This window comes from Choloepus didactylus, chromosome 22, assembly GCF_015220235.1.
Source record: "Choloepus didactylus isolate mChoDid1 chromosome 22, mChoDid1.pri, whole genome shotgun sequence".
NCBI classification, from domain to species: Eukaryota; Metazoa; Chordata; class Mammalia; order Pilosa; family Megalonychidae; genus Choloepus; species Choloepus didactylus.
The window spans coordinates 11617003-11747461 of NC_051328.1; the positions used below are offsets into that span (position 1 = coordinate 11617003).

The 130459-nt window shown below is 40.5% G+C and overlaps 3 protein-coding genes across 4 annotated transcripts; 1 reads left to right on the plus strand and 2 right to left on the minus strand.

Moving 5' to 3' along the window:
* Positions 1–329: 329 nt before the first annotated feature.
* Positions 330–16441, minus strand: NUDT21 (nudix hydrolase 21). Its single transcript, XM_037816222.1, has 7 exons — positions 16188–16441; positions 12912–13112; positions 12047–12110; positions 6879–6968; positions 3360–3435; positions 2534–2648; positions 330–608 (listed from the first exon to the last, which is right to left on the minus strand). The coding sequence occupies exons 1-7, from the start codon at positions 16301–16303 to the stop codon at positions 587–589; spliced, it is 684 nt and encodes a 227-aa protein (XP_037672150.1). The 5' UTR covers positions 16304–16441; the 3' UTR covers positions 330–586.
* Positions 16442–16621: 180 nt separating this feature from the next.
* On the plus strand, positions 16622–34585 carry OGFOD1 (2-oxoglutarate and iron dependent oxygenase domain containing 1). Of its 2 annotated transcripts, XR_005213901.1 has the most exons (14): positions 16622–16840; positions 18134–18279; positions 21768–21814; positions 24263–24363; positions 25988–26104; positions 26716–26807; positions 27016–27144; positions 27443–27556; positions 28926–29005; positions 29272–29585; positions 32300–32422; positions 32528–32623; positions 32967–33025; positions 33540–33623. XR_005213901.1 is itself a non-coding variant. In XM_037816395.1 (13 exons), the coding sequence occupies exons 1-13, from the start codon at positions 16687–16689 to the stop codon at positions 33699–33701; spliced, it is 1638 nt and encodes a 545-aa protein (XP_037672323.1). In that variant the 5' UTR covers positions 16624–16686; the 3' UTR covers positions 33702–34585. The 2 variants fall into 2 exon arrangements, 1 of the variants encoding a protein (XP_037672323.1); XM_037816395.1 differs by lacking the exon at positions 32528–32623 and having other exon boundaries at positions 16624–16840; positions 33540–34585.
* Positions 34586–38996: 4411 nt separating this feature from the next.
* Positions 38997–80656, minus strand: BBS2 (Bardet-Biedl syndrome 2). The gene is made up of 17 exons (XM_037815578.1): positions 80366–80656; positions 72014–72241; positions 68375–68500; positions 68032–68094; positions 67127–67204; positions 63556–63660; positions 63386–63472; positions 60666–60801; positions 60296–60435; positions 59341–59485; positions 59084–59255; positions 58346–58475; positions 57084–57215; positions 55979–56116; positions 54486–54598; positions 41918–42066; positions 38997–41217 (listed from the first exon to the last, which is right to left on the minus strand). The coding sequence occupies exons 1-17, from the start codon at positions 80480–80482 to the stop codon at positions 41111–41113; spliced, it is 2166 nt and encodes a 721-aa protein (XP_037671506.1). The 5' UTR covers positions 80483–80656; the 3' UTR covers positions 38997–41110.
* Positions 80657–130459: the final 49803 nt, after the last annotated feature.

The window sequence follows — 130459 nt, forward strand, 5'->3', positions numbered from 1 at the left end:
ATGTACCAGTCAATAATATACAATAGTTCTGCTGCAACACAACTCACTAAGATATAAAATTTGGTATCAGAGTTGCACTTTGGACTCAATCAACAAAATCTAGTTCCCAAAAGCAATGGAAGATCCTCATCACAAAGTTCTATAACATAATCTTAGAGAATGCCCCCCAAGAATGTATCAGAGCAAGGGTGCAATACCCTTGACTGAACTAAACCTGCAATTGTCTCGTAATACTCACCAGCCTAGGGGGAAAAGTAATAACAATTCTCACCTGTAAGAATTTTAAAAATTTAATGTGAAATTTAAAAAAAAAAAAAATACAAACAGAAAAAAGTCCACTTTGTTTAATGTTGTACAAAAATGAGTAGAACCAAAAGTGAATTAAACATCATCACATTTGTTTACGCCACTATCTAGTTCTTCACATTAACTTCACTATTCAAACAACAGAAAATGGGGGGAGGGGCAATTTAGAGATTGAGAAAGAGATAAAACCAAAAAAAACTTTTCTACCATGTTTATTCTTCTACACTGTATAGCTGTGCTCACAGAGACGGCATCCTTTAGTTCTCCATTGTGCAGAAATTCAGTTGTATATAAAATTGAACCTGAATTTAAAAAAGAACAATACCCTTTATTAAAAACAGTAATATTTACATAGCTTCCACCTTACACAAGGAAATTTATCTAGCTATTTCTCCCTTCGACCTTTTTGGCATTTTCTGTATCAACATGCACTTTTCTTTCACCGTCACATCCTATAAGTGTTGCTGAAGACTTAAAATAAAAAAAATTTAAGAGCATAAATTTGATTAATTTTATACTAATATGTTCCTTAAGGGCAGGGGAAGGCTTTTTGTTTTTCTGACCACTCAGAACAGTTCCCTACATCTGACAAGTAGGCGTTTACGTAAATGAATAGTTTGACTCTTTTTTCTGATCCCATACTTCAACTTTTAACCTAACAGCAGGCCAAAACAGAGAAAACAACAGATTGAAGTTTGATCAGTGACAAAGTAGAAAGACCAATTTCATACTCAACAAGCTTTCATAGAAGGTCAAAATCACCACTGGAATTGTTTTTTTTTTTTTTTTTTGTAGTTTTTTTAATTAAGATTTATTCACATACCATACAATTATCCAAAGTATATAATCCATTGATTACATTGCGATCATATAGTTGTTCATTCATCACCCCAATCTATTCTTTTTTAACATTTTCCTTGTACCAGAAAAAAAGTGAAAGAATAAAAAGAGTAAAAACAGAACACCCAAATTGTCCCCCGCCCTATTTTTTCTCTAGTTTTTTTTTTGCCCCCGTTTCTCTACTCATCCGTCCATACACTGGATAAAGGAGATTTGATCCACACAGCTTTAACAGTCACATTGTAACCCCTTGTAAGCTCCAATGTTATACAATCATCTTCAAGATTCAAGGCTACTGGGTTGTAGTTTGATAGTTTCAGTTATTTACTACTAGCTATTCCAATTCATTAAAATCTAAAAAGAGATATCTATATTGTGCATAAGAGTGTCCAGCAGAGTGACTTCTCGGCTCCTTTTGCAATCTCTCAGCCACTGAAACCTTATTTCATTTCATTTCACATCCCCCTTTTAGTCAAGTAGACGTTCTCCATCCCGCAATGCTGGGTCTAGATTCTTCCTCAGGAGTCATATTCCACGTTGCCAGGGAGATTTACACCCCTGGGTGTCAGATCCTACATAAAGGGTAGGGCAATGATTTCATCTGCCGAGTTGTCTTAGCTAGAGAGAGAGGGCTACATCTGAGAAACAAAGAGGCACTCAAGGGGAGACTCTTAGTGGAATTGTTTTTAAACTAGTATTTATTGTTTTAGGCACTTTTTTATTTTAATCTATGTGTTCTTCTCTTGCTTCTTTTTTTTATGTGTTATTTCACTTGGTCTTCATAATCCTGTGGTACTACCATCCCATTTTACACATGAAGAAACGAATGGGTATAATAGTTTGCCTAAGATCATAATGCCAACAAATACTGATGGGATTCAAATCCAAGCTTTGACTGCAGAATATACATGCTTAACCACTGTTATTCTGTAATTCCTATCTATGGTTAGTTCTAAGGACCTCAACCAGTACCAATCAACTTTTTAAAAATTACATTTCTCATCACTCTCTCTGCCTTAAAAAAAAAAAAGGAAAGAGAATACATTACACCAAGAAATTCAATCCTCCACATTTTTACACAAACAACTCCCTTCCTATTTAAACACTGCTGGCTACTATCTCACCATCTCTTTTTTCAATGAACAATTCAATCTTAACTGCAGGGAATATCAGATTTGGGAAAGAGCAGTTACTCAAATACCAGAATATCATGCTGCAACTTAGGATTTGGGGGACACTTAGTCAGTCACAAGACTTCAGGGTTCTTCTATTATTTTAGTTTCTTTTAAAGACTAAAATTCACAAATTATTCCTTCTCAAGTGGCTCAGGATACTTTAAATCTGACAGTTTATATGAATAAACCACAAAATATTCAGATTTTCATACCTGCTCAAAAGCTGAGGAAGACTAGATATGATGGGCCCATATCCTGGTGCATTGTCATATAATTCAAACAATGGTGCAGCTACCAGCTTGTAATTTTTAGGGACTGCAAACAAGGCTAAAATAAACAAGAGTATTCAGTTTCTACAATTTCTTCAAATAAACTTCTATAATTTTTCCCATTTCCTTTCTAAACTGCATTTAAGAAAAACTTTTTTTTTCCCCAGAAAAACTTATAAGGAAAAAGATCATTCTCATTAACACTTTTTGGTTTAGTTGTGTATTTTAAGCAAGAGTTCACAGTTACAGCTTTGAAACTAACTGATCTTCTAAAAAGATCCAATCTATTAACAACCAAGAGCACCTTACAGGTGTTAGCCCTGGGCAAATGGGGAGAAGAGAAGAGCTCTGAGTTTGTATTACTCTGGATTCAATTGCAAGGCTATTATAAGAAAGCAAATAATTACTTGTTAAAACACATGACAGGCCTGAAGAAGGCATTTTTTTAAAAAGTCAATTCACCTGTCTCCCCAAATTTTCACTAGTTTATTACCCAGTGGTATCAATGATTCTTGTGGAAATCAATACCAGCAGATGAACAATTATTAAAAAAATGTTTATCATAATAAGGTATTTTAGGCTCTAGTTAAATTTACTTTTCTCTCATGACATTATTGGAACATCTAAGAGAAAACCCAGGTAATTCTGTTAACATTGTGTGTGTTTTTAGTCTCACTATAAATCCAAAAATTCAAGGAACATAGAGAACACAGAGTTAAAGCTTGAAATTACAAGTTTTTAGATGGCCTTCAAAAACAAAGTAACTTACCTTTCTCTTGAAGTTGAACCAGAAACAACTTCTTATGTTCCTTAGGCTTTGTAATATGTGCAGGAATATACGGATACTAAAATAGCAAATCAAAATATATTGTAGTTTCCAAAAATCATCCTCTCTTACATGTCTATGCCTCTGTTAATCAACTACCCCCATTTCAGAGATTAGGTTCAAATATCAAACCTTCCAAGTTTTTCATAACCCCAACACAATTTTAATAAATACTGCACGACTTCTTTTATTTCTTTACATGTTTATTCCTGAATGCAGTGTATATTGCCAGGAGAAGAGAGTCCCTTTTTTTCTTCCCTTTACCAGGACCTACTACCAAACAGATGAATAAATAAATACTTTAATAAATATAACAAGCAGTAAACCATTAAACCATTAGGGACAATTAAAAATGTAGCACAGGATTTACAGCTTAAAGAATTTACAACACAATGAAGTCTGATTTTAATCAGTGTTTTTAATAAAAGTTTTTTTTTAATATAATTATGAAATTAAAATTTCTACAGCCTTGATGTAGATGTTTTAGTACATTAAAAGTTTAAATAATGCCTCTGAGGTATTTGAAAAGCTACCCCATTTCCTTAACCCTCCAACAACCACACACACCCTGGGCACAGGCTTCAGGAAGACCAGATAAGCAGTCTAAGTGGAGTTTTCTGCCAGGTGGGCAGAGACAAATTGCTTAAAAAAAGAGAATAAATACTTCCTGAGAATTTAAGGGGTTAAAGAATATTATAGAAGGGAAGTTGCCAGCTGAAAAGAATTCTGATATAGAGAACCAAATGTCTACAATAGGAGTATATTTTTCATTCTACTGTATATGTTCTGAAAATCTCTCCTATACCCACCCCCTCCACAAAATGTGTAGAAAAATCTACTTCTGCTTTTGGAATTGGATTTGAGGGCAGGGGGTTTAAAGTGCTGAAAACAGACATAAGGAGAGGGTAGGAATAAAAACAGAGCCTGCCAAAAGAAGTTCAGTGAAGTCAGTATTACAGCTGTTTCAAAATCCATAAGCCAGACACCAGTTATACACGGCAGGTATCAGCAAACTACAGCCTGCAGATCAAATCTGGCCCAGTGCCTGTTCTTGTAAATAAAATTTTACTGGAAAATCACAGCCACTTTCATTCAATGATGTACTGTCTATGGCTGCCTTCACACTACAATGGAATAGAAGAGCTGCAACAGACCGCCAAAGCCTAAAATGTTTTCTTTTGGGTTCTTTACAGAAAGTTTGTTGACCCCTTACATAAAGCATTTATAGAAAGCTTAGCAGCCAAGCACTGTATCAAATGCTTTATTCTTTCAATCACTCCTCACAACAACAATACAAAGTAGGCACTATTAACATTCTCATTTTGCATAAGGAACTAACACTAAAAGAGGCAATTATTTTTCCCAAGATTATGCAGCAAAGGGGTGAAGTCAGGATTTAACTATATCTATCTATTTAACTATATATATATATATAACTTATAACATAACTATAAAGGCTATGTTATTTCCTATGATGCTAGCCAAGTGGTACCCAACCAATATTCAAATTAGGATAATGACATACCAGAGACATCCCTAGGGTACCTCAGATTTCAGGGCAGCTGTGTTTGAAAGTATAAGTGTTCCATGCTTGTTGCCACTGTCCCACTCTGCTATTCTTCCTCAGAATGTTTCCAAAGCCCTGGAAGGTCTCTCAGCCTGTGGTAAGGCTCAAGATGAAAGCGCAGGGGAGTTCACAGGCCCCAAAGGGCAACCTTCATCCTAAGTGGATAAGAGTCCCCAGCTTTCCATCCTTCCAAAGGTCAATTCAGAGGGACATTTCAGATAGTTCCTCACAGTCCTTAGCAGGATTAATGTATCCTTTTTGGGCTTCTGTTGCTTCCAGTCTCCCTCTCCCTGCACTCACTACTGCTTCAATCACATCCCCAGCAAACTATCTGCATCCAAATCTTTGTCTCATTCTTTCTTTTGAACAAAGTCAAATCTTTAGAAGATGATAAGGAACCAATTAATTCCTCTGAAAAACTGGTAAGTAAAGAGTAAGAACCAAGCATCTATTCCTACACAAACTGTACCTCAGGGTAACCAAACAGTTGATGAGAAAATTTTCTTTATGGAAGGATTGCAAACCTAATGAATTAGTAGCTCTAGGCAATTATCATCAATGGGATGCTAACATTATAAAAAAAGAGACAAGCAGACACTGTAACATTCCTGATGGAAGTACACAATACCACCTTGGGTAGTGACCAGCCTCCAAGATGGCCTCCAATGATTCCTACCCCCTGGTATTCATCCCTTTGTACAGTCCCTCCCAAAATACTGGGTTTGTCTGTAAGACCAAAAGCATACAGCCAAAGGGATGATATGCCACTGCCAAGGTTAGGTGCTCACAGAATGTAGCTTCCTACTCTCTGCCACTCTGTCTCTCATGTTCTCTTGAATCACAGGCTCTGGGGGAAGCCAGCTGCTTTATTGGGCATTGCCCTGGGTCAATAGCAAGCGAGGAAATGAGGCCTTCGCTCTAACAGCCCAGTAGAAAATGAGAGGTCTGCTAATAAGCAGGCGTGAACTTGGAAGCAGATCCTCCAGCCCCAGTCAAGCCTCGAGATGACACAGCCCCAGCGGACAACTCCAAGGCAACTTCATGAGAAAGCCTCAGCCAGAACCACCTTGCTAAGCAACTCCCAGATTACAGACCATCACAAACTGAGATTATAAATGTATGTTGTTTTAGGTTGCTAAATTTTGGAGTAATCTGTTACACAGGCATAGATAAATAATACATCACCTATGACAAGTCTTACCCACCACCCTTACATCCTCCAAATTGAGTCTGAATCCAATCTCTTGATCTAACTACCAACTTACAAGAAATACAGAGGAAAGAGCAATAAATTCAGTAACAATAGGGGATGCAATCAGTAATGTAAACAGTAAAGACCAAAAGCCTGCTTTCATTAGGCAGGGAATCAACTTATAATTGAAACAATTCTGTGTCAAATCATAAATAAATAAAATTATAAACAATTGGGGATATGTGAACAGCTACTACATATTCAATATTACAGAAATATTTCTTATTTTTAATATAGTAGTACTGTGGTTATGTTTTTTAAAAGACCTTTTAGAAATGCACACTGAAATATTTATGACTGAAATGATGTATCTGGGATTTGCTTCAAAACAACGCAAGGTGAAGGCAAGGGGAGTAGGGTGAAAGGAGAAAGGGAGGTGATGAAACAAGTCTGGACGTGAACAGCTGACTGCTGAAGCTGAATGACAGGTAATGGGATTCATTTTTCATTTACTGTTTTCTCTACTTTTGTATATTTTTGAAATTTCCCATTAAAAAAATGCTTAGCTTTGTATCTGTTATCTAAATTAAGGCGAGGAAAGAAGGAAATTTCAAGTCAAATTCTACTTTGGTCTTTTTAATTGGCAAAATTTAAATCATTTTCTGTTTTCCCAAATGACCAGCAAATATAAATGAACACTGACCTGAGGAGGTTCAAAATTTGGTCTCCACCAGTTACCAATGCAATCATCGATGACCCAGTCTTGCAGGACTCCATCTTGACGACCCAGTATCTGTCAAAAAGATGTGATAGTCAACAATGACATATACAGACACACGAATACCCTTCTTCAGTATAGAGAATACTTTTGGTAGCACAGACATCTGGGTAATATGTCATCCATATAGATTTTCTCTTTACAATTTGGGTCACTTTGCCCAACACATAGCCACTAATTCAAAACCGGCAATCTAGTAGTATAGACTTAACTATTTAGGGCCAACAACTCTGTTGTGATGCCTTGACTACACACGGAAATCCAAAGCTTATCAATCATCTAAATCAACCCATGGCAAATAAATAGTTCTTCTAGAATCAACTATAGCATCTATAAATCATCCACCTGACCAAGTTACAGACATAAGTGTTAATACTGACAATTTTCATATTTATTAATCCATAGAGCACAAAATTAAACTTTATTTTTATTCAAAGTTATACTCTACGTATATTAATTGGCTAAAATGATACTATAAAGTTCATAAGAGCAGTTCGCTGTGCCGCTCTATCCTACCCACTAGCTGTAACTTTCAACACATAGCTGTTTTTCTCCCAGTTGCCTCTATTTTTTAAAACATTCTTGTTTTTAAGTAAACTTTATTTTAGAATAGTTTTAGATTTACAGAAAAGTTGCAAAGATAGTACAGAAACTTCCCACATACTACACACCCAGTTTCTTCCATTAACATCATACATCAGTATAGTACATTTGTCATGGTACTAACTGAAGTCTGTACTTGATTCAGATTTCCTTAGTTTTTACCTAATGTCCTTTTTTTAGCCCCAGGATCCCATCCAGAATACCACAAAGCATTTACTTGTCATGCCTCCTTAGGCTCCTCTAGACTGACAATTTCTAGATTTTCCTTGTTTTTTGATGACCTTGACAGTTTTAAGGTATACTGATCAGATATTTTGTAGAATATCCATCAGTTAGACTGGGGTTATGGATTTGGGGGACAAAGACCACAGAGGTAAAGTGTCATTCTCATCACATCATATCAAGGATACAGGCTTTCAACATGACATCATTGATGTTAACCATGATCACCTAGCTGAGGTAGCGCCTGTCAGGTTTCTCTACTGCAAAGTTAATCTTTTTAAAACATTGTTTTATAACCATTTCTTGATTTTTTATTTTTAAAAACCTAAAAACACCTATTAATTCCCTCTACTGTGGATGAGAATTTAGATCTTAAAACTACACCCCCAATTCACTTTCCCTTCTATCATCCTCCCATCATCAATATTTAAATTAATATTCAGCATTTAAATAAATACAACTATGTAAATCAGTCACAGCTAAATTATTATATTCCCTTACTTGTACAAATATTCTTTTCTTTAAACTTTTTCATTTTGTTTGCTATCACTAATTCATCCCTATACTCCATGAAAAGTTTAAATTTCTTCTCAATTCAAACATCAGTTATTCTATCAACTCTTTTTTTTTTAAGAGAGACTAATATATCATCCTGCTCCAATCTGTAGTAGATGCTCTCTATCTCTGTTGCACAGCTGGAATCTTAGGGTTTCCCCTTGCCTTTCTCCTGTGTTAGAGTCTCTGTATTCTGAATCCTATATCTTCTTTCTTAGTTCATTCCTTCATTTTGGAAGTGAACACCCTCCAGTAGCTTCCTGAGAAAAGGTACAAGAAAGATAAAAATTTTTTTGAAACTCTGCATGTCTGGAAATACTTTATTTTACCTACTCACTTGATTTACAGTTTGACTAGACAGAAAATTCTAAGAAACCATATTCTCTAAGAATTTAAGGCATGCTCCACGATCTTTTAGCTTCCTATATTATCCTGAAAAGTCAGATGCCATTTGATTTTGATGCCTTGTATTTAACCTGTATTTAATCCTTCTGATCTAAAATGTCATGACGACATAACTTTGGAAGACAGGCCAGGAGGTCTTTTCATTCTGAAAACTTTTGCCCACAGGTTTGGGAAGTTTTCTTGAATCTTGCTTTGCTAATTCTTCATTTTCCTCTGTCTTCTTTGGCTACAGTTTATATTGGTCCTTCTAAACTGAACCACTAATTTTATCTTTTCTAACCTATGTTCCATCTTTTAATCCTTTTGTTTCATTTTCTGGTCTATTTCCTCAACTCAATCTTTCAAAAGCTATTGAAATTCATTGTTTTTGCTAATACTTAATATCCTGAGCTGTTCTTTGTTCTCTGAATGGTATTTTTTAATGGCACTCTATTTTGTAGATGCAGTATTTCTTCTCATCACTCCAAGAAAATTAATCATAATTTGTTGCTCAATGAATTTTTTGTTTCTGTTGAGTCCTTTCATTTCTTTTATCTCCTAATCAAGAAGCTTTCTCCAAAAGTCTGATAATAATTTGTTATCTGCTCACACTTAAGGATGAGACAATAAGATGCTTGACTGTCACTTACGTGAATGCGTGATACAGTTACTACCTATTTCTCCGGGAAGACTCCCACATGTCAGCATGCAGAGATCTTTTTTTCCATTTTCTTAGTCTAGTCACTTTCTCCAGAAATAAAATCTCCAGGCTTCTTCCTGGAGTATTTAAAGGCTTTCTCAACATTGTGCCAGCCTTGTAGAAGTCTAGAAGTCTCACTATTCAAGATTTAAACTTCTACTTATTCTCCTTACCCCTAAACTTTTCCATTGCTTCATGTCCTCTACAGAGATTCAATCACCAGCCAGTCTGTGCCTGACTGCAGAGCAGGGAAATCTAGGTATAAATACACCCTAAACAGACTTTCAATGAATCCTGATTTCAGCCCATGAATGTTCCTACTCTCAAAAGGTACCTGGTACCTCCAATTCCTTAGCCTTTCAGGTACCTGCAAAGCTGGACTACGAACTGCCCTCCTGCTGGGCTTGGGTTTAAACCAAGTCAGTTATGATTTGTCCATCTGCTTTCCAGGTTCAAATTTTTTTTTTTTTTTTTTTTTGTTATTTTCTCATTTTGCACTCTTCTTGATCCTATTGGGCTTATATACATATTTTAAGCCTCTTTACTACCTTTTTGGAGTTTTAAAAAAGAGCTGAGGTAAACAAGTAGGTTCAAGCTACCACATTTAATCGGTGAAGTACAACATATATTTAAAGAGTTATAGCACATTTTTTAAAACCCTACAAAGACAAACCAACAGGTCAACAGTGGTAGAATTACAGGTGACCTTAGTTTAGTTTTTCCTTCTTTTCTACTTGCCAAGGTTTTGGCACTGAGTATGTATTAGTTTTGTAATTAAAGGGCAAAACTACATATTATAAAAGAAAAAATTTAATAACAACAACAACCTACAAGTCTCAAAAACCTCTGGCATCTACACATTTGGTCCCAAGTCTTCAGAGGCAGACATTAGAATCATTTTTAAAAAGCAGTGCAACTTGAGCAAAATCTAAAAGACAGATATAGGCAAAACTGAAAATAGGTAGGTAACAGGAATCTCATTTCTCAAAATCCTAGGGGGAGCTCCACCCAGATGAAGATGGCAGAATGAGATGGTCAGAGCTCCATCCCACCACAGCAGCTTTGAACCAGCAAGAACTGACAAAAACATCTTTCTCAGGGCTTAAAAAAACAACAACAAAAAAAAATAGTGCCAAAAGCTACAGGACATGACAACAGGGCATGCGCTAAATCAAGAAAAAGGATTTTTGAAAGTAGTAGGATCTCATGGTGCTCTGGTTGGACCCTCTCCCATTCCCTCACCCATGTGGTGCAGAGCCGGTCTGCACTCCCAGGGCAGATTCCTGGTCCCAGTTCCAGAGGGAGCAGAGTAGCCCTTGTGCACATACTAGGAGCATAGGAACATAGTTTTTGTGTATATTATTTAAGTTAAGTGGGTATCAAAGCAAACAAGACTGTTACAGATTCAGGATATTAAATTTAAGCCCCATGGTAACTACAAAGAAAATATCAGAGAATATGCACGATCACAGATATAAAAATTAGAGTACAAGTTGTCAGCGGCAGGAGGCAGAGGAAATGGGGGGCTAATGTGTAACGGGTGTAAGATTTGTTTGGGGAAAGTTTTACTAATGGAAGGTGGTGAGGGTACTGCAATATTGCAAATGTGATTAATCTAACTGAATGGTATGTTTGGGAGTAGTTGAGATGGGAAAGTTTACTTTGTATATATGTTCCCATAATTAAAAAGAAAAGAAAGGACAACCAAAAAGACAATGACAATTAAATGCAATACATGATCCTGGACGGGATCTAGCAAGGGAAAAGAAAAGGCTCAAAGGGACATTACTGGTACACATGAAACAATTGGGAGTATATAGGGTAAGCTTTGTATCGATGTTACATTTCTTAATCTTGATAACTGCACTTACGGTGGTTACATAAGGTAATATCCTTGTTCTTAGAAATGTATATGACAGTACTAAGTGTTCAAAGGACATGATGTACACAACCAACAAGTGTTCAGAAAATGGACTGATGGATGGATGGATGGAAAGAATGATACGGCAAATGTGGCAAAAAATTAAAACTGGTGATCTCGGTATCTGGAGGGATAGAAGCATGCTGAGTTCTCTGTATGTGGTTTGTTATTATTTTTGTTAACTGTCCTGTAAGTTTGAACATATTTCAAAATAGTTAAAAAAAATTCTATAGAGGCAGATTCTGCAACAAGACAGCCTGCATTCAAATCATCACTCCACAACATACAGCTGTGTAACATCAAGAACGTTACTTAACCTCACTGTGTCCTAGTTTCCTCATCTACAAAATGGGATTAATAATAGTACGCACCTCCTAGGATTGTTTGATGATTAATGGAGTTATTGCAAATAAAGCCCTTAGAACAGTGCCTAGCACAGAGTAAGTACTCAATAAATGTTAGCTTTTATTAACAATTATTGTTACATCAACATTTCAAAGGAAAAAAACGTTAAAATAAAGCAATTATCGGCTCAATTTGCAGAAACACTGTACCAACACTCTGGGGTTAGTTCTATTTATTGAAAACTAAATAACCAAAATAAACCTATCCTTTTCACAAGACTCAAAACCCCGAATTATCCTGTAAGTTGATGGCATTTCACGTGGGCAATAATAACAATGTCAAAATGGTTAAAAAGAAAAATACCTCTGTCATTAAGCGTTTTAGTCCTTCAACTTCATCTTCTCCTGGGTTAAGTTCACCACCAGGTCTGCATAAAAGTTAAGAATTTCAGCTTTCAACTTAATACAGTTTGAGGATAACAGTAAGAACACAGCAATAAGTTATTTCTACCAAGTAATTCAATAACATTTCAGGGTCAATCTGATAAGGCAATCAAAGCAAACATGTCACAGGGAGGGAGAAAAGCATACTAGAAAGTTGAATTCATAATGTTAATTCACGAGACTAATAGCATACAAATCCTAGTTTAAACAAAGAAACTATCTGCTGATAATGGAGTCTAGATATGTCAAGAGAGGAAAACGACTCCATTCTTTACCTTTTGAGGAATGGGTTGTTTTTCAAGAACTTCAATATAACTTCAATCTGAGACCTCTCTTTCTGGTACAATCTGATCAAATAGTTGCGGACCAAATGTACAGTAAGAAATTTATGAACTTAAATGAAAAAACTGGTCTATCACCTATATGAATGCAAGTCATTTCAAGAACAGGAAACACTATTCATCCTAAGAAAAAAGAATATCAATGATTCTTGGTAATTCTGCAATGAAGTCTAGAAACTGAGTTAGAACTAATTTATTTATGGGGCATTTACCAAGCTCAATCATTAATATCAACAATATATAGAAACATGCAGATTTATAGTTAAGTAGTAAATGAGTACTGCACTGGAGAAAAATTACTTGAGATTTTTCTCGTTCTAAAGACTCCATTAACAGTAGTGTTTGTTCAAATAAATGACTAAAAGCTAAAACTGCATTCTAAAGATACATAAAACAGCAATCCTATTTAAAGTTGTCTTGCTGTTAATTTCCAGTAGCACTTACAATTTGAAGAACGTTGTTCCTAGTTGTAGCAGTAACACATGGGGTAGCCGGTGCTCATGTACAATCAGAACTCCTTCTACAGTCCTCCTCATTCCAATTTTATCAAATTCCTCCCTCATGCGCTGAAATCGGGCTGCAACAGAGCTGTCTTTCTCATAGAGGGGCTCTTTTGTACCAAAAGTATAATTGGTAAGAGGGTACCTATGATCCAAAGATAAGCATCCAACATTAAAAACTGAGACCATAATTTACCATGACAGATACCAACCACATATAAAGAAACCATGGTAAAATGGTATACATTGTACTCAGAGACATAAAATATGTCCACAGTCAAACAACTAGTTAAAGGCACAACAGAGAATCTAGCTCTCTGGACTCTTAAGGCCAGAGCTTTCCATTAGACCAAGATGCTACTCCCTATTTGAACTTTCAAGACTAGATAGCACTATCCGAGACTCTTAAATGTTAGAGAAGTGGATATCGGGTAATTCTCTCCTTTTAGATCTGGCTGCTATACTTATATTACCAACCTGGCTAATACTCCCTTGCATTCCTCTGATGTCTAACCTAATCAGAAATTCTATTAATTATGGATGATAATGGTAAATCTATGTTTTTTTTAACAAACTGAACCATCAGCATCTCATGAGTTGTTTCTTATTTCTCCCAGTCATCTACCCTCTGATTTTTCTGGCACCACGAACGACCCTTCCCTCCTCAGGCTAACTTTTTTACATTCTTTTCCCCCTCCTAAACCTTTCTAGCTTTTAAGCTTTCTGCATTAATTCTATTCAGTATCCTTATTCTCCCCTTCTCCTCATTTCCATCTTCTGTCCACCATATTTAATTTCAATATCCCCTCTTCCTTTAACAAGAATTCAAAGTATGGCTAATAGAGTTGGAAATGGTTTTCACCTTGCCTAGTAAAGTTCAAAATTTTCCTTACAAATAGTTGTAAATACCATTCATATTTTATTATGTACACCACCTTGTAATTCCTCAATTATAAGCCTTACACCATATTTTGAGTTAAGAATTACTTGGCCACACTTGCCCAAAGATCTATTCTCTCTAAAGGCCTTGACAGTAATAGTCAACTACTGCTTACCTAATCTTTTTTCTAGAAAGTGAAACAAGTCAAAGTTGCCAAAACTCAAAAAAATAATTCCAGAAGCCAAATTCTAAGCATAAAGGAAGCAATTTAAAAATATCAACTAAAATATACTATTTTCAGTGTACTTTAAGATTATTAAGAACTTCCCCAATAGATCCAACACTGAGTAAGATTGTCATCAGCAGCTGCTATTCATACAGCACTATGTACCAGTCAATTTTTTAATGCTTTTTATAAATTAACATTTAGTTCTCACAACCTGAGATTAGAAAGAATTAAGGATAGCCATAACACATCGCCATTTAAGAACCAGCTCCCACATCAATAAGGAGAAGTCAACAAGACAAAAGGTCAGAATTTTTAGCTGTGAAATCAGAACAGCAGCCCAATCACATACATACTATTGCCATCATACTGTGGGCTTCTAAAGAGGGGGCATCTTACTTCATTTTCCTTGATGAGTGAATCAAATTTGTTTCAAGACATTATGTATACCCAGCACCATACAGTGTCTGGTACAAAAGAGGCATTCATCCAACATACCCTAAAAGAAACTACATGGGAGATGGGGGATGGAGGGTTGTTTTCAATTTAACAGATCATTTCTCATCCAGGTGAACTGAGCTCACAGCACGAAGATAGTTTCTAAATGCTGTATTTATATAGGAGAAAGTACTATAAATCTATCAACTCATAACCTTAATGTGGCAAAGATTAAAACATTTTACTGAAAGCACAACTATTTCTCCAAGTTAAACTGTTAAAAATTTTACATAATGGTTTGAAACAAATTTGATTCACTCATCAAGGAAAATGAAAGAAAACCTGTGGGTCCTAGTTCTCATTATTACTGAATATAATCCATGGCTGTGCTTTCACATCTTTAAAAGAACATTTGTGCCTTTTCCATTATGAGAATTTTTTTAAACTGATATGAAATTAAAATGCTACATTAATTTAACAGGTGCAGAGCTATCTATAGATACACAACCATCGACTAATTCCAGCTAATTTTATAAATCTTTCATCTTTATTATCTTAATTTCCAAATCAGCACCTGCTTGCCCCACCCCCCAAAATAATAACCATCTTTCCAATTTCAAATTGCTTTTGGTTTTAAGGGGGGGAAGTACATTTATTTGAATATAAAACAGAGAATATCAGTAAAACCCTGCACCTTTTAAACAATGGCCAGTATAAACTGACCACATTCTTCCATTAGGGTCAGAACCATACTGCCTCAAAAACAAAAGCTCAGAAATGACGAAAATAAAAAAGCATACAGACAATCTCTTGGGCAAGACAACCCCAAATGCAAACTACCAGCCACAGTAAGATCGCTTTTGAGTGACCTTGAAAGGCAATGGCTTCACGTGCTTAAACAGAAAGGTGTTGAAATAAAACAGCCCACAATAGGTTTTCTGCCAGGTACCAATATCTTGCCTCTTTCCCTCCACTGTCTGAAAGGCCAACCCCAACAGAATCGACCATCCCAATCTGGGACCTACTGGGTGCCTAGATGCTGTCTCTGAGGCAGAGAAGCCAGGTAAATGCATAAGGCAGGACAGACAGCTATGAGCAGATGTATAAAATGCGATATATTAATAAGCTGAAACACTATACAGCAGTTAGGAAAAAACAGACCAATGCATTAGAGCTAGATCTCGAAAGCTTACTAATGGAGAAGAGCGAAAATCGCAAAAACGATACAACAGAATAACATTCATATCAAATACCTAAAACAATACCATATAAGTGTTGTGAAAGCATAAACACTGCACTGGAAAAATAAATATCAGATTTTGAAGTTGGCTATCTCTCGGGAGGAGGGAAAAGGATGCGTTCAAAGCAAAGTTCGGTTTTACCTATAACGTTGCATTTATTTTATTCAAATAAAGACTGAAGCAAGTATGACTGAATAGAGAGGGATGAAAACGAGCCTTCTTTTTGGAAAAGGAAAACCCTCTTAAGTGGAGCCCGAGGAGGGGGCCTGTAGGGGCGAAGAAGGCGCGCACTCGCGAGCAAAAGTGGGAGTGGAGGAAGGAGTGGAGCCAGCCGACAGGCCGGAGGCGCGCCGGAAGGACAGAATTGGAGTCTTTAGGGGCACTCACAAAGGGGATACCAGCGAAGACCGCGCGTACAGGCCAGGCCGCACTTACAGGTTGATGGTGCGCTCGAGAGTGAGTGGCTTGGTCTGCTGGATGTACTTGTTGCCGAATTGGTTGACCCCCCGGGGCCAGCCGGTCTGCGAGCGATTGGGAGGCACCACGGACATGCTGGCGAGCACAGGCGCTGATGGCGAACGGAAAAGAAGAGACAGGGGAGACTTTCCCCGTGCAGGTAGCGATTATCTGCGTCCCACTCAGCAGCCGCCGCCCGCCATTAACATGAGAGAGCAAGAGGAGGCTTACGCCGGAAGTGCATCTGGAGCTTCTGGCGGCGGGAAGTAGAGAAATCTGGCCGAGCGCCATTGGACCAATCGCTGGCGCGATGGCCGCAATATCTGGCGCTCTCATTGGTACAGCAGTTATTCGTTCCGCCTCCTCCTGCTCTGGTATTTCCCATTGGGTGGCGCTTGGGCACACGGGAAAGAGGGCATTCTGGGAATTGTAGTTCCTTAGGGAGGAGCTTGCTGAGTGGGTCTGCATCCCTGAGGAGATGAATGGAAAACGGCCCGGGGAGCTCGGCCCGGGGCGGGCGAGGAAAAAAGGAAAGAAGGAAATGATGGCAGAGTTTTCGGACGCCGTCACGGAAGAACCCTTGAAGACACAGGTGGCTGAGGCCTGGAGCCGCAGGGCGCCGTTCAGTCACGGTAACCCGGTGCTGTGAGGGAGGAGCCACCGCGCAGGGGCCTGGGGCCGCTGAAAAAGTCCGGGGACTCGAGCTGAGTCCTGGGCGGCGGGGCCGCAAGGGAAGAGGCTCTTAGACAGAGGGTGACTTTGGCTACTTTCTACTCTACTGCCTCGCCTGCTGCTCCTTTTTATTCCAAAGATCGCTTTGAATTTAGAAACTTGATAGGAGAAGGAAGAAATGTAGGCCGGAAAGTTTTGGGAAGTAGAGGGCATACGAGTTCATAGTTGAATACTGGAACCAGAGATTCCAGAGTTAGAATCCTCTCCATTGATGGTGCGTCGTTGGGCAATTGATTTAACCTTTTTACATAAACTTCAGTTACTTATGTAAAAATGGGATCATTAATAGTATTTACCTCGGAAAGTTGTCGAATGGGATTAATGAGCTAATGCATGTATTCATCAAGTATTTCCATGAGTAAGGACCAGTGAACTTTTGGATAAGTATTTGAGTGGCGTATGTATTTCCTCCAGGATAAGATCGTCCCTTGATGGTCTAGCCAGGGCATTTGTTGTGAACTGTCAGATAGCTTTTCCATGCCTATAGTTCAACTACATGATCAATGAGAATTAATGTGTATGACCAAGGGAAGGAATTACTCTGAACAATTCCAGCCTCAGTCCAAGTGTCACGTTATAGGATGAAAGCTCTGCTTAATGCATCGTGCTTTCCCTTCTATAGACTGCCATGAGCTTTTGTTTCAGTTGTGAAAGTGCTTTGAAATGTTGAGTCCTGGGTGCTCTGGATGCACATAAAATGGGATAGCGTAGTGTTCAACATGCAAGCTCTGTATACTTAGCGACTTCTCAGTTTTCTGTACCCCGGGGGTGGGGAGGACAGATGGGGGGGCAGGAACAAGGTTGAAAAGAAATTGCCAGTATTGCTACTCTCATTTTTAATTTACTATTCTCACTTTAAATTTGGGGGAAATGAATTATGAATTTTATCTAAAATACATTAAATTCAATAGATAATCATTGAGCAAAATTTAAAAAAATAGCAGGAACCTTAGTTTTATTGACAATACATGTATTCATTAAGGATCAATATTTTAAGCCCAGTATCTTTAAAAAGTTCCATTGAGGGGTAGAGAGGAGAGAGAAGAGCTTATAATTTCTTCCCACACATCTTAGACTCTAGATACTAGATTCCCCAAAAGCCATGACCATCCCCTTTTGTATTCTCTCTGCGATGCTTCTAGGGGCAAAAATACAAAAGAGAAAAAAGCCATAGATATGTTTTCCTTCAACAGAAGCCATTGTCATGGAATTGGACCCCTTTCTTCACTGCCTGATCCCAAACTTCATCCAAAGCCAAGACTTCTTGGAAGGGCTTCAGAAGGAACTTTTGAACTTGGACTTCCATGAAAAGTATAATGATTTATATAAGTTCCAGCAGGTAATTATGCTCGATTCATTAGCTCTTCCACTTCAGAAATTCAATATCCAGAAAACCATTCAGTACCTCTAGACTTGGGGTTTTAGATTTGGTTTGCCTTGGAGGGGCCTCACCTTACCATTGTCAAAAGCATTCCTCCATTTAACATAAGCTTACTGAGGGTTAACTATGTGTATGGTGCACAGTTTGATAGTTCCTGCCCTGTAAGGCCTTAAAATCTAAAATAATAGAAGTAATAGAGACAGAGATAGTCAAGAAATACCTTAACCCAATAAGTAAGTACATTATAAACAAAGGGGTTAAATACACTTTGGGAAGTGATATGATGAAGAGAGTTGGACATTAGGAAATAACCATTTAAAAATTTGAGTTCCTATTTTTTTAGGTGGCTTGATATATTTGCAGTATGCTCTGCATTATAATATGTCCTGCAGAGAGTGAGATCCATGTTGGTATTTTCTGGTGAACATTTTAATTCAGCAGAAAAGGCTATCTAGAAAACAAGGCTGATTTTTCTAGTTTTAGAAGACAGAGTTCTCTCTAGGTATAGAAACGTAGGTCATTTGTTCCCAAGTTTAGAGGTATATCATTGAGTTCACGGGGTATATCTCTCCTGAAAATGCTTTACTAAATCTCTAGGACATCCATCCTTAAAATCACAAGGAAATAAAATAATTATTTTATTTTTCTTTGTATCTTCCTTTTGATTTCTGTTTATCTGGACAATAACAGTATTTCTGTCTCTGGTTCTTGTTACTTTTACACTAGAGCTGATTGTCTGGTCAACTGGTTATGACCCCCCTTCCCCCAATCTCTGACTTTCCTTGGGCCATGCACATATGATCGAGCTAACCAGGTTAAATACATGTACAACCATAGTAAGGTTGTACAGGTTAATTTAAAACCACCATTGTTTGCCTTTGTAATTATGTCAACTCTAGTAATGCTGGGCCTCTTTTGTTGATTTGGGGGTGTATGCATTTCTGATTACGAAAATTGAGAAATCAGAATGCTTTTTACTTAATACAATTTGGTAGATGAAAATACTTCTAAACGTGAAGTCAGTGTGAGGCAAAATAATAAAAAGGCCCTGAGTGATATTAAAAAGGAGGGGACAGGGAGTACCATTACTTTGAATGAAAGTAAAATTCTGCTTTGCTGTGAAAAATTTTACTATGCTCACTTTTGGACTAGACTCCTTCATACTAAAACAGTAAACATAAAACCTGTTTTCCACCCTTAAACCTTGTTTGAATCCCTTGTTCTTCACTTGAGTTGTGACCTGATTTGATAATTGGGTCTCTGACATCTTCCAGCTCCCCCTCACCAAGTTTGTCATTAGGAGTTGTCCAAAATTCTATATTTTCTGTATTTTTAAAACAAGTTTTATTAAGTATCATGCTAAGTGCTCTATATTTATTAATTCATTTCATCCTCAAAACAATCCTGTAAATGAGGTACATCAGTTTTTCCTTCTCTTCTGGATCACTCACTTTAACATACCAAAAAAAAAATGCCATCCTCATTTTTAGGGAAAAAAAAATTCTTTTGCTCCTCTTGACAGTAAAGCTCCTTATAAGAGTTGCCTGTACTGTCCTCTCATTCTCTGTTACTCCTGCTTTAATCAGGCTTTCACCTCTACTACTACACTGAAACTGCAGTTTTCATGGTCACTCAAATCCTACACATTAGCCAATTATCAGTTTTCAGTCCTCGTCTTGACCCATCAGCAGCAATTGACCCACTTATCACTCCTATCTCCTGAAGACACTTTTTTCAATTTACTTGCAGGATACTATGCTTGGCTTTCCCTCTGCCTCACTGCCCATTCCTTTTCCATTTCCTTTGCTGGGTGTTCCCCTCATATCTGACATCTTAATGATGGAGTACTTTAGGACTTAGTCCTTGGGCCACAGACTCCCCTGGAGCCTCATGGCTTTGCTCTCCTCTTTGATGTCTAATAAATATCTCACACTCCTGATCTTCTACCCCTAAATCTGTTGCACCTGCTGTTTTCCTCATCCCAGTTAATGGCCACTAATCTATCCAGTTGCCCAGGCTAAAGTTCTTGAGGTCATCCTTGATTCCTTTCTCACACCTCCTATCCAATCCACCAGGAAATTCTGCTGGCTCTCCCTTCAAATTATATCCAGAAAAACCCACTTCTTGCCACTTCCAAGGCCAACCCAAAAACCTGGTAGAAGCTACCTTTGTCCCTCACTAGGATTATTTTACTCGTGTATTTTACTCCTTGCTTCTTCCCTTGCCTACTACAGAACCATAGCCATCATGTTCTTCTTAAAAGCAAATAGGTCCAAGATAATTGAAAACACGTTTGCACAAAAATTTAGACACAAATGTTCATAGCACTATTATTCACAATAGCCAAAAAGTGGAAACAACCCAAATGTCCTTCAGTAGATGCATGGATAAACAATTTGGTATATCCATGCAATGGAATATTACTTGGTCATCAAGAGGAATGAAGTACTGGTGCATGCTACAAACATGGATGAACCTTGAAAACTTTATGCTAAGTGAAAGAAGTCAGACACAAAAGGCCACAAATCATGATTCCATTTATATGAAACTTGCAGAATAGGCAAATCTATAGAGACAGAAAGTAGATTAATGGTTATCTAGGGTTGGGGGGATTGGGCAGTGACTGCTTAACGGACAGGTTTGGGCAGGGGGAATAATGAAAATGTTCTGTGATTAGATAGTGGTGATGGTTGCCTAACATTGTGAATATACTAAAAACCACTGAATTGTTCACTTTAAAAAGGTGAATTTTATATGAATTTTATCTCAATACAGTAAATATAAATGGATCATTTTATTCCTCTGCTCAGAAACTCCAATGGCTTCCCATTTCTTTGAGTAAAGCCAAAGTACTTAGAAGAGCTCTAAGGCCCCCATTATCTCTTTGGCCTCATCTTCTGTTCTCCCCCTCACTGTCTCTGCTCTAGCCCCGAAGTCTCCTTGCTGTTACTTGAATAGGCCAGGCATGCTTCATGCTCAGGGCTCAAGTCTACTTTGCCTAGATATTCCCTTGGCACACTTCCCAACCTCCTTCAAGTCCTTGTCTCACCTCAGTAAGATCTACCCTGACCACCCCATTTAAAATTTTCCTCCACACTCTCAGCATTCCCAGTCACTTGTTACTCCACTGTTTTTTTCCCTATGTACTTTTCACTTTCTTTTACAATAATCTACTTTTTATATTTATCCTTTATCTCCCTTAATGAGTATATAAGCTCCACTGTAATAACCACTTAAGTATTTGTTGAGTGAATGAAGCACAAAGAAGCTAAGTAATTGCCTAAGTAGCTGCCAAATGGAGGGGCCATGTATCAAACCTAGGCAGTTTGGCTTCAGAGTTCAGACTTTTAACCACAAGACTATATTGCCAGAGGACTCATGAAACTGTTTCCCTTCATGTGTCTGATATATGAAGGAACTCCTTTTTTTCTTTTTTCATGATCAAGTCTGATGATTTGAAGAAGAGAAGAGAACCTCACATCTCTGCTTTAAGGTAAACAAGTAATCACATTTGTTGAGTGCCTAATATGTGCCAGGCAGAGTATAAGCACTTTAAATGTTTTGTCAATATACCTTTGTTGGCATTAGTATCCCCATTTCTTAGAGGAGGAAACAGACTGTGAAATTAAATAACTTCTTCAAGGTTAACTAGCTAGAAATTGGGGGAAGCTAGGATACAAACCCAGATCTCTCTAATTCCAAGATCTGCGTTCTTAATGATAAATGTTCAACTTCATTATTAACCAAGGAAACATAAATTAACTCTGGAGACACCATTTTTTGCATGTTAGGTTGGCAAATCTTAAAAACAAAAGGCCCAGTGTTGAAGATACCTTTATACACTGTCACAGTCTTCTCACAAGGTGGTTTTGAAAAATATGTCAAAACCCTTAAAATTATGCCTATCTTTTTGTAGAGTAATTGCACCTTTAAGAATTCATCCTGAGAAAATTCTTAGGGCTTGGCTGAAAGATTTCACTACAAGTTTGTTTATTGTCATGTATTTTATAATAGTGAAAAATGATATGCAAATTAAATGGCCATTCAAGATTTACATAAATAATGGTACAAAACAAAATGGAAAACCATACAACCATTAAATACAATGTGTATGGATTTTAACAGATGATTATGGTAAACTTATACCATATTTCATCACTTCTAAAATACATAATTTTTTTACATGTTAACTCTGAGATCCAAATGTCTCAATCACTGTGGTGTCATAGTTTAAATGACAACATTTTTTCCTTAGTGGTATATGAAGTAATGATACGTCTTACAATGACAGGCATCTTAGTTTCAATGAAGTAAAATACACTTGTCAAGAGAAAAAAAAAATGAAACAGCACATTGTGATCCCATTTATTGAAAGAGCACAAGCATGTCATTATATTTGGATATCTGTGTATAAAAAGAGAAACACTTGAAAAGATAAGAGTGTTGAATTCTGGCTAGTAGGATTACAGATTTTTTTTTTTTTTAGTGTCTTTTTACTTATGTAGGATTTTTTTCCTAATTTTTCTACAGTGAGCATATATTGCTTTGTAATAGCAGTTTACTTTTAACCTATACTCTCCAAGTTACCTTTTTTCATGCTCTTTTTACTCTGCTATATTTCCATATATGGTGGCAGCCTGCAAAGACTGTTATTTATTCTAGATCCTGAAGTGTTGCTCATATGTTAACTTTAACTCATAATATTTAACGTTTCTTAAGACTTTTTTTTTTTTTGGAAGAGAGATTGTCATGATTTAAAGCATTATCTCATTAGTTCACATACCACTCTGGTAAGCATTCCATACAGGACCAAGTTACATTCATACCCAAAGAGTAACAGCCAGATGGTAAGAGAACCAGAATTCTGTGACATTACAGAAAGCTGTTGATCCTTTTATTTCCCAGTTGGGTTCTATAATTTTTCTCATGAATATAATTAACAAATGCAGAAAATAAGCCTATCCTCATGGCACTTTCATAGGATGAATAAAAGAAGAACTTTTTATAGAATAAATATGTGGAAGATGATGTAAGCAGTCTAAAGGGAGGATTTGAGGCTTTGATAATATTAGTTGCTTAAAACATCAAGATTTTGCAGAAATGTTTATCACCCACTTTATCTGAAACCTGGTTCAGCAATTTTCTACACTGGCCCATTCTATATAATTTGCAACTGTACTTTTAAAAGTTACAGGGCTCAACAAATTAATGGATAAACAGTACAATTCAGCTGTAAACATTAAAGAGGTTCTAATATATGCTACAACATGTATGAACCTTTAAAATATTATGCTAAGTTGAGATAACTCAGACACAGAAAGACAAATATTTTACGATTCTACTTATATGACATATCTAGAGTAAGCAGAATATCTAGAATTCATGAATACGGAAAGTAGATTAGAGGTTTACCGGGAGCCATGGGAGAGGGAGTGGATACATAGTTTCCGGTTTGGGTGATGAAAAAGTTTTAGTAATAGATGGTGGTGATGGTAGCACATTGTAAAAGTAATTAATACCACATTTAAAATCTTTTTAAATCTTCTACACCATTGTCATCGAAGTGTTCGTTAAACGATAGTACTAATATTAATGCTGAAAAACATGTCTGAAAATCATGAACTTTGGAATAGAACTTTGGTGTGATAAATTGTTATCATGAAGGCCAAACCACTGACATGATAGGCTATTCAATAAATTTAGGAGAAAGAAAAATACTGAGAAATAAAATGAAACATTAGAGCAAAAATAGGCTACATTAGATATAGATTTACATTTATTCCTCTGGGAAAAATATTCTTAAACTTACACAAGTTTTGAACTAACATTCTCAGAAATGGATGTCTTGAATAAATGTGACTTCTAGAAAGAAACAAGGTGGTGTAGCTCCAAGGAGAGCCCACACTATAGCTTAAGAATTATCTATTGTTTATGTTTCTAGGAAAGTTCTGTTTGAAGATTTCCGGGCCTGGCTTTCTGACATTTCTAAGATTGACCTGGAACCAACCATTGATATGTCCTGTGCTAAATATGAATTCACAGGTAAGGAGGATAAAGCCCTTATGTCAGTGAGAATTGAAGGCTTTACCTAAACAATGATGGAAAGGTAGCATCAATGTACCAAAATACTAGACAATATGTGCCTCCTTAGCATCAGGATCCTCCTAATTAGAAATATCTAACACAGCCCATATACAGAAAATACCCACCTTACTAGAAGCTATAAGGCAGTGGTTCTCTTTGGGAATCCAATGAGAGCTATTAACTATATCTTCAGAAAAATGCTCATGATATTGTAAACTCTACTCTTAGACTTCATAGGAAACAGTTATCTCCCTTAATGCCATTTTCCCTTTTCTTTTTTTTTAGGAAGGTATAAATAAATACATTCTTAAGGAAAAAATTCAAATGAATAGAAATATACAGTGTAAACTATAATAGTCCCCTCACATTCTCTTGCCTCTCCCTCTCTTTTCAAAGGTATCCATTGTCACCAGTTAGGGGAATATCCTCTAGCTCCCTTTCTGAGCATATAAATGTCTTTGAAAGCAATTAAGTTTGTTTTTTTTATGTGGAAGGAAAAAGGTTTTTTGTGTTGTGTTGTATTTTCCTTTTTTACTAAATAAAATTTTGGTTTGGGTTACTCACATACCCTATCCTGAGGGTGTATAGATTGTTACCAGCTTTTGGAGGACAACTTGGTGATGCATATGAAAAGCCATAATGTATACCTTTCTTAACTTTATTTTTTTTCTTTTAATTTGAAATAGTTTCAAACTTAGAGAAAAGTGGCAGGCATAGTACTAATAATTTTTTTCCCATCACATACATTTACGTTTGTTTGTATTTCTCTATTAATATATGTTGAAAACTGTGAATTCACCTTTATGCATTGATTCCTCTGATTCGAGTTCATCACCTCAGGGTTCAGTCTAGATTTCTTCCTTTTCATATTTGTAATTTCCTTATCCAACAGTGAGAAACCTGGCTCCCATTATCTTCAATATATTTTACTTATTGAAATAGTTCCTCCATGTGTAATCCATCTCATCTCACTGCAACCATTCTCCCTCTCCCCGACCTTGCATGCACGCCTGCCTTGCTCAGCCACACCTTACGGTTTTTAAGAGTTTAACTCAAGAAATTAATTAGAACAAGTACAAAAAGATCCAGATACAAGAATGTCCATTATACCATTCTTTAAATAGCCAAGAAATGGAGACAACTAACAAATAGGAAATCATTTAAAGGGCAGGAGGAATATAGTAAAATAAACATGCATCCATTAAAACTGGTATCAAGTATGTATACTGACATGGAAAGACACTTAACATGTAGTTAAAAATAAAAGGTCATAAAACAGTCACTGTAGGATGTCTTGTTTCTTTAAGTGAATGCAAATATACGTTGGGAAGACACTGGAAGAATAGGTACAAAAATTTTGCTAGTGACTCCTCTCTGGGTTGATCTATATATGCGCTCTTCAGTGTTTTTAGAGTTTTGTATATTGACCAAGTTTTATTTCTATAATGGCAAAAAAGGAGAAATAGTGTCATTTTAAAGCTGGAGGACATGAATGTCAGATGGACTGATATTAAATGAAGAATCAGATGTCAACTGCACATTGTCTGTGCAGGGATCTAAGATGTGCATTAAACTGTTGCAGATGCCCTCCTCTGCCATGATGATGAATTGGAAGGGCGCCGGATTGCCTTCATCCTTTACCTGGTTCCTCCCTGGGACAGGAGCTTGGGGGGCACCCTGGACCTCTACACTGTTGATGGTAAGAAAGGTGCATGCTCTTCAAAACCAGCAGCTACTTCTGAATTAACACTGAATTGATTATGCATCACTATCCTTATATACATCTGTATTGCTTAAAGGAGATGGAAGGCACTCACTACAGTGACTGCCTCAGAAGGAACTCATGCCAGCCCTGTCAACCACCTCTCTGACTTAGACTGGAAATAATCATTACTCCAGAGATAAATTAGGTTGCATTTTAGATGAGGAATAGTCAGACCCTGTTTCTGGAGACTGATCATGCAAGAGTAGAGAATGTGTTAAGTAAAGCTGTGTAAAACTGCCTGTGGCTATCTGACAAAGTCAGGTGGGAGGGTTTTTGTGTTTTTTGTTTTTCGAATTCCTGACACCAGACACTGACTCTAAGAAACTTTCAGCACTTATCCTGGCCCTCATCCAAAAATAGATAGATGTCACTAGCAGAACTAGCAACTATGAGTGAACCAGATGGAAGGGAGTGGTATTTCAGGATCTGAAGGGTACATCTAGATACCCCCAGAAATTTAAGAATTGTCATTACTGAAATGAGATGGCCTGGAAGTGGTTAATGATAATGAACCACATTTATGGATGTGTTCTCTCCTGGTGCAGAACACTTTCAGCCGAAGCAGATTGTCAAGTCTCTTGTCCCTTCGTGGAACACACTGGTTTTCTTTGAAGTATCTCCAGTATCCTTTCACCAGGTAAAGACTGTGAACCACAGGTATCTAGAGTACTAAGGATCATGCTTTTTAAAGGCACCCATTATGCAAATGATAGTTTCCTATGGACTTGTTACCTGACCAAGTTGTTTTCACACCTATCGGGAAGGATCCCGAAATTAATATGCCTTGGCTGATGATCTCTGTCCTTATTCCTTGTGTTAGTGTGCCACTTATCTTGTCCTTTCAGGTATCTGAAGTCCTGTCTGAAGAAAAGTCACGTTTGTCTGTAAGCGGCTGGTTTCATGGTCCTTCATTGACCAGGCCTCCCAACTACTTTGAACCCCTCATACCTCGGAGCCCTCACATCCCGCAAGATGTAAGGATAGTTCCTATTATCACTGGGATTTTTATCATAGCAGCTGTAGCATATCATTTGTTTTTCTGATTCTAAAAGTGGCCATTCCTGCTAATGAAACTAGGCTTTGAGCTTGCCCTTTCCACTTTTCTTAAACCTTTGAAAAGTGTCTTTCTCAGGCACAGTTTTCCAACACTTTATGTTTAGTAGGAGAAACTCATAAAGTGAGGATTTGCTTGTATTTTACTAGTGCAAAATGATGTAAGAACCAAAGCTATAGGAATTACTAACTCACATCTTGCATCTGATACTTTATAAGCATGAAATTTTGTATGACTGGATCAATCCTACTTATCTGGACATGGATTACCAAGTTCAAATTCAAGAAGAGTTTGAAGAAAGATCTGAAATTCTCCTAAAGGAGTTTCTTAAGGTAGGCCAGCATATCCTGTTCTGTTTATCTTGTTTGGCATGCAATCTTGCTTCCTAGGTGGGCAAGTAAGCATCAGTAAGAGAGTTTTGGGTTGTTTTCATTCTGTTCCTGGTTAGAATGTTTACGTAGTTCTTTTCTTCCAAGAAAAGAGAGAAATGATGACTGCCCACATTGGTATCACTTGTATGCTTGGTGGCTTAAGAGTCCCTGGGGTATTGCCCATTACTTAATGGTAAACAAACACACGGGTTTCCATACTGAGAGGGAGCTGTGTGTAGTTGCCTTTCTATTCATTTGCTGAATATAGTGTTTATTACTAGTTTGAACTGATCAGTGTCTATTAATTAATGATTGACATTGATGAAGCAACATGTTATAGTAGAAAGACTAGATCAGAAGTCAGAAGACCTGTATTCATGTCCTGGCTCTGGTTTCACTGACATGAGCAAATCACTAAATCTCTTTGAACTTGTATTTCTTCATCAGTTAAACTAGGGTAACACCTGCCTTGCCCCATCTTAAAGAGTTGTTGTAAAGATCAAATGAGATAATGTGTACTGGTATGGTGCTTCACAGTTGACCACAGGTTCCATTGAATCATAATCCCAGAGCTGTTCCTCAATGAAAAAAAGTTGGGAGATAATAAATACTGTATTTCCCTCTTGAAAAATTTTAGCTGACATTATCATATTAAAGTTGAGAAGCATTATAGTAAATAAACTTGTATAACTCTGTTTAATTCAGCTTACTTAAACCATACTACAGAATCCTCTTTCACATATTTACAGCTGTTAGAACTAATGTTTTCAGAACACTCCTTGGAAACTGTATTAAACAAATAAATGTGAAGCCTCTTGTGGAGAATATTCCATTAGATTAACCAGCTTCTTAAACTATACTTGACTTTTTAAATTAAGAATGCTTAATTAATTAGATGAGGGAACAAGCTGGGACCTAAGGAATCTTTATTGTTATACAGAGATTTTCATTATAATGGCATTCTTGACTGTACTGCAGTTTAATTTTTTCCCTCACAACATCTTGTGAGTTAGAAGAGTCTGTATCATGATCCTCATTTTATTAAATGCAGGGTTTGAAGGTTTAGCAGTTTCACATAAGATATACAGCTGTTTACAGGAACAGCCCAGACTAGAACTCAGGTCTTTTGGCTAAAGCATGTTGATGATTCAGGTCTTTGCCCTGGCTTCACCATATCAGGAGTAGGGGATCCTGATGGAGTGAAAGAGGTGAGAGGCAACTGGACCTTTTAGGAACCAGCTAGGCTGATGTTCTGCAGAATTGCTACACCTACAAGACCAGTGTGAGATCATAGGAGATGTGCTAACTCCTTTATTTGTTCATTTTTTAGCCTGAGAAGTTTGCAAAGGTCTGTGAGGCTTTGGAGAAAGGAGATGTGGAATGGAGCAGCCGAGGTCCCCCTAATAAAAGGTAGAAGGTATCATCCAAGACATTTGCTTCTGCACTCAGCATCTACCTCTTTGTCTGCAAGGCTCATCTCCAGTAATAGGACTATATCTACCTCAGGGACAACCAGTAGCAGCCCTAACTAAATCTCATTATCATAACAACTTGTGCTTTAGTAAGCTATGCCAAGGTTTAGGTAAGAGAGGTACAAAGCTAATGATCGGTTTTTACTCCTTGAGTAATTTTACATCTGTGGCTTTGCTGAACACTTTGACATTGCTGCTTTTCAGGTTTTATGAGAAAGCTGAGGAGAGTAAGCTTCCCAACATACTGAAGGACTGCATGGAGTTATTTCGCTCTGAGGCACTGTTCTTGCTGCTCTCCAACTTCACAGGCCTGAAGCTTCACTTCTTGGCCCCTTCAGAAGAAGATGAGCTTGAGAACAGAAAAGAGGGAGAAGCAGCCTCTGCTGCAGATAGCACTGAAGAAGGGACTAGCCATGGCTTTTCTGAGCCAGAGAATAATCAGGTGACCACTGGCAACAGCAACCAAGAGACTGACATACAGACAGACTCAGAGCCAGAGGAAAATGAAGCAAAGGATGGTAAGTTCTTATGAGTTGTCCTTACATACCATTAAGCATTCAACATTCAATCATTTATTCATTCTTGAGTACCTATTATGTCTCTGTTCCAGGAATTGGAGAGCAAAACAGACAAGGTCTCTGCTCTACTGAAGCTTATATTCTAGTAGGAGATGACAGAGATTAAATGTAAACACGAACAACAAGAAAATATCAAATAGTGATAAGTGCTGTGCAGAACATTTTAATGGGGTTGTATGATAAGGAATGAGGAGTGGCTCTTGGGTGAATGGGTGATCTGGAAAAGCCTCTCTGAGGTGTCATTTAAGCCTAGACCTGAATGAAAAAAAGAATCTGCAGAAAGAACATTCTAGGCAGGAGGAGCGGCTGTGTTTTTTAGGTGGGGAGGAATATGGCTGTAATTGCCTAAAATTACTCAAACACAAGAACATAAAGGAAAGAAAGGTTAGCAGCTCAATTCTGCTAAGGACCAATAGCAGCTTAAGAAAAACTTACTTGGGTTTGGAGAAATAAGTAGAAGAAAATTAATTACAAGCAGAGGAAGTTTAATCATCTGCAAACACAATGGTAAAAAGAAAATACAGGAAAATGAAGAGAGAATACTTCTTTGGAAATTTTGACACCATTAATAGAACAGCTGCAAATTCAGCTTAGATGTTTCAGCACTACTAAGTCAGATTGGAACCTGTTACCCTATTCCTCTCCTCAGTTTTACCATTCCCTGCTCCCGTTCTTCAATTTCTTGTGAAGGACTCAGTGCAGTTAGGAGAGCAGACAAGCGGTGGATAACTGAGGAAACAAAATCAGCAGTGTGAGATGCCAACCACAGGCAATAGAACTCATATTTTGTGACCTCCCAAATCTGACTAACCAGTCACTTTGATCACCAGTTTTTAGAAAAACTTGCTTTTAGAAAAGCAAGACCCTGGTGGCTTTTTCTGTGCTGTTCAATACACAAGACAGTCTTTCTCTGAAAGATCGGTTTTTCTTGGTTACTGATCCTGGTATATACCTTGAGCTTAAAAGGAATCAGGGTGAAGACTCAGGGTTTTTTTCTTTTGTATTTGTCTCCTTCTATTCCTTATTTATTTTCATTTGTATGAAAACCTGCAACTTGAAAGAAAATCTAAGTGGGCAACCAAAAGATACTTTAGTCTGTTGTTGAGCATCTACTATATATGTCAGGCCTGGGCCAAGTAGAGTGGAGAATACAAAGGTGAATGAGGTAAGTACTGTTTACAAAGTTTACCACACTGAAGAAAAGCTATGAAGTTGCTGAGGCATATGAAGGCAGTGTTAAATGTGTGGCATAACTAGAACACACTTAATGAAATAACCAGAACCATTACAGGACTGAGAAATTTTAATACTTCTAATATTAATATTTTTGATATTATTAAAATAACATGCCATTTTTAGAATATTAGAAAACAAGTAAAAGGAAAATAATAATCACCTATGGGTGACCACTATTAACATTTTGGAACATATCCTTCCAGTCTTTTTTGCTGTATGTAGGCATTATTCGTGTATATACTTATATAGATGTGTGTGTATATATACATATTTTTAATGGGATTATACCATATATACTGTTTTATAACCTTTTTTCTACTTAATATCTCATGAACCTTTTTTTTTGTCATTTTATAACCTTATAGCAATATAACAGATCTATACAACCCCCTTGATTAGGAAGCCCTTGCCTCCCCCAACCAAAACAGCTTTCCAACAGTGCATTTCTAGAAGCTTTCATTTAAAAAATAATTCCACAGCTAAAAGTTTTGCTTCTACATTGTAATTTTGAAAGACTGCAAAATATTTCATTAAATGACTTTAACCAATCACAAATTGCATATTTTGAATGTTTCTAATTCTTCACTATCATAATAAACAATGATATATATCCATTATTTCTTCAGAAGAGCATCTGAGAAGTGCAAGTGTTACATAAAGAATGCACAAAATTTTAAGTCAGTTGTATCAGCTTGTACTCCCATCAGTTGTATATGATAACGTTTTCCTACTTCCTTGGAAAACTAATTGTTTTTTCTTTTCCAGTTTTGCTAATTTTGTAGGTAAAAATGGTATTTTGCCATTCTTTAATTAATAGTGCAAAATTGTACCTTTTCCCCTGTATTTATTCATGATTTTCTTTCATGGTCTGTCATGACCTCAGCCTATTTTTTCCTTTGAGATGCTTGTCATTTTCTTACAGAATTGTAAAAAAAAAATGTTATACAAGTATTAGTCCTCTGTTCTACTGGTTGTTAACAATTAGCATTCTAATTTTGTTCAGTTCAGTATATTTGAAATATTATAAAATGTTTTAGAAAGCAGAGCTATCTTTGCTTTGCATGGTTTCTGCTTTTGGTGGAACATGCTTAGAAATCTCTTCCCTACTCCAAGATTAAATAAAATAATATTCAGGGGTTTTTTGTTTGTTTTGTTTGCAGCTAAATCTCTACTCCAACTGAATTTTATTGTCATGTAAAGAAAGAAATTCAATTTTTTTCCCCTAAGTAGTCAAACCTAGTAATTTCTAACAGTCATTTGCAATGCTGGATTGGTATAGTAGCTCAGCTCAAAGTTTCAGGGAATGGTTTCCTTTGGTGCTACATCATTCCTAATCATCATCTCCTTTGCAATCCAGCATTGTATCAAGGTTATTTTTAACCCTCAGCTAATTTCTCTGTCCTCCTGTTTTTTCTTAGAATCAAGTGTTCCTACATGCCAGGGGGAACTGAGGCATTGGAAGACCGGTCACTACACTCTAATCCATGACAACAGCAAGACTGAATTTGCCCTGGACTTACTTCTCTACTGTGGCTGTGAAGGTAAGAGGGAGGAAGGAAAGCGATATATTGTTTCCTTAAGAGGGGAGGTCTCTCCTGAGTGACCACTCCATCTGAACCAATTCAGGAATAATTTGCCTTACCCAGGATCTCAGATCACAGGATCTCAAAGTTGGAAGGGATTTTGAAGATCATTGAATTTCAGTCTTCCAACTCAGTAGGATTTATGTATCTGTGACTCAGGTATGAGGAGATGGACTATATAATAATTCTCCCCCAAGTACCCTCCAACTCTACAGCTATTACTTGGTTGTCCATGTGGGTATATTTTACATTTAATTCTCTCTTAATTTTCAGTTCTTATTCAGTGTTGATTGAAATAAACCCAAATTCCAGTTCGGGTATCTCAGAAAATTGAGGGGATCCATGGTAAGCTGGATGGTAAATTCAGCCTCTCAAGTTATAAAATTGGTTGCTACTAAACTCTCAGATCTCCCAGTTTTAAGCAGCATGGGATTGGTGATTTAAGCAGATGATGTAACTCTTGTAGGAGAGCTTTCTGAATAGTTTGTTTTCCCCTTGTAAGGCTGGGAGCCAGAATATGGTGGCTTTACTTCCTACATTGCCAAAGGTGAAGATGAAGAGGTAAGTTGCTTCTGATAGACAACTACCCTTTTTGGTTCTTGAGGAAGCTTTCATTCTTCAGAGACCCAATTTTTATGACCATCTGCCTTTGTCTTTAGCTGATAAATCCATGTTGGTCTGCCTGGCAGTGGTTCTTATGTCTAGCAGGAAATTCTCAGCAGGAAATAAAGAGGCTAAAGGATAATCCATAAGTATTTTTTCTACCTTATCAGGTACTACTGAGAAATTCCAACTAAATTAAGAGGCACATGGTGCATTCCTATGAATCTTTCAGTGTAGTGAGAAATAAATGCATTAGGTAAACCATTTCTGGCTATATACTGAAATGGGGCTTGTTGGAAACGTCTGATAGCCAGAGCAAAAGCTCTTCCCTTAGTAAAGGATTTTTCAAAGGATTCCCTATCCTTGGTCTGTGTACTTGGTAAAGAAACCATCTGTTCAGTGATGAATCATTGAAGAAAACGGTCTAAGTAAGCTCTGTGTTCTGATGTGTCATTGTATTTGCCTATTTCAGTTGCTAACAGTGAATCCAGAAAACAATTCTTTGGCATTGGTCTACAGAGATAGAGAGACTCTGAAATTTGTCAAGCATATTAACCACCGAAGCTTAGAACAAAAGAAAACCTTCCCACACAGAACAGGCTTCTGGGACTTTTCATTCGTCTATTTTGAATAACAGGGCTGGGCAAAGCTGAACAAAGAAATAATCCTTCATCAGTACTGGGAAGTCTGGAAGAGCTAGGCCTGGTGTAAAGGAGAGCTAGATGGTGGTCTCACAGTGTTCTGAAAACTGCATTTTGGTGGTTTTGTAATGGGACTCATGATGATTGTCCTCAATCTAGACCTAGAGCTTGAAGCTAAGTACTTATCTCTTGATTAAAAAAAGAAAAAAAATTTTTAACTTTTAGTTCTTTGTTTTTACATTGGCTTCTTTAGTGATTTTATTTTTTATACTCATAAATGATTGCAGATTCTGCCCTTCCCAATCACACTGGTTTATAAACTAGAGCTTTATATCCTAGTCGTGCTGGGCCTTAGCTATCTGACATGATTTCAGTCACTTTACTTCCTCCTGCTTATGTCTTTGTTCCACTGTGACTTCCACAGGACAGTGTGGACTTGGATGATGTGCACGATTGGAAAAGGTCTGGCCTAAAACCATATGGCCCCAAGAGGCTTCTGATTGGTGAGGAGAGGCTGCTTATGCCATGCGTAGTTGTGTACAGGTGTCTGCAGCCTTTCATCGTGGAGTAGTAGCTTTTGTATTACTAAATGATTCTAGCCCCTCATGTGGCTTTCATTTTCCTGAATAATTTAGGGTCGCCTGTAAATACCAGCTACCTTTTTTTGTGTGACATTAATTTTTGTTTTTCTTTAATGCTAAAAAGACACATCAAAATAACCAGAGGCTATCCATTTTGTTACATCTTTTTTTCTTGAAGTGTCCCTGGGGGTTATATATGAATAACTATCTGTGTGGGTGTGCATGTGTGGGTATTAGGTGTTATTCTATCTTTAGTTGAAAGAAGCTGTTTTCATTAAAATCCACGACTATCTCTGTTTCCTTTGTCTTTCTACATTTATTTCTAGCCACTTCAGTGGCTTTTAGTTTTGTTTTTATTAATTAATAGAAAAAACATTCGGTATTTAAACTTCTTTCCATCCTTCTCTTTTTTTCTCCTAAAACTTTAGATGGTATTGATTCTTTTCTGAAGTTTACATTGAAACAAAGAGGAGTTTCACTTTCTGTCTTTAGGTTGATGGTTTCAAATATTTTTCTGATCCTACACCCCATCAGTAAAGAACATTTTAGCATGTACACCCAATATATGGATACTTATTTATAAATTTTACATATGTACTAGCATTCAATTACATTATAAAATAAATACTAAGTTTTAAAAGATGAGTTAAAAAGATATACCTATAACTAGTTCTAACATTCTCTTCCCACACCTTCATGAACCATTTTACATACATACTGCTTTGGAGACCACAATTTTTTTAACTACAGTGGGGTGACACTCAAGCACTCAGTGGAATTATAAATTCTTTGTTACTAATGGTAGAAATTTCAAGTCTTGCCTTCTTTTATGTTTCTGCAGACTGAAGATCATCCCTGTAATATTACTTTTACTTACTTACATTCTGATGTGTTTCTTTGTAAGAGAGAGAAGGATGGGGTTACAGTTAACACCCTGTCGATGACATATAACCTAGTAAGGCCCAGGGAAAAATATTGGGCAGGTGAAGCCACCATGTGTGCCAAACTTGGAAAATAGTTTGAGACTTAGAGCTCTAGGCAACATCGCTTTTCCAGTTCTGGACAGCAGTCTAAATATTGGCATACTGCACCAGTGTTAAAATGTGTTTATTTCTCCTTTATCAACATGTTTATGAGATCTTCTATATAATACAAAAAAGGATTTGGTATCCAAGGGGAGAAAAGCCCTAGGAGCCAAAGTCTGATGTTGTTGTCAGTTACATCATCTCCAGAAGGACTTCTTGGACATGGGCATCTTATACTATCTCTTTCAGATAAAAATTGATGCTCTTCTTTGTATTATATGACATCTTGCTCTTAATTCTTCACCATAAACCTCCAGTTCTTTTAGCTCCCTTTAGTAAAGGGTGATTATTTGACCAAGAGAATAGCTCTTTTTTTCAGAGTATATAAATAATACATATTCACTGTGAAAAATTAAAACATGTAAAAACATTAACTAAAGGTCACTTGAAACCCAACATCTTATGACACCAACTGTGGTGGCTTTGTTATATAGCCATTTGGCTAGACTGAACTACACTTCCCAAAATTCCTTTCCCTTTTCCTGGTTAGAGTGAGCCACAAATTGCTTGCGAGACTTGGAGGGCCAAAATGAAACAGCAGCTGTTTTGCATCTCACATTGTCACTTATCTAGTGGTTCACCTCATTGGTGTGAAGCAGCAGCCGGACCTGCAGCAGCTCCACCTTCACCTGCATCTTCCTTCAGGTTTTCTGATAAAGGGTCTCAGCTTCTGCAAGATTCTGTCATCATCACGGTCAGAAGTAACAAAAACTGACATGGACTTCAATATGTCCTTATGTGCTTCCAGCTCATGCCTGTGGGTTCCAACTTCTTGTTTTATGGTTTGTTTGTTTTTAATTTTTTTTTAACTTTATCAAAAAATTAGAAAAAAACAAAAAAAAAAAACAAAAAAACTTGTTCTTATTCACCATAGCTTTATAGCCACCTTTCCTTTCTGACTATGGGCTACAAACTCCAGCCTCACATGGGGAGGAAGCAGCCTTATGGAGACTACTTAGCCAATTCCCACAATTTTGTAAGCTCAAATCCCCATAACAAATCACAGTGGAAATTCAGAACATTTTCATAAAAGATTTTGTAAGCATGTTAGCATGTCTTTTAATAGGAAGGAAAATAAAATGTTTAAGGAAGAACCCTGTAAATTATTTAGTATCAGCCCCTAATTTTAAAGATTGGAATATGGAGCCTGGAAGAGAAATAAGATTGTTACTTTTTGAATCTGGCTTTTCTACTGCTCAAAGATTGTCTCTCAAACACCACTGAATATGGTGGTTTCTTCCTCCCAAAATACAGGAAAAAGTCAAAGCTTGGGCTACCTCTCCCAGACCAGTACTTCAACAAGTTATTGGCACAGGATCTTTTCAACACCATTATACACTTACCCATTATTAAAACTGAGTGAAACAGTTGCTAGTACACCAGGGATGATTGTATGGTATGTGAATATATTTCAATAAAACTGCATTTATTTAAAAGAAAAAAAAAACTGAGAAAATCCTAACCCTATTAAAAAGGTCCTTGATAGAGATTTTAGTCAAGTGATGCTAGAGGCAGGCAAGGATTAAAGTGCTCTAGTCTGCTTGGAACTGGGCATTCCTAAAAAACAGACAATTCCTTCTCTGATGCAAAATCAGTTCATATGGACAATTTTGAAAACAACCTGGGAACTGTCCACGTGGCATTGTTTTAGGAAAGCAGTGTTCTGTACTACACAAATAAAAAGATGACTCAGGAGCTAAAGCATATAGTGTGGACGGGCCAGCCGGGCCAGAAGCAAAATGCGAAGGACCAGGCTGCTATTGGTGGCTTCTTGTACTTCAGTTTCAAAGTAAAATTAGAGATAATTTAGTTCTATGATCACAGGACTCTAAATCAGCAGATTTGTAACTGCTACTTATAAAATTTGAAACATTAATAACCATGTTGAAAATCATTCTTGTAACCACTGATACAGTTATGTAATAGTTGTAAAGCTTCTAGTTCTTTGATTTCTGAAGCTACTGACAGGCTTACTGAGGACAGACAATCCCAAGAGAAGCAGCAAATACTTCCTATGCTCAGGCTTTCACTCAGCACAGTGAGGAAGATAAAGCTGATTAAGATGCAGACGCTGTTCCCACTTAATAGAGGATTAAGATTTCTATAAACAAATACATGTCAGAATGTAGAAAGGGTTAAGGAATAGACATGGAAGAAGAAGGAAAGATCTGAGGAGAGAACATTTCAGCTGACCTTTGCTATCTGGATAGCCAGACATGGTGGCAACTAATAAAAACCATATTCATTTTTTCTTAATATTAAGTACGTGAAATGTGGTAGGGAAGGGGTGAATTAAGGGGGCACTCTCAAATGACTAAAAAGCTTCCTCTAAAATACCAGAATCCTCGAGATCAATTTTCAAATGAAGGCTGAGTATTCACATAAAGCCTCAAGAAAATTCAGCAGAGCTAGTGCTTAGCTGTAGCTTCTAGAACTCTGGCACTCAGATTCTATCAGGATATGAAAATATGGCAACTGTGATGGTTAGCTTCATGTGTCAAATTGGCCAGGTGATAGTACCCAGCTGTCTGGTCAAGCAAGCACTGGCCTAATAATTGCTGTGAGGACATTTGTGGCTGGTTAATAAACCAACAGGCTGGTTTATTAAATTATCAGTCAATTGGCTACAGCTGTGACTGATGACTCACCGAAGGGCGTGTCTTCCACAATGAGAGAATGCAATTGGCTGGATTTAATCCAATTAATCAGTTGAAGACTTATAAGCAAGACAGATAGAGGACCTTCACTACTTCTTCGGCTGCCCAGCAAAGCATTTCCTGAGGAGTTCATCGAAGCTGCCAGTTCGTTTCCTGAGGAGTTCATCGAACACATTCATCAAAGATCCCAGTTCATTTCCTGAGGAGTTCGTCGAAGTTGCCGGTTCATTTCCTGAGTTCATCCGACATCTTCCTTGGAGTTGACAGTTTGCTGACTGCCCTACAGAATTTGGACTTGTGCACACCCACAGTTGCGTGAGTCACTTGTAAATTTTATAGTCATAGATACCTCTCATTGATTGTTTCCCTAAAGAACCCTACCTAATACAGCAACAAAATAGAAAAATAACTTAAAACTCATTTCTCAATGTCTGAACAGTTTTTCTCATCCCAAAGTTGAATAAGGTAACTTGTTCTCTAATTAGTAACTGAGGAAAGTGGGGGAAAAGGTAGTTGAATACTCTGTGAACATTTTCATTTCACCCAGTCTTTACTTGTTTAGTTACAGTCTGGAGTAGCAAAATGGGCCATGACAACTATTTTAGACCTACACACCATGACTTACCAGCTGAGGGACCCTGCCCAACACATCCTGCCTCTCAGCTCTGATGCCTCTTCTGTGAGACAGAGATACGAATATCAAGGGAATCAACTTATTGTGAAGGAAGCTATTTCTAGCCTATAAATCAGGTCTATTTCAAGATAATCTTGCCACAGGTCAACCTCTTCAAGCCTTGCTGTAAATATTTCTAGGTATAAGAAGGAAGTTTTTTGGCTGGAGAAAAACAGAATGACCCTTGATAAAATTATTTTATTAGGTTCCCTAAAAATAAATGGTGCCACTGTTGGAAAAATATAATTCAAAACAAATCCTTCTCCCAACCCAGAAAAATTCCACAAAGGCAGAAGAGAAAGAAAAATAAATTTATTATTGAATAAGCATTAAAGCAGAATGAGACAATACAGGCAAGCCAAGCTGATTTAAAAACATTACATAATGTGCTCAAGATAAATGATAACTTTGCCTCAAGTAAGAGGACTGGATAGCACCATTTGTAAAACACAGTTCATCTCAAACTCACCTGTTAACTGAGGTGGTCTTTGTGTTAACCAACTGCTTCCACCCAAAGGAATAATAAAACTTCTCATATCCATGACAGGCAGATAATTACCAGGTGGAGCCAAGGCCTAAGTTAAACTCCCAAGGAAATGGGGAGATGAGGGCACTGAACTTCCTTGTTTACATTTAAGGGAAATGCTCCCAGGTCCCTGAGAAAGACACTCCTGGGTTGACAAGTTGGCAAAAGGCTTATTTTGTTTTTAAAAAGATTTACATAGATCTCAAAGGGGCAGAGAAAGGATTTACAATTACAAGTTTTTTAAAGAATGCCCTAAGAAGAGTGAAGGGAGGGAGTCTCTTCCCCTCTTTGCACCAAAGAAAATTTATACTCTTTTTTTCCCTTCAATTTGTATTTACCCTCACACCATACAATTTAAAACTAGAACCATCTAGAGATTTTAAGCTCAAAAGGTACAGTTTAGACTATGGCTAAAACAGAAAGGAGACTCAACAGTGGGACTCGAATTTGCCAGTAACTCTGGCAAGTAATTAATCTCTGAATTTCAGTTACCTCATCTTTGAAGCAGATATAATGACACTTTACTACTTCAGGGATTACCAAAAATAATATAAATTATGTGAATGTCTGAGTTTAGGGTTGAAAATGCAAAAGAAAAGTATTATAGTGCATATAGTCTCATAAAAAGTAGGATGCCATAGAGCTCACATTTCAGAAATAGAAGAGAGTATAACCCTAAGTGGTCAAATGGAGGAGACTATAGTAAGACTAATTTACACTAACCTCAGGAGCAGGGTCCTGCACCCCCTAACTACTCATGAACCCAGTGAAGATGTGGCAACCAACTACTGTTTTAGTTATTAAACCTGTCCTGAAATCTACTTTACAGCAGAACTTTAGTTCCGAGGGGAGGGTTGCTAGCTGTTGGCACAAACATCAAGTCTCTCCTCTTGGGTGCAGTCAAATTTCCCTCCCTGGCCTTCCTCACCACAGCCATATGCTAGCCACTGAATGGACGCAGAAATGATGTGGGCTATTTCCAGGCCACAGCTGTTAAAATATGTGTTTCCTCCTTGTTCTCTTTTCCTTTTCTACCTGCTATAAGTAAGTATCTGCAAGGCAGGTCATTATCTCTGTCCTAATCAAGTAGGTTTCCATGTGAGAGAAGTAAACCCTAATGCCCTAAGGCCTGCACTATATGCAGAGAACATGAAAATGCGTTCCAGAGGTCTATTTCTCTAGAGAACCCAGGTGGAGAAAGGCTGCCCTGGAGGATGAGGGAGCTACATGACTAAAGAAACCTGGGTCCCAGAACAACAATGAACTCTACATAAATGATAAATTATTCATTATGAATTTTGAGGTCTATTTGTTACAGCAGTTAGCTTTACCCCAACTAATAGCCCTAAAATGATTCCCTTTAACACAAATTTGTTACTTATACCCTCCTTTCCAAGATTAAAAAGACAGTACACAAATCAAATATCCATGTTTTTGTTTCTCGCCACAAAATATAAATAACTTATGCAATTCTGGTATGGGGGTGAATTTACCAGTCAACACAGAGGTCAATACTTTTATATTTTAATTAAAAAGTAGATAATCTATTTTTAAATTACAAATGCAATTTCAAGAAAAAAATTGTATCTATACACTGACTTTACATACATAATGAAAAACTTTAAAGTTTTAAACCTCTCCATTTTCAAAAGTCTTTACCCTCCTCTACATGTATCTAGCATTGTTCTGTAACAGGACTGTTGATTTAAAATTAGAAAGTGAAGACATTTTTCCAATGAAATGCTTTATCACTCACTTGTAAAACTCACCAGGGTTGTTTTCATTCTTAGCACCCAGAGTTTACCAGAATGATCCAAAGCAAATCAGCCTAGATGTTTAAGGAAAAACATTTTCCAGGAACTGCGTTACCTATCCCTCTCCTATAAAGAAGCTGTCCCCACACGCATTATTCTGAACAAAGTGTTAATGTTGTTACTTCGAATGGCATCCCGACAGGCAGTGATCACCTGGTTCTTTGGTTTCCCAACTATATGAAAAGAAATATCACGTTAGTATGATACAAAAGATAACTAAAAGTGAAATTACATATCAGAGTCTAGTTTTGGAAAAAGGAAAAAAAAAAAAAAAACTGGGGTAGAAAAGGATGTGCAAATTAAGCAATATATCTCACCACTCTGTAGAAAAGATAACTTCATGAGGGAATTTGTCATAAGCCAATCATAGAAGCCAAAAGTCAGTTTTACAGAAGAGGATCGAAGCTCCTATCTACCTAGCAAAGGTTATTTGTAAAAGGAGGTCAAAAGTATTAACCCAAAATGAGAATTCAGGTATAAATAAATCTCTGGCTGTATTTTTCTATTCTTCAGGTTTATTCTATGCTGTTTTTCTAAATTTTTAAGTTGGATGCTTAACATTATTTTTCAGTCTCTCTTTTTCTAACAGAAGCCTTTAAGGCTATACATTTCCTCTTGGATATATGCCACAAAGTTTTCTTTAGAGGATGCAGCAAGATCTAAGAAAAGAGGCTGAAGGTTTTCTTTCCCTCTGAAGTCTGGAGAGTAATTAAAGTGAAACAACAGGCTGACTGATGAATTCAAGGGACTGGTCCCAACTTGAGGGTTAATGGTATGTACTCTAGGCCCCAATATGAATTCCTGGATGCTTACCACCATCTTCAAGAATTCTCACCAAAACATTATACACAGATGCGCTATGAAGAGACTTACCACGCAGACGACCTGCTCTTTGTATCGCTTGATTTACTGCTTTGAGGTTTCCCAACAGCTCTGTATGGTTGTTACAGCGAATTTTATATCCATTTAGCAAGTCCTTATTAAGGTCATAGAGTTCCATATAGCGATTCTTCATTGTTTTCCTGTGTAAGTCAATAGAATCATCCTACCTCAATATAGCAGACTTAAATGGAAAAACTTACAAACTTCATAGGCACAAAGATGTTTTTTTCATTTTAAAAAGGGTAAATGCTAGTTTGCTTTGAAAACATTGAGAAGTTTCTATCAAAATATTCTATTTCTTCCACATAAATGGAAGACAAGTAGTCTTCCTTGGTAACTGACCCATGGTTTGTTTGGATTTAGGAACTAAGAAGTATCAAGTGCTTACTGGGCTGGGTGGCAGAGAAAAGTGGGCAAAATGCTAAGCTATTCCCCAACTTACAGATTAATATTCATTAAATGAAAGTGATCTATCTTAATAAAATATTTTTAGACAACTAATAGATTCAGCTTCATGTTTTATCAAGGTTTTAAAAACAAAGGCATAAAATTAAAACCATAATGAGATATTAATATACAATGATTAAAATGACTAAATAAACCTGATAATACGAAAAGCTGACAAGGACATGGAGCAACTGGAACTCGTGTAGGCTGCTGAGGGGAATGCAAAAGGGTAAGCCACTTTTGAAAATGGTTTGGCAGTTTCTTAGAAAGTTAAACACAAACTTATTAAATGACCCAGCAATCCCATTACAATGTATTTACCAAAGAGAAATGAAAACATGTTCTCAAAAAAACTGTATGCAAATGTTCTTAGTAGCTTTATCAAAATCACCAAGTCTGAAAATAACCCAAATGGGTAAACAAATTACAGCATAGCCATACAATAGACTACTACTCAGCAATTTAAAAAAATTAACTACTGATACGTGCAACTTCATAGATGAATCTCAAAGGTATTACATTATGGTAAATGAATGGAACCAGACTTCAAAAAACTATATACTGTATATGACGTTTTGGAAAAAGTTACATAACAGGGAGAAAAACAGATCAGTGGTTGCCAGAGACTAGAGGTGAGGAGAGGCACTGACTACAAAGGGGCACAAAGATGATGGAATTATTCCATATCTTGATTGTGGCAGTAGCAACACAATTGTATAAGTTTCTCAAAATTTGCTGAACTGTATACCTAAAAAGGGTGAATCTTCTCCATGCATATTATCAATCATATATCAACTAACTTCTTTTTTAAAAATAAGAAGAAATATTTACATCTGAGAGCTTCTAAAAGAAATATAAATAGCTCAGGAAAGAAGGAATTTAGAGATTGGTGGTCATTTTCCTCCAGTTTTGCACAAATCAAATGCCTAAAGCCAGCAACATCTTTTTGACTATTTAAAAAAACAAAAGCCAGAGATCGGGCATTTGATAATTCATATATATATATATATATATATATATATATATATATATATGTATATGTATATATTTATATTCTTAAATATATTTAAATTTTGTTTGTTTTTTATAGTAAAAAGGAGGCAACAGGATACAGGTGACAGGAATGAGAAGGCAGACTTTTCTGCTTATGCCTTATTTTGTAAATCTTACTTTGTTACTGTAACAAAGTTTAAATAAATATGTAATAAAATTAAGCCAAAAAGGAAAAACTGTCAATCTCCCAAAATTGAAAGCAAAATAAAGTAAATGAACCGAACTGTAGATCATGTTGTGGCATAACCAAAAAGAGAGAAATTAATTGAAATTATTTTAAAATAAGACTTATTTGACTGAAACTCCCTACTAGGATATACCATAAAGACACAAAGAACTACAAAAAGTCATCTTAAGGCGGGGCAAGATGGCAGACTGGTGAGCTGTATGTTTTAGTTACTCCTCCAGGAAAGTAGGTAGAAAGCCAGGAACTGCGTAGACTGGACACCACAGAGCAATCTGACTTTGGGCATACTTCATACAACACTCATGAAAACGTGGAACTGCTGAGATCAGCGAAATCTGTAAGTTTTTGCAGCCGGGGGACCCGCGCCCCTCCCTGCCAGGCTCAGTCCCGGGGGAGGAGGGGCTGTCAGCTCCGGGAAGGAGAAGGGAGAACTGCAGTGGCAACCCTTATCGGAAACTCATTCTACTGATTCAAACTCCAACCATAGATAGACTGAGACCAGACACCAGAGAATCTGAGAGCAGCCAGCCCAGCAGAGAGGAGACAGGCATAGAAAAAAAACAACACGAAAAACTCCAAAATAAAAGCGGAGGATTTTTGGAGTTCTGGTGAACATAGAAAGGAGAAGGGCCCTGAGGCGCATATGCAAATCCCGAAGAAAAGCTGATCTCTCTGCCCTGTGGACCTTTCCTTAATGGCCCTGGTTGCTTTGTCTCTTAGCATTTCAATAACCCATTAGATCTCTGAGGAGAGCCCGTTTTTTTTGTTTGTTTTTTTTTTTTTTTTAATCCTTTTTTCTTTTTCTAAAACAATTACTCTAAGAAGCCCAATACAGAAAGCTTCAAAGACTTGCTATTTGGGCAGGTCAAGTCAAGAGCAGAACTAGGTGAGCTCTGAGACAAAACGCAATAATCCAGTGGCTGAGAAAATTCACTAAACACCACAACTTCCCAAGAAAAGGGGGGTGTCCGCTCACAGCCATCGTCCTGGTGGACGGGAAACACTCCTGCCCATCGCCAGCCCCATAGCCCAGAACTGCCCCAGACAACCCAGTGTGACGGAAGTGCTTCAAATAACAGGCACACACCACAAAACTGGGCGTGAACATTAGCCTTCCCTGCAACCTCAGCTGATTGTCCCAGAGTTGGGAAGGTAGAGCAGTGTGAATTAACAAAGCCCCATTCAGCCATCATTTCAGCAGACTGGGAGCCTCCCTACACAGCCCAGCAGCCCAGAACTGCCCTGGGGGGACGGCACTCACCTGTGACATAGCACAGTCATCCCTCATCAGAGGACCCGGGGTGCACGGCCTGGAAGAGGGGCCCACTTGCAAGTCTCAGGAGCCATACGCCAATACCAAGGACTTGTGGGTCAGTGGCAGAGACAAACTGTGGCAGGACTGAACTGAAGGATTAGACTATTGCAGCAGCTTTAAAACTCTAGGATCACCAGGGAGATTTGATTGTTAGAGCCACCCCCCCCCCTCCCTGACTGCCCAGAAACACGCCCCATATACAGGGCAGGCAACACCAACTACACACGCAAGCTTGGGACACCAATTGGACCCCACAAGACTCACTCCCCCACTCACCACAAAGGCTAAGCAGGGGAGAACTGGCTTGTGGAGAACAGGTGGCTCGTGGACGCCACCTGCTGGTTAGTTAGAGAAAGTGTACTCCACGAAGCTGTAGATCTGATAAATTAGAGATAAGGACTTCAATTGGTCTACAAATCCTAAAAGAACCCTATCAAATTCAGCAAATGCCACGAGGCCAAAAACAACAGAAAATTATAAAGCATATGAAAAAACCAGACGATATGGATAACCCAAGCCCAAGCACCCAAATCAAAAGACCAGAAGAGACACAGCACCTAGAGCAGCTACTCAAAGAACTAAAGATGAACAATGAGACCACAGTACGGGAGATAAAGGAAATCAAGAAGACCCTAGAAGAGCATAAAGAAGACATTGCAAGACTAAATAAAAAAATGGATGATCTTATGGAAATTAAAGAAACTGTTGACCAAATTAAAAAGATTCTGGACACTCATAGTACAAGACTAGAGGAAGTTGAACAACGAATCAGTGACCTCGAAGATGACAGAATGGAAAATGAAAGCATAAAAGAAAGAATGGGGAAAAAAATTGAAAAAATCGAAATGGACCTCAGGGATATGATAGATAATATGAAACGTCCAAATATAAGACTCATTGGTGTCCCAGAAGGAGAAGAAAAGGGTAAAGGTCTAGGAAGAGTATTCAAAGAAATTGTTGGGGAAAACTTCCCAAATCTTCTAAACAACATAAATACACAAATCATAAATGCTCAGCGAACTCCAAATAGAATAAATCCAAATAAACCCACTCCGAGACATATACTGATCACACTATCAAACACAGAAGAGAAGGAGCAAGTTCTGAAAGCAGCAAGAGAAAAGCAATTCACCACATACAAAGGAAACAGCATAAGACTAAGTAGTGACTACTCAGCAGCCACCATGGAGGCTAGAAGGCAGTGGCACGATATATTTAAAATTCTGAGTGAGAAAAATTTCCAGCCAAGAATACTTTATCCAGCAAAGCTCTCCTTCAAATTTGAGGGAGAGCTTAAATTTTTCACAGACAAACAAATGCTGAGAGAATTTGCTAACAAGAGACCTGCCCTACTGGAGATACTCAAGGGAGCCCTACAGACAGAGAAACAAAGAAAGGACAGAGAGACTTGGAGAAAGGTTCAGTACTAAAGAGATTCGGTATGGGTACAATAAAGGATATTAATAGACAGAGGGGAAAAATATGACAAACATAAACCAAAGGATAAGATGGCCGATTCAAGAAATGCCTTCACGGTTATAACGTTGAATGTAAATGGATTAAACTCCCCAATTAAAAGATATAGATTCGCAGAATGGATAAAAAAAATGAACCATCAATATGTTGCATACAAGAGACTCATCTTAGACACAGGGACACAAAGAAACTGAAAGTGAAAGGATGGAAAAAAATATTTCATGCAAGCTACAGCCAAAAGAAAGCAGGTGTAGCAATATTAATCTCAGATAAAATAGACTTCAAATGCAGGGATGTTTTGAGAGACAAAGAAGGCCACTACGTACTAATAAAAGGGGCAATTCAGCAAGAAGAAATAACAATCGTAAATGTCTATGCACCCAACCAAGGTGCCACAAAATACATGAGAGAAACACTGGCAAAACTAAAGGAAGCAATTGATGTTTCCACAATAATTGTGGGAGACTTCAACACATCACTCTCTCCTATAGATAGATCAACCAGACAGAAGACCAATAAGGAAACTGAAAACCTAAACAATCTGATAAATGAATTAGATTTAACAGACATATACAGGACATTACATCCCAAATCACCAGGATACACATACTTTTCTAGTGCTCATGGAACTTTCTCCAGAATAGATCATATGCTGGGACATAAAACAAGCCTCAATAAATTTAAAAAGATTGAAATTATTCAAAGCACATTCTCCGACCACAATGGAATACAATTAGAAGTCAATAACCATCAGAGACTTAGAAAATTCACAAATACCTGGAGGTTAAACAACACACTCCTAAGCAATCAGTGGGTTAAAGAAGAAATAGCAAGAGAAATTGCTAAATATATAGAGACGAATGAAAATGAGAACACAACATACCAAAACCTATGGGATGCAGCAAAAGCAGTGCTTAGGGGGAAATTTATAGCACTAAACACATATATTAAAAAGGAAGAAAGAGCCAAAATCAAAGAACTAATGGATCAACTGAAGAAGCTAGAAAATGAACAGCAAACCAATCCTAAACCAAGTACAAGAAAAGAAATAACAAGGATTGAAGCAGAAATAAATGACATAGAGAACAAAAAAACAATAGAGAGGATAAATATCACCAAAAGTTGGTTCTTTGAGAAGATCAACAAGATTGACAAGCCCCTAGCTAGACTGACAAAATCAAAAAGAGAGAAGACCCATATAAACAAAATAATGAATGAAATAGGTGACATAACTGCAGATCCTGAAGAAATTAAAAAAATTATAAGAGGATATTATGAACAACTGTATGGCAACAAACTGGAGAATGTAGAGGAAATGGACAATTTCCTGGAAACATATGAACAACCTAGACTGACCAGAGAAGAAATAGAAGACCTCAACCAACCCATCACAAGCAAAGAGATCCAATCAGTCATCAAAAATCTTCCCACAAATAAATGCCCAGGGCCAGATGGCTTCACAGGGGAATTCTACCAAACTTTCCAGAAAGAACTGACACCAATCTTACTCAAACTCTTTCAAAACATTGAAGAAAATGGAACACTACCTAACTCATTTTATGAAGCTAACATCAATCTAATACCAAAACCAGGCAAAGATGTTACAAAAAAGGAAAACTACCGGCCAATCTCCCTAATGAATATAGATGCAAAAATCCTCAACAAAATACTTGCAAATCGAATCCAAAGACACATTAAAAAAATCATACACCATGACCAAGTGGGGTTTATTCCAGGCATGCAAGGATGGTTCAACATAAGAAAATCAATCAATGTATTACAACACATTATCAAGTCAAAAGGGAAAAATCAATTGATCATCTCAATAGATGCTGAAAAAGCATTTGACAAAATCCAACATCCATTTTTGATAAAAACACTTCAAAAGGTAGGAATTGAAGGAAACTTCCTCAACATGATAAAGAGCATATATGAAAAACCCACAGCCAGCATAGTACTCAATGGTGAGAGACTGAAAGCCTTCCCTCTAAGATCAGGAACAAGACAAGGATGCCCGCTGTCACCACTGTTATTCAACATTGTGCTGGAAGTGCTAGCCAGGGCAATCCGGCAAGACAAAGAAATAAAAGGCATCCAAATTGGAAAAGAAGAAGTAAAACTGTCATTGTTTGCAGATGATATGATCTTATATCTAGAAAACCCTGAGAAATCGACGATACAGCTACTAGAGCTAATAAACAAATTTAGCAAAGTAGCGGGATACAAGGTTAATGCACATAAGTCAGTAATGTTTCTATATGCTAGAAATGAACAAACTGAAGAGACACTCAAGAAAAAGATACCATTTTCAATAGCAACTAAAAAAATCAAGTACCTAGGAATAAACTTAACCAAAGATGTAAAAGACCTATACAAAGAAAACTACGTAACTCTACCAAAAGAAATAGAAGGGGACCTTAAAAGGTGGAAAAATATTCCACGTTCATGGATAGGAAGACTAAATGTCATTAAGATGTCAATTCTACCCAAACTCATCTACAGATTCAATGCAATCCCAATCAAAATTCCAACAACCTACTTTGCAGACTTGGAAAAACTAGTTATCAAATTTATTTGGAAAGGGAAGATGCCTCGAATTGCTAAAGACACTCTAAAAAAGAAAAACGAAGTGGGAGGACTTACACTCCCTGACTTTGAAGCTTATTATAAAGCCACAGTTGCCAAAACAGCATGGTACTGGCACAAAGATAGACATATAGATCAATGGAATCGAATTGAGAATTCGGAGATAGACCCTCAGATCTATGGCTGACTGATCTTTGATAAGGCCCCCAAAGTCACTGAACTGAGTCATAATGGTCTTTTCAACAAATGGGGCTGGGAGAGTTGGATATCCATATCCAAAAGAATGAAAGAGGACCCCTACCTCACCCCCTACACAAAAATTAACTCAAAATGGACCAAAGATCTCAATATAAAAGAAAGTACCACAACACTCCTAGAAGATAATGTAGGAAAACATCTTCAAGACCTTGTATTAGGCGGCCACTTCCTAGACTTTACACCCAAAGCACAAGCAACAAAAGAGAAAATAGATAAATGGGAACTCCTCAAGCTTAGAAGTTTCTGCACCTCAAAGGAATTTCTCAAAAAGGTAAAGAGGCAGCCAACTCAATGGGAAAAAATTTTTGGAAACCATGTATCTGACAAAAGACTGATATCTTGCATATATAAAGAAATCCTACAACTCAATGACAATAGTACAGTCGGCCCAATTATAAAATGGGCAAAAGATATGAAAAGACAGTTCTCTGAAGAGGAAATACAAATGGCCAAGAAACACATGAAAAAATGTTCAGCTTCACTAGCTATTAGAGAGATGCAAATTAAGACCACAATGAGATACCATCTAACACCGGTTAGAATGGCTGCCATTAAACAAACAGGAAACTACAAATGCTGGAGGGGATGTGGAGAAATTGGAACTCTTATTCATTGTTGGTGGGACTGTATAATGGTTCAGCCACTCTGGAAGTCAGTCTGGCAGTTCCTTAGAAAACTAGATATAGAGTTACCATTCGATCCAGCGATTGCACTTCTCGGTATATACCCGGAAGATCGGAAAGCAGTGACACGAACAGATATCTGCATGCCAGTGTTCATAGCAGCATTATTCACAATTGCCAAAAGATGGAAACAACCCAAATGTCCTTCAACAGATGAGTGGATAAATAAAATGTGGTATATACACACGATGGAATACTACGCGGCAGTAAGAAGGAACGATCTCGTGAAACATATGACAACATGGATGAACCTTGAAGACATAATGCTAAACGAAATAAGCCAGGCATAAAGAGAGAAATATTATATGCTACCACTAATGTGAACTTTGAAAAATGTAAAACAAATGGCTTATAATGTAGAATGTAGGGGAACTAGCAATAGAGAGCAATTAAGGAAGGGGGAACAATAATCCAAGAAGAACAGATAAGCTATTTAACGTTCTGGGGATGCCCAGGAATGACTATGGTCTGTTAATTTCTGATGGATATAGTAGGAGCAAGTTCACAGAAATGTTGCTATATTAGGTAACTTTCTTGGGGTAAAGTAGGAACATGTTGGAAGTTAAGCAGTTATCTTAGGTTAGTTGTCTTTTTCTTACTCCCTTGTTAAGGTCTCTTTGAAATGTTCTTTTATCGTATGTTTGTTTTCTTTTTAACTTTTTTTTCATACAGTTGATTTAAAAAAGAAGGGAAAGTTAAAAAAAAAAAAAAAAAAAAACAAGGGAAAAAAAAAGATGCAGTGCCCCCTTGAGGAGCCTGTGGAGAATGCAGGGGTATTCGCCTACCCCACCTCCATGGTTGCTAACATGACCACAGACATAGGGGACTGGTGGTTTGATGGGTTGAGCCCTCTACCACAGGTTTTACCCTTGAGAAGACGGTTGCTGCAAAGGAGAGGCTAGGCCTCCCTATGGTTGTGCCTAAGAGCCTCCTCCCGAATGCCTCTTTGTTGGTCAGATGTGGCCCTCTCTCTCTAGCTAAGCCAACTTGAAAGGTGAAATCACTGCCCTCCCCCCTACGTGGGATCAGACACCCAGGGGAGTGAATCTCCCTGGCAACGTGGAATATGACTCCCGGGGAGGAATGTAGACCTGGCATCGTGGGACGAAGAACATCTTCTTGACCAAAAGGGGGATGTGAAAGGAAATGAAATAAGCTTCAGTGGCAGAGAGAATCCAAAAGGAGCCGAGAGGTCACTCTGGTGGGCACTCTTACACACACTTTAGACAACCCTTTTTAGGTTCTAAAGAATTGGGGTAGCTGGTGGTGGATACCTGAAACTATCAAACTACAACCCAGAACCCATGAATCTCGAAGACAGTTGTATAAAAATGTAGCTTATGAGGGGTGACAAGGGGATTGGGAAAGCCATAAGGACCACACTCCACTTTGTCTAGTTTATGGATGGATGAGTAGAAAAATAGGGGAAGGAAACAAACAGACAAAGGTACCCAGTGTTCTTTTTTACTTCAATTGCTCTTTTTCACTCTAATTATTATTCTTGTTATTCTTGTGTGTGTGCTAATGAAGGTGTCAGGGATTGATCTGGGTGATGAATGTACAACTATGTAATGGTACTGTGAACAATCGAAAGTACGATTTGTTTTGTATGACTGCGTGGTATATGAATATATCTCAATAAAATGAAGATTAAAAAAAAAAAAAAAAAAAAAAAGACATAATGCTGAGCAAAATAAGCCAGGCACAAAAAGAGAGATATTGCATGTTAGCACTAATGTGAATTCTGTGAAAAATGTACAATGTTTTATACTGTAGAATGTAGGGGACCTAGAGATACCAATTAGTGGAGGGGGAATGATAATCTACTAAGAACAGATAAACTATGGAGGGTAATCTCAATGTTATGGGAATGCTCAGGAATGATTATGGTTTGTAAACTTTCTTGGATATAGTAAGATCATGTTGGAAGCAATAGAGTTATTTTAGGTTTTTTTTTTTTTCTCTTATTCCTTTGTTTTCTTAGGGGTTGTTAATTTTCTTGGGGTATGGTAGGAACATGTTGGAAGCAATGTAGTTATTTTAGATTATTTGTTTTTCTTACTCCTCTGTTTGGACATGGTTTATTAATTTTCTTGGGGTATGGTAGGAACATATTGGAAGCAAAGTAGTTATTTTAGGTTATTTGTTTTCCTTAATCCATTGCTTTGTTTGAAATGTTGTGGGGTTTTTTTGGTTGTTGTTTGCCTGTTTGTTTTTAATTTTTTGATAAACAAAGTTAAAAAATTGAAAAAAAATCAGTAGAAAAATGGGAGTAAAAACTAAATGACAAATAGGGTGGAATGGGGGGATGGTTTGGGTATTCTCTTTTCACTTTTATTTTTTATTCTTATTCTGATTCTTTCTGATGTAAGGAAAATGTTCAGAAATAGATTGTGGTGATGAACGCATAACTATATGATCATACTGTGAACAGTTGATTGTATACCATGGATGACTGTATGGTTTGTGAATATATTTCAATAAAACTGAATTAAAAAAAAATAAATAAAAAAAAAATAAAGTCTCCCAACCTATGAAAAAAAAAAAAAAAAAAAAGTCATCAAACTGTTTTCAGCTATCATATTGTTGATAATAACACTGGCATTATTCTTAAATACTGCATGTATACTGTAAGATAAAGGAAATAGTTATGTTGATGCTGGTTGGAGCAACAAGTCTCACCATAAGAGAGAAGAGATATAGTTATAAAATCAAAATTAAATAAGAGCCTGTTTTCATAAATGTCAACTGGAAATAGTACAAACTCATGATACAGTTTCTTAATGAAAAAATATACATACATTTCCTAGTTCTACCCATTAAAAAGGCCTAGAAATGATGACCAACCCGGTAGCAATGAGAATTTCTAGTGCTCAGACCTGTGATCTCTACATACCATTTCATCCAAGGTGTATAATCAATGGTTCACAGACTCATCACATGGTTGTACATTTCTCACCACACTCAATTTTAGAACATTTTCATTAGTTAAATAAAAAAAATAAATACCATTTCCCACTAAAAAGACCATGATCCTTAGAGAAATGGCTAATTCCAGGTTCAGACCAAGAAATGTACATGACAAGATGTACGCCTTGTCATATGAGAAAGCAAGACAGTAACAAAAACTAATGACGCTGTGGCCAAGGAAAACTGTAACCAACCTGAAGCAGCTTACAATAAACAAAGACATTACAAACTGGCCATCAAATGAATAACTGAAATGGATCAAAACACATTAAATATGTTTTAAAAAAAAAACATAACTTCATAGTGATTTTAAAAATCTCAATGGTCACCTTAGATGAAACTAGGGAACCATCTCATTTTTTAAAAAGCTGATAAATAAAATAAAAGACTCACAATTTAACCTGTCTTTCCTGTACAAACTATCTCAGGGAACCACATTATTCATTAAGTCATGAAAGAATGTTATTCTTTACAGAAGTATTTCAGCTAATATATGAAGAAGAAATTATAGAATTAGAGAATCACTTTTTTTGCAAACCCCAAAAGAAATACAGGCATACCTTGGATATACTGTGGGTTTAGTTGCAGACCACCATAATAAAACAAGTCACACGAATTTTTCTGGTTTCCCAGTGCATATAAAAGTTATCTTTACAGTATACTGTGTCCATTAAGTGTACAGTAGCATTATGTCCAAAATAAAATAAAATAAAAACTTTAATTTAAAAATACATCCTTGCTTAAAAAAAAAAAAGCTAAAAAATGCTTTTGCATTTACAATTTGGCTAACACAGCTTTTGGACTATCTCAGCTTTCAACATGCCTTTCTCACTAAGCTTAATCGTTTCTAGCTTTGATTTAAAGTGAGAGATGTGTGAAGCTTTTTCACTTGAACACTTACAGGCCATGTAGGGTTTGTAACTGACCTAATTTCAATATTACTGTGTCTCAAGGAATGGGGAGGCCTGAGGAGGGGGAGACCAGGAATGGCCGGTCAGTGTGGCAGGTCAGTGCAGTGGTCAGAACACATATAACTTTTATCGATTAAGTTTGCCATCTTATATGGGCATGTTTCATGGTGCTCCCAAACAATTACAATGGTAACATCAAAGATCACAGATATACCATAACAGATATAATAATGATGATGAAAATGTTTGAAATATTGCGAGAATTACTGAAATCTGACACAGAGACACGACATGAGCACATGCTATTGGGAAAATAGCACTGATAGACTCGCTCAATGCAGGGTTGCTACAAACTTTCAATTTGTAAATATCTCAGTATTTGCAAAGCACAATAAAATGAGATATGCCTGTAATGGATCTAGGAAATGATCATCAATATCTGGTAACCTAATAAAAAGAGACAACCAGACATTATGGTTTATATGTGTACAGGTTTCTCTAGACCATAAACCGGAAGTAGAATTACTGGGTCAAGGGCTATGTAGATTTTCATATTTACCAAAGAGTCACTGCACCAAATTACACCCCTACTAGTAGTATCTCAGAGTTGCCACTATTCGATATTGCTCTCATTTTCAGCCTGGCACTTGTCCTGGCCACAGTGAATACTTACATATCCCTCATCAGACGAGCATCCTCAGCTCGGACCAGCAAACTTCGGATCAGATTAGAATTATCAGCCATGTCAGCACTGAGCTTCTGGTGCACTGAATGATATTCATCCACCTGGAGACCATGAATACTCAGGAATTAAAAAGGTCTCACAGACTTCTTGAAAACTAGACAAACTGAGAGACTATCTTCCAGATACAAAGGCCTCTTCTTTTCCCTGTACACTCTACCATCTTAGCTACCTCCCATTATTTCATCTCCTCTTCAGCAAAATAATTAGTCGATGCCGCCTCCACTACTCAACATGACACTCCATCTGGATCCTTCCCATCTCCCAGCACTGGGAGCCCTAGCAACACACACACGCATTAACACTTTAGGGACTTGGGGTGAGGACGCTGTGATAATTTGGGGTCAATCACGATCCTCATTTTGCTTTTTTTTTGAACCTTGAAAGCACTAGACGAAAGACCAAAGTAGATACAACAGAGAAGACGAAGGGTTAGCAAAGGAAATGTTAACATGACATTTTTTTTTTAAAGTCGGCCTCTAAACAAAGCAAGCAAAGTGGTCAAGAGCTAACCATTCATGAATCCTGAAGACATCATGTTAACTGAAATAAGCTCAATAAAAGGACAAATACTGTATGACCTCACTAATATGAAATAATTAGAGTAAGCAAATTCACACAGCCAGAAACTAGAACATAGTTTACAGGCACTAGGAGTGGGGATAGGGAATAGGGAGTTATTGTTTAATAGGTACAGAATTTCTGTTTGGGGTGCCACGAAAGTTTTGGTAATGATGGTGGTGATGGAAGCACAACACTGTAAATGTAATTAACAGTACTAATTATATATCTGAATGTGGTTATAAGGGGAAATTTTAGGTTGTATTTATGTTACTAATAAAATTTTTTAAAAAAACATAGGACCATACAACACAGAGAACCCTAATGTAAACTACAGACTATAGTTAACAGTATAAATATATTAATACTGCTTTATCAACTGTAACAAAGGACCACCCTAATGCAAAGTGTTGTTAATAGGGAAAACTTTGGGGGTGGGGCAGGATGGGGGGTAGTATGGGAATCTGTATTGTATTTTCTGCATGACTTTTCTGTAAACCTACAATTCCTCTAATAAAATTTCTTTTTAAAAAAGAGCTTTTATAGAAGAAATCCTTTAACTAGTGAACTCTCCCATACTAGTTCAATTATTTAACTTTACTTTTTATTTTTAAATAATTTCAAACTTACGGGACAGTTGCGAAAAATAATACAAACCCCAGAGAAATCCAACATACCCCTACCCCCTCCCCAGATATCCAGATTATTAGCTCAATTTTGATTTTTAAAATTTGCAAAAATTATTTTAAACATGACTATCATATAACATAAGTACATTCACGGTATCATTAATCTCCTAAGAGAAACACTTCAAACACTACTACTATCACATCCTCCCAAACCCATTCAATATGCTCCCTCACCTTAACCAACACTTTTCGTAATTCCTCAAAGTAGGCAGGAAAATCCGCTTCTACCTGAAGGTCTTCAATAGCAAAAAATGATGCCATGGACTGGATGATATCAGCAGCCAAATCAATATCATCAGTATTTACAGTGATCTATCAGGAGAACAAAAAAAAGTTTTGGCATCCTCAGATATTAAACAAACTTATCTGAAGCAGTTCTCGAACTTCCTCATATTCAACACATTGTGGAACATATATTTACACGTGGTGATGGATCCATAAGGTTAGCTGTCAAGGAAATAACCCACCACATTATTTCCAGCCCCTGGCTAAAAGACCAATCCTCTGGCCTTATCGACTAAATGAAAGAAACCATTCAGACAGTGAAAATGTTTCTGTTTAACTCTGTATTCCCAACCCTTCCCAAATCAGACATTAGGACTGAAGGGAAGAAGGGAGGGAGGAAGAAAAGTGCTGTTCTACATCATGCCTCAGTGTCTAAAATAACAACACTTACAGACCAAGTTGAAATGTGATTTATGACCTTAAGACTGTTATCAAGCTGTAAAGGCATAAAAGAAATTACTTTGGGGGCCTCCTCATCTCACCTGGCTTAGTATAAGTTCCACTGTTGAGGGACCACCCCAGTTAGCCCTGCCCTGGGCATAACCAACCAGCAAGGCCTGTAATTGCCTATGTTTGGATGATAAAAGCCACCCGCAGTTTCTACAGAGGGCCCCTGCCATGTCTGCTTTTCATGCAGTACAGTTTAAAGCCGCCAATCCCCAGCATCCACAGGAAAGCCTTACACCTCCCCTCTGCGTCACAAGAAAGGCAAGAGCCCGAGACCCAAACTCCTCCCCCTCCGGCCCCACTAACCCTTGTGGGAGCCTAGGTAAGGTAAGCCCCAGACCCCTCCACCATCTTCATTTCCCACCTCGCCCCCTCCAAGCCCTCTGATCAAATCAAGTTGTCCTTTCACAAATTCTCATTCTCAGCTGGCTGGCTATCTGTATTTGAGTCTCATCACTCCAAGAACTTCCACATAATATCCAAAATACATACTGCTGAATGATAAACATTACATGAGCACTCCAGGCCCGATGACAATCAACATTACCTCTCCACTAAGTTTTATTTTTATATACAGCTGGCCACCATTCCTTAAGGATGTGAAACACACTTGAAATGGAGCATTCTGAATGTTAGTGTCTTCTGGTAACAGAAAATTCTGGTTGAGCCACATAACAACCTTAAAAATGAATACAATGAAACAACATTCATTTTTGAAGTACAGTCATTTGTGAAGAAAACAGTTATCCTTATTTATAGTTTTACTGCTCGAATTAGGGGAAAAAAAACAATTATACTTCACCCCACCACCACCAAGAAAACATACTCCCTTTTCCCACCTCATACATGTTCTTAAGCAACATTCAAAATTATGTCTGGTCCCATAATGCAAGAGTATTACAAGATTTCACAGCATTTTCTACTTAGACATAACCTTACATGCAATGTATAAAAAAAAATTCAACTATGATGCTAATTCAGGTATATCCTTGACAATGTAGTCTGCTTAAAACTACCATTCTGTTCTTCAAAAAATGTTTAAATGAAGGACTCACAAGCACACACCACAGACACAGAAACACATTCAAGCAATAAGAGTAAGTTCTAACATTAATAATAATAATATTTCACAGTGGTTTGCAACACAGGCTCCACATAAGAACTCCGTGAGGTCTCTTGAAAGGGCCTGCTTACAGGTACTGGTTCCACAGCCAGGGAAAGGGCCTGAGCATCTACACGACTAAAAAGCTTCACCAGAGTTTCTGAAGCCCAGCCAAGGCTAACATCCACTGGTATTAGTCCTTTAAACTTTACAAGATGCTGTCACACCAACCACGTAATCTTCAGGGCCTCCCTGCGAGGTGGGTGAAATCAAGGCTCAGACTGGGGAAGGGAATTCCCCCACGATCACTAAGAATTTAATTAAAGTAGCACTTGAACCCAAAAATGTTTCCGGCTCCAAGAATCACTCTCTATCCATCTTCCTAGAGGTTGCTCACGAAAAACTAGGTCAGGACAACCACATGAGACCATAACAAATGAAAGAGAGGAATTAAAAACTGGTAAGAATTGACCTATAAGCAAGGATTGCTCAGGTAAATAACGCATGCATTCCTTTGAGGAAGAAACAATATTTTAGCAAACATTTTGTTACAGGTTATAAGCCAACTCCAAGCTATATTTAACTCTTTCCTGTCAAATTTACTGCTACCAACATAACACATTCATGTAATTTCCCCCTTTCTAGGAAATACCGTCTAGAGGATTCCAAAGTGCAAAAATATTGAAAAAATAAAGCAAGATACTCACCCTCTGTGCCCGTTCTGCAATGATAAAGTTAACATAACTGAGTGGCTCACTGGCAGAGTCCGGGCTGGTCAGTGCATACATGGAAAATCGGGGGAGCTGTCTCGTCAATTCAAATACATGAAACTGGGTGCTATGGCCAACCAACAGAACACAAGAGAATTGTTTTGTGTACAATGCTACTTCAAAGTGCAAGGCCCAGAAACTAAATAAAAATCAAGACTGGGTCATCAAGTTGATATTTAAGGGTTGCACTGCCGTCAACCAACAAAACTTAAAGATTAAATTACTACAGTAATAAGCTTTGGCATTTAGAGATGACTCTACATATACACACATATACCAAGTCTTTAAAAAACCCCAAAAGAATGTGAAAAGCATTCATCTTCCACAAACCTAGAAAGGCTTTTTTCACTAGCTATTATAAAGATGCATCCTAATCCTTGTAGAGTCTGAGGCCAAAACTAGAAATTGACAAATTACCAATAAAACATATATTTTAAACTTGTGAACGTGAGATCATCTGACTAAAAACAGAAAATAACCATCTAAAACTTATATATCCTTTACATTTTGAAAGATTTCAAACTAAGGAAATGTCATGGGGAACCCTGAGTGGGTGAGTAGAATCCTTAACTGTCTTCTCTGATCCCATAGACTCTATGGTGTAATGAGAAATCTATACATCTTGCCCTCTTCTAAACACTGTCTAGAAATGAACTGTGACTTGCAAAGGATCACCTGCTTCTGTAACCCACGAAGGTTTTCAAGTGCAGATCCACAGGGACATCTTTGGGAGGTGTAATTGGGATGCGGATGGAGCTGGAGAGATTGTGAGTGCTGGGGTGCACCACGTGGCTTTCACCTATAAAAATTCCCTCTGCAAAAATCAATACCGCTCGGATGACGGTATCTGCAAGGAATAGGAACACAGGCAGTTCCAAGAAATACTCCAAGAAGGTACCAGCTCTTACAAAGGCCAACTGTAAATTTCTTACCATTAGAAGTGGAAATGCACAATTCTGCATGAGCAGCTCGAATCTCATTCCCCAGATTGACTGAGAGGGCAGTGTGCAGCTTGGTATTGGCCGGGATAATGCCCCGATGCCCATCAGCCTCATTCACTGGACTGCTCAATTCACCCTGCAAAACACCCAATCTGCTTCTAACTCAGCCACAAAAACTAATGTCAACTTTAAATAATATTCAGCTTCAAAACACAGACACCCCATCATCTTATTAATCTGGTTCTTAAAAATTCAGAGAATTCACCTCATTTATGCTCCCTTGCTCTATTCTACCCCTGTGGGAAACACCCGTGCCCCTTTCTGTGGTTTATAGTCCACTGTACCTCATCATTCCTTGAAAATAAATTCACTTGGTCTAGCAAATTCAAATACAGCAATACTTGAAGTCCAACTCCCTAGCCCATTCTCCAGCCACAGCTTGGTATGGGCACAAGCACACACACACAGAGATTTTGTAATTGTCAATTTTTTTATTTGTTTTTAAAAAGACAAAAATAAGCTAAACGTACCGTTCTTGCTTCTTTTCACTCAATATCACACCTATCCATCCACATAAGTCCAACTATATATACTTCATTCTTTTGAGCTGCTTAATATTCCCTAGTTCATACTCCCTACTGATGAACATTTAAGTTGCATCCAACTTGTCACTGCTACAAAGAGTACGATAGTAAATGTCTCTGAACACTCACTTAAATACTTCTATAGTTTAGATGCCTAGAAGTGGAATTTCTAGATCAAAGGATACACACCCTCTTACTTCTGCCACCTGCAAAAGGCTGAAGTGAACTGCTCTTCTGCCAGTGGGTGAGAGGGAGCCCATGCCCTGGCAGACACTGACACTCTCATTGTTCTTCTGTATTTCCCAATCCTCCTGGTCATTCTCAACTTTACAGACTCCATTTCCCTTTACATTAGGCCCTACCTTGCTGTTTTCCTCATAGTTGCGGAGTTCCAGCAACAGATTCTGTTTTTTCTGACTAAGCTCCCGGATGAGGTCCTGCTCCACGCTGGTGTCCATGAGGTTCCCCTTCATTTCAGCCGTTCCTGGCAGGTAGCCCCGGACTGAAGAAGAGGAAAAAATACTTCCTAGGTTGGAGAACAGCCCAAGGACAGCCAGCTCTACTTTTAAGGCCTCAATTACCTCTTCTTAAAACCCAAAAATCTAAGTTCCCATCTCCCCAACTTAGGTGACTTTATTGACCTAGAAGACCTCAGTACAAACACCTTAGAATGGAATTTCCTGATCAAGTTGAAACTCTAACTCTTCAAGGATTTTTCCCTTCCCAATTTACTTTCCCCATCCACTGAGCAGCAGATTAACTGTATGTGGCCATCCATCCGGTAATCTCCCTCTACCACACCAGCAATTGCAGAAGAAAAGTTGTCTTTAAAGATGACCTCCCCTGTTCGGTCACTTCGAGCATCAACCTAAAAATAAAACAAGAAATTGAAAATTTGCTTATGCTACAGTTTTTTTTTAAACCACAGAATTTTAAAGTTAAAATCAGCTTTAAAGGTCATTCAGTCTAGCAGTTTTCAAGAGTGCTCCTCAGAGCCCTGAGGCTTCTCAGGAGGTACCTATGACCCTTAGGGCCAAGGGGGATCATATGGGGCCTTAACCAGGCCTACTTTCTTCTCCTTCTTCTCTTTCTAAGTAAGTTGTTTTACACATTGGCCTTCCACATATTTCATTTGAAGAAATAAGTCTACTGAGAGACAGTATATACAGCATATATAGCAGAGTACAAAAGGGCATGGGCCTCACAGCCAAACTGCCCTGGTTTGGATACCAGATCTTTCGCTTGCTATCTGTGGGAGCTTGGGCACGTTTCTTAACCATTCTGTGCCTGATCTCCATATCTGAAGATCAGTGACAAGAACATGGGGAAAATAACAGTATCTACACCTCAGAGGGTTGTAATGAGAACAAGAGGCATTCACATGTATAAAGCATTTAGAGCAGTGCCTGGCAGACTGTTCACAATAAATGCTCTATAAAAAATGAGATCTTTATTACATATAAATGTATAAAATTTGTTTATTTATAAAGTTTGAAAAATGCCAAGTTAGCTGAGTCTTCCACCCATACAACCTTTTACAATAACCCCAGTAAGAGTCTCTCTTCTACATTAAAACTATTCGGGTACTGCCATCCTCTTTTAGTGTCCTCTTCCCAAGAGACTGGGCAAATAGGTAACTGACTAATGAGAAACAAATGAATCTCAAAAACAATAAAGATGGACAATCAATTAAATGATAATTTTGTTCCAGGAGAGAACACAGGGATTATCAATAAAAGGCTAGCTACAGAAAATATGGTAAAGCAATCATTTCAATGATCAATGCCATCAACAATTTTTCCCTTTTCATAAACATTCTTCTGGGCAAACCTTTGCCACAAAAAAAAATAAATAAATAAGGCAAATTAAGTCACATCCTACCACCAGCTCCTGCCATGGGTCTGGAATCCATGAAATTCAAATATCTATGCTATTAATAACAACATCATGTAAGCCTGAAAATTACAGATGCAAAAGCCTGTGAAGTAAAGAGTGGTCTGTATTTAGTAAAGCTCTGGGCACATTAACACAACCCCCTGCCTCAGACTGAACTTGCTTCTCTCCACTTAAAGTCTAGCTACTTACAAGCCTCCCACACTACATTTCTATAATATTTAGCAAAGAGTGTTCATTTGCTAAGAAGCAGGACTCCAAATTAGGTTCTTTTGCTAAGAAGCAGGATTCCAAATTAATATTTCTGTAGACATTTTACTCTTTTGCTTTATCCAAAATGAAGGTTTTACCGTGGAAGAGAGGACAGTCCTCCAACTCAACAAATACAACAAAAGATAGAGTCAGTTTGCTAGTAGTATTTATTTAGTACGTTTTTCACCCACATTCACAAATTAGAACAGAAAATTTATTTCTGCTAAGTTTGGGTATCAGCTTTTCCACTTACATAATGAACTGAGTAATTTTCTTTTGGGTATGTGTACGTGTGTATGCTCTGGAACAGATTATATAAAAAGAATTCCTTTAAAAATGTGAAAGCACCTGACCATAAAAACACCTAGGCCCAGAGTTATATCTGGAGGTAACTCTTAGATAACGCTCTCCATTTATTTCATCGTTACCAGGCTCACAGTTTTCTAATTCTTGAATTAATCATAATAATTTATATTTCCCCAGAAAATAGTTTATTTTGTGGATTTTCAAATCCATTTAACAAGCAAGCACACAGCCTTCCCTTTTAATTTTTAATACTACCAAAGACAAAATTAAGTGGAGAAGTGGGGACCAACAAAACAGCTTTTTAGAATCTGCTCATACAATACCAGAGGAAGGGTACAAGATACCAGCCAAAAGTAAAGAAAAACTAACGAAGAAAAAATAGGAATTAGCTGATCTGGCACTGACAAACAAGAAAACTTAGGCAAATGGTATCCATAGAGATCTGGCAGCTACTCGGGCAGTTTCTAATAAGGCAGTCCTGACTTGCCAAGAGACTGCAAAAAATTCTTATTTAAACTTAAAAAAGAAAGCGAGAGGACAGTATTTTACAGTTAGAGCCAGGAAAACTATATGCTAGCATGATTCTTCACACTAATTCTAAGTTTCCAGTCAATTTTGAAGATTAGAAAAGAGCAATTCAAACATTTCATTATTAGGCTATCAAAATCCTTTTTTTTTTAAACTGGTCTATACCTAGAATCAACCTAACTGAATGAACTCTCCTTCCTTCAAGGAAGAGATTTAGAAAGAATCTTCTTAGAGATTTCCCCCCAAACAGACCTTTTACAAGACCAAGAGGATACTCACTCACTCTGTAATGCTTGACAATCAACTATACCAGGAGAAAAAATACGTGGAAAGATGGTGAAATTAAATTTGAAAGCACAGCTATGGAAGTCAGGTTTATAACTAATTTCACATTACTGTTCTGATTCATATAGCCAATACATCTCAGGCACTATTATTCTGAATTATACCTCAACTCTGCTCCTTACACTTACCTTCCCATTGGACCAACCAGTTATCAGCTCACATACTCCATCAGAATTAAGGTCAAAAGCATGAATGCTCATGGCATGATTTTTGGACTGAAAAAGAATTCCAATAATTAGTACAGAAGTCTCCCAATAGCTACAAAATCTCTGAATATCAGAGGCTGAATCATACTAACTTTAATTCTCCAATATCGGGCTGTTTTGTCATAAACTCCAACTGTGCCATTGGAAAGGGCATAACCAAATCGACTGCCATACATAGGGCAGAGAGAGGTGATTACCTGCAAAAACAATACATAAAAATATATCTTTTCATAAAGCCTCAATTTAATGCAAGTATAGCTTCAATACAATTGCATGCTTTGTTACAAGTGTGTTAAAATTCTACTTAAATGCATTTCTAATTCATTAATAGGAAATGAAATATATCCCTCTTTCTCTGTGATCCAGGTCATGTATTTCAGAGTTGGATATTCAGATTTAAACAAACTCACAAAGTTTGGTGTTTTAGATCAAGCTCAAGTGGCAGCAAATTATTTTTAAAAGACAATAAAATTAAAGGATTAAGGAGGAAATACCAGCTGAGTAAACAAGATCTAGAGTATGTACAAAAGATACTTTACACGTTAACCAAAAGGTTTTAACGGTTATTCCAGTTTTTCCTTAACCTATCCTTCAGTCTAAATTAAAAGATTTGTATCAACCCACAATTGAATATATTTTATATGTATACTTTTCTTTCACGACATATTTATTGTTTGCTAGAGGTGAACGATATTTTTTAGAAAAAAAAATCCTTTGAAAAGCAAAAACCCAAGCACATGGATTTGTGTATGGATATAACAAAATACAGAATGCGTATGTTATACAGAAATATTTAAAAGACTATTCAAGGAATTTAACTTCCCTGAAAGGATAAAATTTTAGATACTAAACAAAATTATCCTTTAGTACTAAAACCAAAGCTTAATTATATCTGTGATCCTGCAGATCTACTTTCTAATTCTGACTTTAAAACAAGAGATATTAAGAAATAAATTTTATAAAGCAGAGAATAGTTAGGTAATTTCATTTACACCTACAGCTTTTCTACAAAACCACCTACTTCACTTAACTCTGAATACAAAGTGCTGTGTAGGATTCCAAAATTATTTAGCTCAAGGCATTCTTTTAGCAATACTTTGTACCATTCAAATGTCAAATGAATTATGATTTTGCTGATCTTGGAAGACATTTGTGCCTGTAGCAAAATCAAACAACGAAAAGAGGAAAAAGGCCCTGCAAACGAATAATTTCATAAATTCCACATTTTTTTAAGATTAGCCCTCAATTCCCAAGTTCCTTGGTGCTTCATTAATTCATTTGTCTCTTTTTCTGACTACAGGATCAACAGTCACCTCAAATTCCTAGCTCTATTACATGTTCTGCTGTCTTTCTCCAGGATTTAGGAAAAAGTTATTTCAAAAATTGCACCTTACTCACATCTAGTGTTGAAAGTAAATAGAAATATAACAAAATCTGAGTAATTCCCACCAAATGGGCAAAGACTTACTGCAAACAGAATGAAAGGGATATGATAATGCAGTACACAGCACCTAAAGGCCAGTGAGTCTCAAGTTCTGCTTTTTTGTATTTGCTTTTTTTTTTGGGGGGGGGGGAGCCACAAACCCCTTTAAGATTCTAATGAAAGCTGAGGACACTCTCTCCAGAAATATAAGCACACAGATGTAAAACAGAACCCCCTAGTGGACACACATATTCAGACTGCTGCTTTCGGCTCTCATTTCTCCTTTTCACTTCTTCCCTATCCGTAACTACCATTTTACAATGGTGTTTAACTGTGAACAGATAAAAAGTACAGTAGGTCTATTCAAAAATCTATGTCTTGCTATAGGATAAAGGCAAATTAGTTAAAATCACTGACATTAAATTCTTCCATATGCAAATTTTGCTGCTGGGGTTCCTTTTGCAGATGTTACGAAACAGAGAAGTCTGACTTTCCTAGATAGCTTTTGCAAGGAACTGGTGAGAAGAAAGCAATTTAAGGATGAATGGTCAAGGTCAGTTTTAATGCCAGGGCCCTCAAACTTTTCTGATACACTGCCACCCAAACACCACCTGACTAAAATGTTGCAAAATACCTCCATTCTGATGTCTACAATTCCCTTTGGCTGTTTCTTTTTTCTCTTTCCATTTTCAGTTTTCACAAACCATTGCTCCTTTCTACCCTTTTCCATCCTTAATTCAGAATATCCTGATTTTTTTTCTGTTTCATTTTTGCTTAGTCTCTGAAAACCAGCAGCAAATAAATATCCTAAGGATGTCAAAATTGCAATGATAAGGGCAATCCTTAGTCACTGCTTAAAAAAAAAACGAAGTTTAAGTTCTTTAAGAAATATCTCAAGTTCAATTACATGAATGATTCTAATCACAAAGAAACTAGCCAAGTTCTCTAACATCTAATATTTAAATAAAGCTCACCTACAGAAATGTGCCTAGGAAGTACTTTAATTTGAATGAAGAGAAAAAAGTATAACATCTCACTTATGTACTTCATTCAATCCCATATAATGTACATGAGGAGGAGGAAGAGAAGGTTCAAAGTTCAAATCCAGGCCACATGCCACTTAACAGCTATGTGACCTTGAGCAAGTAATTTAACATCCAGTGCCTCAGTTTCCTCATCTATAAAACTGTCATAATATGAATACCTTCTGTGCTGGTTTGTACATATTATGTCCCCCAGAAAAAGCCATGTTCTTTGGTGCAATCTTGTGGAAGCAGACATATTGTTGTTAATTAACTTGGAGCCTTTGGATTGGGTTGTTTCCATGGAGATATGACCCATCCAATTGTAGGTGATAACTGATTGGATGATATCCATGGATGTATGGCCCCGCCCATTCAGCGTGGGCCTTGATTAGTTTACTAGTGCACTATATTATAAGCTCAGACAGAAGGAGTGAGCTTGTTACAGCCAAGAGGGACACTCTGAAGAATTCACAGAAGCTGAGAGAGGAGCTGAAGCTTACAGAGACATTTTGGAGACGGCCTATGAAAGCAGACTTTTGCTCCAGAGAAGCTGAGAGAGGACAAACACACCAAGAGCAACTGAGAGTAACACAGGAATGTCCTGGGAGGAGCCATTTTGAAACAAGAACTCTGGAGCAAATGCCAGCCATGTGCCTTCCCAATTAACAGAGGTTTTCCGGATGCCATTGGCCATCCTTCAGTGAAGGTTCCCCACTACCTTGGACACTTTATGGCATTAAGACTGTAACTTTGTAACCAAATAAACCCCCTTTTATAAAAACCAATCCATTTCTGGTGTTTTGCATTCTGGCAGCATTAGCAAACTGAAATACCTTCCTAATCAAGTTGTTGTAAGGATGAAGTAGTTCATCTAAAGCACTTAAAACAAGTGCCTGGGATATACTAGGTGAACCATAAATGGTTGCTATTATTATTATTTACATGTATTAACTCATTAAAGGAAAGGCCTTTATGTGTTCAGTCACACTGAACAATTTTTCTGTTTAATCACTCTTTTCAAATATATCTTAGTACAGATTTTTTTATATGCTTCTTTCTCTGTAATGTACAGCTCTGCTTAACCACTACAGTTTTTATCCTAAAACCATCTGAGTTGTGTGAGAAGATGTCACAACAATTTCCTTTGATGCTACATTTGACTGTGTTGATCTATCTTGCCCAAAGCTACTATAATTCTGAGGCGGCACTCCTTACCTCTGTTTCTGTCATTTCTGCCACAATCTCATCTTCTTTAAAAACTCTGATATCAAAATCTTCAGATCCAACAAGAAGCTGAAGGGTGGCAAGGGGAGAGCATATATATTCAGTTTACTAAGTAAACAAATCAAAATTTCCAACGAAACAAACAAAAAAAAATTGCACAATGCTTTGTATGCTGCTGCTACCCAAGAATTCCAATCCCCTAATAATCCAGTGCTTAGGAAGGCTTCCTCCAACGGAAGGATCAACAGATTCAGTCAGGGACGGACAAGCAGCTACTGCAGATTTTATCCTGCCATGTAAGCTACGTGTCCGGCCAGGACACGTTCTTTCACCCGGCACCTGGAGACCCAGCACCCTGGTTCAGTGCCTTTCCCTGACTGCAGACAGAAGTCCTGTTTCAAATGCCAGAGCCCAGTATCCAAGGACAAAAGGGGGGTAACTCAATGATCAACACAACACTTCATACCAACTGGCTGCCCAAGAAGCTCATTTCCAGAGTAACCACTAGAATATTTTCAAAGGCTTATGAGCCAATCTTTAAAACTTTGAGATTCCTGAAAAAGTTAGCCAAAATTGAAAATGACTTACTAATGTAGACTGAAAGCATCAGAAGCCAATTATGGAAGTGTGAATATGAGCAAGGTCCCATTAACTACTGGGCCTTCTCTCCCCCTCCTGTGTCTCTGACACCTCGTGACCTTGATTTTCATATTAGACAAACAAGTGGTTTATTGTTCAAAAGAGAAAAGGAAGACAAGTGAGGCCGGTTAGTGCATCATTTAGGCAACAGAGCACCAAAACCGGCTGAGAGGCTAACACTTCTTTCAAAACTAATGTCACTATTACAGGAAAATTATTCAGCAAAACAAACGAGAACTACCTCTTTCCCCACATACCTCTTGCTTTCCATCACCATCAAAGTCACACAAGGCCAAGGAATGAACATTATCTCCAGTAACCTGAAAACAAAACCAAGAATAATTAATATGCCATCTTTTTACACTTAACCCAATTATATTGACAACACAAAAGACAAGATTATACAAATCACCACTGGGTACTATTCACATTACTTTTACCCTTTTTTAATGTACAGAATTAGATATATTGCTTCATTTTGCTTTGTTTTGCTTATCATTCAGTAAGTCCATGGTTTAAAGAAAAAAAAAAACTAAACTAAAGGACAGTAAATGTAAGGAACATTTAAGAGTACCAAAGAGAATGTTTTGCTCCTCATACCGTCCAAAAGAGATCATTTCCTTCATGATCAAAACCCTGCAGGGCACAGTTTCCACCAATAATCGCAAGAGGAGAGGAAATGTCTCCCAACGTGCCCAGGACAACTGCATTTGCCCCGTCTGCTACCTGAGAAGAGAAAAAAAGCACAGTCTCAGATACAGTGAACTGGCCACACTAGCTGTATTTTTGTTTACTTTTATTTGGATACTCAAATTCCTCTGTCATCATTTGTGGTCTCTGAGAGGCTAGCAAGGGCTGTGTACTGAGGCCAGTAGACCACGTAAGGCTTATGCAGGGACAAGCACAGATCAGGTAGAACTCAGGCCGCTGGCCTCTCCCACCAAACTGCTCTCCAGGACCTCCAGGTTACAGAGGTCATATTTTCCAGAGAATAGAGGCTTTATGCCTTTAAGCACCCAAACTTTGTACTATATTGACACCATTTTAGATGGAACTCTTTTTAATTCTTATTACTCAGTTCTCTCAATACAATTTTTTTAAAATGTAACATTATCAAAATAATAATAATAATAAAAACACCCATATTCTTGCCATCCGGAATAAATGTCCCAGACTTCTTCAATAAAGTACAGAAGCATAATTTAACTTATTTGTGGAAGATTCAAGGACATTTTTGTAGACACTAATCATTTACTGTGGAAGAAAATAATCCTTACTTACATTATCTTGAATTAGGAAAGCTATAAAGAATAGACTAGCTATAAAGAAAAGACTTCATAAGAAATTAAAATTGATAAATGGTTAATCAAAAAATAACAAAGTTATAAGGTAAACAATTAACTGGAAGAAATAACTGCAATATATAAGACAAAGAGTAAATACCCTTAACATATAAAAAGCAAATACAATAAGAAAGAGGAAACATCCCGTGGTGGCGGGATGGGGGACAGAAATTCAAGAAGAAATACAAATAGCCAACAAACATCTGAAAAAAGTTCATCCTCACAAGACATAATTTTTCACCTTTCAGATTAGCAAAGATTAAAAAGAATATTAATACACATAGTTTGTATGGGTGTGATAAAACAGGCACTTTCATATTCTGAGAGGGAGACTGAAAAATAGTTGCCTACCTAGAGGGCAATTTAGCAATATCTACCAAAAAAAACACCTCATTTTAAAAAGGCTTTTGATTCAGCAATCAGCAATTAAGAGGTCATCCTGAACAAAAACACAGGTGGAATTTTGGCAATGTTGAAATGGGCAAATATTTCTTAGAAGGACAGAAAAGGTAACAACCATTAAAGAAAAAAATTGATCACCTGAACTGCATCACAATGGAAAGCTTTTGCTCATCAAAAGATACCTACCTGTTAGTATGGAACATATCACAAACAGGAAGAAAATATTTGCAATACATAAATCTGACAAAGAACTCGAATCTAGCACATCCCAAGAACATCTACAAATCAATAATAAAAAGACAAACCACCAACAAAAAATAGGCAAAAGACTTAGACATTTCACAAAAGATGACATATAAATAGGCAATAAGCACATGAAAAGATGCTCAGCATCACTGATCATCAAGGAAGTGCAGTAAGAAACCACAATGAGATACCACCCCACACCCAGACTGGCAACACCAAATGTGGACAAAGGATGTGCAGCCACTGGAACTCTCCTTTACTGCTGGTGGAAGTGTAAAACAGTACCACCACTTGGGAAAACAGTTTGGCAGCTTCTTATATAAATTTAAACATACATCTACCACACAGCTCAGCAATTCTACTCCCAGGTATTTACCCAAGATAAAAAAAAATACATGTCCACAAGAAGACTTGTACAAAAATGTTTACAGCGATTTTATTCATAGTTGCCAAAAACTGGAAACAGCCCAAATGTCCATCCCACATGTCTATGATCAGGAGAAGGGATAAACAAATTGCAGTATATTTATACAACGGAAAACAGTGACAAAAAAGAGCTGTGGTTAGCAAGTGGTTAGCCAAGTAAATTCTAAGGACATAAAGAAGATACAAATGGTGAAATCTCCACATTGTTTAACTATACTACAATAGTCACAATAGATGCAATAACATAGATAAATCTCACAAACATTCTATTGAGTGCAAGAAGCTAAAAACCAAAGGGTACATACTGTATGATTCCATTTGAATGTAGTTCAAGAATAGGGAAAGCTAATCAAAAGTGACAGAAATCAGAACACCGTTTGTCAATGGAAGATAGAAATTGACTGGAATGGGGCACAAAAATACTTTCTGAAGTGATGGAGGTGTCGTATTTGTATTGAAGGTTTTACTTACAGGGGTCAAAACTCATTGAACTGTACACTTAAGGTTGTGCATTTCCCTATGGGTACATTTTACCTCAATTAAAAAAAACACCAAGGGAAAAAAAGCAATTGCGTTTCTAGGAACTTATCCTTAGGAAACAATCAGAAAAGGGCAAAGACCAACTCTAATAGAGAAACAATGGAAATAACATAAATGTTCAATGACTTGGAATTGGTTAAACAAATTTTGATATATTAACACAATGAAATACTTAGAACCAATGAAAATTATGTATAACTATATAGTTACTTCACAAACTTCACATACTTCACAATACATTATCAAATGAATAGGCTTCATGTAATAACCAGGGGGTGGAAACAACCCAAATGGCCATTAACTGATGAACAGATAAATAAATGCATACAATGGAATACTATTTGGCCATAAAAAAGATTGAAATACTGATACATGCTCCAAAATGGATGAAACATTATGCAAAGTGAAAACAGCCAGAAACAAAGGACATAAAATGGATGATTCCATTTTGGAAATGTCCAGAACAGGCTAATCTATAGAGACAAAAAGTAGATTAGTGGTTTCTAGGGTTGGGATATTGTAGGGAAATTGGGAGTGACTGCTAATGGGTACAAGGTTACTTATAGAGTGATGTAAATTTTCTAAAATCAATTGTGGTGATGGCTGCAAAACTCAGTAAACAAACTAAAAATTATTACATTGTACACTTTAGGTGAATTGTATGAGCTGTGACTATCTTATTAAGGTTTTTTTTTTTTTAAAGTAAAAGATTACATGTATATAGTATGATCCCAGTTTGTTAAAAAAAAAAAAATTCATTCATATATATTTAGTAAAAAGTTTGGATAAATAAATTCATAAGAGGTTAACAGTGTTATCTCCTGATGAAAAAATGAGGGTAATTTTTTTCTTTTGGCTTTACCTTCTTTTCTGTAATAAGTATGAATTACTTAGGTATTAATAGATATCCAAGTAGTTGTAGACAGCAAGCTACCGAAACAGCTTCTCCTATAAACTTTTGTGCTAAACTTCAACGCAAGGCCACCAGGGGGCCTATTTGCTGGCTTCCTGGCTTTTGGCTGAACTTCCAATAGGAGATCTTAGATGGTGGAACAGAGAAACCTAGAAAAGATAAGCTGGAGCTCACCAAGTAGTTAACAAGTGGTTAGCCAAGTAAATTCCAAGGACATAAAGCAGATATAAATGGCAAAATCTCCATATTGTTTAACTATACTACAATAGTCACAAAGTAAACAAACCAAAATAAATGATGTCTTTAAGCTTGAAAAAAAACAGACATTATTGAGCAATGGGACCTATGGTTATTAAGGGGTATACTTGCCTCTCTGTAGAACAAATCTGAATTATTGTAGACGTCGTAAGCCAAAAGATTAGTCTGTGTCCCCACTAGCAGAGTGTCGTAGCCAAGCTCAGGGTTCAGCACTCCTGCGGTCAGGCAGCTGACCGCCTGGTTAATGTTGAGAAGAGAAATATCAGACTCCAACGGACTCTGGAAGACCCTGGATGCGCCGAAATGCTGGTTCCGGGTATGAGGATTGTGAATAAAAACCTAAAAAAAAAACAGTCAAACAGAGTCCCTGAAAATACCAAAACTGTGAGATTAACATCAAACTTTTTTTTTAATGGGTTATTAACAGACATCAACATGAACAAGAAGTCACTTCAATCACCTACAAAGCTTAAAATACTCACACCCGGTTCTGTGCATGGCTAGCTTTCAGTCATGAACTTGAAAATCCAGGGGTTCTTAGTCTCCTAAAAGAATTGGGTAGTAAGCGAGATCTAGTTGTTGCTTTCCAGGGCAGCTTACATACTACCCAACAGCAGGATGTGAGAGCACTTACAAACTAGCCTTTTCCTGCTCAGCCTAGACAAATCTGCTACCAGCTACAATGTGATCACTAAATACCAAGAAGATTAACATTTCCTTTAGATCTGTCATCCAAACACCTAATAAATTCACTTTTTAACCCTTAAAATACTCTGGTAGTTGATAAATCTGTTTTACAAAGTTAAACTGAGTCATACAGATCAAGCTTTTTGAAGGCTTCCATAGTCTGGAGTAGTAAAATAGAGAATCAGTTAGGCCAAAGATAATTAATTCAGCATCTCAACCATCATAAATATAATCATCTCAGTGTTCCCCCAGGCTTCATCTGTAAGGAAGAGGTTTGGGCTGAAACACCCATTCTCAATAGTGGCAATATTGTTCCCAAGGAAGGAAGATTGAGGTGGAAGGGAATATGAGAATGGTTTGTGGCCTCCCAAGGACCAGAGTACACAAACAAACAGTTTATCTGTGGTATTAAAATTTCATTGGGGAAATTTTCATTACCTAAAAAAAACCTCCACAGGGAATGATACGAAAATAAGGTTGTGAAACAACAAACTAGAATTTGGGAATTTTAAGCGACAATTTCACCCCTTTGGTATAAATCAAGCAGGATTAGTTTTTGTTTGTTGGTTGGTAATTTTTTTATTTTTTTAATTCAGTTTTATTGAGATATATTCACATATCATACAATCATCCGTGGTGTACAATCAACTGTTCATGGTATCATCATATAGTTGTGCATTCATCACCCCAATCTAGTTTTTGAACATTTTCCTATACCAGAAAAAGTAAAAATAAGAATAAAAAATAAAAGTAAAAAAGTACACCCAAATCATCCTCCCCACCCTATTTTTCATTTAGTTTTTGTCCCCATTTTTCTACTCATCCATCCATATACACCATAAAGGGAGTGTGATCCACAAGGCTTTCACAATCACACTGTCACCGCTTGTAAGCTACATTGTCATACAACTGTCTTCAAGAGTTAAGGCTACTGGGTTGCAGTTTGATAGTTTCAGGTATTTACTTCTAGCTATTCCAATACATTAAAACCTAAAAAGGGTTATCTATAGAGTGCGTAAGAGTGCCCACCAGAGTGACCTCTCGACTCCGTGTGAAATCTCTCAGCCACAGAAACTTTGTTTCGTTTCATTTGGCATCCCCCTTTTGGTCAAGAAGATGTTCTCAATCCAACGACGTCGGGTCCAGATTCACTCTCGGGAGACGTAACCAGGCAGGATTGGTTTTAAATTATTACTTAAACAAGGTAGCCTATTGATCTAAAAGCAATTTTCAAAAGAATTGACTAGAAAATATAGAAAAGGTATGTCACTACTGAATATAGTATTCGTGTTCCCATAATAGTAATAGTTCTCACTTGTATAGCTCCTTACAACATGCTTTTACAAATGTTATTACAACTGATCCTCACAACAGCCCCCAGTTTGCAGATAAGGAAACTGAAGTCCCAGGAAACTGCAGGGCTGAGGCATGAAGCCTGCTCTCTGGCTCCAGACCCTGTGCTCTAGCCACCACACCACACTTCCTCTAGTAACAGTTCTCGGCTGAACAAAAGAATTCTAAGAGTGGCTTCTAGTAATTAAATATGCTGAGAAAGAACAGGAGGGAAGATAACATATGGACACCATATTCATTGTTACTGGAATGGAAAGAGTTCGGGGTCTGTTGCCAAAGGCAACAGCAGTCCCAGGAGCCTGACTTCTCCCCAGCTCCCCTCCTGCTCACTGCAGGCAGACGAGTCCCCAGGGAGGCCCACCTGTCCCTCCAGGCAGGGAAAGAACCAAGCCCAGCCACAGATGAATGACCCATTTCCAGGTCTATTTTTGAGTTTCCTTCCAAAGGCCTGGCTGAAGTTCACACAATATTTGGTTGAGCTGAGACGGTGCTGCTGACAATATAAATTCAACTGACACCTCCCACCCTACCCTGGCCAGCTCCATAGTGAGAAGAAAAATGTCTCCAAGGAAAGCACTTATGTTCATCTTGGAAGAAACCCCTTTGCAAAATATCCTTGCTCAGGCTCAGAGACCAGATCCCAGTAAGTCAACAGCTTCTTCTCAACAGTTTCCAGTCATTCTTCAAGAGTTATGGAACCCAGTGGAGAAGCCTTACCTGTAATATTTGTTTTTAAAGGAGAATATATTTATGCATTACATGGATCATAAAATATTACCAGTTTCTTTCCATATATATATATACACACACACACACACACATTTTAAAGTCTCAAGATAAAAGATCAGGTCAGAACTTTCCAGATTTGTTTAAAGTTCTGAACACAAAGTATCCAATGACATAGGACACTTTGGGTGGAGTGTGGGGCATTTTCAGAAACAGACCTAGAATCCAGTGTTCCTGCCTCCCACTCTAGATCACATGCTAATGTAAGGGCTTCCATTGAGACTTCTGCCTGGTTTTCCTGCTTCCACTCCTAACCCTCAGTGCCCTGCACTCCCTTTGCAGTACCTCCTCCACATGGAAGCCAGTTATCCTTTACCTAAAACATAAATCAGATCCCATCACCCACTGTATCAAACCCGCAGTGGTTTCCCAACATACTCGGTATGAAAACCAAGGTCTCAAGTACCTAGGAATAAACTTAACCAAAGATGTAAAAGACCTATACAAAGAAAACTACATAACTCTACTAAAAGAAATAGAAGGGGACCTTAAAAGATGGAAAAATATTCCATGTTCATGGATAGGAAGGCTAAATGTCATTAAGATGTCAATTCTACCCAAACTCATCTACAGATTCAATGCAATCCCAATCAAAATTCCAACAACCTACTTTGCAGACTTGGAAAAGCTAGTTATCAAATTTATTTGGAAAGGGAAGATGCCTCGAATTGCTAAAGACACTTTAAAAAAGAAAAACGAAGTGGGAGGACTTACACTCCCTGACTTTGAAGCTTATTATAAAGCCACAGTTGCCAAAACAGCATGGTACTGGCACAAAGATAGACATATAGATCAATGGAATCGAATTGAGAATTCAGAGATAGACCCTCAGATCTATGGCCGACTGATCTTTGATAAGGCCCCCAAAGTCACCGAACTGAGCCATAATGGTCTTTTCAACAAATGGGGCTGGGAGAGTTGGATATCCATATCCAAAAGAATGAAAGAGGACCCCTACCTCACCCCCTACACAAAAATTAACTCAAAATGGACCAAAGATCTCAATATAAAAGAAAGTACCATTAAACTCCTAGAAGATAATGTAGGAAAACATCTTCAAGACCGTGTATTAGGAGGCCACTTCCTAGACTTTACACCCAAAGCACAAGCAACAAAAGAGAAAATAGATAAATGGGAACTCCTCAAGCTTAGAAGTTTCTGCACCTCAAAGGAATTTCTCAAAAAGGTAAAGAGGCAGCCAACTCAATGGGAAAAAATTTTTGGAAACCATGTATCTGACAAAAGACTGATATCTTGCATATACAAAGAAATCCTACAACTCAATGACAATAGCACAGACAGCCCAATTATAAAATGGGCAAAAGATATGAAAAGACAGTTCTCTGAAGAGGAAATACAAATGGCCAAGAAACACATGAAAAAATGTTCAGCTTCACTAGCTATTAGAGAGATGCAAATTAAGACCACAATGAGATACCATCTAACACCGGTTAGAATGGCTGCCATTAAACAAACAGGAAACTACAAATGCTGGAGGGGATGTGGAGAAATTGGAACTCTTATTCATTGTTGGTGGGACTGCGTAATGGTTCAGCCACTCTGGAAGTCAGTCTGGCAGTTCCTTAGAAAACTAGATATAGAGCTACCATTCGATCCAGCGATTGCACTTCTCGGGATATACCCGGAAGATCGGAAAGCAGTGACACGAACAGATATCTGCACGCCAATGTTCATAGCAGCATTATTCACAATTGCCAAGAGATGGAAACAACCCAAATGCCCATCAACAGATGAGTGGATAAATAAAATGTGGTATATACACACGATGGAATACTACGCGGCAGTAAGAAGGAACGATCTGGTGAAACATATGACAACATGGATGAACCTTGAAGACATAATGCTGAGCGAAATAAGCCAGGCACAAAAGAGAAATATTATATGCTACCACTAATGTGAACTTTGAAAAATGTAAAACAAATGGTTTATAATGTAGAATGTAGGGGAACTAGCAGTAGAGAGCAATTAAGGAAGGGGGAACAATAATCCAAGAAGAACAGATAAGCTATTTAACGTTCTGGGGATGCCCAGAAATGACTATGGTCTGTTAATTTCTGATGGATGTAGTAGGAACAAGTTCACTGAAATGTTGCTATAGTATGTAACTTTCTTGGGGTAAAGTAGGAACATGTTGGAAGTTAAGCAGTTATCTTAGGTTAGTTGTCTTTTTCTTACTCCCTTGCTATGGTCTCTTTGAAATGTTCTTTTATTGTATGTTTGTTTTCTTTTTAACTTTTTTTTTCATACAGTTGATTTGAAAAAAGAAGGGAAAGTTAAAAAAAAAAGAAAAAAAGAAAAAAGACAAACAAGGATAAAAAAAAAAAAAAAAAAAAAAACGATGTAGTGCCCCCTTGAGGAGCCTGTGGAGAATGCAGGGGTATTCGCCTACCCCACCTCCATGGTTGCTAACATGACCACAGACATAGGGGACTGGTGGTTTGATGGGTTGAGCCCTCTACCATAAGTTTTACCCTTGGGAAGACGGTTGCTGCAAAGGAGAGGCTAGGCCTCCCTGTATTTGTGCCTAAGAGTCTCCTCCTGAATGCCTCTTTGTTGCTCAGATGTGGCCCTCTCTCTCTGGCTAAGCCAACTTGAAAGGTGAAATCACTGCCCTCCCCCCTACGTGGGATCAGACACCCAGGGAAGTGAATCTCCCTGGCAACGTGGAATATGACTCCCGGGGAGGAATGTAGACCCGGCATCGTGGGATGGAGAACATCTTCTTGACCAAAAGGGGGATGTGAAAGGAAATGAAATAAGCTTCAGTGGCAGAGAGATTCCAAAACGAGCCGAGAGATCACTCTGGTGGGCACTCTTACGCACACTTTAGACAACCTTTTTTAGGTTCTAAAGAATTGGGGTAGCTGGTGGTGGATACCTGAAACTATTAAACTACAACCCAGAACCCATGAATCTCGAAGACAGTTGTATAAAAATGTAGCTTATGAGGGGTGACAGTGGGATTGGGAATGCCATAAGGACCAAACTCCACTTTGTCTAGTTTATGGATCGATGTGTAGAAAAGTAGGGGAAGCAAACAAACAGACAAAGGTACCTAGTGTTCTTTTTTACTTCAATTGCTCTTTTTCACTCTAATTATTATTCTTGTTATTTTTGTGTGTGTGCTAATGAAGGTGTCAGGGATTGATTTAGGTGATGAATGTACAACTATGTAATGGTACTGTAAACAATCGAAAGTACAATTTGTTTTGTATGACTGCGTGGTATGTGAATATATCTCAATAAAATGATGATTAAAAAAAAAAAAAAAAAAAAGTTAATGAAAGTCAACATCACAACCTCAGAAGATAGACAAAAGGAATCAACAGATTATTTGCATAAGAAAATAAAACTGGTAAACAAATATGTGGAAAATGTTTAACCTCTCTAGCAATAAAAGTAATAAATGTTTAAGCTGGAATAAACCTAAATAAATTATGGACATTATGTAGCCATTGAAAATGGTAATTAAGACGACTATATATATATATATATATATATATATATATATATGTAACACTCTTTTAATAAGAGAACTACCTTTTTGTTTTGAGTCACAAAATGGAATTTTTAGTTTCATGTCCGAGATTTCTTCTGTATATCTTTTTTAACATCCTACATTTCCCTTGTTTTTAACTCATGTACATGTGCTTTTTGTACAATTTTTAAAAGTTAATAAATCCAACATATAAAAGACAAAAAAAAAAAAAAAAGAAAGAAAACCAAGGTCTCTACCTTGGCCTACGTGGCCCCTGGATAACTCTCCACCTCCCTCATTCCATTCCAGCCCCCACAGCCTGCTTGTGTTCCTGGAATGCACCAAGCATATCTCCACCTCAAGGCCTTTGCTTTCGCTGAGCTCTCGGCCAGATAGGCAGTGACCCCAGATGTTTGCAGGACTTGTCTCCTCATTTCCTTCAAACCTCTGATCAAACGTTAGCTTATGAGAGGCCTGTCTGACCACCACCATGTCTAAAATAGCAATCTCCCCTCACCCCCATCCCTTAACCCTGTTTTATTTTTCTCCTATGGAGACATTACATTATATGCATCAAGTTTCTGTTAACTGCTTTGTTCCCCCACTCTCAAATGTAAGCTCCAAGAGAGAGAGAAGAGGCTTATGCATCATATTCAGCACTGTACCTGCAGAACTAAGAACAGTGGCCAGCACACAGTAAATCCTTAATAAACTGGGGCCAAGCAAGTATCAATGGGACCTTCTCAGACCATTCATTTAGCTGCCAAATGCCTACAGCACAACCAACACGAATTTCCTGTTGGCATTTGTCAGCGCCTCCTAACAATAACAACTAACTTTTTTGTGTGCCAGACACTGTGCTAAGTGCTTTACGCCATTATACTACTTAAAAAACGGAATCACTTCTTTTTACTTAAGTATCCCAAGATGTATCTTATGACAGAAAACAGAACATAGGTGAAGTATTTTGAAAATTATAAAGCATTATGCAAATGCTAGGTCATTAAAACCACCATGGATCAGAGAATATACATTCTAGTCTCAATTCCATGCTGTAGTTTAGTGGCCTCAGGCACTACTTTTAATTTCTCTCTGAACCACTGTTTCTAATCAGTAAAGTCAGAGTAACAAAAAGAAATTAATAACTGCTGATAATTATTGAGCACTTCCTATATGCCAAACACTTAACATGTATTAACTTATCTAATCCTAATAACAATGCTAAGTGGTGGATACTACTATGAACAGCTTGCCCAAGATCACAAAATTAGTAGGTACTGGAGCCAGGACCCAACACCCTGGGCTACACTGCTGCCCTTGGCTTGTAGCAAGGATGCCAAGATAATTCACATAATAAGGCTTTGTATCTGTTAGTTATCTTTGGTCTCACTGTATTCCATGTACTTTGGGTATGCCTCCATCAATACATAGTGCTTTGATTTGCCTTGTCTGATGCACTTTTGGATCTGTAAGTTTTCTGAAAGCAGGGACTCCAGTTTTATCTCTGAACTCCCAACAGCTAGCACAAAGCAGACATTTACTAAAATTCAGGTGAGTATTGAATAACCATGTTTTTTCATCTGTGTGACTCCCGCGGCTGGTACAGTACCTGGCACATAGCAAGCACCTAATAACTATTTAGTGAATAAATTACGGAAAAAAGACATGGATAAAAAGTACAATTTGAATCATTTAATTTAGGTATCTTTGGGTTTTTTTTGTTTGTTTGTTTTAACTTCCTGTAAAGTTGTTTTACTTTACAGTAAAGTGTGAGACGGTGAAAGGAGTTCCAGAGTGATAGCTAGAGACCTTGGGCTTGAGTCTGGGGTCTGCTACCCCTGCTAACCCTAACCAAGCCCCTCCTTTTCTCGGGACCTCAGTTTCCCTCTCTGTATAGGGCCTCCAACACTGTCCGTGTCTAAGTGCCTGACGAAAAGAAAGGGTTAACCGATCAGAAAAGACGTTGGAGGTAGACTCGATTATTCTTCGTACGACAGACAGCTACCCGGTGACCACCGGTTGCCGGGCAACCTCAGCGGGGGGCGGGACCAGAGAATGAAGGGCGGGATCACAGGGGCGCGGCTCGCGGAGGTCCTAGGGCCCGCGGGGTCCGGCTCCGTGAGGCTGGGAGCGGTTACCTTGCCTGCTTCGGTGGCGGCCGCCAAGCACGGGTGGGTCCCGTCGTAGCGTCCTACGGCCACCATGCGGGGGCTGATTTTGTGGCGCAGTTTCAGGGTGAACACGGGCAAAAGCATGATGACAGTGGCTCAAAGGCTCAAAGGAGGAAGGCTAGTGCCCAGTGGCCGCAGCAGCGGAGCCGGCCTCACCCGTCTCAGCCAGGAGCCCCCGAACAAGAGCAGCCCGTCCCCAGCCTCGGGCCGGGTATGAAACGGGAACCGGGCGCAAGTCGCCTTCTTGCCGCCGGTACTTTTTGCGGCTGCGCAAACCCACCCAGTGCCTTCTGCGATTGCGCAGGCCCCGCCCAGCGCCCTGTGCGGATGCGCAGTTGGGTCTCAGCGCTTGGTTCATTTGGGCGACCCAGTCGTGTTTCTTGCTGCCTTTACTTACATACTTGAGTTTCCACGCCAAACTAATGCGTCTACGATGGATGTGTCTACAGTGCACCTCCAGGGATCCCCCCCCTTCTAGCACGACAACCAAGCTGCATCCCTTCAGACTCCACACACTAATACCCACCCCAAAGGGCCATTCCTTCGAGGAATATTTGAGTGCCTGCTCTATCCCTTGCATTAGCCGTTACGTCAATGCGAACCACCGTCGTTAAGCATTAAGAAAACCAGTCCCCTCAATAACAACAACAACAATAATAATAATGCTCTAGATCCTCGGGTTTAAGGAGTCTGGAGCAAGATTCCCAATGTATTTAAAAATACAAACATGCATAATCAAAAGTTGTGACCATCCAAGAAATGTTTGTTTCTACTATGTGTCGGACACTGTTCTAGACAATAGAGACGTAGCAGTAAACAAAAGAGAAGGGAGACAAGCACTAAACATACAGTTGTAGGTCAATTGGTGGTAAGCACTATAGAGATGATTAAGGGAGAGAAGAGAGGATAGAGGGTTGGGGGGGTGCAGTTTTAAATAGGGTGGTCACTGACTCAGTGACATTCCGCAAAGACCTGAAGGAATTGAGGAAGCCAGGCTTGAGCAAAAGTGTTGCAACAGAGGTAATTCAGGTGCAAAGGCCCTTAGGGTTCACTCTGGCTGCCTTCTAGAAATAGACATTTAAGGGGAGGGAGGTGAGCAGGAACCAACAGAGGAGACTAAGAAGGAGAAGCCAGTGAGAAAGTAGAACCAGGTGAGTATGGTGTCCTGGAAGCAAAGTGCTAGCAGGAGGAAAAATAACAGAACTGTTATGTTACAGATATTGCAGGTAGGTCCTGAAAGATTAGTTTGGAAATATTCTTGATATTTGCACTTTCAAATACACTGTACAAATGAGCGTCTTTTTTCAAGCCTGCCAGAGTACTTGTGACTTGTTATAACCTCTTCTGGAGATAATGCCAAAGGATTAAATTGGAGGGTCTTGACCTGAGTCAATGCCCTGATTCTGAGTTCTCTCTGCCCCTTTCTGTCCCACCCCACCCCCTCTTCTGGCATCTGTCTAGACACCACAGTCCTGCATGGGCTTCCTGACCAGCCCTGTAATGGAAAGTGCTCTGGCTCCATCCGTATGCCCTTGCCCATTAGAACTTTGCAAAGTCCCTTCTTTCAGACCCAAGACACTACCTATACAGTCCTAAGTTCACTGACTCAACTCTACTGTGCTGGTCATGGCTTGATAGGCCACCTCTCCCCAGAACAGTTTTAAGGGAATAAATCTCCAGTAGAGATCATTTTAAGCCCTTCATTTTTCTGACAAACATTGAGGTTCTTCATGTGCAGTGATCCAGGAGCTAAGGATACAGCAATGAACAAGAAAGGCATAATTTCTGCCCTCATGGAGTTTACATCCTAAAGTGGGGGAGAGCAACAGATATTAAATATGAAAACAAATAAGATAATTTTGTCAGAGATCAGGCTGATGTGATAGGGCTCAGGGAAGGCATCTAGGAGGAAGTATCATTTGAGCCAAGAGCTTTTTTGATAGGAAAGTGGCAGTCATTAGAAAATGTGGGGGGAAGGCATTCCAAACAGAGGGAACAGCAAGGACAAATGCCCATGTTGGGTATGTTTGAAGATCAGAAAGAAGACGATGTGGCAGGAGCCTAGTGAGTGAGAAGGAAAGAGGTCAACAAGGACCAGGTCACCTAGGGCTTGTGGACCCCAGCAAGGAGTTTGGATTCTACTCTTTAGCAAGCTGACAAGTCCGGGGACTACGGGATTTCCAGGTAAGGCTGGTCTTGGCCTCCATCTTCCTGGCCAAACCTCTCTTACTCTAGGTAATGACTTGGTGGCCTGTGGCTTTGCAACTGTTCTTCCCATCTGTAAAATACAATGATCATCATTATCATCATCATCACCAACACTTGCAGTCTCATCTTTTGCCTCCTCTGGCCTCAAAATCGATTCCTTCTCAGAAGCTGTTCCCAGCTTCTCTGCCTTGGCTCACACTGTGCCCTCTGTCCTGGACGTCCTTCCCCTCACTGCACCTGTCACTCCCTCTCATCTGAAAGACTCAGGTTGGACATCACCACTCCAGGGAGTCACATCCGAGGGCCTCTCTCACTGTTTCACCCACACTTAGGAGGTAGCTACACTTTATGCTTTCAGCAGTGCCCCAGCAATCATAGCACTTGTGTTTTTTTTGTTTTTTTTTTTTTACCAGAAACATTTTATTATGCTTCCTTTAATATAACAAAGGTAATATACCAAAGCTAAATGCATATGGGGGGGGGGGAAGGGATATGAGGGAAGGGTATGGGACTCATGGTATTGGTGATGTTGTCTGACTCTTTATCCTACTTTAGTTTAATGCTGTCTTTCCTTTTGGTGCTTTGTAGCTGTTATGTTTTTTCTCTCTTTCTCATTCTTTTCTCTTTCTTCTTAGTCTCTCTACCTTCTTTGACTCTCTCCTTCATTGTGGAAGACATGGAGATGTTCTTATATAGACAGTGGTGATGGTGGTGAAAACAAATTCGTGACTATACAGGGAACCATCGATTGTTTACTTAGGATGGGATGTATGGTGTGTGAACAAAACTGTCTTAAAAAAAATGGGTTGATGAAGAAACCTTGAGGGCACTATGTTGAGTGAAATAAGACAGACACATAAGGACAAATATTGCAGTGTCTCACTGATGCATAGCACTTGTATATGGGTGGTATTTGAGTCTGAATTATCACCCTAATTAGATTCAGTAAGGCTCCCCAGAAGGGTAGAAAACCCCCCTCCTCCTGCCAAATACTGATAAGGGCAGTGCAGGTGGAAGCTTTCCGAGGAGGAGAAAGGAATGACAGCCAGGAGAAGCTGACCCAGAGCTGACCCCTGCCTGCCCAATCCCAGGTCTTCTGGACACCACTCCCAAATGACCCCCAGGAATCACTGGCTTTCCAGAGGGGGCACTTGTCATCTTCTCATCAGTGAGAGCTGGGGATCCTGAAGACCCAGCCCCAGGGGAAAGAGGCTCCAGGGATGCAGCGCTACATAGCAGTTAAACCCTCAGTTCTCAACAGCAAGCAGACTTGTGTCCAAATTTCTCCTCCATCACTCAGTAGCTGAGACTTGATATTATTTACTGATAATGCTCTCCTTTATAGAATGCCTTCTGTGTGCCAGGCACTTGCCACACACTTACTCATTTTATTCTCACAGCCACCCTCTGAGGGCAATACTGTCATTATCCCCATTTTAAAAGAGAGGAGACTGAGTCACGGGAGGATATATAATTTACCAAGCTGGTAAGTGGAGCCAGGAGGGCAAACCCGGGCTTTCGGGCCCCACAGTCTGAGTTTCTAACCACTGCACACACTGCCTCCTGGGGCGAGCCTCCTGAGTGCCTGCAGGCTCTTCTAGAAAAGAGAAATAGTAGTAGTACTTTGGGGGACTGCCATTTTGAAGATTAGATGAACTAATAAAGGGCTTAAAGCAGTGCCTGGCACTTAATACGAGCTTCCAGAAATGGTTGTTACTGCCATTACCTCTAAGCTTAAAGGCTGCCTTTGACTTGTCAGGGCCGCTATTGTGATAAAAGTGGTGTCCTTTTCTTTGAGCAGGTAGCACTGCTCCCAGTCCGCGTTCAGCCCTGGGCTCAGAAAACCAACCCAGCTGGTTATGGTCGGGCGGGACCACCGTCGGGACCGGGAGTTTAGATCCTGATTTTAGGGCCACACCTCCCGCCTGCCGCTGCCCCGCCCGGTCCTCCCGCGCGCAGGCGAAGCACCTCCGCTAGAGGGTGTGCGGGAGTGGAGGACCGCGGCGGTCGGGGCGGGAGAGAGCGCCCGGAGGGAGCGGGGCGAGAGGGCCCTGGAGAGCCCCGCGGGCGCAGCGCTTACTTCGGGGGAGCGGACTGGGGCAGGGGCCCCAGCTGGTGAAGCGCTTGGGCCGCTTTCTTTGTACGCTGTGGTGGTTGCTGTTTTTTACAGCAAACTCGTTTCATTTGTAATAATCTTTTTTTTTTAATTGTAATAGCGGAAGGGTGGGGGCTTTCTGTGAATTCCAGTCTCGTCCCACCCCCGTTGCCACAAAATCTGCCCATAAAAGACTCCAGTCTCAGTTTCCCCAAACTCCCTAAGGAAGTTCCCTTAAGGGAGGGTTGAAGGAAAATGGCCTTTAGGATCCCGCCCCAATCCAGAGAAGAGCTGGGGGGCTGGGGGCTGGGGGGGGTGCAAAGCCTGGGGCTCAGAGCCGGGCTCTGAGGGAACCCTTCACCCCGGCTTCACTTCACAAGCAGCCCTCCACTGTGTTCCATCCTTTGCTCTTTCATCTCCTGACTCCCTTCTGGAATTCCTGGTAACCCTGTGATGTCTGCTGTGGGCCGTGGGGGTGAGGAAACGCCACCGCAGTCAGTGCTGGGAACCAGCCCCCACTCGCCCGAACCGTCCCACCCCCCACCTATGATGCCCATCTGAACCAGGGAGGCTTAGTGACGCCAGAGCAGTGGGCGAGGAGCCTCTGCCTCATCTCCTGTGGTCGCAGCCAATTTCCTTGCCATCTGAGCGACCAGTGGTCTCTCATTATGTAATGGAGAAGTTAGGATTTAAGGGATGATTATGATTATGATTATGATTACTGAATCATTATGTAGATATTCCTTTTTGCTTTCTGGTATATTAGAGTAGACAGAGGGAAATACCTGAAACGTAAACTGTAATCCAGCTGCCTTGATTTTTTTTTTTTTGAAATAAATTCAAAGTTACATGAATAGTTGCAAAAACAATACTAGCCCCATACACAGAATTCCATCATACCCTGACTCCCCTCCCCCAATAGCTTAATCCACCAACTTTAACATGCTGTCACATCATTATTTCTTTCCCTCCCTATCTATTATTCATCATATATTTCTCTGTCTTCTGAATATATGAGAGTTAGCTGCACACATCCTTGAACATCCACTATAATTCACGTATGTACTCCTCATGAACAAGAACATTCTTTTATGTAATTCCGTTAAGCCCAGCTAAGAAGTATAAGAGATTCAACAATGATACAATGCTTACATTCTATATTTCCTTTTCCTTATGTCTAAACTGTGTTCCTTCGAGCCACCTGTCCTCCACCCTCCAATCCCATCCAAGTTCATCCTTAGCATTCAATTATCGTCTAGTTAGACTGTCTTTTTTTTTTTTCTTTTTTCAATTGTGGAAACATATATACAGCCTAAATCTTCCCATACCGCCCCTTTCCTAGCCTTCCATTAGTGGGATTAATCACATTTAGAATGATGTTATGCTCTTTCCCACCATCCATTACTAGAAATTTCCCTTCACCTCAAACAGCAACCCTATACTCCTTTCTTAACTTCCCATTGCCCCTTCCCCCATTTCTCTTAATCCAGACTCTACTTTTCATCTCTATGGTTATATTCGCTGATAATTTCTTTGTGTTTACTGTGGGGCTTAAAATTAACCCTATCAATCTTGTTTTTCTTTGATACCACCTTCACTTCAATAGGGCACATAAACTATGTTCCTATACTCCTTCATTCCCCCACCTTTATATAGTTGTCTAAAATTACATATTTTACATTGAGTTCAAAAACCATTGATTTGTCCTTAGAGTTTGTGTATTTTTTATCATGTAGGAAGTAACTAGTGGAGTTATAGTTCAAAAATTATTGACTTCTATTTGTATTCCATTGTGTTTGGAGAATGTTCTTTGAGTATATTCAATTTTTTTTTTTTTTTTTTTCAAATTTCTTGAGGCTTGTTTTATGTCTCAGCTTATGGTCCCTTCTGGGGAAAGATCTGTGATCACTAGAGAAAAATGAGTGTCCTGGTGATCTGGGATGTAAGGTACTATATATGTCTGTTAAAATTCTCTATATCTCTTTCTCCTTTCTTTGTCGCTCTGTTGGTAGGGCTTCCTTTAGAATCTGAAGTAGGGCAGGTCTTTTATTGGCAAAGTCTCTCAGCACTTGTTTGTCTGTGAAAAATTTAAGCTCTCCCTCAAATTTGAAGGAGAGTTTTGCTGGATAAAGTATTCTTGGCTGGAAATTTTTCTCTCTCAGAATTTTAAATATGTCATGCCACTGCCTTCTTGCCTCCATAGTGGCCACTTAGTGGTCACTACTTAGTCATATATTGTTTCCTTTGTATGTGGTGAATTGCTTTTCTCTTGCTGCTTTCAGAACTTGCTCCTTCTCTTCAGTATTTGAGAGTCTGATCAGAATATGTCTTGGGGTGGGTTTATTTGGATTTATTCTATTTGGAGTTCGCTGGGCATTTATGCTTTGTGTGTTTATATTGTGTAGAAGGTTGGGAAAGTTTTCCCAAACAATTTCTTTGAATACTCTTTCTAGACCTTTACCCTTCTCTTCCCCTTCTGGGACACCAATGAGTCTTAAGTTTGGACGTTTTATTTTATCTATTGTATCCCTGAGATCCATTGCAATTTTTTCAATTTTTTTCTCCATTCTTTCTTTTATTCTTTCATTTCTGTTCTGTGGATGTCTAGGACACTGAGATGTTGTTCAGCTTCCTCTAGTCTTGAATTGTGAGTATCCAGAGTCTTTTTGATTTGGCCAACAGTTTCTTTTATTTCCATAAGATCTTCTATTTTTTTAATTACTCTTGCAATGTCTTCTTTATGCTCTTCTAGGGTCTTTTTTGTGGTGCTTATATTCTGGGCCATGGTCCTCTTGATGTCCTTTAAATCCTTTGCCATGTTTTCATTCTTTGATTGTACCTCTTTAATTAATTTTGCGAGGAATGACATTTCTTCTGAAATCTTGATTTGTGTGTTTGGAACTGGATTCTCCATATCATCTGGTTTTATCATATGCATTAAGATTTTCTGTTGTTTTGGCCTCTTGGCATTTGTTTTGCTTGATAGGGTTCTTAAAGGATATCGATCTAATTTTTCAGCGACACAGCTTGGTGACGTGAACTTTCTCTAGGTAACCAGCAGATGGCGTCTGTGAACCACCTATATCCCTCCAGTCAGTAGTGTGGGGAAATGATTCTTGTATGTTCAGTTGGAGAACTCAGCCTGGGCGCGCTGCTGGAGTCGCCCGCCCTGAATGTGGGGCGCGTGCACAGGTGGTCAGGGAGGAGGGGCAGCTCTCTCTCGGTGTCCCATAAACCACCGGACTTGCCGCAGCGCCCCTGGGTTCTCCGAGCGGATCCCCCCTCCCAGCCGCGATCCTCCCTCAGCGGAGGGGGATGCCGTGCTACGTCATCAGTGTGCGCCGTCCCTCTAGGGAAGCCCTGGGCCGCTTGGCTGTGCCGCAGGGCTCTCAGCTCGCCTCAGAATGCAGATTGTGTGAGGCCGTCTCCACTGCAACTCCCTGTGGGCTGAGAGCAGCCGAGGTTTTCTCCACAGAGAGAGAGAGAGGGAGACAGAATATGTCCCCCGATTCTCCCAAGGTCAGCCGTCACCAAAAGCCTCTGTCTGCTTGTTGAGGATTCGCTGTCTGTATTGAGCTGTTATCACTAAAACCTCACTTGGGGCTCGGCGGAGAAAGTGCACGGAGCGGCTTCCGTGAGGGAGGGGCTCCCGGCTCTAGGTTCTTGGCTGTCAGTGCGGGTCCACAGTTTTACTTACAGATTTTATGCTGTGTCTCGGGCATTCCTCCCGATTCATGTCGGTGGATGTTGAGTGTACAGTCACATTTGTCTCCCCGCTACCATTCCAGGTTATTTACTGTTGTTTTGTTCATTCATGAATTGTTCTGGGGGAGACTAGGTCTTCCACCTCTTTCTATGCCTCCATCTTCCCAAAATCTGCCTTGATCTTTGATAATGATTGTATGGCCTTTATCTTATGCTCTTGTGACTGTAAAACCTTGTGACTAACCCTCAACTTGTACCCATTTTATCCGGTTTTTTGACTTTGGAGTCTTGTGATCCCTAAAGACAGCCCCTTATGTTTATTAATGAAGGGCCTTGGGTCAGCCCAGAACTAACCCACCCCAAGTCCAAAGTTATCTTAATAACCAAAGCTGGATCTGACCAAAATGGGCCCACCCGACATGCGTAGTAGCATAGACTTGAACCTGTAAGTCACCTGTATCTCATTATAAAACTAAAAATCACACCCATCATCATATTAAGGCCACCATTTTTTTTACATACGCTCTGTGACTTAGCATGTCCTCAGTCTGCGCATGCTCAGTAATTACCTCGACTACAGCCTTCACTGAGGTCTAGCAACACCGCCTCCTTCTCTTGCTCCTCCAGCCCCAGGGGCGGTAACAGTCTCCACAGTGCTGGTCCCTGGGGACCTCATCATCCCTCTGGGTTTCCCGTAACACTGCCCACACCACCATCTATACTCCCTTCCTGAAACTCTCCACCAGGAAACACCTGTGCCCTCTCTTTCCTGCAGGAGCCTGACTGATACATACACAATGCTTTTGACTTGCCCTCAGTTGAAGGAGGTTCTCCTTGGGATTGAGCATCCATGTTCTCTGGGAGGGTCATGTGGGTACAGCACACCTCCACCTCTGTTCCGAAGGACAGTGCCATTCATCTTCTTGTGCTCTCTCCTGGTACAAAGTTCTGTCCAATCATGAGAGCCTCCTAACCATCTCTCTTCTCCCACTTTGCCAAAGTATCTGTATTGTGGGGGAAAAGACATCAGACCTCCCCAGGAGATGAAACAATGTATTGTAAACAAAGCATTGAAACTCCCCTCCCCTGATCACTGTTGATTAATCACCAGACCCCTGTGTCACAGGACCCTGCTGAAACTCTGTTCTCACACCCTATGGAATGTGAACCAGCCCCTGGCAACCCCTGCTTTTGCAGAGCACTAAGTTCCATCTTTCCTCGGCCAGCCACCACTGAGAAAATTAGCTCCTGTTAGCAAATCCTGTTAAATTTGTGTCTAAGTGCCTGGCATGTTCTTTGGTGGGATGGCGAGCCAGGCAGGAGACCAGAGAGCCACCAGCCATAGCAGGCACGAGTTCTAGGAAGGGAGAATCTGTGGGGAGGATCCCAAATTGGCCTATATTGTCCATGTGGGGAGGAGTGGCTGCCCTCCTGTATGAACGGGGACCGTCACGAGAGTATGGGGAGGCCCTGAAAAATGCTAGCAGGGTTGCTAACTGTTTAGCAACAGAGAGCAGGACAACTGGATTTGAGCAAGAAGAAAAGGAACCACCCAGCAGCGGCGGCCGTGTCGTGTCCTGTTAGGAGACTCCTGGATGGCTACCGAAGCAGAACAAATGGGAAAGTCTAAGCTGGGTTGGAATAATTATTTAAAAAAAAAAAAAATCTTGCAAGATGTTGCCATTGTGGGAAACTGGTTAGCAATGTGAGTGAGATGGAAAAGGAGGGAATCATTTGATGCTTTTCAGGCTAGTGAGAGCTACGGGTGACGTGGAATTGTATCTCTAAGTAGCTAACTTTAAACTCTCAGATCAGGTTTGGGGAAGCTTTGGGGTCCTTTTAGATTTTAATCCCAACTTTCTTAATCCAAAAGAAAAATAAATTTTTTATACTCTTTTAAACAGATTTATAAAGAAATTTTGAACTGCTTCTGTGTTAAAAAAATGGATATGACTCTAACAATTATCTCAAAATTACAAGTTTAATTTTAAGAAATTCAAAGGTGAGAAGAGAGGAGGATCAGGAAACAGCAGGAAAGGCGTTATGAAGAAGACACAGAAAGAAAATGTGACTATGACATCACTACGCTGGGGAAGGGAGAAGAACTGTCACCACTCCAGGAACATATGCAGCTGCAGCACTCAGCTTTACTTAAATATCCAAAATTAGCACTGCAAAGTTTATATCGAGGTGCTTCCTCTACACACATTTGCAGGAATCACAGCCCTGGAGGAGCAAAGATGGCTGAGATAAGAGACTGAGAAAAGAAATGAACAATCACCAGGATACTGCCCCACCCTGTGCTGGCTTCAAAAACTTCTTGAGCTTTGCTCCCCAAAGTGGTAGCCCCTAGGCACATGTAGCTATTGGGTCCTTGAAATGTGATTAGTCCAAATTGAGATGAGCTGTCAGTGTAGAATGTATGTTGGATTTTGAAGATTTAGTATGAAGATGAAGGCTATGTCTTATATTGACTACATTTTGAAATAACTGGCAATATTTTAGATATATTGCGTTAAAGAAAATATATTATTAAGATTTTTAAAAAAACTGATAAAATGCCTGGTGGAAACTAAGAGTGAAAAAAACTTTCAACACTTATTGAAGAAACCGAGGAAATGATCAAGGTATTTTGTTCTGTATTGGATCAATCCCAGCAATATACAAATATGCTGTTATTTCTCCCATATTAAAAAAAGAAAGTTTCCCTATGAATAAATGATTGAATGAATAAATAAATGCAGGAGAAGGGACAAATCTTCCCTAAGGAAGAATTCCAAATAATATATGTGGATACCCCTCCTCCAGGAGGTGGAGGTTAACTCCCCTGCCCTTGGAGTGTGGACGGGACGTAATGACCCGCTTCCAAATAGATGGTAGAGGATGGGAAGAGGAAAACAGCTCGATAGGGGAGAAACCTGGCAGACCGCATTTTAATCAAGTGTTCAAGATTAACAACACCAGTGATAATCATATCAATATCATGTGTCCCGGCTGTGATGTGATAAGAAAGGCACTTCACCTCTGTGGAATTCTTCCCCCAAAACCACAAACCCATTCTAATCCTAAAATGACTTGAGATAAATCCAAATTGGGGGGCATTCTACAAAATATCCCAAAACTGCTTAGGTCATGAAAAACAAGGACAGGCTGAGAAACTGTCACTGGTCGGAGGTGATTAAGGAGACATGATGACTAAATGTCAGCCGCAGAAAAAGGACATTAGGGAGAAAAATGGTGATATCTTATTAGAGTTTGTAGTTTGGGTAATAGTGTCGTACCAGTGTTAATGTCTGTTTTGACAAATGTGCTGTGGTTCTGTAAGACGATAACGTCAGGGGACGCTGGGTGAAGATCCTACAGGGATGCTGACCTGGAGCGGGGGATTAGGGTGATGGTGGGAGGACTGACTGCAAAGGAGCACGGGGAATTCTTTGAGGTGATAGACGTGTTGTGATGATGGTGTGGGAACCCCAGGCCCCCAAGAGTCTTCAAGACTGCACACAGCAGTTTGCTTGACTGAGGATAGTTAATGTTTGACCTATTCTCCTTGTAAAATCTGGCCTCCATGCTAGATGTAATCTATATCTACCTCCTCCCTGAGACTCCCTGAGATACTGTTATCTATAAGATAATCTATAATCCTCCCCTCCTCCCTACTGATTACAATCAATCCCTCCTTATGTTGCAAGCATGCTTTATACTGTCATACCCATTGGAATGTCAAGCCCTTGTAACCAGCTTGTTCAGCCCTGCCAAAGTGCAGAATATTTTCACGTTGAGTTCTGAACACACTGCCATTCAGAGCAGCTCCTGAATCCATTCAGAGAAGCTCCCGAATTCAGGGCAACATGACTCGACTTCCCACCCTGTCGGTAAGCCCCATCATAAAGGCTCATGTCTCAGAACGTGTCTGGTGCTTTCTTTAGTCCTTTGGCTACAAAAGCCCTCTTGGGCCATGACAGATGGTTACATAGATGTATATATTTATCAAAACTCATCAAACAGTACATTTAAAAGAAGTACATTTTATTTCATGTAAATTATGCCTCAGAAAAGTTGATCAAAATTTGTTTTAATCAAAAAAAAAATCATGTCACTCCCATATGTAAAATCCTTCAATGGCTTCCCAAGGCACATCAAATAAAATCCTAACTCCTTACTTGGCCTACAGCATTCTGGGGTCTGTGAATCATCCTAGCACACCAAGGTGGGTCTCACTTCTGGGCCTTTACACTCACAGTTCCCTCTTCCTGGAATGTTTTGTCCCCAGACATACTGGCTTCAACATGTCAATCAGATCTCAGCTCAACGCTCCCCTCCTCAGAGCGGCCTGCCCTGAGCCCTGGGTCTCTCATATCACCACCTCCATTTTCTTCACATTTATCTCGTTCTGAGATTATCTTGTTTATTTTGTTTCTTTACTTGTTTTTGTCTATCTCTCCACGCTAGAATGTAAGCTCTGCACGTGTCTTGCTCACTTCTGGAGGGGGAGTTCTACTGGAACCCCCCCCCCCCCCAAGAGAAAGAGAGAGAGATCAGAGTCAGGCAGATGGATGCTAAAATACCACTTTATCCTTGATAAGAGTTGACAGTGGAGAATGTGACTTCTGCATGCTACAAATGTACTTCCTAGTCCTGAACCCCAGAGAGACTTGTCCATCTCTGGAAAACCGTAGACCAAATCTTCTTGGGGGCAGGCTTCTTTCTCCCCATGTCAGGGAGCAGGCACCCAGCTCTCAAGAGGAGTTGGGCCAGACACACCCTGATCTTCACCCCAGATGCACAATCAGCCGAGTGGTAGTAATAAGTGTGGAGCAGCAGGGATGAAAGATGCCAGGTCTATTATGCAGTGGAGCTCACTGGCAGAGAAACGTTCCAGCCTAACATCATCCAAGCACCTTCAGCAGTCCCTGGCGTATAGTAACTGCTCTTTAAATATTAGACAAATGAGTGGTTGTCTATTCAAATAAATCAATATTCACATCTTGTATAACTCACTTGGCAGGACCTAGGATGCCACCTTGCAGTTCTCTTCCTGGAAGGCTCTGCCCCCAGATGTCTTCAAGATTGGCTCCGACATATCCATCAGATCTCAGCTCAATGCTTTCCCCCAACCCCCAAGAGGCTTGTCCTGGGCCCAGATAGCCGTCTCATATCACCCTGTTTTATCAATCCCACCCCGTAGGTAGGACCAATCTACATAACTGCTTTTCACTGAAAAACACAAAATAGATCATATTACCTTGCACTAATAAGCACTGAGAAGTGGTGGCTCTTTCTCTTGTTTTGCACCGTGACAACCACTGGACCATGTCCGGGATTTCTGGGCAACATGGATGAGCCAGAGTCTCCTCTAGGAAGGGAGACCATGAGGAAATGATCACCATGTGCACACATACAAGGGCCAAGACTTAATTTTTAAATAAACAGTAATAAAGCAATGCTGTACATCATGTCCTCAGCTACTCAAAGATTTTTTCAGTCAGTTATGCTTAAGGCTCTTTAGGAAAAGAAAAGAAAAGATCTGGTCCTTCCAGGATTCAAATATCATAAGAGCCTTCCAAAAACAATTCACACAAGGAAACACATTTTGATTAATTTCTGCTGATGTTCTGACATTCTCTGCCTGCAGCCATAAGCCTCTGGTTTTGAAATGTCGATATAATTTACATAAGAATTTTTTTTTTAATCAACAAATCTGTTCTCCTTTATCTTTTTGTCATGATTCATGAAAAACCCGGCCACTTTCATCTCCATCCACCAAGCCCAGAGTGTTAAATGGTGTTGACGGGAAGGCGTGGCCAGAGGCCTGCTGACAAGGGCAAGTCTGTTTTGCCAGGGCAACAAAGAGCCGAGGAGTCTTCCGATGGTTTTGAAATTAGAGGAGGCCACACTGGGATGAGGCAGCCACAATGGGATGCGGCAATCCCAGTACCAAGGACCGGAGGAACGGGCTCCTGGCCGAGCCCGCCCCCAGGGTCAGATCAAAGCTATAGCTGGAGTCTGTTCCAATTTCCAAGGAGTGAACCCTTTATAGCCCCCTGGAGCCATCCCAGGGCGTGGGCAGCATCAGACGCTGGCTGAGGCTGACGCAGCTTTAGTAACCACCTATTTAGGTGGGAAGTCAACCTCTGGAGCACCTGCTCTCGAAAACCCTTTCTGCCTTGGCGTGGACTCCAACCACCCTAGCTGAAAGCAGTGTGCAGCTTTGTGGATCTGAAAGTCATGTCTTAAGGGTGGCAGAGCAGGTAAAGGAAACTGCAAGTTCCATTTCTACAATCATGGCATTTCCAAGGAAGGGGAGGCCAGAGAGATGACCAGCCCAGCTCCTGACCACAGCAAGAATCACCATGCATTCCAAGGATTGCAGGGCTCACAGGTCACATGGAGGCCATTGTATTTAGACATAATTCTCAGAAATCTCTTATTTATATCGAGCTGCTTTATCAGTCTCTCTGAGGATATAGACAGATTGACTTTGTCACTCTTCCCATGTCAGCTGTTCGGGTACTTGAAGGTGTATCATTTCCTCCAAGTCTTCTTCAGGGGTTTCTCAGGGGGTGGAATTCCTAGTTTCTTCACCAACCTGGCCGGACTTTACCAATACTTCTTTCTTGAGGGGCCTGCTCCTAAAGGAACAGAACTTTGAAGCAGATATGCACGTATTGTGAAACCCCACCCTACCTCACCCCTCACCCCCACATGCAGGAGTCCTTTCTCTCCACCTGCCTCAGGCTCACCAGGTGTAAGCCAGGGGTGATGATACTAGTCTAACAGAGAACAAGGGTGTGCTTGGCACCCGGAAACAAAGATCGGGGTTACTCTTTTTTAAAGAAAAAAAAGGGAACTGCCAAGGTGCCGAGACTTCACAGTCCCTGCAGCAAACAAACATGCTCAACTGGGATAGGGAAGAAACGGGAATGAAGGGACCATTTATAGAGGTGCAGGCAGACTTGGGAAATCAACATGGGATATGGAGACAATGGTAGAAGCCACAGGGGGAGAGCACCGTGTTGCAGGAGCCCAGGGAGAGGGGTGCCTGGCTGGAGCTGTGGTCACAGAGGTGGCAATGCAAGGAGGGAGCAAGGCACTAAAGATACAACCTCTCTCTCCTCCCAACTGCCGATCTCCTGCACCAGCTAAAGCCAACTGCAAGAGAGGTGGGCAATGCAAGGAGAGAGGAACCCATCCACCTGGAGGGATGAGTTGCCCATGCTTCTCTTATAACCCATCTGTCTGGGGTCCTCCACGGATAGACAGAAATGAAAGGCTTTTGTTTCACATGGGCAGGGGCATGACAATGCAGCCAATTAAATGCGGTGTCGAGACTAAATTCAACCCTCCTGATTTTAGCCATGCAATCCTTCTGCACATCAAGGCTACTCCTTGTTTTCGCATTGCTGTCTTCGTCCTTTCGCACCTCGACCCTTCAGAGCAACACCTTTTAAAAATGTTTTGTTTAACTTATTATTTGCCTGGGTCATACTCTGATATCATACCAAATCCACAAGGTATAAAAACATATACAATGAAAAAGAAGTTTCTCTCCCATCCTTGTTCTTAATAAATGTATATGGCAGTATTGTGTTTTCAAGGAGCGTCATGTAGGCAATCAGCTCTCAAATTTTCAGAAAATAGATAGATATAGATAGATAGATAGATAAATAGAGATAAACAGACAGGCAGACAAATAGAAAAAAGGTTTACATGCATTTCAAAGAGACTGGTAAAGAGCTAACAATTATGAGTATTCTAAACTAAATGCTGAAAGAAAAGGGAGGAAGGGAGGAAGACTTCCTATATTTTCAACAGGAAGAATTGTGTCTAATTTTTAATTTGCATTTACCCTTACAGTATGCATGAGGACAGGGTGACGCAGGGATACAGTCTTTTCAGTTCAGCTTAACAAGCATTCATGGAGGCCACCCAGGAAGAAGGCCCTTTGCTAGATGCACGTATAATAGCCAAGAGTTATCTATTCCTTACCGTGGGGCAGCTACTGTTCTTAGCACCTAATGCATATTAACTTATTTAATCCTCACAACAATTTTATGATGTAGATGCTATTATTAATTAACCCATTTTACAGGTCAGGACTCCGAGGCATGAAGAGGTTAAGTCACTTGCCTGAGATCACCGAGCTAATGAATGACAGACCTGCACTGAACACCCAGAGTGGGGCTCCAGGGCCCTTGCTTTCCATTGTTTGTTCTTTGTGGGCTCTGCTGGGCTGCCGCTCTGACATGCAAACATTTACTAACTCTCATACTAGGCCCTGGGCCTTCTGCCAGGAGGAATATAATGATGTCTTAGACATAGGCCCACCTTCAAGAAGTTCACAACTGCAGCAAGGGCACAATTCACCCTAATACAAGGCAGAAAACAGATCATTGATATAAGAGGAATGTATCAAATGTTTTGAAGGTTAGAGGAGAGACGGTGAGGATTCCTGGAATGCTACATGGAGGAAGTAGCATGTGAAGTGAAGGGAACCAACGTTTTTGAACAGCTATATAAGGCTCTCAGAGATGCCTTGAAGTGGTGGAGCTGAAGATTCTCTCCCAGGCTCGTCTAACTCAGAGCTGGGGCCTCGCAACAGTGCAGGGTCTTTCCCCATTGCCCATGACATCAGGCCTCCTCCACTGGGAACGTCTGGGTTCTTCACTTGCCTCGGGAGTGAACTGCCATCCTTGGCAGGGCTGCAGCAGCCAGTTAACAAGCTGAAAGCGCTTTGAAGCAGAAAATGCCCATAAAAAGGGCCAGTTCCCACAGTTCCAGACAGTGAGGCAGGGAAAGTTTTGGGGAGAGGATCGTGGCAATAGTAACGTAGGAGCAGGATAAGAATCCCCAGGCAAGAGGAGCCTTGAGCAAGGAGAATTAGCTTCTAGGCTGCTCCAAAATTTCCTTCTCTATAAAAGGGGGCCGCCATCTAGGGCAGAACTCCCCCAATTTCAGTCTTTCATGAACCATTCTCCCAGATTTGGCTATAACCACAGTCCACTTATACTATTATTTACTTAGTATTTTCATTAAGTAAATGATTTTACTTAAGTATTTTCATTAAGTAAATTGAAAAATTCATCCTCAAGCAAATCCATAGAGTCAGAAACTAGAATACAGGTTACCAGGGGCTGGGGTCGGGGTGGGGAAAGGGGAGCTGTTGCTTAATTGGTACAGAGCTTCCCCATTGAGGTGATCAGTAAGGTTTGGTAATGAATGGTGGTGACGGAAGCAAATGTTTTGAATGTAATTAACAGCACTGAATTATATATTTGAAAGTGGTTAAAAGACGAATTTTTAGGTTGTATTTATATTACTAGAATAAAAACTTTTCAAAATCCATAGGCTGCGTGGTATGTGAATATATCTCAATAAAATGAAGATTAAAAAAAAAAAAATCCATAGGACCGTACAACTCAAACAGTGAACCCTAATGTAAACTAGGGACTATAGTTAATAATATTGTTTCATCAATTATAAGAAAAGTACCACACTAATGCAAAGTGTTAATAATTGTGAAGACTCTGTGTGTGGGGGGGGGCGGCGATATGGAAACGCTATAGTTTTGCATGACTTTTCTGTAAACCTACAACTTCTCTGTTCCAACCCAACTTAGCCCCAAGACTAAAGAACACGCCAGGCACGGAGTTAGATATGAGTTTAATAGGACTAACTGACAGGAGATGATTGGTTCATGGCAGCGGCTGGCTGGAAAGATGGAAGTTAGCGCTCCACAAAAGCGGGGCAGGGGACGAGGGGGTGCCAGGGTGTGGTTTATAAGGGTTGGGACAAGGACATTCCACAGGGTGTGAGAACAGATTGTCGGCAGGGTCGTGGGTCAACAGGGGTGTGGAGATTTGTTCTCAACAGTCATCAGGGGAAGGGAGTTTCAATGCTTTGTTTATGATACATTTTTTCATCCCCTGGGGAGGTCTGATGACTTTTAATGTCAGTCCTGGTCAAGTATGTGAAATAACATTTTCACTATGGAGGGGGGTGGGCCTGGGCCCTGGGTCCCCACATTCGCTAATCAAAAACAAACAATAAAAAGTATTCTTCCTAACATTTGTGAAATTGTGACTTTCATGTGCTAGTTGCATTCTTTTCTAATATGCTTTAAAGTAAATTAAAACCACTAAAACAAACTAAAATAACAGTTTTGCTGCAGATCCCTTAAAAACCTCTCTTTTTTGGGATCTAGGGCACCCTTCTCCCTGGTGAGCAGAGGATTCACTAATCACATACTTTTCTTGCTCCATGACCTTGGGCAACAACCATTTCTTTCTTTGGGCCTCAGTTTACCATTCTCGTGTTTGTTGAAGCTCTTGTGTAACGAGCAGTGAAATACACAGATTCAAGCCAGTGTGACCCCAGGAAGTTACTTAGCCCATCTCTGCCTGTGTCACCCATGAAATGGGGACTGCTTGCAGGGTGGTTAAAAGGCTTCACGCCTTCCCCCAGGAGCCCACCGTGGCCCCCTATTGAATATGGCCACTGTTCCTACCCCCAGCAACTTGTGATCCTCCTTACTCTGCGCTGTGTGTTCTTCTCCCCATAGTATCTGTCATCTTCTAACAAATTGCATGATCAATTGATTGACTATGCTTATCCCTTTGTTCTCCCTGCATGCCCTGAAGTATCCCAAGTGCCTAAATAGAAGACTGCCTGGTCCTCGATAAATATTTCTTGAATGAATGGAGTGGCTGAATGAATCCTGGGTCTCCTAGGCCCTTCATTTTACCCCACACAGGGGAAGAACCCCATGCCGCAGGAAGTCAATCAACCCCTGACCAAAGAAATCACTGCCTTCAGTTTAATATTTGAAGAAACAGATGCTTTTAGGGAACAGCCTCTGACCCCACTTTCTAGAAGCAGCACTGATGGTACGACAAAGGAAATGAGATGATCAAAAGCAATGCCCATCAGCATGTCTGGGTGAGAGAGGCACAGCTGCTGCCCCATGAGGCTTTGAAAGTGGGGTGCACCGGGGCCAGGGGGTGTCCTGAGATGTCAGCCTCCCTAATGGAAACAGAAGGGGTAGATGAGGACCTACTAAGTGCCTGGGGCTTCTCTAGATTAGTTCATTTTTTCCTCAAAACTATATGTGTTAAGGAGAATTATGCTACCATTTCTAAATGAGGAAAGAAGCATGGAAAAGGGAAATGATTTGCCAAGGACCACCCAGCCGATCAGGAGAAGAATCTGGGCCAGAACTCCTGCCTGCTGGTTCTGGGTCCTCATACTTGGCAAGCACTAGCTCTCACTCCCACACTTGGAGCGTTGGTGTCCATGAAACAGGACTGAAATGGGCTCCCTCAGGTGATGAGGTAGAAGCATATTTATTCACCATGCAAAGATGCTCACCCCAAAGGGATGACCCATCTCACCTGTTTCCAGAGGGATCAAAGGAGCCTCTGGCAAAGCCAAAGGTGCAGAGGCCTCCCTCCTAAAGCAACCAGCACTGAGGTCTCCACAGCTCCCAGTGTGTAGATGGGATGTTCCTGCATGTGGCTGGTTCCATAGTCACCACGCTCCGTGCTCTTGCTGGATGCCGCTATAAAATATCAGCAGAAGATAACAGTCATTGTACCAGAAATGAGAACTGCCTGACGGGGTCAGGGGTGGGAGGGCGGCTTTCACTGCTGTCCCTTTTGCTGCCTTTGAACTTTGGACCATATGGCTGTATTATCTATTCAGAAATGAATGAAACCAGTTAATAAAACTAAATTAATAAAACTAATGTATTGTTTATTACAGTATATTGTAATCACAGTATCCTGTTGAGGAAAGATTATAAAGTAGCATGTTTAATCTAATTTTTATTTTTTAAAAAATGTCTGTGTGATCAATAATAAGACAAATTGACATCTTGTGCCTCCTCATAGGTGTTGCTGCCAAAAAAGCATAACCTAAATCTAATCATGAGGAAACATCAGGCAAACTTTGAGACGCATTCTACAAAATTATTGTCCAATACTCTTCAAAGTTGTCAAGGTCATGAAGGAAAAAGAAAGTCCAAGGAAGTCTTTCAGTTAAAGGAGAATAAAAACACATGACAACTAAATGTAATTTTGTGGTCCTGGATTGAATCCTGAACCAGAAAAAAAAAAATGCTATACAGGACATTAGTGGGAAAATGGGTGAAATTTGAATAAGGTATGTAGATTAGATAATAGTATTATATTAAGGTTAGATTTCTGACCTTGTTAATTAAATTTTGGTTATGCAAATTAACTCCTTGTTTTCAGGAAATACACACTGACGTATTTAGTAGTAAAAGAGCAACTTACTGTCAAATGATTCAGAGGAAATATGTATATATATATATATATATATATACACACACATAGATGGAGACAGAGAAAGAATGACAAAGCAGCTATGGCAAAACGCACTGAGTAAATGGTATATGAGAGCTCTTTGTACTATTCTTGCAACTTTTCTTTAAGTTTGAAATTCATTCAAAATATATAGTTAAAAAGGTTTGCATTTAGTGGGATTGTAAAATTGTGCAGCCACTGTGTCAAACAGTTTGGTGGTTCCTCAGAAAGTTAAGTATAGAATTCCTGAAATACCTGGAAATCCCACTACAAGATATATATCCCAAAATAATTGAAAGCAGGGATTCGAACAGTATTTAAATACCAATGTTCATAGCAACATTATCCACAATGGCCAAAAGGTGGACGCAACCCAAGTGTTCATCAACAGATGAATAGATAAATAAATGTGGAATACAATGGAATATTATTCAGCCATAAACAGGAACACAGTTCTGATACACGCTACAGCATAAATGAACTTTGAGGACATGCTGTGTGAAAGAAGCCAGATACAAAAGGACAAATATTGTATGCTTTCACTTACATGAAATATCTAGAATCAGCAAATCCATAGACAGAAAGATTACAGGTGACCAGGGGCAGGGGTAGAGGGGAAATGGGGAGTTACTGCTTAATGGGTACAGAGTTTCTGTTTGGGGGATGGGAAAGTTTTGGAAATGGATGGTGGTGATTATGGTAACACCACAGCATTATGAATGTAATTACCACCACTGAAGTTATACTTCAGCGTTGTTAAAATGGGAAATTTTGTGTTGAGTATACATTACCACCATAAAAATTTTTTAGGTTAAAAGAAAAGGGTTTGCCTGTTTACCTGGGTAAAAACGATAGGAAAGATATGAGCCCATATTCTCTTTAGTACTTATTCCTGGGCAGGGGGATTGTGGTTTTCCTTTTCTTTTTTGTTGTTTCTTCCTCCCTTTTCTCTCTCTCTTTTTCCCCCTATTTTTCTTTCTTTCTTTTTGTTCTTTTCTTTTTCTTTTGAAAAAAATAACAGGAGCATATGGTAAACATAATTCAAATGCTAAAAAAGTACATCCGTGGCCGACTGATCTTTGATAAGGCCCCCAAAGTCACTGAACTGAGTCATAATGGTCTTTTCAATAAATGGGGCTGGGAGAGTTGGATATCCATATCCAAAAGAATGAAACAGGACCCCTACCTCACCCCCTACACAAAAATTAACTCAAAATGGACGAAAGATCTCAATATAAATGAAAGTACCATAAAACTCCTAGAAGATAATGTAGGAAAACATCTTCAAGACCTTGTATTAGGCGGCCACTTCCTAGACTTTACACCCAAAGCACAAGCAACAAAAGAAAAAATAGATAAATGGGAACTCCTCAAGCTTAGAAGTTTCTGCACCTCAAAGGAGTTTCTCAAAAAGGTAAAGAGGCAGCCAACTCAATGGGAAAAAATTTTTGGAAACCATGTAGCTGACAAAAGACTGATATCTTGCATATATAAAGAAATCCTACAACTCAACGACAGTAGTACAGACAGCCCAATTATAAAATGGGCAAAAGATATGAAAAGACAGTTCTCTGAAGAGGAAATACAAATGACCAAGAAACACATGAAAAAATGTTCAGCTTCACTAGCTATTAGAGAGATGCAAATTAAGACCACAATGAGATACCATTTAACACCGATTAGAATGGCTGCCATTAAACAAACAGGAAACTACAAATGCTGGAGAGGATGTGGAGAAATTGGAACTCTTATTCATTGTTGGTGGGATTGTATAATGGTTCAGCCACTCTGGAAGTCAGTCTGGCAGTTCCTTAGAAAACTAGATATAGAGTTACCATTCGATACAGCGATTGCACTTCTCGGTATATACCCGGAAGGTCGGAAAGCAGTGACACGAACAGATATCTGCACGCCAATGTTCATAGCAGCATTATTCACAATTGCCAAGAGATGGAAACAACCCAAATGTCCTTCACCAGATGAGTGGATAAATAAAATGTGGTATATACACACGATGGAATACTACGCGGCAGTAAGAAGGAACGATCTCGTGAAACATATGACAACATGGATGAACCTTGAAGACATAATGCTGAGCGAAATAAGCCAGGCACAAAAAGAGAAATATTATATGCTACCACTAATGTGAACTTTGAAAAATGTAAAACAAATGGTTTATAATGTAGAATGTAGGGGAACTAGCAATAGAGAGCAATTAAGGAAGGGGGAACAATAATCCAAGAAGAACAGATAAGCTATTTAACGTTCTGGGGATGCCCAGGAATGACTATGGTCTGTTAATTTCTGATGGATATAGTAGGAACAAGTTCACAGAAATGTTGCTATATTAGGTAACTTTCTTGGGGTAAAGTAGGAACATGTTGGAAGTTCAGCAGTTATCTTAGGTTAGTTGTCTTTTTCTTACTCCCTTGTTATGGTCTCTTTGAAATGTTCTTTTATTGTATGTTTGTTTCCTTTTTAACTTTTTTTTCATACAGTTGCTTTAAAAAAGAAGGGAAAGTTAAAAAAAAAAAAAAAGAAAAACAAGGAAAAAAAGATGTAGTGCCCCCTTGAGGAGCCTGTGGAGAATGCAGGGGTATTCGCCTACCCCACCTCCATGGTTGCTAACATGACCACAGATATAGGGGACTGGTGGTTTGATGGGTTGAGCCCTCTACCATAGGTTTTACCCTTGGGAAGACGGTTGCTGCAAAGGAGAGGCTAGGCCTCCCTATGGTTGTGCCTAAGAGCCTCCTCCCGAATGCCTCTTTGTTGCTCAGATGTGGCCCTCTCTCTCTGGCTAAGCCAACTTGAAAGGTGAAATCACTGCCCTCCCCCCTACGTGGGATCAGACACCCAGGGGAGTGAATCTCCCTGGCAACGTGGAATATGACTCCCGGGGAGGAATGTAGACCTGGCATCGTGGGACGGAGAACATCTTCTTGACCAAAAGGGGGATGTGAAAGGAAATGAAATAAGCTTCAGTGGCAGAGAGATTCCAAAAGGAGCCGAGAGGTCACTCTGGTGGGCACTCTTACGCACACTTTAGACAACCCTTTTTAGGTTCCAAAGAATTGGGGTAGCTGGTGGTGGATACCTGAAACTATCAAACTACAACCCAGAACCCATGAATCTCGAAGACAGTTGTATAAAAATGTAGCTTATGAGGGGTGACAATGGGATTGGGAAAGCCGTAAGGACCACACTCCACTTTGTCTAGTTTATGGATGGATGAGTAGAAAAATAGGGGAAGGAAACAAACAGACAAAGGTACCCAGTGTTCTTTTTTACTTCAATTGCTCTTTTTCACTCTAATTATTATTCTTGTTATTTTTGTGTGTGTGCTAATGAAGGTGTCAGGGATTGATTTAGGTGATGAATGTACCACTATGTAATGGTACTGTGAACAATCGAAAGTGCGATTTGTTTTGTATGACTGCGTGGTATGTGAATATATCTCAATAAAATGAAGATAAAAAAATAAAAAATAAAAAATAAAAAATAAAAAATAAAAAAAAATAAAAAAGTACATCCGGTGCAGGTCTCCCTCCCACCCCGGTCCTTGGCAGCCCAGTGCTGCTCACAGGTACCTCTTTCCTGCTTCTCCTTCCAGAAGTATTCTGTTCATATACAAACACAGATGTCTGCACAGCTTCTCTCTACTTCCCCCACCCGGCCAAAATGATGCCATCCTGACCCACATTGTTCTGTGCCTTGCTTTTTCTCAATTAACAAAATATCCTCAAGATCCCTCCATATGGGAACATCTAGAGCTACATCAATTTTTTTTTTTTTCCAAACTAGAATTCCATTGCTTTGTTGTACCATAACTCATTGACCCAGCCCCCACTGTCATGGACATTTAGGCCATTGCCAGTCCTTTAATATTACAAACAAAATTGCAATGAATTACCCCCAATTCTTTGTGCATGCTGTGTAAATAAATATGCAGGATAACTTTCCATCTGTGGAGGTGCTTTGGGAAAATGTTCATGCCTTTTACATTTTGGAAGTTACTGGGGATAAACTCCAGTATGCGCTGTCACTACCCATAGCCTCTGCACACAGAGTACTTCACATTTTTGCACCTCTGCCAATCAGATAGATGCTTCTTAATGGTATCTGGTTGTAGTTTAGTTTGCACTTCTGTTATTATAAGTTTAGACATGCCGTGTGCATTTTTTTTTCTCTGTGATCTTTCCCTGCACTCAGACGTAAGGTCAAAGTTTTCTACAACAAACCCAAACCTTCTCCAGGGAAACCCAAGGCACAATCCCAGGCCAGCCTCTCTCTAGAAGACCCATACCTCCTGGTCCATTCAGACCTCAGTTTCCCCATCATGCCCAGTGACTTACGTCTCCTTTTGGGTTTCCCACCTGTAACCTGAGAGCAATAATTGACTGTTGGTGTCAGCAACGTGACTCAGCCCCGACCAGGGCAGCTCCCGGCTCTCAGCCCGCAGGCTGTCCCCCGGCAGGCCTGTCCTAGGGCTTGGCAGCACGCCTGCCTGCCACCCCTAAGAAGCAGGGCTTCTTTGTCACTCTTAGTTGTTGTTTTCTCCCCCTCGTCTTTAAAAGCTGTGGTGGGAACAGAACACTTCATTTGACAGAAGATCGTGAAAGGCCCTTTTGTGCTGCATCCGTTCCAGAAACCAGTTCAATGTTCTCTGAAAGAGAAAAGCCTTGCATGAAAGCTGGCATCCTCAGAACTCTGGAGGTCAGCTGCTGGCGTCCTTGCCTCATCAGTATGCAAACACACACGGAGCAGACCTTCAGCTCCTCTGAGCTCGGCTTGATTCACCTTTGTGCAGATGTTGATTTTAGAAGGTGGGATTGATTATACTGCAGCATCAGCAAGGACAGCTCTGCAAATAGGGGATTGTTCCACCCATTTCCAGAGTATCAGTTATTTTATCTTGGGCCATCCGGCCCTGTGCACAAAGCCCAGACTTTGGAACCAGGGGACCACGGTTCAAATCCTTGCTCTGCCCCTTCCTGGCTGAGTGACCTTGGCAAATGACCTCTCTGAGCCAGTGTTCTCATCCTAAATAGGGGCTTCCAATAGTACCTGCTTTGCAGATGAAGTGCTGATGCCTTGGGAAGAAAGGTGCAGAAAAGGTTTGTGGAGATCACAGAAGAGCAGATCTTGAGGGGATTCATTGCCTAGGCTTTTCCTTAATGGGAAACAAAGCCAAGGAAGTAAGCAATGCACTCTGAAATAATGCAGTTGAATCCTCATACTCCCCTTTGGGTTAAAATTTAGCAGCTTCTTGGTATCTATTACCCTCAAAGTGGAAAAAAAAAAAAAATCCTTGCTCTGGCCAGTAAGTCCCCAAGTGATCTGGCCTCACCTACTTCTTAGCTGTCAATCCACCGCTTGGCCTTGGGCTTTTGGGCTCAGGGGAGTGTGGACATCTCTCAGGTCTGGGAAGCTCAAAGCTTCCTTACCCCTCCAGGCTCTGATCCTGGAAGCTTCCTCCACCTGGAATATTCTCCAGACTTGCCTAGCCAACCCCCACAGTCCCTTATGCCAATTCCTTGGGTGGGGGTGGGGGGGCAGTATATGTATATGTATATGTTCATGTATGTGTATATGCATATGTATATCTCCTATTGACTCTGTTTCTCTGGAGAATCCTGACTGGCACAAATCCTTTGAAAGCCCCTTCTGAACTTTACTAGGTACCCCACTCTCCTGCTTTGGGAAGTTTCAAAGCCATTTGCAAATCCTAATTAAACTCTCCCCACCCCACCCCCAATTCTATGGTAGCCCCAGGCAGCCACCAAGTTTGGCCTCAGCCACCACATTTGCAAGTTAGGAAACTGAGCTCCAGAGTTCAAAGCTTGACCTCAGGATTTTCTCTTAAATACTGAACCTACCCTGGGATGGAGGAAGAGCTAGAAACTAAAAGTACTCTTGGCCTCAGTTTCCCCTTATGAGTGAGGGGCACTTCCTGTTCTGCAATTCCTTGATTCTCTAATTTGAATTTACACAGTTTCAAGGTTGCAAAAAAGCAGCACCGTGCCAGGCCACACTTGGCCCTCAAACGTGTGTCATGAGGATCTCAGTGCTTTTGAAAAGGAGATTTTACACTGAAACCTACATTTTCAAGTTTTCTTGAAAAATCAAAAGATCTCAAAAGCCACAAATTCACAATCACGAATTACCTTTTATTGGCAACTGAATTATTTTATAAAACTAGCTTTTATTCCTCTTCTGTTCTTGATATATATATATATACTTTATTCCTATTTTATTCTTGACATATATATATAGTTGTCAAATCTTAAATGAACTGTAACCTAAAGGTGTGCTAACCTTTGATGTAGCTAGAAGGCAAACACTCAAAACATAGAAAGCCTCACTGAACTCTAGTCTGTAACTTTTGAAGGAGCCAGAGGCAAAAGCCTGTAACTACAGTAGGGCACTGGACTGTAAGCCAGATGCCTGGATGTTTCAATAATAATGCCTTATTAAACAGAAAGATGGACCTTATCTGTAAATGTAAGTTTCTTGAAAAATGTAACACTTCTTAAAAATGTGTAACTGGCGCTGCCAGCAAATTCAGCAAACTCTTAACCTTTGAAGTAGTGTCTGTTAACCTTTGGAGTAGTAAATAGTTGTAACCCAGATACATGAATGTTTCTTTGGACAGCGACTGCTCTGCCAAGACTTCCTCTCTCAATTTATAACTGGACAACAAGTTTACAACCCTGACGCCCACGTACCCTGTATTGACATGTATCAACCCAGAAGTAAGCATCTTACTCATTACCGTAAGCCTGCCTGCCTTCGTTTGAATATTATAAAACTATCCCAGTTTCTGAGGTTCTGGTGAAGAAGTGGCACTTCCCAAATATGGGTTCGTTGCTCGGTGCGGCTAGTAGAAGTCACACAGAACCAGGCTAAAGAGGAAAAGATGGTTTGTTTACGCCAACAGAAAGCAGGAGAAGTTTTCCCAAATCTGCTTCCCTGAGTGTCGTTTCAACTGGGTTTTATACCCAGGTTCAGAGACAAAGAGAGAGAATCATTCAATTAACATGCAACAAGAGTGACAGACAAAAGGCTATCTATATCTGGGAGAATTGGGGCAATCTCCCAATGATTCTTTAATTTGTTAACCCATTAGAGACAAAGGGAATTAATTTAGTTACTTCCCGTTTTCCTGTTTTCTTCAGGAGCCAGGTGGCATTTGTGAAAGGTGCAAGCTTTACATTTACATATGTTTGCAGACTTACATTTACAAATTGCTCCTTTGTGAGAACAAGAGCCTCCACTATAGCCTGCCTTCAGCTTTGAAGGTTACATTTTACAATTTCCTGCCTGTTAGAGTTTTCGGTTACATATATATATTTTTGTTTGTTAGTTTTTGTTTTTTGTTTGTTTGGGTTTTTTTATTCATTTTATTGAGATATCTTCACATACCATGCAGTCATACAAAACAAATCGTACATTCGATTGTTTACAGTACCATTAAATAGTTGTGCATTCATCACCAAAATCAATCCCTGACACCTTCATTACCACACACACAAAAACAACAAGAACAATAATTAAAGTGAAAAAGAGCAATTAAAGTAAAAAAGAACACTGGGTGCCTTTGTTTGTCTGTTTGTTTCCTTCCCCCATTTTTCTACTCATCCATCCATAAACTAGACAAAGTGGAGTGTGGTCCATATGGCTTTCCCAATCACATTGTCACCCCTCATAAGCTACATTTTTATACAACTGTCTTCGAGATTCATGGGTTCCGGGTTGTAGTTTGATAGTTTCAGGTATCCACCACCAGCTACCCCAATTCTTTAGAACCTAAAAAGGGTTGTTTAAAGTGTGCGTAAGAGTGCCCACCAGAGTGACCTCTCGGCTCCTTTTGGAATCTCTCTGCCACTGAAGCTTATTTCATTTCCTTTCACATCCCCCTTTTGGTCAAGAAGATGTTCTCCATCCCATGATGCTGGGTCTAGAGTCCTCCCCAGGAGTCATATTCCACGTTGCCAGGGAGATTCACTCCCCTGGGTGTCTGATCCCACGTAGGGGGGAGGGCAGTGATTTCACCTGCCGAGTTGGCTTAGCCAGAGAGAGAGGGCCACATCTGAGCAACAAAGAGGCATTCAGGGGGAGGCTCTCCGGCACCACTATAGGGAGGCCTAGCCTCTCCTTTGCAGCAACAGTCTTCCCAAGGGCAAGTCCTGTGGTAGAGGGCTCAGCCCATCAAACCACCAGTCCCCTATGTCTGTGGTCATGTTAGCAACCATCGAGGTGGGGCAGGCCAACACCCCTGCATTCTCCACAGGCTCCCCAAGGGGGCACTACATATTTTTTTCCTTGTTTTTTTTTTTTTTTAACTTTTTTTTCCGTTTTAAATCAACTGTATGAAAAAAAAAAACATACAATAAAAGAACATTTCAAAGAGACCATAACAAGGGAGTAAGAAAAAGACAACTAACCTAAGATAACTGCTTTACTTCCAACCTGTTCCTACTTTCCCTCAAGAAAGTTACCTAATATAGCAACATTTCTGTGAACTTGTTCCTACTATATCCATCAGAAATTAACAGACCATAGTCATTCCTGGGCATCCCCAGAACGTTAAATAGCTTATCTGTTCTTCTTGGATTATTGTTCCCCCTTCCTTAATTGCTCTCTATTGCTAGTTCCCCTACATTCTACATTATAAACCATTTGTTTTACATTTTTCAAAGTTCACATTAGTGATAGCATATAATATTTCTCTTTTTTGTGCCTGGCTTATTTCGCTCAGCATTATGTCTTCAAGGTTCATCCATGTTGTCATATGTTTCACGAAATCGTTCCTTCTTACTGCCGCGTAGTATTCCATCGTGTGTATATACCACATTTTATTTATCCACTCATCTGATGAAGGACATTTGGGTTGTTTCCATCTCTTGGCAATTGTGAATAATGCTGCTATGAACATTGGCGGGCAGATATCTGTTCGTGTTACTGCTCTCCAATCTTCCGGGTATATACTGAGAAGTGTAATCGCTGGATCGAAGGGTAACTCTGTATCTAGTTTTCTAAGGAACTGCCAGACTGACTTCCAGAGTGGCTGAACCATTGTATAGTCCCACCAACAGCGAATAAGAGTTCCAATTTCTCCACTTCCTCTCCAGCATTTGTAGTTTCCTGTTTGTTTAATGGTAGCCATTCTAATTGGTGTGAGATGGTATCTCATTGTGGTCTTAATTTGCATCTCTCTAATATCTAGTGAAGCTGAACATTTTTTCATGTGTTTCTTGGCCATTTGTATTTCCTCTTCAGATGTCGGAAATAAAGCGGTACCTGTAAGGGAATAAACGCTTACTCGGTTCTGGAGGAGAAAAGAATTTATTTACGATCTTGCAAGATAGGGCGTCCAGCCAAACACGTGGAAGGCTGGCACACCAGAGGAAGAGAATGGCAATCTTTAAATCTCCTACTCCTAATTCGCAAGTCCCTCCCCTGTTTCCCCATTGACTGGGTACTACAGAGGTTACAGCCTATCCGAGAACACTAACTAATTCATCTTTTGAGATTTTAATTTGTACAGCCAATCCCAGAGAGCCAACTGGCTCATTATTGAGATTTTGAACTGATCAGCCAATCCCAGAGAGCCAACTAGCTCATTATTGAGATTTTGAACTGATCAGCCTATCCCCCCCAAATTTTTATTTTTTTTTGCTGTGAGTTCCCACCTCTGATATTACCTCATATCTCTTTACATCCCAGTAACTATGGTTACTTTTCCATATAAGGAGCAGGCAGATTCTCTCTTCTCTTTGTCTGGGGCTTGTTTAAACTGGTTTTGCCTCCATTTCCCTTATTCTATGCTGTTTCTATGTGAAAACGAAACTTATTCCTTTCTTACAGCTAGTGAAGCTGAACATTTTTTTATGTGTTTCTTGGCCATTTGTATTTCCTCTTCAGAAAACTGTCTTTTCGTATCTTTCGTGCATTTCATAATTGGGCTGCCTGTACTATTGTCATTGAGTTGTAGGATTTCTTTATATATGCCAGATATCAGTCTTTTGTCAGATACATGGTTTCCAAAAATTTTTTCTCATTGAGTTGGCTGCCTCTTTACCTTTTTGACAAATTCCTTTGAGGTACAGAAACTTCTAAGCTTGAGGAGTTCCCATTTATCTATTTTTTCTTTTGTTGCTTGTGCTTTGGGTATAAAGTCTAGGAAGTGGCTGCCTAATATAAGGTCTTGAAGATGTTTCCCTACATTATCTTCTAGGAGTTTTATGGTACTGTCTTTTATATTGAGATCTTTGATCCACTTTGAGTTAATTTTTGTGTAGGGTGTGAGGTAGGGGTCCGTTTTCATTCTTTTGGATGTGGATATCCAACTCTCCCAGCCCCATTTGTTGAAAAGACTGCTATGTCCCAGTTCAGTGACTTTGGGGGCCTTATCAAAGATCATTTGGCCATAGATCTGGGGGTCAGTTATATTTTAAAATTGCTGTTACACTGGGAGACAGAACCCAGTTTGAACTTCTTGTTTTCCTTGTGCTGCACACCACCCCTAAAGAACTTTCTGTCTTTGAAATCCCAGCATCTCAGAATCTTCACTGAGCACATCTGGTAGTAAACCTGAATTTGTACGCTATCAATCTGGCAACACCGGGCCCACAAAGTCCATCTTCACAAGCATAAGACTGGCCAGAGTTGAGCAAGGCTGTCTTCTCCATTTGCCACTGCCCCCATGTCCCCTCCTGTCTCTAACCTGGCTGAATTTACTCATTTGTGAAACCTGCTGAACCTTGTAGGCTTTTGAATCCCAGCTCTTGCAGTATTTCTTTCCCTTTAGTCATTACCTCTAGCTATACTGGCCGTCTTTCAGTTTCTCAAAAAAGCCAAGTTCTTTCCAGCCTCAGGGCCCTGACGTGCTGTTCCCTCTGCCCAAAACACTCTTCCCTCCAAGGACTCATCCTACAAGCCTCAGCCAAAGGATCCCCTTTATGTATCTGTAGTCATCCCTCATATCATATGTCACAGTTTATAATTATTCATGGGTGTGGCTGTTTGTCTTTTGTCTCTCTGATTTGAATATAAGCTCCAGGAGGAAAAGGACTTACTTGGTTTTATTGATCGCTGCCTCTGCAGCATGTAGCCCAGAAACTGGCACATCGGAGGAACTTGGTAAAAAAATATTTGCAGACTAAATGCATGAAAGAATGCACGGTCGGGTCTCTTACCAGGCCCTTGGGCTCCGACTCAATGGGAAGTGGCCAGCATCCTTGTCTTCCAGTGGGGTTGGTAAGGGGACTCCACTTTCCCAGCCTCCCCGCGGGAGGGTGATGAGCTCAGGCCCATGTTTGCAGGCACATGTTCCCCTTTCCAGAAGCCCTGGAATAAAAGGTGAATGAAAACAGCGGCATTTGCATTCAAACCTGGGTACGTTTGTCAGACAACTAGAAGCGACTGAAGTGATCAAAGGGATGGTGAGATGACAGTTCTACAAAATGAGGTCTCTTCCACAAGAAGAAAAGAGGGCTTCCCTTGAATTAAATCTATGAAGTTCCAAAGTGGATGCAGAGGGAAATGCTCAAGGCAAAAAAAAAAGAAAGCCACTGTGAAATTTTCTACTCCAAGAGGTAGTAGGATGGACCAAAAATAGAAACAGGTTTGAGAAGTCTTCAAATTCCTAGAAAACAAATCTGAGGTTGACGATCCCGGGAAATGGATTTGAAGCCCACTGTGGTCAATGTTTCACCAATGTTCAAAGAATAAATGATGGAATGAATACCGTAGAGAGTAGAATTTCTTTCCACCAAATGCCCACCAGACCCTGGTCAAAGCAAGAGTGCTGGGCTAAATTTATTCACGTCATCATTTATTTGATGCTTCTGGCATCTCCAAGCTGTACCTGACTTATGTTAAAAAGGTTCATCTTCAGGCTAGGAGGTCAGCCACCCAAAGAGGTTCAGCCCAGGGAAAGAAAGGTACAGGGACAGCATGATGAAGCTGAAGCAGAAGTAGACATTCAAGTTTGGCGTTTTGTACTGGATGAATGGAGGGAACTGCTAAAGGGGGCAAATGAGGTGGCAAGAGCAGGACAACAGCGGGACTCACTGGGATTTGATCAAGAAACTGCTCCCCAAAGTCCCATATCACAAGGGGAACAGCTCCTCATCATTGGCAGCCCCCAGCTTTTCCTGATATCCTTGAGCAGCTCTGCTGTCTCCACCCCAGTGAAACAAGAGAGATTAGCCAGAGGACAAACATGGGATTTGTGGGTGAAAGCTGGGGGCAGAGGAGAGGGGCTGCTTGTGGGAAGAGGCAGCAGGACTTTACTGAAGACTAAAGTTCCGAAAAAGGAGATGGGCTCTCTCCAAAGGTAATGAGCTCCCTGTCACCAAAGGAGTACAAGGGAGATGCTGGCAGCCATAGTCATGGTTCTTATAGATGGGATTCCAGAATCAAGTGTAGCCAAGGTTCTTCACTTGATAGATGGCCTTCGGAGGGAAGACACTCAAACCCCCTGAAATTGTATACAAAATTTATTCTGGATTAGCATATTTTTACCCCAAGGGAAAGTGTTGATATCTTTCTTCAGCTTCTCAAAATGATTTATAATTCAAAGAAGGTTAAAAACCACTGAGAGGGACTGATGAGGTCATCATTTTCCAAATCTGGCTGCACAGCAGGATAACCTGAGATAGATCCCCGGATCCCACTCTGATTCTACTAAATCAGAATCCCTAAAAATCTGTATTTTTTTAAAGCTTCCCCTCGGTGTTGCCTTTGAACAGGGACCAGTCTGAAGTCTCTAGAAAATGGTAACTGTACACCTAGATGAATTTTCAGAGACTCTGCATCCCTAAAGGTTTAGGATTCCAAGGCAGAGGTCACAAAACAAGACCCTGTGGGCTGCTGTAGCCTATGGATGTGTTTTGTTCTTGGGGAAAGTATTTTAAAATGTTTAAATTTTTTAAAAAATTGATTTTCTAATATCTCTTATAAAACCAGAAGAGCTGGCAAAATTTGACCCTCGTCCCCAACTCCCAACATTCAACTGGAGCTGAGGTGAGCCTGTCCCTTTTAGACAGGGCCTGTGCTTTCCACTTTGCCATAGTCCTCACCACTCCCTATTACATGTAATCAGTCTACTTATATTATGTCAACTGCCTTGCCCCTGAAGGCACTTAAATTTGAGACCCCTCTTCTAAATGTCCTCAGCAATTCACCCCCAGCATGGGAGACTGTTGACTCTAAAATGATTCCCAAAATGAATCTGCCTGCTCCTGGCTAGGCTGGGAACTGAGGGGCCTCAGGTCCACACTTTCTCCAGCCCCCTGCCTCCCACCCTGCTGACATCGAGGAGAGGTCTTGTACCTCCAGCTCTGGGCAAGGACTTCAAAGCCCAACGAGAACCTAATTTAGTTGGCACTAATGTTCGTCAGCTCTGACCTGTTTTCTTCTGCCAGGCAGAGCCCTCCCGCCTCTGCTCGCTTCCTATTAAAATTAACAAGCGTTGCAGGCAAGCATCAAAGGCAGGGCTGTGCCTTTAATATTCCAGGCAGGTCCAGGCTGTGATCACAGCTCTCCCCCACTCCCCACCCCGGCTTCCTCCAAGAGAAGGCTGGGCTGGCAGTGCCAGCAGCAGGATATTGCCCACCCTCGTCCATTTGATATTTGCACCAAGGAAATTTCCAAGGCCAGAAGAACATCCTCATAGCAATTTTCTTCAAAGTGCTCTGCAAAAACTGGCTAATTATTCTTAAGAGGGCCCTTAGATAGATGTGTGATTATCCCCCATTTTATTGGCAGGGAAACTGAGGTCAAGAGGTTTGCCCAAGGGCACAGAAAGAGATGGAATGAAAGCCGTGGCAGCCTCAACCCTGGGTCTCACTCAGGCCTGTATATGGCCCAGGAATTCAAGCCCACCCCAGGCTTTCAGGCCCATCCAGGTTGCAGTGCACTCCCCTTCCAAGTTTCCATGCTGGGCTCCCTGCACCCCAACCGTGTGAAGGCATTAGGTCAGTAACTCCCGAGGGGCTGAGGAGGGAGACAAGCTCTGTCATCAACCCCTTTACAACGCAGGCTGTGAATGCTGCCGATAATTATTCTCCTTTTAGACAATGCTCAAACAGTTTTTTTCCCCTCCCTAACATTAATTGGGTATGATCCAATTGTTTTCAGATCTGCCACAAGTTCTCTCTATTCTCTTGGGAAGCCCACTAGCCTTGCTGGTTAGGGCTTGTACTCAGTGGTGTTCCAACTGGTTCTAGCTGCATTATTGTGGAGGGAAAGGGGCGATGCACAGGCTAAAACAGATCTAAAGAAGAGGAGCTGCCCTGCTTATGTGGGGGGAGGGGGGGGGATGCAGCCTAGCGTCCCGCTTGCAGCAGCCCCTGCAGGACACCTCCAAGAACCCCCAGGCCTCCGAGCGTGCACGATTTGAAAATCCCTAGCCCAGCCCCAACACTCCACAGGGACCAAGAGGTTAGCAGATGGGGAAGAATGAAGAGGTGAGAGGCCAGTGAGGCACCCTGGGCACAAAATTTAAGGGGTTTCAGTGACTGAGAGATTTCAAATGGAGTCAAGAGGTCATTCTGAAGGTTATTCTTATGCATTATATAGGCATCCCTTTTTAGTTTTAGTGTATTGGAATGGCTAGAAGGAAATACCTGAAACTGTTGAACTGCAACCCAGTAGCCTTGATTCTTGAGGATGATTGTATAAATATATAGCTTATACAGTGTGATGGTGTGATTGTGAAAACCTTGTGGCTCCCACTCCCTTTATCCAGGGTATGGACAGATAAGTAAAAAAAAGAGGGACAAAAAGTAAATGAATAATGGGGGGGGGAGTAGGAGATGTTTGGGGTGTTCCTGTTTACTTTTATTTCTATTCTTATTCTTATTTTTATTTTTTGGAGTAATGAAAATGTTCAGAAAATTGTGGTGATGAATGTACAACGATATGATGATACTGTGAACTGTGCACTTTGGACGATTATATGGTATGTGAACATATCTCAATAAAATTGCGTAAAAAAATTTAAGGGGCACCATCTCTCAGGGTAGTTTGTGCCAGTGCCACCCTACGCCGTGCCCTTGCAGACGTCCTGCTTGCTTTCTCCTTTCTGATAGCTGTGGACATGCTCATCACCCCTCCTGGAAAGCAGGCTTCGACAACCAAGCCTCATGTCTGATTCACATTTATATTTTTCCCCATCCAGAGTGCTTACCCAAAGCCTAGCACAAGTAGGACCTGAATATGTTTGCTGAATGATTGATTCAAGGAAGGATAGAAGGAAAGAAAGAACAAAGAAGAGAAGGAAAGAAGAGAGGGAGAGAGGAAAGGAAAGGAAGGACATGGAGCCTCCTTCCCCGTCTCCAAAACCCTCAGCTGGGCTGCCTGCCAACCCGGGCCTGCCGCTCTGCTGCTGGGGTAATGAGGGTGGGTAATTGTCAGCTTTGGCCTCCGTCCTCTTTCCTCCAGGCCGTGTGCAAAGGGGAGGTTTCACTTGCCCAGTGGGTATTGGATTATAGCCGTGGTGCTGGAGTCCGATGTAATTAAAGCAGCAGCCGCAAGCCCTGGAGACGCTGGGAAGCCGCCGAGCAGATAGGTGGCTTGGGTGCTGGGCAAGGTGGTTCCTAAATAGCTTTGGCCTGGTTTTTACTGTCCACAGCGCTGGGAACTACCTCCTTGGAGGCTGGTTACACTCTGGCTGTGTTGTTCTTTACTGGGGCTCTGGGAGTGCAATCCGGGGCCAGAAAAGCAGAATTCTGTGTTTTTTTTTTGTGTGTGTGTGTGTGTGTGTGTGCATTTTGGCTGTGGGGAGAAGATTTCATAGAACAAGGATGCACTGAGAGAAAACAGAGCCTCTCCCATCCTGCCTTGTACAGCTTTCCCATGTTCACACATGCACATGCACACACATAAATGGAGACATGCACACATAATCACAGTCACCCACAAACACACACACACACATCCAGAGATGTACACACTATACAGACATACAGGTAAGAGACAGAAATGCTTACACTCTTGCCCAGCCTTTCCCCATCCCCATCCCCACCCAGATATACAGAATTACCTGATGGAACATATATATTTAGAAAAAATGTATTTAAAGAAAATGTGAAGAAGCTTACACAAACTCTGCCTGGTGATAAGATTTTTAAATTACCCTCAGCACAGCAGTCAGAACTCGGATCACAAAGAGGGAACATCTGGGGGGCCCAACTGGGGAGGAGTTATTGGTGGGGGGTGGGGGTACTGTTCCCATGCTCCTCACCTGGCCCCCCATGCCAATGTCCAGCTGCCAGTGCCTGGGGCTCTTTGCAGCATGCTTTGTCAAGTCTGGACACGGACGGACTGTTGATGAAGATGTTGGTCCTTTTTGGCCTTGATGGCTTCCTACTTCTTCGAGCTTTCTACCATGGCTGTCACCTGCCCTGTTCTTTCCATTTATCGCCAGCTCCCTTTTAAAGATCAGAAAACTGAGGTTTGGAAAAGTAAAATACCTTGCAAGGAGTTAGGGCTGAACTCCAGGCATATCTCACTCCATATCAAGTTGCTGTACAACTCCACTCCAAAAGTGAAATCTTAATACTATCTCTACCACTTCTTGAGCACCTAGTGTCTAAAACACTTGATCTTCGTTTACTCTAAATCCTCTAAACCCCTTGAATAGACAGTCATCCCCATTTTATAGTTGAGGTTCACAGATCTCAGGGAACTGTCCGGGGTCTTACAGCAAGTCCACGGAGGAACCAAACTGGAACCACGCCTGAGGGACCCCAGCCCAGGCTCTCTCCCGCACTGTCTCTCTCCAGGATGTGAAGGGCTGGTGAGAACATGAGAACACAAGGCCAACTGCACCAGGGCTCACTCTTTGGATGTTAGTGGTTGATGAAGCTGGGAGGCAGGGAAATGCGAAACATGCCACAGTGAGATGCCATTTCACACTTATCAGATGGGCAAACATTTCCAAGTCTGAATATAGAAAGTAACTGGAGGTGGAGGTGGGAAAATGAGGACGCTCAGAAATTGCCGCAGGGAATGTAAAGTGGTGCAGGCTCTTTGGAGAGCTATTGCTACCCTGCAGCCTTCTAAGGATAAGTAAACCTTGTATATTCGTGTGAATAAGGAGACATGATTGAAGATGTTCCTTGGGGCAGTCTCACAATAGAGAAAATGTGGAAACAACCTAAATGTCCATCAATAGAGGAACAGATGAGTAAAATACGGCATATTCATACAATGTGATATTACCAAGTAGTTGAATGAACTAGATCTGCATATATCAACATGGACACATCTCAAAAAAACAGTTGCAGAATGATACATTATGGTGCCACTTACATACTTTTTAAAAACAAAGCAATACCCTCTACAGACGATGTATGCCGGCACCTGTAGAAAAAGTGTAAACACAAGAACAGGGAGGATACACATGAACCATACAATTGGGTGCCTTTGGGGAGGGAGGGAAGCAGTCTGGGGAGGCATATAAAGGGGACTTTGATAGATTCATTCAACAAATATTTATTGAGCCCCTACTGTGTGCCAGGCACTGTTCTAGGCACCGAGGATACAACAATGAACAGAACAGACAGAATTGCTGCCCTTGTGAAGCTCACCTATTGGAAAAGGTGTCAGACAATAAGATGAATAAAAATATACAGTATTTTGGATGGTGATAAGCATCAAAGAGGAAAAAGAAAGCAGGAAGGCACACAGGAAGTATTAGAGAAGGAAGTGGGGATTTTAGATAAGGACCTCATCTGGAGGTGGTGAGAGAGTAAGCGGAGTGAATACCCAGGGGAAGGTGAGTTCAGGTCCTGGCGCTGATGTCTGTCCAGTGAGTTCAAGAATGAGGAGGCAGGGAGGCCCGAGTGGAGGGAGGCCGGGAGAGCTGCCAGCGACAAGACAGAGAGGGGCTGACCACGGGTGGCATTCTAGGTTATGAAAAGAGCCTCGTCATCTACTCAGCGGGATGGGAAATCTCCAAATGATTCTGAGCAAAGGTAGTGACGGGATGTAACTTTTTAAAAAGACGGCAAATAGACTGGGGAATGGGGGCTGGGGCAGACACAGGGAAGCCAGTTAAGAATCTAGAGGCTGGAATCTAGAGGCAGACTAGACTGTGGGGGGATCTGGTTGGAGGAGAGGTGGGGAGCAGGAACTCATTCAGGGAGATGCCAGTTCGAGATGCTGTCTGACCTCAATGTGGAGATGCTGAGCAGCGGCTGGAAATATGCATGTGGGGTTCAGTAGAGAGGCCCAGACTACAGAAGTCAGCCGGGAGTCACCAGCACATAGATGGTATTTAAAGCCATGCACCTGTTAATTTTTTATTTCTTTGAAATAAAAGATCTGAAGCAAATATGACACTGTGGACATCAGTTAATTCTGGGTGGTATTCTTTGTGCTTTTTAGTGTGTTTGAACTTCTTATAATAAAAACTTAATTAATTAATAATTTAGAAACCTACAAGACTCCAAACTGCTAAACAGTCAGTGCTTCAGACCTGTGGTGTGGGTCCTCAGCAATGAGGAGCCAGGTTTAAATCTGCCCTCCTGTCAACCTAAGCTCAGTGAGCTGGATCCGACCCTTTCTCTCTCTGGGCCCCCATTTCTCTGCTGGACGATAAGAGGCTGACCCATGATTTCTTAGGGATCTTCCAGGGCTGACCATTTGGATTCGTGCCCCATGGGGCCCCTGAATGCTCTGATTTTGCCCACAGATGTTCCTGCCCAGTTCTACCTATAAGGCCAGAAAGATCCCACAAGAGGTGAAGGTGAAGGTCAACTCTGCCTCCAAATAGATGGAAACTGAAGCAAGGAGAGTTAACAAGCACCACTCCCATAGTCTCCAGGCCCTGGGAACCACCCCACCCCACCCCACCCCAAATTAAGCTGAGCTTAAAATCAGCAAGTCCAGAGTTGAAAACTCTTCATAATATTTGCTGCTGATGAAGGCATCCTGCTTCAGGACCTGGCACCAGTCGGGGAGTAGCCTATGAGCCTGAAACACACAAATGCGTGAATGGTTGAACCAAGTTGCCAATTGTATTAGGCACAGATGATAATGATAATGATAATAATTAAAATAATAATAATATTTATGGGCCAGGTTTTGAACTAAGTGCTTAACACGCATTCCCTCATATAACCCACACAAAGACAGCGTCATAGAGTTATCATTTTCATTAGTCAGACTTAACAATGAGGAAAGTGAGGCTCAGAGAGGTCAAGCAACTTGCCCAGAATCATGCAGCAAAACAGAGGCAGAGCCAGGATTAGAAAGAACTCTGACTATGTGACTCCAGATCTCAAGCTCTAAATCTCTCCGACAAGAGCCAGAGAAAACAGCCTGGCCATGACTCTGTTAATTGAACTGCTTGTTGCTGTAAGTGCATAAAGATGTATGGTGTGCATCCTGTGTGGCAGAGCTCAGTGTGCCTGAGATTTATAAGCCACAGCCTCTGTTCCTGGGTGGCTTGTGAGAGGCTGGTTTGCAAACCAGCATCATAAAACCATTGGCTCCAGGCTGCTCCTGGGGAGATGCAGGGAAGGATGATGGTCCCAAGTGCAAAGCACAGAGCAGGGTATGGAGTGGGGCATAGGACCTTTCTCTGCCATTGTTGCATGGCCAATTCCCCACTCCTAGGCCATGAGGCCCTACAAGCATCTTTCTGGCAGAAACTACTGAACCCAGGAGCAGAGTATGTTTAGCTTGAACCTTTATGGGAAGGGGGCAAGACAAAATCCCTTATGTTTTGTAAGAGGTGGAGCATTAGATGGTCTTTTATAACAATCTGTTTCATTGTTCTGAGAAAACTCCTTGAATTTATGCATAAAGGCCTCGACTGGAGAAGGAGATATGTGGGACTCATTGGCTCAAAAGAGCTGAAATTGCCCTGTGTAATAATGGAAAAGCTGCCTGTGCTCCAAGCAGAGCTATTTTTTTTTGCAGCAGGGTTCTTAACTCAGCACCCCTAGAGAGTCAACTGACAAGATTTCAGAGATCCACAAATCCACGGAACTTGTGGGCAAAATGTGTATTTGTGTACCCTTTCTTTTGTATGGGAGAGGATCCAGAGCTTTCAGTAGATTCTCAAAGAGCTCCTTCAACCGCCCACCACAGCTAAGGATCACTTCTCTAGAGAAATACTGATTTTCTAAGAACAGATTTAAGCCATGCCTACCAGATGTGACATATTTTGGGGTGGCATGTGTGCTTTTATTTTCCTGTTGTCATCTGGAGATCAGTAGCTGAGACCCAAAAGATGGCCAAAAGGGCAAAACGGGCACGTGGGTGGATCTTTACCAGGTATGGGAGGAAGGATTGTGAAAAAGGAGTTGGACCAGCACTGCCTGATGTTACACATGATGTATTTCAATCAATACCACCCAGAAGCTGGGAAATATTTTATGTTGACGATTGCTTTTGTTTTTGTTGCTGTTGTTTGTTGTTTGGTTTGGGGATTGAGTTTTGATATTATCATTCAGTTGGAGCCTTAAACAGCATCACACTCCTATGGGCAGGGGGAGGGAGTGACCCTGAAAATCCCACTGTCAATCATTCAAGGAAGAAGCAATTTCTGGCACAGAAAGTGAGGAGGGAGGAGAGACAGATTAGATAAGGGTGAAGGAAAATCCCTTCCTCTTGCTGGGCCCCACTTGGTTGGGCCAGATCCTCTAAAGCATTAATAATATGTGCCAGAGGGAATGCCCAAGAGTTGGGGAAAGCTGGTGCCCACCGTGAGAGACGGATTGGGAGCCCTGCATAGCCCTCTACCCCATCACATCCAGGAAGACAGACACAGGGAGAATAGGCACATCAGGTGGTGGGGTCCCTGGGCCGACAGGTCCTCCTGACCCTCTGAACTAGAAGCTCTATTTTTATTCACACTGGTTCCCCGTGCCCAGCACAATGCCTGGCCTTTGGAAGGCTATGAATGAACAAAGGTACCTGGATCCCCTGCCAGGCTGCGAACCCTTTTAGGGCAGGGACATTTTTGGATCACTACAGTATTGCCCTGCTGATGACAGTGGAGCTGAATCTCTTTCTCCTCCCCAGAAGTTCTGAGGTCAAACCTGTGTTTCCGTGGATCCTTATGGATGAGGGATAGCGACCCCACCAAGCTAAGAACTGGGAGGAATTATCTCCACTTGGCATGGCCAGCACCCATCACCTTTTTTTTTCTGTTTTTTCCTCAGTATAACCACACCCAGGAGATTCATGCATTTTGTCCACTCGTCATTCACTCACTCATTCATTCACTCATTCACTTATTCACTTATCTACTCATTTTCTTTCTCATGTGTTCAATCATTCAAGTATTCATCTGAATCATTCATTCATTCAACATCCACTAAACACTGTGCAGAGCATTGAAGAGGTATAGAGATGCTTCAGGCACAGGTCTTACCCCTGAGAACTCTCAGATTTGGGGTTGAGGGTTCAGGGAAAGGACCATGAACACAAATAATCACCCAGCAGAATAGAAAGCATAAATGTCAAGAGAAATAAACAAACACATCACCAAGGGAACACAGAGGAAGAGATTTCTTCCAGTGGGGAGAGAGAGAGAGAGATCAGAGGCAGCCTCCTGGAAGAAGGGTAAGCAGTGACAGCTCCAGAATATCTCTATGGGGAGTGGAGGAGGATGGCAGCTGGGGGAGAAGCTTGAAGCTGCATCATCCCCAAAGCACTTAACATAAGGCTGGAAAGCACTGTGCTGCCTATATCAAAGAATGGGGTCATGATGGAGATTGGAGGGTGTTAAATCTCCCCCAAGTCTCCTCTTGTTTCCATCACTCAACAGATGGCATTTGACCTCATGTCTCAGTACATGGGGAAGGTTTACTTGGACTAATAGTGATAAGGAAATGATGAGCACCCAACAGGAGCAAAGGCCCAGAGACGGGAAGATTCAAGAAAGCACAGGGAGCCAGGAGTTGGTTTGGTGGAATAGATAAAGGGGAGTAGGGGGAGATGAGCATGGAAAGGTAAAGTGACTTTCAAATGCAAGGTCAAGATGTTTGGGCTGCATTGTGCAGATAGGGGAGCCACTGAAGGTTTTCGAGCACGGGAGTAATGTGGCCAGTGCTGTTTTTAGGGATATATCTCTGGGGCAGTGTGGAGAATGAAGACGTGGGAACAAGACCAAGGACCAGTCAGGAGCCTACTTCCAAGCTCCTCCAAATGTTTGGAAGGCCAAGTCAAGAGTGAAAAGGTAGGTACACATAGCACATGGCCAAAAATACTCAAAAGTTATAAATCATATTAAACTTAAATATGTGCTAGCCTCCTACCTTGACACATAGACCTTCCTAACTACCTGGAGGGCCAGGTTCAAATGTATAGTTCTCAGATCTCCACACTGGAAAATGGAGGAGCCAGGAGAGCAGCCCTGTGGCCTCCGACTCTCAATATGTGACCCCAGCTCCTTCCCTTACTGTGAGGGGCACATGCCTGTGGGTACCCAGACCACACACCCAACCCTGTTCACATACCCAGCAAACTGCCACCCCTTGGGCACCCATCCGCCCTAGAGGGGCACCCTTGGGTGCTTGGAAGGAGGCCTCAGCATACCCTGGAAGCAGGCTTGGGTGACAGGAAATTCCAGACTCCCAGTCTAGAAGGAGAGGTTGCAGGCTCCAGGGAACACATCCCCTTGGCTCTTTGATCTTTTCACCCATGGAGCCTTCTAGAGCCCGGGACCCAGGACACAGGCCCCCTCCTGCCCATACCAGGGTTTTTGCAGGCAGCTAAGGAAGAGAGAACTAGGTCTCAAGCCAGAGCAGGAGCAGCCCCTGTGAAGGAGGGAACGGAAGTGGCAGATAATAAAATAGACAAGACTTGGAGACCAATCAGTTGTTGCTTTCTGACCCCGAATGGATGCAGCTGCCCACCTGTGTACTTTGAGGGCCATTCGAGCCTGAGCCTGGCTCCCTGACACCTTGACAGGAGGGCTGGTGGGGCGGGTGCAGCCACCTGTACTCCGTGTGAAAAACCACCCTGATGACAGCGCTGCTCGGACTCTCCTCTGCCCTCCTATTGCCTGCTCACCCTGTTCCCCAGCCCACAGCGTACAGGGCGTCTGGCCTACAGGGCGTCTGGCCCCAGGGAGGGGCGGGGTGGGCCACAGCCCACACCTACCTGGCTATAAATTGGAGCCTCTGGCGTCTGCTCCCTCAGCTTCTCTTTCCTGGCCAAGACAGCACTGTAGCTTCTAGAACTGCCTGAACTATGGACCCTGGGGAGTGCAGCTGCATGTCTGGTGAGTGACAAGGCCCACCCTGGGGGTCCTGGAACTTTGCACTGGCTTTCCAAAGGAAGCCCTTAGAACTGATTAAAACTTCTCTTTCCTCCAATTAGGAGATGTCAGTGGGGCTTGCCCTGGGCTGGCAACCTCTGGGGCAGCTCCCACTCGCTGTCAGGTCCCAGCCAGGTAGCCTGCTTAGGACTGGCTGGGGGTAAGAGCCTGAAAGCCTTGGTCCTTCCAGGCTCTGGCCCCTGAGCTGCCCAAGTGGGGGTGATAGGGGGCACTCTAGGCCCAGAACCTAGCCACCTGATTTTGGTCCACGGTTACCATTTGCTCACTGACACTTAATATTTCTGGACCTCAGTTTCCTCCTCTGCAAACTAGAGTTACTTATCCCCAGCCTGCCCACCTGCTGGGGCTGCTGTGCAAGTTTTAAAATCGTAAGGCACTTGCAAATGTCAGGGGAATTATTAGAAGATTATGTGGACTCCTGAGTCTCGGAAACCACTTAGTTCTATGGAAGCACAAGGACCCAGGAGAGAGAAGCCAGGGTTCAAAGCCATCCCAGGTTTTTGCAGCCTTGGAAAATGATATCAATAGGACACACCTGCACCAAAAACTTGCGTGACAGAAGCTTACGCAAAGCTCAAAATGATTGATGGGATGATAAAAAAAAAAAAAAAAAAAAAAAAGCAGAGATGGATTTTACGGCATGAAAAAAGGTGTGGTTCTCACTTTGGGCATGCTTATGTCCCTTACCTTTTCTCCTATCCATTCAGGGTGTCTGTCTTGCCTGATGCCTTACAAAGTTTATAAAAGGCTTCAACAGTTCCAAGGGAACCTTGGGCTTGGCAGAGTTGGCATGCTGCAGTGGTTTTCAATCCTGACTGTGCATCAGAGTCATCTGTAAAGCATTTTTTCCCCTGTCCCAACCCTCCACCCTCACCCCCTCCCCCAGATAGCTAGTGGGTAGGTTTTTAGAAATACAGACTCCCTTTCCCTCCCCAGACTTATGAATCAGAAAATCCCCAGAGTCAGGCCAGGGAATCTGCATTAAATTTAGCAAGTATGCTTTTGGGGGGGTGGATGCTGCTATCCTGGTTCCCACTTACGGCTTATGACTGGGTACCACTGGACAGCCCTTCACACTGGAGTGACATGGGCAGCATCTTCACCCTCTTGTTCAGCCACTCCCCAAGGACTGCCATAGTGACAAGTCTGCAGCCCAGCCTGTGTTCCCTGCCCACCTCCATCCTCACATCTGTGGCTCTCTCCTCTCTTCTAGGAGGAATCTGCATCTGCGGTGACAACTGCAAATGCACAACTTGTAACTGCAAGACATGTCGGAAAAGTGAGTATGGGGCTGGGGGCACCACTGTATGGAGCTAGGAAAGTCCACTTCCCCAGACACAACCCTCCAACTACGGTGGGATGGAGGGGTTTCTGGCTGGCTTTTGCCAACTTGGGACAGATCTGAAATGGGAATCAAGCAGAGCCCTGGGTAGCCTTCCATGGCTACAGCCCCCCTGGAGATGGGGCATCTCTGGTTTTGGGGAGCTTCTGTCCTGTTCAGTAGTGTAGATTGAAGCCATGTGGGCACCCTTTCTTTTCCCACTTCCCCAAAGTGGTGGGGGGAGTAGTGGCAAGATGGGAGTGTTGACCCAAAACTGACCTGACCATCTCCTGACCCTTTCAGGCTGCTGTCCCTGCTGCCCCCCAGGCTGTGCCAAGTGTGCCCGAGGCTGCATCTGCAAAGGGGGCTCTGACAAGTGCAGCTGCTGCCCCTGAAACGCATCCACCGTGCTGGAGGAGAGGCCTGGGAAGCCTTCTCTGGGAAGCATCTGTACAGTGCATGAGTCTAAAAGTTGAAATGATTGTACAATAGGTTGTGCTTTTTATATATTTGCCCAAATGTGTTGTCGGTGACATTTATGTAAAGTGCTAGGAGCAATAAAGTTTCCACTCGTGGTTGTCTGGTGGCTCTGAGCATTGTTTTACTCTAACCCAGCAGGACCAAGCCAGGCTGGCTGGGTTGCACGTACCACACGTGCCCGCCTGCACCCCTTCTGCAGAGGGCTGCTTATTGCAAGATCCTGCAATGCTGCTTGAGGGCTTTCTCTGGCTGCAGGAGTGCTTGACCCACCCAGGTCAGACTGCAAAACCGAGGAGTTAACGTCCCTGGGAATGGTCTTTAACCAGTGACAGCCAGGAGGTGGTGGTCTATACCCCAGCATCTTCACTCTCAAGTGGGACAGCCCTGAGACTTGTTCTCTGCTGTCTCCCAGAAGTCCCCAGCAGCACTGAGCTCCAATATCCTGGCCATAGCCTGCTCATTAACGCACCACATATCAGCTTCCTTCCTTCTGTGTCTCGCTTCCCCATTCCCCAACTAGTACTTCCTGAGATCCCCACCCAAAGAAATGACTTGTACAGGGTCTGCCTTTGGGGAAACCCATTCTAAGTGAGGTTTCTTTGGCATAGCCATGGGTCTGGCAGGTCTCTTTGTGCAAACGAACCTGTTTTGTAGCTTCAGTCTTTTATTAGTCATGAACAGAGCCATAGTCTGTGGAATCTCAAGAAAGTCCCCAATGCCAAGACACTGACAGCATTAGCTGCCTCTGCTTTGGTTCATTTGGGCCAACCTTCGGGACCGGGGACTGGTCAGGTATGGGCTAGCAGAAGCTGGTGCTGCTCACTGAAGTTCTTGCGTTTCACTCAAGTCGATGGTAAGAGGAGCTGAGGTCTTTGTTACTTTCCCCAGATGGCTGACATTTCAAAGGTACCAGCACAGTTCCAATTAACTTTTATGATGATAATAGCCACTCTTATGAAGCACTTACTATGCACCAGTCACCATGCTGAACATTTTACATACGTTCTCTCATTTAATCCCTACAACAGCCCTTCAAAAGAGTAGGTTTGGTGGAGGAATCCTTGACTTTTAAAAACTAACTCATTCAAAATATTTTTTTATATATTTGTACAACCTATAAAACACAAAAGATATAAAGGGTATATAAGTCTCTCACTGTTGTTACACAAAGGCATCTACAGTAAACACTTACTTATGAAACCCTCCTGGGATAGTCTGTGCCTGTACAAGCATGTACAACACATAGCACTGACACACACACACACACACACACACACACACTAGTGTACTATATACCCTGGAAAACTTGGTAATTGTTTTCTCATATATTAAACCCTTGGCCAAGTTCTTTTGTCCACTAAAAAAATAGAAGGAAAAATAAGAAGAGATTAACAACTACAAAAGGTGATAAAACAAAATGGATAAAACCAAATGGGCCACACAGAGAGAAATCCTCACTAGCCTCTTTGCCATGATTAGAGCTGCTGGATGCAACGGAGTATTTGCTCATTTTATGGCCCATTCACAAGTCCCCCTGAGGCCATTTCTGGGCTCCCCCAGGAGAGCATAGTTAAGAATCCATAATAACTATTACTAAAGGAATAAAGTAGTCTGATACAAGATTAAAATGCTAAGCATGTACTATCTGCCAGTACCAGGCCAAACATTTTTCACTTTACATTTTCACTTAATTTTCACAGCATAACCTCATGAGGTCAAGTACTATTATTAACCCCATTTTAAAGATGGGGAAGCCAAGGCACAGAGAGGTTAAGTGATTTGCCCAAAGCTACACAACTAGTTTGCAGAACTGGGATTGAACCCCGGTGTGACAAACCCCAAAGCCATGAACTTGAGAGCCAGTGGAGATAAACAACTTCTCAAGGAGAAAGATAGACAGCTGAGAACAAAGTTCCTGAAGCCTGGCATTGGGGAGTGGGAGAGGAGGAATGCTCCTTTACAGTCCACCCCTCACCCCACGACAGAGTGGAAACCAACCCCAAGCCCCAGAACAGGTGACCATTCTTGCAGCCAAGGGACAGGCCTGAAATGAGGGTCCATCAGAGACCCACAGCAGCCTTCTCCACCTTCCTTTGTCAAGGCACCCGTCAGATGGAGGAGTAAACAAAATGGCACCTTCTCCAAGGTCACAGGAAAGCTCCAAGGTCACAGGGCAGCCGAAGGCTTCCCTTGGTGCTGGGCTCAGTTAGCAAAATGAGGAGCAGGATTGTACTGCGTGTTTCCTGGTACTGGGCAGTGTCGCAACCCACACTGTCATTATCTCTGTTTAGAACTCAGGTGGGACCTACCTGGGACGGTATGTACCCTTCTTGCGTGAGTTGCACTTTGGAGGCAGCGTCCTAGTACAACTGAAAAGGCTAGGCCTTTGGAGTCAGACACTCCCAACTCCACCCCTCACTGGTTGTGTGAACTTGACCAGGTCACCTGTCTCTCTGAGCCTCAATTTCCTCATCTGTGAAATGTACCAACCCAGCAGGGCTGTAGGGAGAAATGTAGTACCACATCTGTGCACATGGCAGGTGCTCAGAAAATAGGAGTTTTCATAGGGCTACAGCTTATCTTAGGCTTCTGTTTATTAATCTATGAGAAAGCCCCAGCAAGGTCATGTTCTGTAATTGCGGAGCTCTCAAGCACCATGGGCAGGATGCAACGTAGGGAATTTTACCTTCCAGGGAGAAGAGCAGCCCCTCGTGTCTCCAGCAAGTAGGCAGCTACTCTCCCAGCAACCTCAGGCCTCAGTTCCCACAGGGATCCATCTCATCTCATCTAAATGGCTTTAGAGAAATTCATCCCAAACAATTTCGTTTATTCTTACGTCCTCAAAGGGAAGGATCCACACTCTGAGTCTCATTTTAGTAATAATGGTAACAATAATAACAATGACTATTATATATTAAGCATTTCATATGCACAATACACTGTGCTAAACAGTTTATAAACATTATCTCATAAACCCTGCACATCAGGAGCACTGTAGAGTCGGACAACCAGGGCCTGGTTCTTGGCCTCTGTCTTAGAGAGTCCATCTCTCATCCTCCTACCCGCAGGTGAGGAATCTCAGGGCTCAAGGGGATGTGCCCACCTGGAGCTCATACCCATCCCCTCCCCTCATGTCTAGACAATGCTTTGAGTACCAGGGACCCCAGAGCCTCTTCCCCAAGTTGCCCCCTGCCTCGAGAGGAGAACTTGTAATCAGTGTGCACATTCCTAGGTCTGAGGGATGGCAAACAAGGCAGTGTTTTCAGGGATGGGGAAGAGAGTTTGGACTTGGGGACTCTGATGTCCACACAGAGTGGAACAGAGTCAGGATTGGAGGCGAAGGAAGTAAATTATAGGTTAGGCCTCCCTTTTTGCTTTTGCTCTAGACTCTGAAATATTAGAGACAGGCCAGTGCTAACAACCCTGCAGGAGAGTCCTTTGATAATCCCCACTTTGCAGATGGGGACACTGAGGCTCAGAGAGATTCAATGGCTTGCCAAAGTCAGGGGGCTTGCAAGGGGACAGAACTGGAACCTGAATTCAGGTCTGCCAGATTCAGAGGCCAAGCTCTTGCCTATGCCATATAGACCTGGGCACGAAGGGCCTCTGCCCTGGCCGTGTGCTTTGGAAAGCCCACAAATCACAAACACACAAAGCACACATTTATTAAAGACTATGTGGGGCCTTCTGTCACTAAAGATCAGGCATCTGGTTAGCACAATGTGGCTGAATAATCCTAACAGCTGCTCTCATTACTAACTGCTCAGGCCCCAGGAAAACACTTTTTGATCTCTTGACTCATATCCTCAAACTGAAAAGTGACTATATCTGAATTCCAAGAGGGTTTATGTATTGTCTCAATGCCAAAGTCAGAGATGGCCACTATTTCAAAGTGCAGAGAGGATTTGAGTGGTAGGAAAGAGAGAAAAGACAAATTGACTCCTCAGCTCTTTCTTCTCAAAAAGCATGAATGTCATAGATTCTCAGGTCAGGAAGGATCATTTCCCGTTATTGTGATACATTCATTTTCTTGTTTTTCTTCGTGCTCCAATTTGTGTTTCCAGAGGTTTCCATGAGTTGATGCTATTGGCAGGTGGAGAAAACTAGATGGCTTCTGTGATGGTTAAGTTCATGTGTCAACTTGGCCAGGTTATAGTGCCCAGGTGTTTGGTCAAGCAAACACCGGCCTGATTGTTACTCTGAAGATATTTCATGTACTTAAATCATCAGTAAGTTGCATCTATGGCTGATTACATCTGCAATCAACTGAGGAGACTGCCTTCAACAATGAGAGAAGTCTCATCTAATCAGTTGAAGGCTTTAGAAGAGGTGATGATTTCAGCAGGCAGAAGGGAGAATTTCCATCTGTACCTCAGCCCACCAGCTTCTCCTGGGAAATTCATTGCAAACCCTCACTGGAGTTCCCAGCACGTGGCCTGCCCTACGGAATTTGGACTTACCCACCCCCACAGTCACATGAGACAATTCTCATAAAATTCTCATAATATTTACAGATATCTCCTATCAGTTCTGTTTCCCTAGAGAACCCTGACTGATACAATCTCCGTGAACAAGTGCTTTACTTCTGGCATTCCTGTTACAGGGGAAACATAAAGCA

Coding starts and splice junctions, on each gene's coding strand:
- NUDT21 (XM_037816222.1), bottom strand. CDS start 16,303: ATGTCCGTGGTGCCTCCCAATCGCTCGCAGACCGGCTGGCCCCGGGGG. Junction 12,111..12,911: donor GGAACAACGTTCTTCAAATT/GTAAGTGCTACT, acceptor ACTTTTATGCAG/ACCTGGTGGTGAACTTAACC. Junction 609..2,533: donor CTTCCTCAGCTTTTGAGCAG/GTATGAAAATCT, acceptor TTTTAAATTCAG/GTTCAATTTTATATACAACT.
- OGFOD1 (XM_037816395.1), top strand. CDS start 16,687: ATGAATGGAAAACGGCCCGGGGAGCTCGGCCCGGGGCGGGCGAGGAAA. Junction 16,841..18,133: donor CAGGGCGCCGTTCAGTCACG/GTAACCCGGTGC, acceptor TTCCTTCAACAG/AAGCCATTGTCATGGAATTG. Junction 26,808..27,015: donor CTCCAGTATCCTTTCACCAG/GTAAAGACTGTG, acceptor TTGTCCTTTCAG/GTATCTGAAGTCCTGTCTGA.
- BBS2 (XM_037815578.1), bottom strand. CDS start 80,482: ATGCTTTTGCCCGTGTTCACCCTGAAACTGCGCCACAAAATCAGCCCC. Junction 72,242..80,365: donor CCGCCACCGAAGCAGGCAAG/GTAACCGCTCCC, acceptor TTTTTTTTTTAG/GTTTTTATTCACAATCCTCA. Junction 60,436..60,665: donor CTGCTCAGTGGATGGGGAAA/GTAAATTGGGAA, acceptor CCTCTTCTTCAG/TCCGGGGCTACCTGCCAGGA.